Below are 130,655 nucleotides of genomic sequence, written 5' to 3' on the forward strand. Positions count from 1 at the left end.
ATGGGAGTCTCTCAATAATGGTAACTATAAGATGGCCAATAATGCAAAAATACCAAAGGCCTAATGGGGCTGGATTCTTAAATTGCCAGCTACCCTAGTGAGATGAGCAGAAGACTTCCCCGCTGGCATCCTGTAGGATTGGCACTAAATTCATGGAGGGCCTCAAACAAGTATAAAAGTCCTACCTCTTCTATATTAACCTCCTTGAAAAATGATTTCATAAGTAATTCACCATTTTTTTAAATGTTTATTTATATTTGAGAGAGAGAGAGGACAGAGCAGGAGTGGGGAGGGCAGAAAGAGAGGGAAACACGGAATCCAAAGCAGGCTCCAGGCTCTGAGCTGTCAGCACAGAGCCCAATGTGGGGCTCAAACTCAGAGTGTGAGATCATGACCTGAGCTGAAGTTGGATACTTAACTGAGCCACCCAGGCGCCCCTAATTCACATTTAATGAAACACAAAATTTTCTACTTTTAAGTTTTAATTCTTCACAGAAATCGCTTTCTATACTTTTAAGTAAAAAAAAAAAAAAATTGGGGCGCCTGGGTGGCTCAGTCGGTTAAGCGTCTGACTTCAGCTCAGGTCACGATCTCGTGGTCCATTAGTTTGAGCCCCGCATCGGGCTCTGGGCTGATGGCTCAGATCCTGGAGCCTGTTTCGGATTCTGTGTCTCCCTCTCTCTCTGCCCCTCCCCCGTTCATGCTCTGTCTCTCTGTTTCAAAAATAAATAAACGTTAAAAAAAATTTTTTTTTAAATTAAAAGTCTTTCAATAAGATAAAACTTTCATCAGGTTTTTACATGATTCTTGCTAAAGAGAGAATGGAAAGAGGGGTATGAAATGAAATGATGATGATAAAATTTTGAAACCCTTAATTCCCAAAGTTGAAGTAACTTTTAAACTGTCCAAATCACACAAAGAATTTAATTGAGGTGTATGAGAGGCTCATCAGTTCCCATAGAGATTTACATGCTAGAAAACAGTTTCTGGGGGTGCCCTGAGTGGCTCAGCCGGTTGAGCATCTGACTCTTGATCTTGGCTCGGGTCATCATGTCACAGTTTGTGGGATCGAGCCCTGTGTTGGGCTCCGTGCTGAAGCCCAACAGAGCCTGCTTTAGGATTCTCTCTCTCTCCCCCTCTCTCTCTGCCCCTCCCCTGCTCACACTTGCACTCTCTCTCTCTCTCTCAAAATAAATAAACTTTAAAGAAAAAGAAAAAAGTTTCTGTGTTAGCAGGTTTCTAATAACATTACTTGTCAAAATCCAGAAGGTTAGTATATATATTTAAATTTGGACAGCTACCATTATACAGTGAATTGTCTGTATGTCCAAACTTCCAGTCAAGCAGACTGAATTCCATCTGGCTCCACCAGCATGTTCTGTTTGTTGAAAAGAGCTGTCTCAGTGTCTTGCCGCCCTCGTTTGTAAAAGGGGAGATCATACTTATCTCTGTGGTGCCGCTGGGATTAAGCAAGACTCCACGTCTAAAATATTTACAGAGAGCCTGGCTCGCAGGAAGTACTCAATGCTGATATGTTACCTAAAAATGGAGGAGGGTCATTAGCTTTGTTGAAGAATACAGATACGGGTGGGGCAAGTCTGCTGCATTGGTCTTGCTAGAACGGTTTCACCCAAACACCTCAGAATGTTCCCAGGGCCTCTGCAGGAGAGCAGAAAGAACGAAAGGGTGTCTGACAGTTCAGTTCTGGGAGTGTTCACCCAGAGATAGCGTCAGATCCCACAAGTAAAAGGCTCAGTTACCTGTGCTTCTGACCTACGGCTACAAATTGGGAGGTTCCAGCAACCCCTCTCCAACTTAGGATGCCATTGTCAAGTCCAGGTTGTTACGGGTACTTCTAACTGGCCATAAATCAGAGGTTCCCGAGACCTCCTCCTTGGGTTCCATTAATTTGCTAGAGTAGCTCATGGAACTCAGAAAAACCTGTTTACTCACTAGATTACTGATTTATTACAATGGATATCAAAGGATACGAATCAATAGCCAGACAGAGAGAAACATAGAGTAAGGCCCTGAACAAAGGAGCTCCCATCCTTGTAGAGTTTGGGGCCTGGCATCGTGGCACATGGAAACCCTATGGACCCCTTCTTTTTAGGTTTTTATGCAGGCTTCATTACATAGGCATAATTGAATAAATCATTGATCATTGGTGATTGGTTCAACCTCCAACCCTTCTTCCCTCCCTGGCAATCAGGAGGCTGGGGTGGGATTGATGGTCGGTTTCCCTGGCAACCAGCCCCATCTTTACATGCCCTCCAAGTCACCTCACTGACACAAATCCAGCTGTGGTGGAAAAGGGCTTGTTACGAATAATAAGACACCCATTTCACCTCTACGGCTCTGAAGCAATTTCAGGAACTGAGGCCAAGAGACCAAATATGATGACAAAAGATGCTCCCAGTGCTCTTATCAGGAAATTCCAAGTAACTGTGAGCCAGGAACTGTGGCCAATGAACACATATATATGAGGAAGAGATTTTGGTCATCTGAATGACCAATTATATTTTTATAAATTTCAATATCACAACAGCTAAACAGTCTAAGGAGGAATTAGAAAATAACACAAAAATCTAATTCAAATGACTATTATCCTCATATTCTTTTTATACATTTTTCTTAAATTATTTTACTGCAGTGATCAAGCCTTTCTTCTCAGATTTGTGTCTTTAGTGATGTTAACAACAACAACAACAACAATACCCGGGCGCCTGGGTGGCTCAGTTGGTGGAGCGTCTGACTTCAGCTCAGGTCATGATCTTGCGGTCTGTGAGTTTGAGCCCCACGTTGGGCTCTGTGCTGACAGCTCAGAGCCTGGAGCCTATTTCGGATTCTGTGCCTCCCTCTCTCTCTGCCCCTCCCCTGCTCACACTCTGTCTGTCTGTCTGTCTGTCTCTCTCAAAAATAAACACTAATTTTTTTTAAATCCAAATTATAATATGACTGTACAATAAAAGTTTAGTAATGGTTGGAACTCAGTGTTGATGACATGAAGACACATGATAAATGCAAAGAGAATAAAACATAGTTTTTACCAAAAAATAGTTTTCATAATTTTTCATTTCAACAAAAGATTTCATAACGAGGGATATATTCCTTATGAACTTTTTTTTAATGTTTGTTTATTTTTGAGAGAGAGAGACAGACAGACAGAAGGTGAGCAGGGGAGGGGCAGAGAGAGAGAAGGAGACACAGAATCTGAAGCAGGCTCCAGGCTCTGAGCTGTCAGCATAGCTGAGATCATGACCTGAGCTGAAGTCGGATGTTTAACCGACTGAGCCACCCAGGGGTCCCAATTCCTTATGAACGTCTGAATTGTTATTAGTGCCTCTGCTGGGGTTCTATATACTTCTATTTGCCTTTCCTCAAGATTTGAACCTCAAAAGATATATTGTTGCTATTGTTAAAAAAGTCCAATATGAATGCTCTTGTCTCATTGTACCTGGCAAATGTTTGCATCATGTATAACAAAGAATTGACATTTACTTTTAAAATGAAGATATTTTGTGTTCTAGAAATTGAACAGCAATTGGCCAAAGAATCATTTATGGACTGACTCTCTGGACATGAGGGCAGTAGATCACTCATTTTTTTTTCATACTTAGGACTAAATTATTTTAAATGTATGGGAAGCTAAGCTAAATGAACCATAACTTTTCATTTTGTTGCAAGGAGCCTGACACTTACAAGGGACTAATATTCATACTGTAATGAGTTGAACAGTGGTCCCCAAAAGATATGCCTACTTCCTAATTCCCATAACCTGTGAATGTGCCCTTATTTGAGGAAAAGGTGTTTATCGACGTCATTAAGTTAAGGATTTTGAGATGAAAAGATCATCTTGGATTATCTGGATGGGCTCTAAATCCAGTGACAAGTGTCCTTATAAAACACACACATAGGAGAGACATACAGGGAGAAAAGGAAGAGGCAAAGTACCGTGGAGACAGAGATTGAAGTGGCCTTCAGCTAAGGAATTCTCAGAGCCACCAGAAGATGGAAAGAGCCATGCAGTGCACTGTCCCCCAGAGCCTTTGGAGGGAACAGGGCTCTGCCAACACCTGGATTTCAGACTTCTGATCTCCCAAACTGTGAGGGAATCATTCTTGTTTTAAGCCATTGAATTTGTGGTTATTTGCTATGGCAGCCTAGGAAACGAATACACTTGGTAAGCTGATGTGGGATGACAGTTTTCCCACAACTGCGTGAATGGACTAAGAATTCTAGAGTTAACATTATCAAATGAGGGGAGATAGCATCATCCACATTAGAAAGGGAAAGAAAAAGGGAAAGGGGGGTGGGGGAGAGAAGATGAAGGTTGGTAGCCAGAATGTGAGCTGTGGGGGAGGGAACACTGAGGCTTTGCCAGGCGGCCAAGAGGAGTATGAACTAAAGAGAAAGAAAAACAATCACATCCTTTTTTTTTTCCCAATTTTAAGGAGTTACTTTGTCTTCTCATGTTCTACTGATAGACCTTTGTGTTTGTGTAATTAAATAAATATTTTATCTCAGAAACAGCTTTACAGAGAAAGTTCTCGGATGAGATACAATCTTTTGATAATATTCCCATTGGAAATAGTTAAGTTAGAAAGATGTGAAGAGGAACAGAATACATGACCCCAAAATATATCACTTTGGCATAAGGATTATTTTGACCTGAAGGCAATCAAAACCCAGCAGATTGAAGAAAAACTGTTTACCTCTCCCTTAACTACCTAAAGGAATTTAGCTAGGGGGCCTGGTCTAGAAACAGAGCTATTACCACAGATTATGTTTATCTGAATGACCTTCCCCTGTGGCAGGGCAAGCATCTAATTACCAAACGTCTATTCTTCTACAGTCCTGTGAATTACCCTCCTCCCCTTTGAAGCCCCAGGCCCTTAGCCCAGTCCTTGACTCAGGATGGCATAGAAGCCTCAACTGCCCGACTTGCCCTTGGATCTGTATTTTTATGGGGCTCCTGTACATATGAAATTAAAGGTTTGTTTGTTAATCTGTTTTATGCCAGTTTAATTCTCAGACCAGCCAAAAAAACCTAGAAGTGTACAGGGAAAATGTTCCTCCCATGCAGATGGAAAAGTCTAAATGAAAACTAGTATCTTAAGTATGGAGACATGCAGAAGTCAGTCAGCATATTGGGAAGATAATGAGATGATGGCAAAGAACAAGGAGTCGCCTAGGAAAAAAGCCTTAGACAAGTTCTAGGAGTCGGGGTTGTGGAATTGTATAAAACTCCTGGACACGGAAGACTCCACTTTGAGATAAAGTTCCATTTTCCTTTCTAAAACAAACGCTAATGGACTCCTTGAACTGGGCAAAAAGACCCTTGAATGGTCTAGAAGCGTCACTTGTTTCACAAGCAATTGTTTGTAAAGTCAGTGGGGCATCCTGATGACCCGCTGCTGACTGTGGGCTTTCTGAAGACAGAACAGTTAAGAAATGCATACCAGGCACGGTTTTCTTTGTTAACACCAATAGAATAATCTATCAATGCGTAGCCAAAAGCAACTTAGCTTGTTAGTACCAGCCACATTTTTTTCTCTTCTTTTACGCAAGTCATGTAATTGCCCCCCTTCCTCTTTTTCAGAAAAACTCTTTGCTTTCACCCCAAAAGTGGGGTACTGTGGCTGCTGGAACCTCCGCTCCCGGAATTGCAAGCCTGAGACCTCAAATAAAGGCCTTTGTTCTTTTTGAGTTTTGAAAATGCTGAAAATGGAAGACGTTCACTTACAGTTCCGCAGCACAGATACCAAACTCGTAGAGGAAATAGGCGATCCATTGTGAAAAAAGGCAGGTTTTTTGGCAAAGGCTATGAATTCCTGTAAATCCAAAGCGATCTCTACACTTTGTGGGAAAGGGTAGGAGGTGGCTCTGCCCTTTGAGATGGTCTGGTTTTATTCTGTTGCAGGATGAATGTGACAAAAACAGATGTTAATAATCAGAGAGAGCTGAGGTATCCAAAGTTACATGTAAAATAGAAGCTTAGAACACCCAAGAAAAGAGACAAGAATTAGGTTAAGTGTTCTTACCACAATAATAATAATAATATTCAAAAAATAAAACTTGAAATGCTGTACTTATTTCGAAAGGGTTTTAATTTCTGATAGTAATTTGCAGAGTACTTGCAAAAATTTTTAATAAAAACTTAACTATAATTCAAATAATAGTTATAATGCATTAGATAGTGAGAGGCCTGAGAAAATTAAAACTTAAAAGCTTAAGTTACGGGAAACTGAAACCTAACCAAGCTTAACCAGCTTGTTCTGCTTCTGTACAATTGCTTGGCGCGCCCATGTATTCCTGATCAATCATTGTTGCCTGGCACATCCGTATATTCCTGGTCAACCATTGTTACTTGGCACATCCGTGTACTCCTGATCAATCATTGTTGCCTGGCACATCCGTGTATTCCTGATCAATCATTGTGATACCCGTACCCCCGGTTGTGGTCTGACCTAAAGGCAGGAACCAATCGAATACTGTTAAGTGTCCAACTTTAAACACCAACCAATCGCAGCTCTGTAACTGTGGAAAATTCCTGATTTCCCCATGACTTGTTTGTACCTGTCTATAAAAGGGGTGTAAAAACCTCTCTCAGGACCTCTCGGCGTCACCGGCAACAAGGGCGCAGAGGTCCAGGTTCGAACCTGCAATAAATGACCCTTGCTGCTTAGCTTTGACTCTGGACTCTGGTGGTTCGTTTTTGGGGGTCTCTTAGACTCTGGGCATTTCATTTGGTGCATTGGCCGGGAAGGCCCCCCCCCAAACCCACCAGACCCCAAGTCAACGGGTCATTTCTGAGACCGATCGGTGAGTGAGCTGGCTGTCTGTGTCTGTGTCTGTGTCTGTGTCTGTGTCTGTGTCTGTGTCTGTGTCAGTTGTCTGTCTGTTTCTGGCTCTCCCGCGCGGGATCTGTATCAGTGACTGACCTAGCCCTGGCGGACGCGCTATAGGGAAGTCAGTCGGGACCAGTAGGAGACGTCCTCTGGCTCCCGTCTGGGGCACTATTTTGGCCCATCAGAACTCTGTTCGGGTTACGGACACCCGTTCTGTATCTGGTCTCTTCTCCAAGGCACTTTCTGTTTGCCGCCGCGCTTGCGATTTAACTTGTCTTCTCTCCCCTGCAGGTATATCCACCTCGCTTCCGGAACATAAACTAACCATTTATTTTTTCCTATACAGGCTATGGGACAGAAACAGAGTACACCTCTCTCCCTTCTTCTAGCTAATTTCAAGGATGTCCAGGCTGGAAGAAGGGAGAGAGGCCATAGCCTAAGCCTGGACATCCGCCGGTCGAGACTCATCACTTTCTGCCAGTCTGAGTGGCCCACTTTTGGGGTGGGCTGGCCTACTGAGGGCACTTTTTGTTTGCCTATAGTTGCCAAGGTCAGGGCCACCCAGACCAGGTTCCCTACATCTTCGTCTGGCAAGATCTTGTTAAAAACCCTTCACCCTATCTTCCCCCTCCCCTTGCACCCCAGGCCCTGCCCGAAGCGGCCGCCCCACCTGTTGCCCCGCTGGTTGCCCCTCAAGGGGAACGGGGGCGGGGGGGTGGGAAGCAGCAGCTGTGCCAGAACCAGGGAGGCTACAGGCAGCAGCCGTGCCAAGCCCTATTGAAAATGTAACCAACCTTAAAGGGCCAGCCGGCCAAACTCGCCGGCGCACCCAGTATGAACCAAGCTCTTGCCTCCCCGACTCCACTGTAGCCCTACCCCTGCGGGAAATAGGACCCCCCGATGAAACGGGCAATCCCTGACTCCAGTATTGGCCCTTCTCCACCAGTGACCTATATAATTGAAAAACCCAAAATGCTCGGTTTTCTGATAACCCTAGAGATCTTATAGCCCTCCTAGAGAGCATAATGTTCACCCACCAGCCTACCTGGGATGACTGCCAACAGCTTTTGCGAATCCTGTTCACCATGGAAGAAAGGGAGAGAATTCAACTTGAGGCGCGGAAGTTGGTCCCCGGGGAAGATGGTCGACCCACTGTTAACCCTGACCTCATTAATGCTGCATTTTCCCTGATTCGGCCTAATTGGGACTACAACACGGCAGAAGGTAGGGGACGACTGCTCATTTATCGCCAGACTCTAATGGCGGGTCTCCGGGCTGCAGCACGCAAGCCCACCAATTTGGCCAAGGTGTACTCGGTAATACAAGGTAAGACAGAGAGCCCTGCCAACTTTTTATTAATGGAAGCCTTTAGACAGTACACTCCCATGGACCCTGAGGCCCCTGAAAATCTGTCTTTTGTAAACCAGGCTGCCCCTGACATCAAAAAGAAACTCTAAAAAGTAGAGAATTTAGAAGAAAAACAGATCCAGGATTTACTCCGCATTGTTCAGTGGGTATATAATAATCGGGACGCTCCAGAGGATAAGCAGAAAACTCGCCCCCCTAGGCGCCCCCTAGACAAAGACCAATGCGCCTACTGTAAAAAAAAAAAAAAAAGGGACATTGGATTCGTGACTGTCCCAAAAAGAAGCAACTGCGCTCGGGGTCAGAGCCATGGCAAACCAAAGCGGCCCCCATCCTATTTACCCAGAACTGAGGAATTCCTGGGGTCTGCGGGATTCTGCCGGTTGTGGATCCCAGGTTTTGCTGAAATGGCCAAACCCCTTTACGCAGTCTCTAAAAACCAACCATCATTTGAATGGTCTGCAGAAGCTGAGCAGGCATTCCAACAGATGAAGAAAACTCTCCTATCGGCCCCAGCTCTAGGACTGCCCGATATCTCTAAGCCCTTCCACTTATATGTGGATGAGCATAAAGGCATAGCCAAGGCAGTGCTAACCCAGCATCTAGGTCCATGGCCCAGACCAGTGGCCTATCTCTCAAAGAAACTGGACCCTGTAGCCGCAGGATGGCCCCCTTGTCTCCGGATAATAGCGGCTACAGCCTTAATGGTTAAAGACGCTGATAAGCTCTCCCTGGGTCAAGAGTTACATGTCACCACACCCCACGCCATCGAAGGAATACTCAAGCAGCCCCCGATAGGTGGATGAGCAATGCTCGGATGGTCCATTATCAAGGACTCCTGTTAAATCCCTTGCGGACCACATACACCCCTCCCCGAACTCTAAACCCGGCCTCGCTGCTACCCAACCCTGACCTGGACTCCCCGCTCCATGACGGTGCCGACATCCTAGCGCAGATCCATGGAACAAGGAAAGACCTACAGGACCGGCCGTTACCTGATGCTGAGGTCACCTGGTTTACTGATGGAAGCAGCTTCGTCCATCAAGGACAGAGGTATGCGGGGGCAGCAGTGACATCTGAGACTGAAGTGATATGGGCAAAGGTTCTGCCCCCAGGGACTTCTGCCCAAAGGGCAGAACTAATTGCATTGACCCAAGCATTAAGAATGGGGCGGGACCGCAAAGTGACTGTATATACAGACAGCCGGTATGCCTTTGCCACGGCCCATATACATGGGGCAATATACCGTGAGAGGGGACTACTCACTGCTAAAGGCAAAGACATCAAAAATAAAGATAAAATTCTGACCCTATTGGCCGCTATTTGGGCCCCTAAAAAAAATTGGCCATAGTACATTGCCCGGGTCACCAAAAAATAACTGATCCAGTCTCTCGAGGGAATAACCTCGCTGACCAGACTGCACGCCAGGTAGCACAAAACCCCATTCAAGTACTCCCTGCGCAGCTACCAGACCCAGGGCCCCGAGATTTACCCCCAGAGCCTGAATACTCAGAAGATGATCTTATTTGGATGCGCAAGCTCCCCATGACCCAAGTTACAGATGGATGGTGGAGGGACTCTAGAGACCACCCTATCCTTCCCGAAAAATTGGGCCACGCAATCCTGACAAAAATACACCACTCTACCCATTTGGGGCCCCGAAGACTTCAGGATCTCCTCAGACGATCTCAACTGGTATTAAGAAACATCTCTGACCAGACAGAAAGGGTTGTGACAGCCTGTTCCACATGTCAACTCCAAAACGCGCACCCACACACCACAGCCCAAGGCCACCGAAAAAAAGGAACCATACCAGGAGCCCACTGGGAAGTGGACTTCACCGAGGTAAAGCCCGGCAAATACGGTTATAAATACTTACTAGTGTTCATAGACACTTTTTCAGGATGGACTGAAGCCTTTCCAACCAAGAAGGAAACGGCACAGATAGTAGCCAAAAAGATCCTAGAGGAAATCCTGCCCAGGTATGGTTTTCCAGTCATGATAGGGTCAGACAATGGACCTGCATTCGTCTCTAAGGTAAGTCAGGGATTGGCTTCTGTACTTGGGGCAGATTGGAAATTACATTGTGCCTACCGGCCCCAAAGCTCAGGACAAGTAGAAAAAAAAATAAATAGAACATTAAAAGAGACCCTTACTAAATTGACTATGGAGACTGGCGCTAATTGGGTAAAGTTACTCCCCTACGCTCTGTACAGGGTTCACAACTCCCCATACAAGTTGGGCTTTACACCCTATAAAATCCTGTTTGGCCGACCCACGCCTATCATACCTACCTCATCATACCTACCTCATTCAATTAGACCAAGATAACAGCCTCTTGTCTTCTCTCAGGGCTCTACAGCGGGTTCATGAGGCCATGTGGCCTAAACTAAAAGAACTGTATGAGACGGGGCCCCCACCCACTCGTCATCAGTATCGTCCAGGAGACTGGGTCCTCGTCAAGCGACACCGGCAGGAGAACCTTGAACCCAGGTGAAAAGGACCTTACCAAATCATCCTGACGACTCCCACCGCCATCAAGGTAGATAACCTCCCCACCTGGATTCACCACACCCACGTGAAGCCTGTCGACCCGCTGTCTGACCTCGTGGGACACACTGATAAAAATACTACTTGGACTGTAGACCGGAGTAAGAAAAAACCCCCTCAAACTAACCTTGCGCCGTGCCTCCCCTAGACATGTTCAAGATAGTAACCCTTGTCCTACTAGCCCTCAACCTCAACCTCCTGGAGGGAGGACTAAATGCCCCCATTGACAAACAGAAATTGTACGGAGCTCTGTATAGAAGGCCCTGTGATTGCAGAGGTGGCGTAGTTAGAACCCTCACCCTGCCACATGGTAACAGACTAGTAGCCGGCTCTGTAGGAAGGGGTGGTCACTATCAGCGAAGATACACTCAAACCCAAGACTGTGAGACCACAATTGCTCACTTAACCCAGACCTATGACATCACGGGACCCCCAAAACAGCAGTGGTTATGTGTTGACAAACCTAAGCCCCTGCCCCCCCACAGCAGAATGTCCTTGCTCTACTTTCCAGGAGTCGATGCATAGCTCTTGTTATGACTCCTATCAGCAATGTATAGGGCCAGACAACTCCACTACCTACTTTACAGCTATCCTACAGAGTAACAGGGCAGCAAAAGCTAGTGATAATAATATACAACTTCAAGCTGGCTGCCGTGGCTCAGTTGGAAAAGCCGTCCGCTGGAACCCCCATGCCCATCCCTAGTTTAAACTTTGCAACTGGCAGATCCAAACGAGCTGTGGTTTTTATCCCCCTCCTGACAAGCCTAGAAATTACAGGTGCATTGACTGCCGGGACAGTGGGATTAGGAGTCTCCATACACTCCTATCTGGGACTCTCTCGGCAACTAATTAACGATGTCTAGGCCTTGTCAGGGACAATCCAGGATCTGCAAGATCAACTAGATTCCCTAGCAGAAGTGGTGTTACAAAATAGAAGAGGGTTAGATCTGCTAACCGCAGAACAAGGCGGCATCTGCTTAGCCCTACAAAAAAATGTTGCTTTTATGCCAATAAATCAGGAATAGTTCGGACCAAAATTAAACAGCTCCAAGAGGACCTCGCACGCCGACGAAAAGAACTAGCCGAGAACCCACTGTGGTCAGCACTCCATGGGTTTCTCCCTTACCTTCTCCCCCTTTTGGGCCTCCTACTAGGCCTCCTCCTCCTTTTTACCATCGGCCCTATTATATTCAACAGAATAATGAACTTTATCAGAGATAGATTAAACACCATTCAGGTTATGGTCCTTAGACCACAGTATCAGCTCCTCGACATGGAAAGTGAGTTTGATTAGGTAGCACTGTAGGACCCAAGATTGGGTCCTCAGGTACTTGAGAAAGGGGGGAATGAGAGGCCTGAGAAAATTAAAACTTAAAAGCTTAAGTTACGGGAAACTGAAACCTAACCAAGCTTAACCAGCTTGTTCTGCTTCTGTACAATTGCTTGGCGCGCCCATGTATTCCTGATCAATCATTGTTGCCTGGCACATCCGTATATTCCTGGTCAACCATTGTTACTTGGCACATCCGTGTACTCCTGATCAATCATTGTTGCCTGGCACATCCGTGTATTCCTGATCAATCATTGTGATACCCGTACCCCCGGTTGTGGTCTGACCTAAAGGCAGGAACCAATCGAATACTGTTAAGTGTCCAACTTTAAACACCAACCAATCGCAGCTCTGTAACTGTGGAAAATTCCTGATTTCCCCATGACTTGTTTGTACCTGTCTATAAAAGGGGTGTAAAAACCTCTCTCAGGACCTCTCGGCGTCACCGGCAACAAGGGCGCAGAGGTCCAGGTTCGAACCTGCAATAAATGACCCTTGCTGCTTAGCTTTGACTCTGGACTCTGGTGGTTCGTTTTTGGGGGTCTCTTAGACTCTGGGCATTTCAATAGAACATAACTGATATACTAAAGAGAGAGAGAAAGATGAGAATTAACAAAGTGGCAAACATTGTACAGTCTCCCTGGTCCTCATGCAATTGTTAGAATTTTAAACTTATTTGATTTGAATATTCTATTAAAAAATTCTTCAAGAAGGGGTGCCTGGGTGGCTCAGTCAGTTAAGTATCCGACTTCGGCTCAGGTCATGATCTCACAGTTTGTGGGACCCGTCCCTGCATTAGGCTCTGCCCTGGTGGGGAGCCTGCTTGGGATTCTCTTTCCCTCTCTCTCTCTCTCTCTCTGCCCCTCCCCCATGTGCGAGCATGTTCTCTCTCTCTCTCTCTCTGTCTCTCAAAATAAAATAAATTAAAAAACAAAACAAAAAAACAAAACAAAATTTCTTTAAGGATATCTATTATTCTTCATAATTAGTTGGAAGGCTCAGTTTAAGGTACTGGTCCTCACTGAAATACCTCAAATATAGTTGTTAAAAGTCTCTGCATACAAAGTTTCAGTAAACTTAAAAATAAGTTTTGTAAAATGGTTATTTTACACCTAAGATCTGAGGATGAAATTAAGTCCTTATTTAAAGGAAAGAGAAATATGTTCCAGAAATATTTTGAAACTTCCATTTCAAAATTAATTCAAAAAATAGTATTTCCGGTTGAGAGAAGAATAAAATGATAGGTAGAGGTAACATTCCTGAAATCTGTTGTGGTCTTTGAGCATTCTTTTTACAAGAACTTCAACAAAGAAAACTGGAGAGGTTGGGAATTCCTGCCAGGAAAAACAACCATAGGAAAAAATAGAATCTCTAATTTAAAATTCTTCTGGTCCCAATTAATCACATATTATAATTGTAGATATCAGTTCTAAGAGTTGGTTATATTTTCTGCCACGCTTTTTTTTCAAGAAAAGAAGTGGAATATAGATTTAACGATTTTGTGTTAAATTCTATCAAATCACTCCACTCTCTAATTAATAGCTTTGGGGAAGAAGTGATGATTTTTCCAGGACTCTCTTAAGAAAAACAGAGGAGGTGAGTCCTTAGCTTGGTCAGGATGGGGGCGGGAAGGTGGGGCTGGGAGTGAGGCTCAGCCCTGACCCTTTGGTCTCATCTAATCAGCTCGGAAAGCATTGTGTGGCCCCACCCCTGTTTGAGAAACATTTGGCAGATTTAAGAGAATTATACAGTAAGCTTACTAAAGTAACATTACTTTTAATGAAATCATTTACATGGATTCTGATATGAAGTATGGTGAGGAGCATAGATTTCTGTCCAGTAATGGATCTCCTGAACCATAGCCATTATAATGAGTGAGATAATTAGCTCTGTCTTCAATTTAGGCTAATTCTGAAAAGGCTCAGAATGTACGGAACAGTTCCATCCATGTTGCTGCAAAACTCCGTATTTCATAGTGTTATGCTAAGTGAAATAAGTCATACAGAGAAAGACAGATACCATATGTTTTCACACTTATGTGGATCCTGAGAAACTTAACAGAAAACCATGGGGGAGGAGAAGGAAAAAAAAAAAGTTAGAGAGGAAGAGAGCCAAACCATAAGAGACTTAAAAACTGAGAACAAACTGAGGGTTGATGGGGGGTGGGAGGGAGGGGACAGTGGGTTATGGGCATTGAGGAGGGCACTTGGGATGAGCACTGGGTGTTGTATGGAAACCAATTTGATAAATTTCATATTTAAAAAAAGTAAAAAAAAAAAAGAAAAAAAAAAGAATGTACAAAACAGCCAATTTAATGACCAGAGGTCTCCAGCTACCCAGCTACAGGTAACAGAATTTAAAATTCTCTCCCTAATAAAAGAAAAATAAATATTAAATTCTATATTTGAATGAATGAATGAATGAATGAAATACTCCCATGTCTTTTATTCAGAGTTTAGAAGTTTAAGAGGTTTCACATAAATATTTTACTTAAAAAATTTTTTCCTGTTCAGTAAAATCTGCTGTTGTTAGAAAATTATTTTGATCGATTTTTCCCTCATCAAAATATTCTCTAAACATCTACTGCAAGTTCTTCTTAAATATTTCTGGTAACTCAATGTTTAGGCACCAAAGCAGTTTTCTACCTGACATTGGGGAGTAAAAATTAGGTTGAAAAAGTTGAAGTTTAAAAAATAGGGGCGCCTGGGTGGCTCAGTCAGTCAAGCATCCGACTTCTGCTCAGGTCATGATCTTGAGGTTCGAGGGTTCAAGCCCCGCGTTGGACTCTCTGTTGTCAAGCACACAGCCTGCTCCAGAGCATCAACCCCCGTCACTATCTGCCCCTCCACCCCTCTCTTGAAAATAAAAATACATTAAAAAATAAAATATTAAAATAAGAAGACAAAAATGAAAACACCTCAAAATATATTTTAAAACTTCTACTTCAAACATACTCAAGAATACAACTTCTTGGTCATCAAATCATGGAAGAAAGTCTCATTTTTTTAAATATGTGAAGGTATTTGAAAAGTCTCTTCACTGCTTCTCAGGGTCCTCAGTACCCGCAAAACCCAATAATTTTGTTTATGTATTTTTACAAAAATAGTCTGTAACTATTAGAGCCATGTGAAAAAAAATTTTTTTTCTTCTGATAGAAAACCAGAAAGGTCAGTAATTTCTGTCCTGAGAAATGACTGGGGCAATGTTCCTCCTCACAGCAATCCTCAGAAACCCAACTGAAAACATCCCAGAAATGTGTCAGTCCCAGGAGGGTGGGCCACTGAGGCTGGAAGCACAAGGTGTGGAGCCAAGGCTTTGTGCAAATGCCTTGAAAGGCACGTAAGAAAAATCACAGGAATGCAGCCTTTAACACGACTTCCTTGTAAAGACAAATTTCACCGTCTATGTCAGAAAACAGCGTTTCTTGGGATATTTCCTCTCATGTGTTGAATGAAGAAGTTTCTCTGCCTTCGCTCTCCCAGGTAAGCCACCCAGTGTCTCCTGACATAGTTAACTGTGTACTTAATCTGTCAAGATAAGGTTGAGGAAAGTGATAAAAACAATTTTTGTAATGTTCCTTAACAAAATTCTTTCAAGAAAAAAATGGTTGTGATCAAGATGTTTTTGTGGAATGTCACCGGTCCACTGGGACCGGCAAGAGCAGGAGGGCTATAGGATACCAGAGTACTGCCTTATTTTCTGATTTTCCTCCCCCCACCCTGCAGGTGCTCCCCATGTTCTACTCTGTCCATTGCAGTGAAAAAAAAGTGGGAGATCCTTTAACGCCTCTGTTAGTAACAATTCCAATTTATTGATGGAGACCGTGACTTTGATATAATTCTTCTCTTTGATTTACCTCCAAAATCGTTGCATGTCTTAGGTGTCTGCAGGGACACGTATACATTTCTTGGGCAAATGGGTCACATTAGTATAAAATAAACATAGGAGGCCTTTAATATATTACCTCAGACCAGATCATTTTTAGTTTAATTTTCTAATTATCCTGAAATGTTTCTCCTTTTACTCCTTTAAGCCTTACTTGGGGGTGGTGGGGGGGGGGGCACCTGGGTGGCTCAGTCAGTTAAGCGTCGGACTTCAGCTCAGGGCATTATCTTGCAGTCTATGAGTTCGAGCTCCACGTTAGGCTCTGTGCTGACAGCTTGGAGCCTGGAGCCCGCTTTGGATTCTGTGTCTCCCTTCTCTCTCTCTCTCTTTCAAAAATAAAATTAAACAAATTTTTAACTTACTTGGCTCTTAGAGTTCTTTTCTTCTTTTGTCTCCCTCTGTTTCTTTTCTTTTTTTTTTTAATTGATGATAACAATGTCTCTCCTCTTCAAGAGAAGATGTTTATTTTAAACTTTTGGAAAGTTTTAATGTAATTCTTGTAAAACGTTTTAATTTATCAAAGGCCGTTGCCACTAAATGATGAGCAGAACTGGCTTAGTTTGAAAGCGTCAGGCATACTTTTGAGGGTTGACTGCCCAGGAGTTCCGACCCTTCACTCAAGCATTAAAAGGAAATCATTGTTCTGGATCCTGCTGATGATTAGAGCCTGTTAACCAAGCCACCCCTATGTTTCATGGCACAAATGACTCCACACCCCCAGCCTCACAAAGAGCAGTTTCTAATTCTTTAGTCATCATGAGCAAAGCAGGCTGGCCAGAGACACACTAAACTATTTTTCTAAAATAACCTCTCATGTTCTTCACTGAGGGGAGAGAAATTTTGCCTGGTGATGGGAAGAGATTTAAAGCACTCCTGCGTTATGATTCATCGTAACAGTAAACCCGGTCATTCGAAACCTAGAAGGTATACATTTCTAAAACGATCCCTGTTACGATCTTCTAAGAAAATTTTGAGCTTTTAAAATGTATTGTGTCTGTTTCGTTCGATATCATCCCTTTACTATGTGACTGATCTGACATACCTTTTCCTTCCTTCAGAGTGGATTTAGTGTTTTCCTCCTTCATTTGTTAACTTTCCATTTGCTTATTTATTTAGAGACAATGTCAAACATGCAGAAAGTTGCAAGAATAGTAAAAGAGCATATTTTTTCCTGAAATTTTTTGAGTTAAATTGCCGATATGACTCCCTCACTACCTGAGTACTTAGTGTGTACTTCCTACAAACCAGAACATTCTCCTCCGTAACCATGACGTCACTATCCAGGTAAGTAAATTGACACTGATGCGTGACTGTCATCTAACTCTCCAACTCTTCCAAGTGTCACCCATTTTCCTAATATTGTCCTTCACAGCAAAACGACCCGGCTTAGTGTCCCATGCTTCATTTCATTGTCTTATCTCTTTAGTTTTCTTCACTGTGGAGCACTTCCTGAGTCTTGACTTTCATGACCTTAGCGTTTTGAAGATTGTAGGCCAGTTATTTGGTAGACTAGCCCTCACTGTGAGTTGTTAGTCTGATGTTTTCTTATGCTTAGGTTTAGGTTTGCACCTTTGACACGAATATCACAGAAGTGATGCTGTATTCTCATGGCATTCTATCAGATGGTTCACAATTTCAATGTGTCCCATTAGTTGGCAGTGTTAGTTTTGGTCACTTATTCCTGTCTGTCAGGCTTCTCCACTGTAAAGTTACACTTTGTAATTTTGTATTCCCACTGTAATTAATAAGTATTTTTGTAAGGAAGTATTTTGAGACTATGTAAATATCCTGTTTCTCATCAAGCTTTTAATATCTCCATTCATTTATTTATTTCAGTCTGGATTCATGGATTCCTACTTTTATTCAGTGGTTACAACCTGTTACTATCACCTTTTGTTTTGATGCTCAAACGGTTCCAGATTTGGCCAGTCAAAAGAGTCCTTTTGACATGTCTCCATACTTCATTGTGCATTTCTTTACTTCCTGGCACAAGATATCCCAGGCTCATCTTATACTTTCCTTGCCTTAGACTTGGTGTCAGCCATTTCTCCAAGGAACCTTGGTTCCTTTTAGGGGAGTGTGATCTTTTCTTTAGAAAAGATCTTGGAGCTACATGTGCTGAATGTTATCGGAGTTTTGCTGCTTCCTGTCTTCAGTGGACAGAGCTAATGAATATATTACAATTGTATTATATGTATTACATATACACATGTATTTACATCAGTATTTCTGTATCTATTTATGTTGAAAACTATGGGTTCATGCTAATATCCCCAATTCCAGTCTAATACCATAGGGTTCCTTCAAGTTTTCTCCTTTTCCATATTTGAAACTGTCTTCTCAAGAATGAGAAACTTTAATGTATTTATTTGATCAACTCTTCTGGATGTCACCTATCTCTTGTTACCATTGAATCCCACACTCCCTATGTGATGCCCTCCTCGCTGGCTTGGGCTCCAACACTCCTAACTATTCCATTGTGCTTAGCTTGGTTGGGCCTTCACACCGTGCTCTGGGCCACCACAGGAGTCCGCTTAACCCTACTGTGGTCATCTATCTTGCTTTAGCTTCACCTAATGGTTTTTGTATTGATCTGATCAAGGAAACAAGAAAAGAAGAGTACCACTTTATTTTCAAGCATTTGCTAAATACTATTTACCAAGCTCTATATTATTTCATTTTAGTGACATTATGACCCTGAGAAGTAGATATAATTACTTTCTACACATTGGCACTGTGAAGATGAAAGAAATTATGTCATTTGCCAGCATCCATAGCCAATAAGTGGCAGATATGAGGCTGGTCCTATCTCTCTGACTATAACCAATATTCAAATTGGAAGCTGTGGTATGTGTTATATATTTCGTATCTTTTCAAATGTGTAGAAAAAAATGGTTCATTTTTAAGGTCAATAATCATTATAGAATTTCTAGTATATAAATCTTTTGGGGATATGAATTCTCAAATGTCTCAATTATAAGCCGAGAAGAGCTCTCTCCATGTAGTATTAATTTGCTAATTAGGCACTTTGAAAAGACTGTACATAAAGAAAATGTTCCCTCATTAATGATGGCATTAAGGATTTCAAAAGGTATTTTATAATTTATACTATTTCATTTCACAATCTTACGTCTCTGCTCTGCTTTATGGCATATTTTAGTGGTTAAGCTTTTATGTACTGAATCATTCAAAATGCCTCTCCATAATTTAGGAAAAAAAAAGATATGAGAGAATATTTCTCAGGCTGTTTGTCTCCTGTTAAATAATGGTGAACAATTGTAGGAACTTTTCTGAAATAAAAACATGGATTATTTGGAAGAGGCTGGATTCTCAAGCTCCGTTAAAAATCCATTATGATTTCATTGTCAATTTTACAGAAATTTGGCAAGTTTCCTGCCTAATCTAAATATTCTAAATTTCAAGGGAAAAACCTACTCTTTCACACATTTTCTCAAAGACGCATGGAGGCCTTTGACATTCCTGTGCTATTGTCTAGCTTATGTAATGCCTACTGTATGCTGGGCACTGTGTTAGGTAATTTACTCACATTAAATCATTTAATCCTCTGCATCTGTTAGATGAATATCTTCTACAGATGAGAAAGTTGAAGTGTAATAATAAGCATGTATCAAGAGGCACCTGGCTGGCTCAGTCAGTAGAGCATAAGACTCTTGATCTCAGGACCCCGAGTTGAAGCCCCATATTGGTTAAAAAAAAAAAAAAAAAAAAAGGATAGCAGCACTCTCAACAATAGCCAAATTATGGAAAGAGCCTAAATGTCCATCAACTGATGAATGGATAAAGAAGATGTGGTTTATATACACAATGGAGTACTACGTGACAATGAGAAAGAATGAAATATGGCCCTTTGTAGCAATGTGGATGGAACTGGAGAGTGTTATGCTAAGTGAAATAAGCCAGACAGAGAAAGACAGATACCATATGTTTTCACTCTTATGTGGATCCTGAGAAACTTAACAGAAACCCATGGGGGAGAGGAAGGGAAAAAAAAAAAAAAAAGAGGTTAGAGAGGGAGAGAGCCAAAGCATAAGAGACTCTTAAAAACTGAGAACAGGGGCGCCTGGGTGGCTCAGTCAGTTAAGCGTCCGACTTCGGCTCAGGTCACCATCTCGCGGTCTGTGGGTTCAAGCCCCGCGTCGGGCTCTGGGCTGATGGCTCAGAGCCTGGAGCCTGCTTCCAATCCTGTGTCTCCCTCTCTCTCTGCCCCTCCCCCGTTCATGCTCTGTCTCTCTCTGTCTCAAAAATAAATAAACGTTAAAAAAAAATTTTTTTTTAATAAAAAAAAAAACTGAGAACAAACTGAGGGTTGATGGGGGGTGGGAGGGAGGGGAGGGTGGGTGATGGGTATTGAGGAGGGCACCTTTTGGGATGAGCACTGGGTGTTGTATGGAAACCAATTTGACAATAAATTTCATATATTGAAAAAATAAATTTAAAAAAAAGGATGTATCGAGCATTTCTTATACGTGAAGTGTCGTACTATTGCTTTGTGCAAACTATCTCATTGAATTCTCACAACTATTTGTATATGTTGAATCTCTATAATTATTCCAACCCATGCTTCTAGACATCACCAATCCCTCCTTACCATGGCATCCCACACTGTCTATGCAAATGCCCCCCTCACTGGCTTGGGGTACAGTATATCTAGACAAGCTGCGAGACAAGGCTGACCAGAGTGGAAAGGAGGAGGAGTCTGATTAATTTCTCAGAATGGGTATGGTGAGAGTGATTCCTAAGTACTGACAAAACCTCATCAATACCCTGTTGTCTCTCTGTCATTACCTTTATCCTGGCACAGAGCCTGACCCATGTCATTTGTGTTTCTCCAGTTGTGATCAACAGATCAGTTTCTGGGCAGTGGCAGACCAGTGAGACACCAGAGGAGACATTCTCCTCTGAAGAATTTTCCATAGGAAGGTGACTACCTATTTAACTCACTCCTCTCCCTCCTGCTCTGGCTGCAAAGGGCAGGACAGAATTGGAAACTTCCCTGATGCTCCCTCCACTCTTCTCCCCAGTTCCTCTCAGACAGGGTGGGATAGGTAAGCCCCTCTGTTTCTAGCAACCAAACGCTGGATTCGACAGAGATGGAGACCTGGTGATTGGGAGCTTTTCTTTTATGTGTCATTGAGAGCAGTTTCACTGAATGAAAATTGTTTAGGCAACATGCCTACCAGGCCTGTAATGTTTATAAGTAAGTAAATGTCTCTGGCATTTTGTTTGAATGGGTTGGTTTTCTTCATCGTGCTCATAGAAAACCCAGAATAAACATGTTGATCCCTACCTTGTTATCTCGAAGTGTCCTTAAACTTCCGTGCATCAAATTGAGCCCCCAAACTGAAGATGCAAACCATCCCATTCCCCTTGCTCCTTTCCCAGGGCCTTCCCCTTGCAGCTTGGTACCCTCCCAGGAGGCCTGGAGCAGGGTGATATCATGAGAGCATTTGTGAGTACCTGAGCCCAGCACTGGAACTGCCCTGAAGTGTCTGGGCCTCAGTACCATGTGTTTGGAATAGAAGCTGCTGGAGGTTGTCTGTTCTATGCACCTAAGTCCAAGCCACTCCTCATTCTTCCTGGGATGTGGAGGTGGGATGACTCACTTCTCTTTTTGAATTTCTTGCTGGGTGTGTTCAGCCACTTCGGTCCAGACAGGTTGCCAGGAGTGGCTGGTTGTTGAGTTATCTGAGCCTGTGAGCCAAGTTCAGCAACCTGAATGCCTCATTTTTCAGAGCCTAGGAACATCTCTCAGCAGAGGATCAATGTTATCCTTGTTTGGGGGCAGAATAAGCTCAGTGATTTCTGTATGATGACTTGGGAAAAGCAGTCTTCTTCACAAATTCCCCGAATGTACGGAGATACTGTTACTGAAATTTCTGAATATATTGTAAATTTGTCAGTTTCTTCTTGCAGATCCATCAGGTTTTTTTTTGTTTTTTGGTTTTTGGTTTTTTGGTTTTTTTGCTTCCAGTATTTTTAAGCTCTGTTATTTGGTGCACAAATAATTAGGATTGCTTTATCTTCTTGATATCTTCTTGACCCTTTATCATTATTAAGTGGCCCTCTTTCCCTGATAATATTCTACACACTGGTGCCTAATTTGGTTGATATTAACATAACCACTTCCACTTTCTTTCGGTTAGTATTAGCATGGTATATTATTTGCCATCTTTTTACTTTTCAGCAATGTTTATTTATATTTATTGGGTGTCTTATAGACAGCATATAGTTGTGTCTTGTTTGTTTGTTTTTTTATCCAATCTGGCAATCTCTGACATTTAATTGGGTCTTTTGGGCCATTTATGTTTGTTGCTGTTATTGATGTTTGTGTTTAACACCTTTCTTCCTCTTTTCTATTTGCTTATCTGTTGTTTGCATTCTTTTTCCTCTGATTATACTTTATGTTTAATTAACTATGCTTATAATTATGTTTTAGATCCTGATGGATTCTTAGCCAAACATTTACAATACAGATCTTTAACATACTACAGTTATTATTATATTACAGTCATGGCAGTTTAAGAACGATATAAAAATACACTTCCATGTATAAAAATATCCCATCCATGCCTTGGTGCTGGTCTTGTCACCCATTTTACTTTGACATAGGTTATAAAACCCACAAATATGTCCTTATTTTCACTTTAAGTTGTCAATTATCTCCTGCAGGTATTTAAATATTAAGGGATAAAAGTCTTACATTTGTCTCTGTATTTACCATTTTCCAGATGTCCATCTGCTATAGTTTCCTCGTGATTATGGGACCTCTTTTAACATTTGCAGTGCAGCTCCATTGGTAATGAACTCCTTCCCCTTTTGTAGGCGAAAGTAATAAGAGAGTAAGGTGAATATGTATTTCACTTTGCTTTTGAAATTTACTTCTGATGGGTAAATTGGAGATTGGCACTTAAAAAAATTGTTTTAATGCTTTAAAGAAGTTACTTTCTTCTGTTGTGTTTTTTCCCCTCTGACAAGTCTGTTGTAATTCTTATGACAGAATAAGAATGATGTATCCTTTTTCTTTCTGCTTGTGATATTTTCCCTTTATCACTGGATTTAAGCAATTTGATAATGGTGTGACTTTGTATAGTTTTCTTCACGATTCTTATGTCTTGGGTTCACTGAGCTGCTTTAGATCTGTGAGTGTTACACCATTCACTAAATTGTGAAATTATCAGCTAGAATTTTTTCACAAAAAAATTTAGCACTATCTCAAAACCATGCACAGTAGTTAATCTACAATAAAGTCAAAGATGGATAGGCAATGCTCGTGAGTACAATGCATTTAATTTGTGTACTTAAGACATATCACTCAGACTGATGCAACAATGGGTGATTTATTACTATGAACTGTAAATTGTGATTACGAACATCAGGGCTCAGGGGTGAAACAGTGGCAGTGGCTAAAGAAGGAAGGTAATCTATACTGTATTCATTTTACATTAAAAATAATGGTTTTTTTCATACCTATTTTTGAGGGCTGCTATATCAGTTTAGAGTTTTCCTCCAACTTTCTGAAACCATTACAGAAAACAGAGTTTTTGTGTCATGAAAGGGGTGTCTGGGAAACATAACTTTCATTACTTAAACCAGCTTAGTTCAAGACAAACTCAGATGGTTTATGACCCTAGTGCCAACATGGTAGAAACTCATGGTACTGAAATGTCTGTAATTTTCTTTTAGTTAAAAAAAAAAACAAAACACATTACACAGATTGATGAAGAATAAGATAACGGAGTTACTGATTTTCAAACCAGGTCAACTGTGATGAAAACAGTTTTAGTAAAGACCAGGGAACTTCAGAAGATATACAGAAGGAAGATATAGGAAAAATTTTGGCACACAAGTATGAATAATCACTATATATGTGCCACTATAATTAGCAAATAAAATGAAGCATATTCTGTGAATTCCAGGAAGGGGTCCCAGTAAGTTCCATGGGGAAATTTATTTTGACCACATCTTCAGTTATGAGACTGTAAATACAGGTCAAAATGGTGACACTGTTCATGAGGAATAGATGATTTTGTCATAAACTGTATGTGATGAGTATCTGAGTATGAAATTGGCTTTTTCATATTGACCCAGGCTGTGATACCAGAGCTGGCTATAGATGAGAGCAGGTGAGAGGAGGAAAGACAAGGAAGGCTCTAGGGAGGGACAATTATTTACTTGTTTAAAAACTATTCAGTATGATTTACATGAGATAGACTATGAAAAATAATCTAAAATATGGAGAAGTGTAGAGAAAAAAATGGAAGCCAAGACACTTTCTAAGTATTGATTCTGAAATCACTGATAGCAAAAAAGTTTGGAAAATTTTGCAGATGTGTTGGACAAAAGGAGAGAATTAGAGAGGGTGGGGGAAATGATACTCTAACCCAACTGGAGATCTCTGAACACAGCTTTGGGGTCAGGCAAACCCACTCCACGGAAGATGTTCATGTCCTCCAAAATTGAAAAAAAAGGAACATGAGAAACTTCCCAGAAATTGAACTTTAGAAAGTTGCAACAGAAACTATGCCTTGAGTAAAAGGATCAATCCTAGAACAAATATTACATCATTTAAAGAGTTTTGAGCCTTGGGTGCCGGGGTGGCTCAGTTAAGTGTCCGACTCTTGGTTTCAGCTCAGGTCATGAACTCGCTCTTTGTGGGATTGAGCCCTGCATCAGGCTCATGCTGACAGCACGGAGCCTGCTTGGGATTCTCTCTCTCCCTCTCTTTCTCTGCTCCCCCCAACTCATGTTCTCTCTCTCTCTCTCAAAATAAATAAATAAACTTACAAAAAAAGTTTTGAGCCTTTCACTTTGTGATAGAACTTTTTCTCCCTGTAAAAATAGATGTGATCAAGAAACTGGGGCGCCTGGGTGGCTCAGTTGGTTGAGCGTCTGACTCCGGCTCAGATCATGATCTTGCAGTCTGTGAGTTCAAGCCCCGCATTGGGCTCTGGGCTGACAGCTCAGAGCCTGGAGCCTGCTTCATATTCTGGGTCTCCCTCTCTCTCTGCCCTCTCCCGCTCATGCTGTCTCTCTCTGTCTCTCAAAAATAAATAAACACTAAAAAAAAGAAAAAAAAAAAGAAAAAAGAAACTGTATCACCATTTACCCCTTCACTATAATAAAACATGTAATAAGTTTTGCTTAATATGAGTTATTTAGCTACATTTGATAAATTAAGTATAGGCATACTTCATTTTATTGTGCCTCACAGATACCGAGTTTCTTACAAATTGAAAGTTCGTGGCAACCCTGTTTACCAGCACCATTTATCACAGCATCTGCTCACTTCATATCTCTGTGTCACGTCTTGGTAATTCCTGCAATATTTTAAAACTTTTCATTATTTTTACACTTGTTATAGTAATCTGTGATCAGTGATCTTTGATGCTACTATTGCCCTTGTTTGGGGGAGCCACAAACCACGCCCATGTAAGAGCATAAAGTTAATCAATAAATGCTATGTATGTTCTGATTGCTCCAGCCACTGGCTGTTCCCCTGTCTCTCTCCCTCTCCTGGGGCCTCCCTATTCCCTGAGACACAACAATATTGAAATTAAGCCAATTAATAAGCCTACAATGGCTTCTAAGCATTCAAGTGAAAGGAAGAGTCCCATCCCACATCTCTCCCTTTAAATCAAAAGCTAGCAATGGTTAAGCTTGGGAAGACATGTTGAAAGCTGAGATAGGCCAAAAGATAAGCCTCTTGCATCAAACAGTCAAGTTGTGAATGCAAAGGGAAGGTTCTTAAAGGAAACTAAAATTGCTCCTCCCGTGAACACATGAATGATAAGAAAGTGAAAGAGCTTTATTGCTGAGATGGAGAAAGTTTGAGTGGTCTGAACAAAAGGTCAAACCAGCCATTCCCTTAAGCCAAAGCCTAATCCAGAGTCACCGAGGTCCTAACTCTCTTCAATTCCATGAAGGCTGAAAGAGGTGAGGATGCTGCAGAAGAAAAGTTTGACGCTAGCAGAGGTTAACTCATGAGGTTTCGGGAAAGAAGACGTTTCCATAACATCAAAGTGCAAGGTGAAGCAGCAAGTGCTGATGTAGAAGCTACAGCAAGCCATCCAGAAAGTCTAGCTAAGGTAGTTAGTGAAGGTGGCTACACTAAACAACAGATTTTCAATGTGGATGAAACCACCTTTTCTTGGAAAAAGATGCTAAGACTTTCATAGCTAGAGAGAAGTCAATGTCTGGCCTCAAAGCTTCAAAGGACAGACTGACTTTCTTGTTAGAGGTAATGCAACTAGTGACTTTAAGTTGAAGCCAATGCTCATTTACCATTTTGAAAATCCTAAGGCCCTTAAGAATTATGCCAATATACTCCTGCCTCTGCTCTATAAATAGAACAACAAATCCTGAATGAAAGTACGTCTGTTTACAACATGGTTTACTGAATATTTTAAGCCCACTATTGAGGCCTCCTGTTCAGAAAAAAGACTCCTTTCAAAATGTTACTGTTCAGTGATGATACACCCATCACCCGAGAACTCGGATGGAGTACAATAAATTTAATGTTTTCATCAATGGGTGTCATCCATTCTGTATCTCGTGGATTAAGAAGTCATTTCAACTTGGGGCGCCTGGGTGGCTCAGTCAGTTAAGTGTCTGACTTCAGCTTAGGTCATGATCTCATGGCTTGTGTGTTGGAGCCCCGCCTCAGGCTCTGTGCTGACAGCTCAGAGCCTGGAGCCTGCTTCAGATTCTGTGTCCCTCTCTGGCTCTGCCCCTCCCCCACTCATGCGGTTGCGTTCTCTCTCTCTCTCTCTCTCTCAAGAATAAATAAGACATTTGAAAAATTAAAAAAAAAGAAGTCATTTCAACTTTCAAGTCTTATTATTTAAGAAATACATTCCATAAGGCTATAGCTGCAATAGAGAGTGATTCCTCTGATGGGTCTGGGCAAAGTCAATGGAAAACCTTCTGGAAAAGATTCACCACTCGACAAAAATGAACTACTGGGACCTCATCAAAATAAAAAGCTTCCACACAGCAAAGGAAACAATCAGCAAAACTAAAAGGCAACCGACAGAATGGGAGAAGACATTTGCAAATGACATATCAGATAAAGGGTTAGCATCCAAAATCTATAAAGAACTTCTCAAACTCAACACCCAAAAAACAAATAATCCAGTGAAGAAATGGGCAAAAGACATGAATAGACACTTCTCCAAGGAAGACATCCAGGTGGTCAACCGACATATGAAAAAATGCTCAACATCACTCATCATCAGGAAAATACAAATCAAAACCACAATGAGATACCATCTCACACCTGTCAGAATGGCTAACATTAACAACTGAGGCAACAACAGATGTTGGCAAGGATGCGGAGAAAGAGGATCTGTTTTGCATTGTTGGTGGGAATGCAAGCTGGTGCAGCCACTCTGGAAAACAGTATGGAGGTTCCTCAAAAAACTAAAAATAGAACTACCCTACGACCCAGCAATTGCACTACTAGGCATTTATTCACGGGATACAGGTGTGCTGTTTCGAAGGGACACGTGCACCCCCCTGTTTATAGCAACACTATCAATAATAGTCAAAGTATGGAAAGAGCCCAAATGTCCATCGATGGATGAATGGATAAAGAAGATGTGGTATACACACACACACACACACACACACACACACACAATGCAGTATTACTCGGCAATCAAAAAGAATGAAATCTTGCCATTTGCAACTACATGGCTGGACCTGGAGGGTATGATGCTAAGTGAAATTAGTCAGTCAGAGAGAGACCAAAATCATATGACTTCACTCATATGAGGACTTTAAGAGACAAAACAGATGAACATAAGGGAAGGGAAACAAAAATAATATAAAAACAGGGAGGGGGACAAAACAGAAGAGACTCATAAATATGGAGAACAAACAGGATTACTGGAGGGATTGTGGGAGAGAGGATGGGCTAAGTGGGTAAGGGGTATTAAGGAATCTACTCCTGAAATCATTGTTTCACTATATGCTAACTAATTTGGATGTAAATTTTAAAAAATAAAAAATAAAATTAAAAAGAAAAAAGATTCACCATTCTAGATCCCATTAAGAACGTTGTGATTCATGGGAAGAGGTCAAAATATCAATGTGAAAAGGAGTTTAGAAGTTGATTCTAGCCCTCGTGGATGACTTTGAGGGGTTCAAGCTTTCAGTGGAGGAAGTCACTGCAGGTGTGGTGGAGATAGCAAGAGAACTAGAATTAGAACTGGAGCCTGAAGATGTGACTGAATTGCTGCAGTTGAATGGATGAGAAGAAGAAGCAGCTCAAGGATGAGCAAAGAAAGTGGTTTCTTGGAATGTAATGTACTCCTGGTGAAATGCTGTGAAGATTGTTGAAATGACAACAAAAGATTTAGAATATTACATAAACTTAAGTTGCTAAGGCAGCAGCAGGGTTTGAAACAGTTGATTCCAATTTTTAAAAACAACTTGTGGGTAAAATGATATTAAGCAACATTGCATACTACAAAGAAACTGTTCATGAAAGAATCAATCAATGTGACAAACTTCATTTTTCTCTTATTTTAAGAAATTGCCACCACCACTCCAACCTTCAGTAACCACCACCCTGATCAGTCAGCAGCTATCATCAGTGAGGCAAGACCCTACACCAGCAAGATTATAACTCACTGAATGCTCAGATGATGGTTAGCATTTTTTAGCAATAAAGTATTTTAAAATTAAGGTATATACATTTTTTAGACATAATGTTATGATTTAGTTACACTACAGTATAAACTAAGTTTTACATGCACTGGAAAACCAAAAAACTCATTTGACTTGCTTTATTGCAATATTTTCTTTATTGTTGTGGTTTGGAACTGAACCTGCAATACCTCTAGGGTATGCTTGTAACTCCACTTTTTGTTTTCTATAGGATTTAAGAGACAGATGGATAAAACATAATAAATCTATGTTAATAGGTTCACAATATATAAAGTTTAATTTATAGCATCGATAACAAAGGAGAGGTAGAGCTGTAAGGAAATAGAGTTTTTGTATATGACTGAAAGTAAATTGGTATCAATTCAAAATAGATTGTTATAACTTTAGGATGTTATATGTAATCCCCAGGGTAACCACAAAAAAGTACCTATAAAATATACACCAAAGGAAATGAGAAGGGAATAAAAACATGTAAATACAAAAAAATTAACTAAACATAAAGAAAAATAGTAATGAAACAAGGAACAAAAAACTGTAAGACATAGAAAAAACAAATGACAAGATGGCAGAAGTATGTGCTATCTTACCAGCAATTACTTTAAATGTAAATGGATTAAACTCCCCAATCAAAAGGTAGAGATTGACAAAATGGATTAAAAAATGATACAAGTATATGCAGTCCACAAGACACAAGAATGTGTAAGTGAAAGGATGGGAAAAAGATATCCATGCAAATAGTAACTAAAAGAGAGTGGGGTGGCTATACTAATATCAGATAAAATAGACTTTAAGCCAAAAACTGTCATTAGAGACAAAGAAAGGGGCACCTGGGTGGCTCAGTCAGTTGAGCATCCGACTGGCTCATGCCATTATCTCACAGTTCATGAGTTCTGTGCTGTCAGCACAGAGCCCGCTTCAGATCCTCTGTCCCCTTCTCTCTCTGCCCCTCCTCTGCTTGCTCCCATATGCTCTCTCTCAAAAATAAGTAAACATATTTTTAAAAAAAGAGTGTCAAAGGACATTATATATTGATAAAAGGATCAATTTACCAAGAAGATATGATAATTACACACATATATGCACCAAACATACCTCCAAACTCTATGAAGCAAACATTGTTAGAATCAGAGACAGAAATAGATCTGCAACAATAGTAGGGAACTTCAATACCTCAATAATGTATAAAACAACCAGACAGAACATCAATGGGAAATAGAGGACTTGAACACCACCAAAGCGTCAAATATATCTAACAGACACATCGAACATTCCAACAACAACAGAAAATACTTTTCTTAAGTGCACATGGGTTGTTTTTCAGGACAGACCATACGTTTGACCACAAAACAATAGTTAAGAAGTATTAAAAAACTAAAATTGCACAAAGTGTCTTTCTAATTACAATGAAACGAAACAAAAAACTAATAGCAGAAGGAAAACCAAAAATTCACAAGTATGTAGAAATTAAACACCCCACTTTAAGCAACTAATGGGTCAAAGAAGAAATTGCAAAGGATATTAGAAAATATTTTGAGACAAATGAAAACAAAACACATGTTAAAACTTATAGAATACAATAAAAGACAATGCTAAAAAGACAATTTATAGCTGTAAATGTTTATGTTAAAAAAGAAAGATTTCAATTCAGCAACCTAAATTTACACTTTAAAGGGCTAGAAAAAGAACAATGTAAACTCAAAGCTAGCAGAAAGAATAAAATGATAAAGATCAGAGAAGAGAATGATGTAGTTATTTTGGTAAGTGTTCATTTGGTTCTAAAAAGTACAGTATAGGAACTCAGTTATCATTTTCCTTTCTGTTAGAAACTCAACAATATGCATTCAATTTTAAAGCACTTCTCCAGGCAATGAGATATAATTATAGACAAACTAACCTGAAACAGAAATAGTTGTCCACTTTTTCTGGTTGAGCCTGGAGTTGAGAATGGAACAGAGCACAATTTTTGAGTTCAATTACCAGGACTGAAGTTTCACTAGAGAATAGGCCTTTCCCATTTGCTCCGTCATTTTCAGAGGGTGGCTTTAAATTATGTCCTTGGAGGTTTCCAACTTGCCTCAGGCTCTGGGTACCACTCTGCAGCTTTACACACCAGATGGACCGAATTGGCATCACTGTTCTTGGTGAGAACATGTGAGGAACTTTCCATTCCTGTGAAATGAGAAGGGAACAAGCAGTTCAATTAAGAAATCAAATGTTTTGATTTTAGTTTGAGTATTTTGAATATGATGCACCAAACACAAGGACTGCCTAACTCCTAACTCCTATATAACTTAGGAAGAAAACAATGATTTTATGAATAATTTTATCAAAATTAATGATTACCCCAAGGAATCAAAATTAGTAGAGAGGCACCTGGATGGTTCAGTTGGTTGAGTGTCTGACTTCAGCTCAGGTCATGGTCTCACAGTTCCTGAGTTCAAGCCCCACATTGGGCTCGCTGCTATCAGCATAGAGCCCACCTTGGATCGTCTGTTCCCCTCTCTCTCTGTCCCTCCCCCTGCTCATTCTCTCTCTCTCAAAAATGAATAAATGTTTATTTTTTTAAAGTAGTAGAAAAAGACAAGAACAAGAAAATTTAAAGACCCGAGATAATTGAAATTTTGGAGAAAATAAGATAATAGTGAGAAACTGAGCATAAGAATTCATAGCGATTTCAGAAGCACACCAAAAGCCAGTTGAATGGCACAGCTCTGATCAAAAGTCCTTACACTACCCACAGAAGTCAAATTGTCAAAGTAGATCCCTAGAAATTATACACTTTACTTAATAGCATGTCAGCCTTGCCCAGGGGCCATGCTAATCTTCTCTGCATTATTCCAGTTTTAGTACATATGCTGCCGAAGTGAGCACTGCTGTGTACTTAATAGCAAATTTTACTAATAATTAGTGAAGGATACAAGCAAAAAGCAGGCATAAAGATAGCGATATCTATCTCTGGAGGAGTCCAAACTATCATCTGTGCCTCCAAAAAATAGATTTTTGCACTGGGATATATTTTGTTTTCAGAATAAGAGATGAATATTCACTGTGTGTGTTGTACAGTTTGCCTGAGGAAGCTGTTTAAGTTCAGAGCCTCTTAGTTTTTACATTCCATCAGTTACACAGGGAACCTATGTGACTAACTTCTGTTCTCTGAGTTATGACCCCTAATCCATATATTCCAGGTTAGTTTATAATAAGCAATGCAAAAATGCTCCTAAAAACATTCTTAGATGAGAACTTCTTTGGTTATCTTCCTACTTGTAAATTCCATCAGAGTGGAGGAGAGAGTTACAGAGCTATTTTTAGTTCTTTATTCTTTCTTTCTTTCTTTCTTTCTTTCTTTCTTTCTTTCTTTCTTTCTTTCTTTCTTTCTTTCTTTCTTTGCAGGGACCTGCATGAATTGCAGTAATGACAGTGGCAGGGAGAGTGAATTCACTGAGAGTGAATTAGAATATGTCAGAACATCCAGAGCTCCCCAGACACCATACTGTGCATTGTGGAATGTGGCTTCTCTTAAGGTACTTGGGGAAAGACAATGACACATTTCTGAGCATGCATGAAAGGAACACTGGGCTCCAGTGAGAATGTTTCTGACCCTCACCTCTCTTAACCATCCTCTGGGCTCATAGTTCTTCATAATCTAGAACTTCTTTTAATATATCTTCCAGCTGTCATCTCTGTCTACACTGAGGATCAGTGGGGCACGCAATGCAAAGCAGGGAGCAAAGAAAGCTAAAGGCAGCAGGCATGACAGATGGGATGAATATACTTAGAGTAAATTATAAATACAAATGATATATTGATCAGTTTGCATCTGATCAAATTGAAGCATGTTTCAATATATGCAGTACATCGGACTTGAGTGAGGCAGAAAATTATAAACAATGGGGGTAAATTAGAGGAAGCATTCAGAGACACACAGATGTTCCAATGGCTCTTGATATTCACATTTCCAAACTTGGATTTTATATACTATCTTCTCAAAAGAACAAAACAATAAGCTCAATCACATACAAAAATATCATACATCATAAAGTTGATGCTTCATATCAGCCTAGGAAAGATGAAATGTTCAATAATTAGACTTGAGACTTGAGACTACTGGCTAGCCCTAGGGAGGAACATTTCACTCATATTGCATAGTTTACTGTAGAATAACTTCAAATAGATAAACGATTTAAGAGTTAAGATTAAAATGTACTAAAGAAAATTAAAGTTAAAAAAAAATTTTTTTTGAGAGAGAGAGAACATGTAAGCAGGGGAGAGACAGAGGGAGAGAGAGAAAGAATCACAGAGCCCCCACATGGTGCTCGATCTCACGAACCATGAGATCATGACCTGAGCCTCAGACACTTAGCCAACTGAGCCACCCAAGTGCCCCAAGAGTTATTTAAAAATCTTTGTGTGAGAAATGTATTTAAAAGTCTGATTAAAAATGCACCCACAAAAAAATACAATCAGTTATCAAAAATTTACAATTAGCAATGTTAAAAAAACATAAAAAATAAAAATTGTAACTTATAGCTCTTACATATTGATGAAAAGATCAACATTATATATGGAACTATTACTTTCCCTCCAAAACTTGTTTCACCAATAGTTATCCCAGAATCTATGAATGGCAATACCATAACTCCAGTTAGATTGGGCCGAAAATCATCAAGTAATTATGAACCTTCTATTTCTCTTCTGTTCATTTAAGGAAATTCCATTTACTCAACACTCAAGTCTGAATAGCATATGTACATACTATTCTCAGTGTCTGCATGGTGTTCTAACTGAGCCTGGGAAAGAGAGAGTCAAAACTCTTGATACTTGTTGAATCCAGTATAATAGGAAAGAGTATCAACTTGATATTTCTAGAAAATGTTTCCACATTACCATATGTCAAGCTTCTTTTCCAGTAGCTAGAACTTAGGAAACATTTTCTGGTTTTGAATCCATGTTTACACAGCTCTAAACATTTAACTGGACTGGAATGAAGCTAGTAATTATAATGAACACTAAACCTTGAGAATTATATGTTCTAAATGATACTCTCAACTTCACAATAACTAGAAAACAAAAATTACCCCATATTATGACTAATTTGGTTCTTGTCTGTGAACTAGATATTTTATCATGGAGCCCATGATAGTAGGCCTAATTTTCTATGGAGATCTAACTTAGGCATCAAATATCCTGTGATACTGTTCGGGTTTTGAATTTAAAAATCTAAGGGGATTCAGTTAACTAACTTGAATCCAAAAATAAAAAATTCTGGGGTGCCTGGGTGGTTCAGTGGGTTGAACATCCAACTTTGGCTCAAGTCACAATCTCATGGTTCATGAGCTTAAACCCCACATCTGGCTCTCTGCTGTCAGCATGGAGCCTGCTTAGGATCCTCTGTCCCCCTCTCTCTCTGTTCCTCTTCCACTCCCTCTCTCTTTCTCTCTCTCTCTCTCTCTCTCTCAAAAATAAACAAACATTAAAAAAATAAAAAATAAATCTAAGGGTATTCAGCATTAGAAAGAAAAATATTTGGGATAAGGAAAATAATACAATTAGAATAAATCATTCATATCTATATATGCTACACATAATTACAGTGGGTTTGTAAACACTTTAGAGAAATGCATTAAAATTTTTATCCCATATAAATATTTTAAAAATAATATGAAGCAACACATATTCAGAAAATTAATTCAAATGTACAGGAGTTGTCAAATAGGTCATTTATATGGTTAAATTTTTTCTGCCAGTCTTTAATCTTAAATCACATGATTTAAGTGGATTTTGAGAGCTGTGATGTTTGTGATGTTTTTCAAAACATTCAGCACAGTTTCTTAATTACGGCAATAGCAACTTAAGAACTTATCTGGACTTTTCTCTACAGACTCTGTCACTTAAATCAGATGCCAAATAAATATGGCTTCTAATGTCACGAGAGCCACCATGCTAAGGCTAGAGACAGCAGGTCTGATTCACGGACCTTTCTGGTCAATAAGAGGTTTGGGTGCCATGAACACAAAGAAGTCATCATACATGAAGTATGAAGTAACCTGTCATACTTATTGGGTCATTTAGTTATCACCCAGTTGCTGCTAGCTTATCATAGAATCTACCTCATTTCTCTTGATCTCAACTAATGCTTACTAACTCTTACATTACCTCTCTAAGCTTCCAGGCCAACTTTTCCTCCAACAACCAGCTTTTTAGCTATAGACAAGCCTAAGGCATATGTTCTCTGCCCCTACAAAATATATATTAAATAACACTTACTAAACTGAAAGGCTGCAGCTACCTAAGTCTCTATTTTCCCATGAACAGAATCAAGAAATTTTTATTTAATTCATTTGGCAAATATTTATGGGATACCTACTCTGTGACAGGCATTGTTCTTTTTTTTTTTTTTTAATTTTTTTTAATGTTTTATTTATTTTTAAGACAGAGAGAGACAGAGCATGAGTGGGGATGAGGCAGAGAGAGAGGGAGACACAGAATCTGAAGCAGGCTCCAGGCTCTGAGCTGTCAACACAGAGCCCGACGCGGGGCTCGAACTCACAAACTGTGAGATCATGACGTGGGCCAAAGTCGGACGCTCAACCGACTGAGCCACCCGGGCGCCCCTGATAGGCATTGTGCTAAGCTTTTGGGACATTTCCAGGAACAGCAATGAGGCCAGAGTACCTTTATCAAACGGCATCGTCTCTGGCCTCCAAAGTACTGCGGCTGGAGCCCCGGCCCTGACTTCTCTTCCGGTGGCAGTATTTGTGAATTGTCCCGAGAGAAGCCATATTCATTTTCAATCTGCTCAGCTTGGGAGTTAGATTCTCATCGGTGTCAGACCCATTGTCAGATTCCCTTTCCTCAAAGGCCTGGCTGAAGACAGAGCACTCTTCCTTGATGTTAGGTGGTAGTAGTCACCTGTGGCTTCCAGCATAAAACCACTTGTGTTGAGGACAAGGGTTTCTTGTCCTCCTCCTCCTCATCTTCCTCTTCTTCCACCCTGAACAGACACTTCTGCCCACTGGTCGTGGGTTTCAAGCTTATCGGTCTCAGCATGGAGACAGCACTTGTCCAGTCCAGACAACTCGGGAGGTCTGAAATTCTGAAGACAGGATACAACCATAGACCCCGCCCCTTTTGTTTTGGGTTTGTTTTGTAATCCTATGTGATCCCAGAAACCCTTCATACAAGCCAATGGAAAGGAGCCTAAGATTATATACCTAAGTGGAAATGCTAAAAAGGAGGAAATATGGAAATAGCCAACAAATACAGATATTAAAGCAGGTTATTCCAAATCATCTCATTGCTTTATAACCATGATAATATGAAGATCCTTTTCCAAAAGACCTGAACCTCAGAACACTACCAACTACTGTTAAAAAATACAAAGTAGATGGGGTGCTTGGCTGGTGCAGTCAGTTAAGCATTTGGCTCTTGATCTCAGCTCAGGTCATGATCTCACAGTTTGTGAGTTTGAACCCCTCATTGGGCTCTGCGCTGATGGCATGGAGCCTGCTTGGGATTCTCTCTCTCTTTCTCGCTGCCCTTCCCCCTCTTGTGCTCTTTCTCTCTTAAAATAAATAAATAAATAAACATTAAAATATATATAAAGTAGGTTGCACCTTCATATTCTGTTCTCTCACTGAAATACTTTTCATTTCTAATGCTACAAATTTTGTGTTTTTTTCATCGACAATGTGATTTTTTGTGGTCTTGTTTCATTGTATATAAGTAACACACAGTGAAGTGCAAACAATTTAAGTGAATTGCTTGAGTTTTAAGAAATGCATACCCAAATACAGAAAATTTTCATCAATTCCTTTATGTCTCTTCCAGTTAACCCACTCACTGAGACAACTACTGCTCTGACTTTTTTAAAACTTTAATTCCAGTATAGGTAACATACAGTGTTATGTTAGTTTTGGGTGTACAAATCTGATTTCTTACACCAGAGATTAATTTAGCCTATTTCAGGACATCATATAAATGGAGTCATATATATCTTACTTTAAGCTGGTATCACACTGTCTTGATACTGTAGCTTTAACAGAAAGTATTGAAATTGAGTAGGAAGCTCTCCAAATTTATGTTTCCTTTTCAAGAATGTCTTGACTTGTTTACGTTTTTTATATTTCCATATGAATTTTAGAATCAGCTTGCCAAATTCTACAAAAGCGAACAAACAAAAATTGCCTGCTGAGATTTAGATAGGGATTATGTCAAATGTATAGACCAGTTTGGGGAAACTTGGGATCTTGAGTCTTCTGCCCAACCAACCAGATACAGTTTTCCATTTATTTGGGTTCTTTTTATTTCTCTCAGCAATGTTCTATAGTGTTCAGTGTATAGGTTTTGCATATATTTTATTAGGTATATTTATATTGCATATTTTAATGCTATTACTGGTGCTGTTTTTTTTTTGTTTTGTTTTTTAAGTAAGCTTCATGCCCAATACCGAGCTCAACGCAGAGGTTGAACTCACGACCCTGAGATCAAGACCTGAGCTGAGATCAAGAGTTGGACGCTTAGCCAACTGAGCCACCCAGATGACCCTAGCACTGTTTTTAAATTTGGTTTCTGTTTGTTGTTACTGTGTAGATATACATTGATTTTTGTATTTTGGTCCTTCACGGGAATTGTCCCTTTCATCCAAGCTATCAGGTTTACTGGCATTAAGATGTTCATAATATTTTCTTATTATTTGGATGTCTGCAGAATCTGTAGTTATGTCACTTCTGTCACTTCTGATTCCGATCGTTTTCTCTCTTTTATCCTGATGAGACTGTGACTCACATCAATCTTCTCAAAAAGCCAACTTTTGCTTTCTTTTACAGTTGATCCTCCAGCAATACAGGTTTGAATTGCATGAGTCTCCTTATACACATATTTTTTTCCAATAAATGCAGTACAGCACTAAGATGTTATTTTCTCTTCTTTAGGATATTCTTAATATTATCTTTTCCCTAGCTTATTTTATTGTAAGAATACAGTGTATAACACATACAACACACAAAATATGTGTTAATCAACTGTTTATATGTTATCAGTAAATCTTTCAGAGAACAGTAGGTATACTAGTAAAGTTTTGGGGGAATCAAAAGTTATATGCAGATTTTCAAATTGCATGGGGGACTGGCACCCCTAACCCCCACATCGTTCAAGGGTCAACTGTATTTGCTCTATTTTTTCCCCATTTGATTTGTTCTCTGAACTTCATTATTTCCTTTCTTCTCTTTACCATGGGTTTCATTCTTCCCTTTTACCAGCTTCTTAAGGTGGAAAGTGAGAGGCCATAGCCTTTCATCTTTTCCAATAAAGGTATTTAGTGCTTTACATTTCCCTTCAAGTACTGCTTTAAGAGGCATCCCACAACTTTAGATATGTTATGTTTTCATTTTCATTCAGTTCCTTTTAATATTTTCTTTGACCAGTGGATTATTTAGGAAGATGTATTTAGTTTCCAAATATTGGGAGATACTTTTGTTACTGATTCCTAACTTAATGCTGTTGTGCTCAGAAAATACACTTTACCTTTTAAATTTATTGAGACTTGTTTTATGACCCCTTAATATGATCTACCTTAGTAAATGTTCTGTATGCACTTAAAAGCAATGTGTATTCTGTTGTTGTTAGATGGAATGTTCTTACAAATGCTAATTAGGTCAAGTTGGTTGGTAGTGAGGATGTTCAAGTCTATCTCTATCCTTGCTAATCGCTTATCTCCATGTTCAATTAATTATTAAGAGAGGGGACTGAAATTTCCAACTACAGTTATGAACTTGTCTAGTTTTCCATATAGTTCTATCAGTTTTTGCTTCATGTATTTTGAAATTCAGCTATTGGGTGTGTAAACTTTTAGGTACATCCTCATAATAAACTGACCCCTTTATCATTATGAAATGTTTTTCTTTATCCCTTGTAATTATTCTTAGTTCTGAGATATATTTTGTCTAATATTAATACAGTTCCTTCTATAATTTTAATTTGAGTTAGCCTGGTATATCTTTTTTCATTCTTTTAACCTATTTGTGTCTTTATATTTAAAGTGTGCTTACAGGCAGCATAAATTTGGGCTGTGCCTTTTTATCCAATATGACAACCTACTCTTTTAATTGGTGTTTAGATCATTTATATTTAATGTGAAAATATATATTTGTTAGATCAAGTGTATCATCTCAATTTTGATTTCTATTTGTTCTATCTTTTGCTATCTTTTCCCTTTTTCTGCCTTCTGTTGGATTAATTGTATATTTGTTATTCTTTTTTATCCTTTTTTTGGATTATTAGCTATAAATGTTTAGTTATTTTAGTTTATTTAGCATTTCTACCATATACTTCCAGCTTGTCCCAATCTACCTGCAAGGAATGTACCACTTCATGTATATAGTATGAGACTCTTACAATATGGTCATGATCATGTTTTGCCATTACGTGACCATAATGCCCCTCTAATGGCTGGTTTGGCCTACCTTTCATAGGTATACTTATGGATGGTGTGACCTTCTTCAGACAGCCATATCCAGGAGCTCACCAAGGGTTTCCTTAGATAAGGAATCCTAAAGCAATATGAGACATCTGATCAGGCTTTCTCTGGATCATCTCAACAAAATCCAGAGCCAGTGTCTGCTGGTAATTTTTTGGCACCACCTGCAACAAAAAGAGAGTATCATTAATCAGGACATACCTCCCAAGGTACTATATTTCTGGATGGTCCAATCTTAGAAGGACAAAGCTTAGGGGGGTTCACTGAATATGTAGCATCAGTGGTCTCTCCAATGTTCTTTATGCACCGGTTTTCTTAGCTTATTTAAAAATCTAGCCTGATTTTCATGTTTATGTGTTTCCAGAACAATTTTTTAAATGTGTGTTTGTTTCTTTATTTTGAGGGAGCATGAGTGGGGGAGAGGCAGAGAGAGAGGGAGAGAGAGAATCCTAAGCAGGCTTCACACTGTCAGCACAGAGCCAGATGCAGGACTCAATCCCACAAACCATGAGATCATGACCTGAGAGGAAACCAAGAGTCGGATGCTTAACTGACTAAGCCACCCAGGTGCCCCCATGTTTATGTGTTTCCAACCAATTCTCACTGCCAGGATGTAGTATTGGTCCTTTTTGAACACCAAAACTTTAGGATTAAGATAAAATTTTGAATAGAGATGTAAAAAGTTTTTTTAAGTGCAGATCTTTTTTGGTGAAAATGAAGGTTGCTGAATAGAAAGCAACCATATGCTGCCTTTGTGCAGGCATCACAAAGCATGAACTAGCTCAAAGCACAGTTTAGAAGGGAGAGCAAAGCAGGAGAGGCAGCACAACACAGTGGTTATAAGTGTGGACTCTGAAATCAGAATACCTGGGTTTGAATTATGACTTCTGAAAAATGAAAACTAAGTAGCTCTTTTGTTTGTCGGATATTTTGATTTTTCTGGTAGGTATAAAGGAAAGGCGTTAAAAACAGTTTTCTGTTTTGTTTTGATGATACAAAACTGTGTGCTCTCAAAACAGCTTTCCTGCTTTAAAATATTGCTACAGCCTTTGTGTGAAGATGCTATCTTGTTTAATCTGGTGAAAAGATTCCAAGAGGTTGTGGTCACATGGCATGCATTGTATGGTAAGGAGGTAAGTCATGATGGGTGTGCAGTCTATTACCATCAGAGTTATGAAGCTCCTGGTGGTGTGAAAGAAGTATAGTCGTTCAGGAGACTGGAGAAGTTTCCAGATAACCATCTCAAGGATTACTTGAGATCTCTCACAAATCCAGATTTGCACGAGTAAGTGCTAGGCAGTAATTGAATGCATTCCTAGAGAATTCTGTGATCTTTCAGTCTCACCAACTCAGAAACACATTATTTCCCTCTGGCAGGAATTTTTCAAAACCTCTAATCCACTTAAAGCATAAACCATTAGAATATATAATCCTCAGTTCATATCACAATATGATGTACCACAGGAGGTCCTCATTAAGATGACTGAATGGGTTCTTCTAGAGCTACTACAGATAAGGACTCAAACATCAAGTCTTTCATTGGCACAAAAGGAAGATGAAATTCCTAGTTGTAATGATATGAATAGAAATGATGTTGACATGGCTATGCCTGGTGGGTAAGCACAATATAGAGCTGGTAATGAGAAAACAAAAAAGACATCTAGAATATGAAATTAAGAATCAACGTGGGGAAGTATGTCAATGATTCATCTGCAAAGATGACTTAAAAAGAGAATTTTATGGGTAGTAAGAAGGGAGAATTTGAGCTTTCATAGACCATCTAATACATGACCATGCTTCCTTAGATACTTATCAGTTTGCAATTTTAGCTTGTTAATGTAATTATTTTTAACTTGGTTGAATTTTTATAGCCATTGAACTGGAAAAATATTATGAATAAGGTTATCAACATAAGAATATTTTGTTCATCTGAAGTTTTGTTCATTTATTGTTATAGTAATATTAGTGTTGAATATTTGATATTTGTTTAAGCATACTATAAGAGAAAGTAATTACATAATTCTGCTAATGTGTTTAGGAATCATTATTTTCAGTGTAAGATGAAAGAAATACTAGTAAAATATCAGGGTTTTATGAAAAATGTGAATGTAACAGTATGAACTCATAATTTAAAACAGTATGTTCTGATTTGTTGCCATGTCCACTGAAGGTGGTCAAGACTCAATGACACCCCATTGGATATGAGTACCTGTGGCAGACAGACTGGGGTTTTCAAATACCATTGCCCACTAAAAGAAACCAGTGCTGTTTGGAGGAATGACTGACACCAGGCCTGGCAGAGGCAATATGCAGGATGAATCTGAAGTATTGTAACTATGGCAATTTCTTAACAGTGCATTTCAAATAACATAAGTTATCATTATAATGAACTCTAAGTTATCAATTCTTAATTTCATGCCGTGGGGCTTATTTCTTGCTTGAAAAACCGTTGAATAATGAAAGTCAGTTATCTTCTGTTTGCTTCTAGAACTTTATAGTTTCTACTTTTACATGTATATCCATGACCTATTTCAAGTTGATTTTTGTAAATGGTGTGTAACTATGGATCAAAATTCTTTTTGGTTGTTTTTGCAAATGGATTTCTAATTGTTCCAACATTATTTGTTGAAAAGACTACCTTTTGTCCATTGAGTTACTTTGATGACCTTGTTAAAAATCTGTTGTCCATATATGTATGGTTTGGTTTCTAGACTCTATCCTGTTCCATTGGCCTGTCTGTTCTCACACCAATACCACAGACTTGATTATTCTAACTTTACAAACCTTGAAATCAGGTAATATGACTCTTCTTACCGCCCCCTGCCCCTGGCCACCGACCAAAAGGTATTTTGTTTATGCTAGGTCTTTTGCATTTCCATATAAAAATGTTTAAGTTTATTTATTTATTTTGAGAGAGACAGAGAGAACACAAGTGGGGAAGGGGCAGAGAGAGAATCCCAAGCAAGCTCCACACTGCCAGCACAGAGCCCAATGTGGGGCTTGAACCAACAAAGCCACGAGATCATGACCTGAGCTGAAACCAAGAGTAGGACACTTAAGCAACTGAGCCATCCACGTGCACCTCCATATAAATTTTTGGATCAGCTTGTCAATTTTTACAAAAATGCTGCTGGAATATTTTTGTGGGTGATTCAACATACACATCAATTTAAGGGGAACTGATACCTTAACACTGACTCTTTCCATCTGTAAGCACACTATCTCTCCATTTATTTTTTTCAAGAGTCACTTTTTTTTTTAAACTTTTTATTTAAATTCCAGTTAGTTAACATATAGTTCAATATTAGTTTCAGGTGTACAATATAGTGATTTGATACTTCCATACAACACCTGGTGCTCAGTTCAAGTGCACTCCTTAATCCCCATCCCCTATTTAATGTTTATTTATTTTTGAGAGACAGAGCAAGAAAGCACAAGCAGGGGAGGGGCAGAGAGAGAGGGAGATACAGAATCTGAAGCAGGCTCCAGGCTCTGAGCTGTCAGCACAGAGACAAATGTGGGGCTTGAACTCACAAACAGTAAGATCATGACCTGAGCCGAAGTCAAGTCGGAGGCTTAACCAACTGAGCCACCCAGGCACCCCTCCCCATCACCTATGTAACCTATCCCCCCATTCACCTCCCCTTTGGTAACCACCAGTTTGTTCTCTATAGTTATGAGTCTGTTTCTTAGTTTGCCTTTTTCCCCCTTTGCTCATTTGTTTCTTAAAATTCTACACAAGAGCCACTTATTAAGTCTATTAGTTTTGTGGTTGTTGTTGTAGTTTTTGAAATATTCTATGTGGAAGACCAGGTTGTCTGCAATAGAGACAATTTTATTTCTTCCTTCCCTAAAGGTATGCTACACCACCACAACCACCTTCCCTTTCTTGCTTTCCTTACTGCACTAAGATCACCAGCACAATGTTCACTAGGGAGAGCAAAGCAAACATCTTTGACCATTTGCCAAATGAAAAAAATGCTTGGGGGCAAGCATTTAGTCTTTCACAATTAAATATGATGACTAGATTTTTTTTTTTTTATAGATGCTCTTTAACACTATGAAGTAGCTACCCTTTGTTTCTAGTTCACTGAGTTTTTGCTCTAAAAAGATGTGGAATTTTTGTCAAATAATCTTCTGCATCATTGAATGATCACATGGTTATTTTTTTTTTTTAGGCTGCTGACATGATGAATGACACCAATTGATTTCATATATTGGACCAATCTTGCATTTTTAAGTTAAACACTACTTGGCCGTGATGTACTTTCCTTTTAAACTATTGCTAAATCTGATTTGCAAACATCCTGTTAAGGATGGCTATGGTCTATGTTCAGGAAAAACATTGGCCACCAAATGTATTTTTCTTAGAATGTCTCTGTCTGGCTTTAGCGTCATGGTTAGTGCTAGCCTCATAAAATATGTTAGAAATCCTTGCTCTTCTCTTTTCTGGAATATATGTATGAATCGGCATTTTTTATTTAGTTGTATTCAAATCTTTTTAAGATCCTTTAATTATCTGTAGATTCTGAAGTGATGCTGTTTCCTTTCATTGCTTGCTATGGATATTTATACCTCCTTTTTCTTTGTATTGCCATGGTATTAATGATCTTTTTAGTCAACATTTTGTTGTTCCTACTTCTTTTTTTTTCCATTTTTAATCTTATTTTTATCACTTCCTTTTTTACTTTCTTGTAGTTCACCATACTTTTTTATTCTAACCTATTGAGTTGGATGCTTAGATATTTTCGGGCTTTCTTCTTGTCTGATCTGTACTTACTGCAATACATTTCCCTCCATTACAGGTTTAGGTGGAACTGATTTTGTGAATAGTATGCAGTAATTATGTTTTCATTTTCTGTTTTACCCATATGGATAACTGAGCCAGAAGCATTTATTGAAGTACAACATTTCTCCTACTGTTCTACATTGCCATATTTGTCGTAATTCAAATACCTATAGGTAATTATGTTTCTGGATTTTCTTACCATTGGTCTATTTGGCCGCCCATGTGCAATACGTTGTCTTAATTATCACTTTATGGAAAATCTTAGTCTGGTAAGTTCTCCAAATTTGCTCTTCAAAAGTATCTTGGCTAGTCTTACCTTTTAGCATTTCCATATGTAATTTTATAATTAAATTGTAAAAATTTCAAAAAAAGAAAGCTTATTGGGGTTTTGATATAAAATGCATTGAATACCATGGGAAATTGATCTTTATTCAGGGACGTTGAGGGATATAATCATATGTCCTAGATTCGGTGCCATGGGCAAACATGGTAAGAGGTACTGTCAAAACTTATCAAGAATGGACTATCAGAATAAGCCTGATACAGAATTAAGCAAAACAGGGCATCAGAGCAAGCTCAATTAACTACTGATAAAAATGGAGTCCTTGCCACTTACTAACAGTAGGATGATTCATAACAACTGTAGCTTTAATTCCACATAATAGAGCTAAATCCACACAGAAATTTGTAGCCAGTTGCTAGTTACCTGCATGCTATCTGGTATTTTGTTGTTGCTCAATAATAAAATAAGCTAACTCTATATTTACGAATGGGCTTATTTCTTTGGATTTCAATTTTTCTCATCTCCCCAACAATATGCAAATCACTTTGGGGGAAAATGGGCATCTTTAATATTGAGTCTTTCAACCAAAAAACGTGGTAAGTCTCTCAGTTTATTTAATTAAGTCTTGTTTAATTTATTCAGTAATGTTTTATAATTTTCTATATAGAAGTTCTATACTACATGATTAGACTTACTTTAGGGGGGGTTCATATTTTTTATGCTAATGTAAATGGCATTTTAAAATTTTCATTCTGCTGATATGTAGAATGAGTTTACTTTTTAATATTAAAACTATATAAAGCAACTAAACTCCTTTATTTCTAATACTTAATCAGTTATTTTTGTTCTCCTTATACACCACTGCATCATCTATGTCCTTATTACTTTTTCCTTTTTAATCCTATGCCCATTTTCCTATTCTTGCTTCATTGCACTGATCAGCTCCTCTAATAAAATGCTCAAAAAAATAAAAAAAGTATGGTGAAGTATTAAGTCAGTAGGTGCTAAGTCTAAATTTGGATGTTTATAGAAGCCCATTATCAGATCAACAGGCTGCTTGGAGGTTTGTGACAGCAGAAAATCAAATGGGAGGCTTGTAAAGTAGGAATTATGAATCTTTGTTATTCTACATAAGTTCTGTATCTGTCACTATATAGAACACACTCTTCATTAAATTTCTATGTATTCCTGATATGTTCCTTTTTTTCTTATCCTTTTTAAAATTTTATTTATCTATTTATTTGTCCTTCTCACGCCTTTGTAAGGATCAGTTGGGATGTCTTCCACGAGAAAACATCAGAGCAGCTCAACCCAAAACATGTACTCCTAAGCATTCTTTCCCTGGTATGAATTGTCAATTACATCTGATGACAGTGTTCTCAGCTCACTGCTCATAATGAGACCAAGAATTTGCGTGCACGGACTAGGAATTTCCCACATCCATGTTAGGCATCCCCTGAAGAGGTTCTCACCCGGGGGTTACCATCTTTTCACAACAGACAGTTCAGCCATTGAGGAAGAGGATCTGGTGGGCAGGAAATGTGAAAGAATCAAGTGGAAACTATATAAAGAACTATGTGAACGTAAGTATACAGACATTCTCCTTCGTGCCAGGAATGCTCTTCTGCAGAAACCTCTGGCAAGGGTCCTCATCTAAAGCTGCTCATGCAGGAATAGACAACCAAAGCAAAGAGAGGAGATATTTTAGAAATATTAAGTTCTTAAGCCTGTGAAGAGTTTTTCTCTACAAGTGTTCTTTGTTCCCAGAGAAAACAGTTGGGGCTGCAGGGCAGGAATCAGAAAATAACTGAAGAGACATTAGACGTGATCTTTATGTGTAACCACCAGTTTATAAATGTATGTAAAAAACAACAAATGCATAATAAAATGTCACTTGAACATACCAAGAATCAAGGCCACTAGGGTCAAAAACATTAAAATGAACAGTCCTGGGAATGGGTTATCAAAAGCAGAGTGTCTGAAATACAAGTTTAGATGTAGCTTTTACATATTAGTCTTAGCATCCAGCTGCATGGAAATGAAAGACAAAAAGAATAATAAATGAAAATGTACTCTTCACTATACTTTTTTTTTTACTGATAGGAAATATTCAGATGGGTGAAGCAGGCTTGCTTGAAGTTACACAGTCTGCGAGTAGCTGAGCCAGTATTAGAACACAAGACCATCTGGTTCAGTACCAAAGCATTTCCACAACACCAAACTCCCAGTGAGGGAGAATAAATGGGTGATCTGGTCAAGTAGCACCAATTTCAAGATCCAGGATCCTTCCAGAGAGACAGGTCAACTTATATGATTGAGACGGGAAAACGTATAAACATCATCTGATCCACCTATCTTTCCATCTTTGTACAAGAATTTTACATGTATCTTTAGGGGTCATGCTAAGCCCCTCCTTATAATGTAGTTTCTAGGAATTTATTTATTTATTTATTTATTTATTTATTTATTTATCTATCTATCTATCTCAAGCTTTCTTCATGTCCTTTACAGGGAATTACTGTATGGCCAAAATGATGCCAAGCTAATATTAGCTATTTCACAATGTCTGGTTATTATTAATCTGGTATAATATAGAATATGTAACTTGACAACATTCTATATACATAACTTTAAAAGTTTTACACACCATGTTGAAAATGTTCTTCATTTATGATTATTTTCCATCATCTTTGCTGAGTTGGGTATCACCACACTACAGACATCTATAAAGATGTCTCATAAATATCAAATCAATCAGGTTCCTAGTATTTATTAAGGCTTGAGCTAATACTGAAGGCTTTTCTGCGTTCAGTTCATTATGATTTTACTACTGTATGAATTCTCTGATGTACAGTGAGTTGTGACTTCTGGATGAAGGCTTTCCCACAGATAGCACATTGATAGGGTCTTTCCCCAGTATGAATTCTCTGATGTAAAACAAGGTCTGACTTCTGGGAAAACGCCTTTCCACATTCAGCACATATGTAAGGTTTTTCTCCTGTATGAATTCGCTGATGCCCTGGGAGGTGAGACTTCTGAGAGAAGGCTTTCCCACATTCACTGCATATATAAGGTTTTTCTCCTGTGTGAATTCTCTGATGTCCAATGAGATGTGATTTCTGACAGAAGGCTTTTCCACATTCACTGCATTTATAGGGCTTTTCTCCAGTATGTGTTCTCTGATGTATGATCAGCTGTGACTTCCGGGAGAAGGTCTTCCCACATTCAGTACATTCATAAGGTTTCTCCCCAGTATGAATTAACTGATGTGTAATGAGTTCCGTCTTCCTGCTGAAGGCTTCCTCACATTGAGCACATTTGTAGGGTTTCTCCCCAGTGTGAATTCTTTTATGTATAATGAGGTGGGACTTCTCACAGAAGGCTTTCCCACATTCAGCACATTCATATGGTTTCTCTCCAGTATGAGCTCTATGATGTATGATCAGCTGTGACTTCTGGGAGAAGGCCTTCCCACACTCTCTACATTCATAAGGTTTCTCTCCAGTGTGAATTCTTTGATGTATAATGAGGGGTGATTTCTGGGAGAAGGCTTTCCCACACTCACTACACTCATATGGCTTTTCCCCAGTGTGAACTCTCTGATGTATAATGAGGGAGGATTTCTGAGAGAAGGCTTTTCCACATTCAGAACATTCATAAGGTTTTTCCCCAGTATGAGTTCTCTGGTGTACGATGAGATGAAACTTCTCACTGAAGGCTTTCCCACATGCACCACAATCATATGGTTTCTTTCCAGTATGAATTCGTTGATGTACAATAAGCTGTGACTTCTTGGCAAAGGCTTTTCCACATGTAACACACACACAGGTTTTCTCCTTAGTTTCAACATTCTGATATTGCATAAGGGATTGTTTACTACTAAAAATGTTCCCACACTGATTGTTATTACAGGGCATTACTCCATTGTGAATTTTCTCAAGATTAGAATTAGATGTACCATAGCTAGATGATTTTCCACATCCCAAACTCTCATCAGGGTTTTTTCTTGAATTACTCTTATTACAACTACGTAGATCAGCATTATATTTCAAGTTCTTTTTAAATACATCATAGCTATGGGATCTTTGTCTTAAAGTATCTGGCTCTATGCACTCTTGAAATATTTTTCCAAAGGCATTATATTTATGGCCTGACTCCACAGTCACTGTTTTGTTGCTGATGACTGTTACTTGCCTGAAAAGCTTGTCTTGGTTTTCCTGACATCTCTGTAGCTGGCCATCATCTTGACAGACTTTTAAAATGGAGTACAATGAACCATCCTTTGTGACTCCTTTCAAGATATTATTACGCAAGGAAACAGACCCCAAAATACATGATTTGGGGTTGTCAAGGTTACTTTTCCTGTCTAAAAGAAAGAAAGATAAAATAAAACAATTATAAAGAACAATAAACAAACAAACAAAAAAGAACAATAAATATAATGCAGAAGAACAGAACAAATGATTAATCCAATGTAGTTGATGAACTCAGAACACAGGGACAGAGACAGGCCATCTCCTAACACAGGTCAGCATAAAGTATGATCAGATGAATGGATGGAAAAGGATATTAACGAGAAAAATTAGACCTGAAGGAAATAGAAATGTATCTGGGTTATTATCACTCTAATCGTGGATTATTCTTCTAGAATTTTCCCATTTCTCCTGCTTTCTGAATGGAAATCCTTTTCACTTTCTGAATTCATTTATCTTATAAACCATTTGCTACATATATACGTAACTATTATCCTGTGACCATTATCCAAAGAAACAAGGTCCCTTCTGTACTCAAAATATTTTAACTCTCTTCAGTCTACTTTCCTAATTAAAAACTAACACAAACAACAGAAAAGTCCAAGATCCTGCTATGGATTCAGTATCAGATTCACACCAAGAATCCAAGCTTATATTCCACTACTTCCCATAACACCTTCAATATATACCAACAGAAACTAGCAAAGTTCTCCCAGAAAAGCCTTCATTCTCTACCTTCAAAGTTTTATTCACACACCCTCTCCCCACCACAATCTGCCTTCACCTTCCTCCTTCAGCATCACCAACACTTAGTATGTTTCAAAGCAGCTACAGCTGCACGCTCCAAAAAACACCTTCTCAAATTCTGCTGCATATTTAGACGTGCATTTTCTCCGAACTTTTAAAATGGTAAAACTTTTAAAATGGTATATTTGACACATAATTTTGTACACCATGTGCCTGGAGGTCTTACCATGTAAAGTACAACCTATGTTCTTCGGAGGAATTTGCCTTTCTATTGCCTTTTCATAAAAGGTGTTAAAGATACACATATATGCAGAAAGGAAGAAGATCAATAAGAAACAGCCTCCTCCTTATAAAGGTTAAGAATTATTTAATTATTTGTCAAATGCCTACTAAATTCTCAGCACAGGAACAAACAATAAGAAATCTCAATAAGGATTTCTTATCGAGCCTCAGGCATCAATCAATTAAGAAAACAAAACAATCTGAGATTTCACTTCCCTTGTCTCCCATCTGCCTGATTTTCATCTGTATAGATCCAATTTGATACGTCTCTCTTGATGATCCATGGATCTTCTCCTTGTTCCAACTTAGAGATGACATCTGGTTTGGAAACTGGATATCCTATTAAGTGGAAATCACAGAGGAATTGGGATTGGGGGCACTGAAGGAAAAAAGAGAAGGTGTTGTTTCAGAAGGGCTACAATGAATCAGTCCAGTTGACCCTCAGCAAACACCATGACCTCTGTTTGGGAAGGTCTGAAGATCGTAAGTCATTATATATCTCAGGAACCACCTAAGCACAGCACCTGATAAGGAAAGGCCCTTGGTTGGACAAGTCTGAGTGATGCAGGGAAGCCATCCTTACCCAGTGAGATCACGTGGCTGAAGTTCTCCAGCATCACATCTCTATACAGGGTCCTCTGAGCAGGGTCCAGTTGCTGCCACTCCTCTTGGGTGAAATCCACAGCCACATCCTTGAATGATACCAACCCCTGTAACAGTATATTCCTGTTCAGTCTGAAGTGACCATTCTCATCATTCCTACTATAGTATATAAAACTACAACTACACCTAGTTTTGTATCATAGTATTTGGGAGAAACAGCACAAAATCTTGTCTTTACAAGAAGAGACAGATTAGGAAAACAGAAGAGGTAAATCAAAATGCCTACCTAATACAAATGGTAATTTAATAAATGATAAGGGCAGCATTCAAATAACTGAGAGGAAAACAGATTATTCAAAGAATAATACTGAAACAACAGGAGAGTCAACAGGAAAGGAAGAATGTTGAATCCATATGTTAAAGGTGGAATTAATTGTATGCTCTTAAAATTCATATGTTATATGCTAACTGCTAGTTTCTCAGAATGTGACCTTATTTGAAAACAGGGTCACTGCAGATGTAATTAGTTCTATGAGGTCATTAGGATGGACCCTAATCCAATATGACTAATATCCGTATGAAAGGGAGAAATTTGAACACAGAGACAGACACACATAGAAGAAAGATGATATGAAGAGACATGGGGAGAAGATGGTCACCTATAAGTCAAGGAGAGGGGCCTAGAAGATTGTTCTCTTACAGCCTTCAGAAGGAATCAACCCTGCTGACACTTTTGAGTTTTGGCTTCTAGCCTCCAGACCTTTGAGACAATAAATTTCTGTTGTTTAATCTACCCAGTCTGTGGTCTGTTGTTAAGGTAGCCCTGGAAAACTAATACACCATATTTTATGTCTTGAGAAATGCAAAATATACATTCTAGATGAAGCAAAAAATTAAATTCTAAAAATATAGCCAAGAGCATAAAAGTAACAAAACATGGGAAGATTTTTGTTAATAATTACAGAGCAGAGAAAGCTTTTGTTTTTTGAGTTTTTTTAATGTTCCTTTTTTATTTATTTTGAGAGAGTGAGAGAGACACAGAGAGAGGGAGCGAGCAGGGGAGGTGCAGAGAGAGGGGAAGAGAGAGAATCCTAAGCAGGTTCCATGCTGTCAGCACAAAGCCTGATGTGGGGCTGGAACCCACAACTGTGAGATCATGACCTAAGCCAAAACAAGGAGTTGGGCACTTAACCGACTGAGCCACCCAGGCGCCCCTAGCAGAAAAAGCCTTTTAAAATAAGAGATTAAAAAGAGAAAAAACACACATAAAGAATCACAGAATGTCAGTGTTCTTGAAGATCATAATGTAATACCCTCAATTTATAGGAAAATAATCATAGCTTCACCTCAATTAATGGTTCTCCGATATATATATAGATATATAGATATAGATAGATATATATATGTAATAACTAGTAATATAATGAAGTATACCAATTACAGTAGCAATACTGAAAACAGACATAATGAGAAATGTACAGGAAACACTCATAAAAAAATAAGATTATTGATGTGACATTAACACACAAAAAAATTGGGTAAATGTAGAGCCGTAAGGTATTTCTGGAGGGGAAAGGGACTATTTTAATTAGGTCACCATCATGTTCACAGTTGTCATCTACTAGAATCTGAGTGATGTTTTTCAGCTTTTCCTCCTAAATATTTCATTATTATCAAATATTGCTTTCAGAACAAAAACAGATTAAACACAGTTTCCACTGTCAACACCCCCTGCTTAAAAGTATCCACTGGTTCTATCCTTTCGTATACAATCAGTCTCAATCATCTCAGTCCCACGCCAAGTCCCATATTCACACCATCAAGCTGCCAAACATTTAATTTGTCCTTAAAACAACCTTATTCACTTTCTCATTTTACATATGAGAAAACCTAGAATTACAGTAGTTCAGTAATCACTTGCCAGAGGTCAGGAACTGAAGATATGATTAACTCTCAGCTTTAAAAAGCAGGTATTCTGATTCAGTGGCTCCACACTGCCTCCTTGATATTGTAAACAAGGTCTTCTGTATTTTATTGTTTTAATAACACCCTTAGTCAAACTTCCAACGAAACACCCTAGATTTTCGTTTTCCTCAAATTCTCAGCCTTCCTAAAACCACTCTGCCCTCTCTACTTTTGTAAATGTTGTTTCCCATCCTTATCCTACTTCTCTCATGATCTAAAGCTCAATAATCTTTTAAGCCTATTTTCTAACTCCTTATACAGCTGGTTGCTCCCCCCTCTCTGTTTTAACAGTTCCTTGCTCCCATATCTATTATAAAATTTTTATTTGTCAATGCTGCTTTCCATGTCTGTTTACCTAATTTTTCTCTGCATTCCTCCCAGAAAAAAAACCATACCGAAATCTTCTTGAGATACTCCACAGCCAGTCAATGCATGTGACACAATTAGGTACTCAAGAAATGTTCACTAAAAAAAGGAATGAATGAAGATTACAGAAAATAAAATAAAGTTAACATTTAACTAAGAATAGTTCTGTGGAATAATCAGTTACTTTCTTTTGATCTAAAGAACAGTGACATGAGAAAGAAAATAAATGTGGAATGTAGAGAAAATCCATTCTGACAGGAAGTTTAAGAGATGTAATTTTAACATTCTGATTTTGCTTTATGAATTATACTCAAATGCTTCATTATACTAAGTATGCATAAATTTTGTTAATTTTGAGAAAAATATAATGTATAATCAGTGGGAAATTGTACTCTTATCATCTACAAACAAATGTTTATGGCTTGGGTGACTGGGAGAATGGAAGAGAGAAGGTGTTAGAAGAAGAAAGAAGAATAGATATGTATACAAATAATGACTTCACTTCTGGACAGTATGGGAAAAATATAAATCCCTCTTCCTAAAGGAACAGGCATACAATCAGTTAATAAGCCCCAGTAGTCGGATTTATTAAGCTAATAAAAATCCATTTTCATTCTCTAAAGCTACTCCAACAAATATAAGACTAACTAGATATGTAATTTTAAACCTTCCAGTTGCCACATTCAAAAAATTATTTTCAAATATATATAGGTATCTCAATATATCCAAAATATAATTTCAAAGTATAACTGATCTTTAAAAATTATTAGTGTGCTTTTTGGAATTGTGTCTTCTAAACTCGGTATGTATTTTACACTTAAGGCACACCTCAATTCAGGCTAACCAATTTCAAGTGCTCAGTAATCACATGTGGCTGGTCGCTCTGCACTGAACAGCACAACTCTAAAGCTACTGACATTCAAGAAAAAAAACAAAACAACCTTACCTTTTTGCAATAGAACCCACCTGTTAAGCTTTACTGTAAAATACACATGAGCACTCCTAATGCAAAAGTTGATTACTATATTTGATAATAATAATGATGACAATATAATAACAATACCAACAATTAACACTTAATTTAGAACAAACCATCCCAGGTACAATTCCAGGCATGGTTTTTATTTACTTAATTCTTACAACAACCCTATGAGGTTTCTAATCCCCATTTTACAGATAAGGAAACAGTCACTGTTTGACCAGGCTGGAAAGAAATATCATGCATCCACTAAGATAATAAAGAATTCTAGGGGCACCTGGGTGGCTCAATCGGTTGAGTGTCCAACTTTGGCTCAGGTCAAGATCTCATGGTTCATAAGTTCAAGCCCCACATCAGACTCGATGCTGTCAGTGCAGAGCCCGCTTTGGATCCTCTGTCTCCCTCTCTCTGCCCCTCCCCCGCTGTGCTCTTTCAAAAATAAATAATCATTAAAAAAAAAAAAGAATTCTAGGTACTGGCATAGGAAGATATTCAAAATGTATACAAAAATCTTTACCTGGGACAATTAAAAAGCAAGTTTTGCATCACGGAATCTTTACTGTGTAACATTATTTCTCCAAAAGAAAAACACAAGAAAGTAAGAGACACTCTTATACATTTGTACTTTCACATGTACACAGTTAATCATAGTTATATTGAAAAGGTTTGGAAGATTACAAACAAATGGTTAACACTGAGAGTCTTAGAAGGAGGAGAGTTAAAAGGTTTAAATTTTTATCATTGATATAGTTTGAAATTTATATACCATGTACATAGCCAATGTTGGCAGAGAGAAAAATCACTACACACTATTAAAAATGGAAGTGCAGAGAAGGAACTGGCCTCGAGTTGGAAAGTGATCCTACACAATCTGAAACCACAGCAAAGGGTATGGAGTATCAGGGACCCATGCTCTACAAAGCTTTGCCAGAGAATTATAATGTAAGAACTGCCCTTTGGGAGAAAAATAGATTTTGGAAGACCATTCAAAATGCACCCATCCTGTGTTATCCAGATTTTAGCAGTAGGTAAAACTGGACAATAGGAAGCCTCTATAATCAATCAGGTCCTCTAAACCAGAAATCTAACAAACTTTTTCAGTAAAGCATATATTTTCAGCATTGCAGGTCATACGGTCTCTGTTGTACTTACCCAATGCTGCCATTGTAGCAGGAAAACAGCTACAGACAATACATGAACAATAAAACTGTCCATAAAAATAGAGAAATGAATTTGGCCTACGGGCAATAGTTTGGTGAGCCTAGCTCTGAAGGATAAAGTTCATGGAGTCTGGCTATGACACTGTAACTTCCCTCTAAAAGAGATCATTTTGTGATACAGCTACCAGAAATCTACTGTTGCATTTACCACAGGAGTGTTGCTAAGAATACTGTGTACTCCATCATCTAGACAAAGACCCAGAATGGAAATTTGTTTTAGTCTTACATGGTAAGAAAGAATTTCTTCCCATGGAAAACTGATCTGTTTTCTCTTTAGAGGACTGTAAATCAATTAAGTGGTGATGTCTTCAAGAAAGATCAGAAAAACTGGTACGTTCGTTTTTAAAAATGTTTTCAGGCCAGGTTTATCTACATGTTCCCGAGAAACTCTTTCTAGGTCTTAACTTTCATTTTGGCTACCTTCTCCCTAATCCAAATTTTAGCTATCTGCACTATTCCATTTGGTCGGACAGAAAATGAAGGAAATTCTGAAAATTAAATACAAAAGCAACTCACCTGGGACTTCATCATTCTCTGCTCTCTTCTACAAGTGCAGATGTCTGAAAAAGCAAGACTGGTGCTCAGATGGGCATTTTCACAGACCAGACCGTCTGCTGCTTCCACATTCACCAATCTAGAAACAACCACTAGAATCAGCTGTATGATGACACAACCAGTGGGGATAAGGCTATTTGGTCCTTGAGAGGGTCAGGAAGCACTAGGTGAAGGAGGTCCTCTGGTGACCACACTATGAAGATACAGAACTTGGTCAGGGTGGTTTAATTGTAAAGATGTGAAGGTATATTTCACACTGACTTACTAACAGCTTATTGTTTCCCTATGAATCAGTAATTCTATTTGTAGAATATTCTCTTAAGGCAATAAACATAAATGGATATGTATAAAGTAAACTGTAGATGGACTGCTCCAGCAACAAGAATGGCCATGACCAAATGGAAAACTGAGAAATGCATTCCCTTATTCCCCAGAAAGAACCAGCAGCTGAATTCCAATAATCTCCCAACAGGTCTTCTATATTTTCCCCCAACTCAGCAAACTCTCTTGCCAATCAATATTCATGGGCCAAAATGTTAATTTTAAGATGTTTTCTGTTTAAACTATTATTACAGATTTTCAACAGTGCAGTCATCTACATATAAAAATGGTGATAGGTTGGAAACTCTCATACAAGAGAATATACTACAATGCAGGAAGGCATATTACCCGGTCAATTTTTCTCAGTCCCAGAAGGAGTCATTCAGACAAGACTGAACTGGTTCAGAGCAACTGAATGCTCCCAAGACAGGGAGGCTGTTTTACATGGGGTATTCCAGGCGTTGTCAAAACTGATCTGGAAGGAAACAATCAAGAGAAATAGTTATACTCATCTCTGGGTACCCAGCAGGTGCTCAGTAAGTGTTTCTTGAATAAAACAACATGATTTCAATTCTTAGAAAAAGCTGGGCTGAAAATCATACTTTTGATAACAATCCATCCTTTTAAATTTGTTTGGTCTTGTTTTAAAATGACCATTTTGGGGGGAGACGAGGGCCAGGCTAAGGGGGCGATGGTGGACCGCGAAGGGGTCTGACCTTTAAGAACTCAATGGTTGCCTAAAACCTGTGGAAACTTTAAAGTATGTAAAAGCCTTTCCCGAAAAGTAGGGCTGATCATGCCTGATCCCATTATTGCTCCCTCCAAATTTCTGAATCCTTGGGTCTAGCAATGACACACCCACAGAATTCCCCCATGACCACTACATCACTGACCACCACATGGATGGTCATTTAGTCCGCAGCCTCCTCACCAATCACTGATTCTCCACAGTCCCATCAATCACTGACCCCAGTCAGTCCTCCTACACGCCATTTCGGATCCCACAGACAACTCCATCACTGACACATTATTCCCCAATTACTAATCTCATACCTCACTCCAACCCTGACTCCCAAATAAACCCAACATGAATCCCACACACCTCCCCACCCGTGACTTCATAAATCTGTAATCACTGACCCTCACAGACCCCTCCTCTCCCATTATCAATCCAACAGACTCACCGCACATAACCGCCTTCTGTCTTGCGGCTCCGTTATCAGGTCTCGAAACGCCCATCACGGCTTTAACCGGGACGGCTGTCACAGCCATACTGCTGAACTCTCCCGCTTCCTGTCTGGGTGAGCACAGCGCGGGGCTCCCGAGCCTGCGCCGAGCGGTGCTGGGAGGTTTTGCCCACTCCGCATCCTCGGCGGCTTTGTTCAGGAGGCAATATGGCCGCCCCCAGGTGCTATGTCGGAACTGGGGCCGCCATCTTGAGAATTTGGTCAGTTCCGTACACGCGGAGGAATTCGGTTCCTTCCGAGCAGGAGTTTGGGATGTGCCACCGCCCCCTGCCCCAGGGAAGGGGGCAAGATGATGGAGAGGAGGATTTTACGAACCAGCTAGGTGCGAGGTTTTGCAGAGAGCTTTTACAGGTTTGGGGAAGAAATTTGAGTGATACGACCCCTACTAGAAGACTGCATTTGGTGAAAGAGGAAGAATTTCGAATGTTAAAATACTCTCATGGACGGCACTCCTTAAATATGTTTGTAATGGTACAGCCTACACCGGGAGGTTCGCCTAGCTTGGAGGGGTGAGGCGTAGAATGGCACAGTGCCTCCGCGGAGATCCCACAGTGGGCGCGAAGTGGTGGAAGAGTTCACTGGTGGGCGGAGGAGGGGATCCACAGTAGAAATGAACTTTATACTAAAAGCTATTATAAGGGATTCTGTAGGGGAAATTAGTACTACTAATTGCTGTAAGTTGCTGAGGCGGCCTGAAGGAAAAAGGAACATTCAGAGGCAGGGAGGAGGAGGAGACGGAGGCACAAAGCGTTGACGTGGAGAAGCTGGCGAGAAGAGGGGCAGCGATCCTGCTGCTAAGGAGAGGGCTGTGTAGACAGCGGTGGGAGCCGGAAGGACCGAAAGCAGGACGCGTAGGAACAGAAGTGGGAAGCTAGGGGACACAACACGGGAGACGCGGGGGGAGGCTGAGACCGAGAAAGGGGAGACTGAAAAACAAAAATGGAGAGGAAGCGGGGAGGAGGTTAGATTTCAGGAAAACATCACTTGAAAAAATAATGAACCACAAAGCACTTACCATAACCTTTAGGTACTTCAGGCTTTTATATTAAAAAAAAAAAAAAAAAAAGTGCTAACTAATGTTTCCTGTGCTTAGATATGCTTTTGAATCATCAGTTTTTGAAAGAGCCATGAGATTTTTGGCTTACGTAATTAAATGAATAGCAGTTTTACATTGAGCAGTTTTATCATGTCAAGTAAAAACAAATCGATCTAGATGAGAGATTTTATTCAGAAAGATGGTTGCAATAGGGAGAACACTTCATTCTCAGAAATCTGCAAGCATCTCAAAATCAAACCTTACCTTTCCCCACCCCCGCCCCAACCCCCCTTTTTTTATAGAGGGTTAAGAAGGGTTAGCAGTAACCTTCAACAGGTAGGAGTGCAAGTGGCAAAAACAGGACACTTAAAAATGTTTCTGGAGTTCTCAGATTCCGTGAAAAGCTGTTAAGGGAGGATGTTATGCATATACATATTGCTTTATGTGGTTAAACTTGGGGACCAGCCAAGTTTAGGGGCCTGTGGAAAAGAGAGGGGCCTAACTATTGCTCAAGGAAGAGAGTAAAATAGCAATTGCACTACTAGGTATTTATCCAAGGGACACAGGTGTGCCGTTTCGAAGAGACACATGCACCCCCATGTTTATAGCAGCACTATCGACAATAGCCAAAGTATGGAAAGAGCCCAACTGTCCATTGATGGATGAATGGATAAAGAACATGTGGTATATTTGTACAATGGAGTATTACTCGCAATGAAAAAGAAAGAAATCTTGCCATTTGCAACTATGTGGATGGAACTGGAGGGTATTATGCTAAGTGAAATTAGTCAGAGAAAGCAAAAATCATATGACTTCACTCATGAGGACTTTAAGAGAAAAACAGATGAACATAAGGGAAGGGAAGCAAAAATAATATAAAAATAGGGAGGGGGGCAAAACATAAAAGATTCTTAAATATGGAGAACAAACGGGGTTGCTGGAGGGATTGTGGGAAGGGGGATGGGCTAAATGGGTAAGGGGCATTAAGGAATCTACTTCTGAAGTCATTGTTGCAGTATATGCTAACCTGGCTATAAATTTAAAAAGTAATTACTTAGGGGCACCTGGGTGGCTCAGTTGGTTAAGCGGCCGACTTCAGCTCAGGTCGTGATCTCGCGGTCCGTGAGTTCAAGCCCCGCGTTGGGCTCTGTGCTGACAGCTCAGAGCCTGGAGCCTGTTTCAGATTCTGTGTCTCCCTCTCTCTGACCCTACCCCGTTCATGCTCTGTCTCTGTCTCAAAAATAAATAAACGTTAAAAAAAATTTTTTAAAGTAATTATTTAAAAAAAAAAGAGGGTAAAAAGTGGGCAGTTGCGATCAATTTGAACTCCCACAGTTACATCAATATTTATTGCATGCCTTGTGCTTAAGGCAGTGTAGCCACTGTGCTAGGCACTAGGGGTATAATGATTAATTTAAGATCCTCAAGGAGTGGGGCACCTGGGTGGCTCAGTTAGTTAAGCCTGTGACTTCAGCTCAGGTCATGTTCTCCTGGTTAGTGAATTTGAGCCTCACATCAGGCTCTGCACTGACAGTGAGGAAAGTGCCTGGGATTCTCTCTCTCCCTCCCTGTCTCTGCCCCTGCCCCACTTGTGCTCACACACATGCTCTCTCTCTCTCGAAATAAATAAACTTTAAAAAAAAAAAAGACTCCTCAAGGAGTGATGCCAGTGGATGCTGTAAATATGGGAAGGGCCTAACCATGAGAACCTTGTAGTAATTTAAAAAAGTTTAGCTCTTGAGCCAAAGTGTGATGCAAAGCTGTCCCTAACGTAGTATCTCATTAAAAAAGAAGGTGAAGGAGGAGACCTCCCTTGTAATGAAAGAAATAAGAATTAAAGCTGCAGTAAGATCCTATTTCTCATCTATTAGCCTGTTAAAAAGTATTCTACTTTTGGAAATATATGGTGTTGATAAGGCCAAGGGAATAAGGAATTCTCATATGTTACTGGTGGGACAGAAAAATGATACAGTCCCTATATAGGTGGTTTAGCAATAGCTAGCCAAAATACATGTATTAGTGACTTCCAGCAGTTGGGCTGTGAGGACAAAGGCGTGCTGGGAATGGTGACCAAGAAGCTGGCGTGGCAGCTTGAATTCATTAGAAGAGTCAGTTGCGCCAACAAATGGAAATCTAGGAAGAAGCAAATCCATTGTTTGACTACATAATTGTCACTGATTTTGAGTCAGCATGTAGGAATGATGGGAAACGCCACCAGAGCCAAGAAATTAATGAACTTCCAACACTTTGCTGAACACATTAACTGGAAAAATTGAATCCGACTTCCACTTCCAGGCCTATGTCCAGCCTCAGGAACATCCAATTCTTTCTGAATTTTGCATGGAACTGACAGGCATAAAATGGGCTCAAGTTGATGAAGTGTCCCTCTGAGGCTTTGCTTAACTCAGTTCTGTAAATGGATTCAGAAACAAGAAAATTATCATTTTTGTTCCCTTATGTTCATGTTTCATTTCTTAAATTCCACATGACTGAAATTAGATGGTATTTGTCTTTCTCTGAGTGACTTATTTCACTTAGCATTATATACTCCAGCTCCATCCATATTGTTGCAAATGGCAAGATTTTATCTTTTTAAATTTTTTAAAATTTATTTTTGAGAGAGAGACAGAGAAAGAGAGACAGAGTGCAAGCAGGGGAGGGGCAGAAAGAGAGAGACACACAGAATCGGAAGCAGGCTCCAGGCTCTGAGCTGTCAACACAGAGCCCGATGTGGGGTTCAAACTCACAAACCGTGAGATCATGACTTGAGCCAAAGTCGGACGCTTAACCAACTGAGCCACCCAGGTGCCCCAAGATTTTATTCTTTTTATGGCTGAGTAATAGTCCATTATGCACATTGTCTTTTTTTTTCAATATATGAAGTTTATTGTCAAATTGGTTTCCATACAACACCCAGTGCTCATCCCAAAAGGTGCCCTCCTCAATACCCATCACCCACCCTCCCCTCCCTCCCACCCCCCATCAAGCCTCAGTTTGTTCTCAGTGTTTAAGAGTCTCTTATGCTTTGGCTCTCTTCCACTCTAACCTCTTTTTTTTTTCCTTCCCCTCCCCCATGGGTTTCTGTTAAGTTTCTCAGGATCCACATAAGAGTGAAACCATATGGTATCTGTCTTTCTCTGTATGGCTTATTTCACTTAGCATAACACTCTCCAGTTCCATCCATGTTGCTACAAAGGGCCAGATTTCATTCTTTCTCATTGCCACGTAGTATTCCATTGTGTATATAAACCACAATTTCTTTATCCATTCATCAGTTGATGGACATTTAGGCTCTTTCCGTAATTTGGCTATTGTTGAGAGTGCTGCTATAAACATTGGGGTACAAGTGCCCCTATGCATCAGTACTCCTGTATTCCTTGGGTAAATTCCTAGCAGTATGCACATCTTCTTTATCCATTCATCAGTCAGTGGACATTTGGGCTCTATCCATAGTTTGGTTATTATTCATAATGCTGCTATAAACATTAGGGTGCATGTGTCCCTTTGAATTAGTATTTTTGTATTCTTTGGATAAATACCTAGTAGTGCAATTGCTGGATCATAGAGTAGTTCTATTTTTAACTTTTTGAGGAACCTCCGTACTGTTTTCCAGAGTGGCTGCACCTTGGCATTTCAACCAACAGCATAAGAGGGTTCCCCTTTCTCCACATCCTTGCCAACACCTGTGTTAATTTTAGCCATTCTGACAGGTGTGAGGTGATAGCTCACTGTAGTTTTAATTTGTATTTCCCTCATGATGAGTGATGTTGAGCATCTTTACATGTGTCTGTTAGTCATCTGTATGTCTTCTTTGGAAGGATGCCTATTCACGCCTTCTGCCCATTTCTTAACTGGTTTAGTAACTACAGAGAGCTAACTGAGGGTTATTGGAGGAGAGGTTGGCAGGGGGATGAGTTAAATTGGTGATGGGTATTAAGGAGGGCACTTGTGATGAGCACTGAGTGTTACAGGTATGTGATGAATCACTAAATTCTACTCCTGAAACTAATATTATATTGTATGTTAACTAACTGGAATTTAAAGAACTTGAAACTATTAAAAAAATAAAAAACAAAAATAAAAATAAATACATGTATTAGTTATCTGTTGCTGTGTAATGAATTACCTGAAAGTTAGTGTGAAATTATAAACATTTACTGTGACATATTTCGGTGCGTCAGCCTGGGAACAGCTTAGCTGAGTGGTTCAGGTTTCGTCTCATGGGGTTGCAGTCAAGCTGCTGGCCAGGGCTGCAGTTATTTCAAGGCTCAAGTGGAGAAGAATATTCTTTCAAATTCAATCGAGTGGCTGATGACAAGTCTCAGAATATCAGTTTCCAGGTTTAGTTCCTCACTATGTGGGCCTTTTTTTAGGCTACTCCTGACATGGCCGTGGTCTTCCCTCTCCTCAAGCCTGCCTCATAATGTGATAGCTGGCTTCTACCAAGACTGAGCAAGTCAAGGGAGAGAGAGAGGGTGAGCAAAGGCACACAAAACAGAAACCACACTCTTTTTAGAACCTAAATTGAAAGTGGTATCTTATTACTTCTTCTGTATTCTGTTTGCTAAAAGTGATTCACTAAGGCCTGCCTGCCCACAGTTAAATGGGAATTGAGCGCCACTTCTTAAGGGGAGGATTGTTAAAGGGTATATGGACATATCTCTAAAATCACAACACTACATAACTTTCACCCTTTGATTCAGAAAATCCACTTCCAAGATATATTTCAAAGATATATTGGCCAAAAAAAAAAAAAAGACAAAAAAATATGGTCAAAAGATTATTTATTACAATAATGTTTTTAGTATCAAAAGATAGCAGTTAACCGGACATCTACTAATAGAAGTCTGGTTATATAAATTATGGTATCAACATAAAACAGTATTATTCATCAGTAAGAGAGACAGAAAAATCTCTATGTACTAATATGGAGTGAAATTCAGGATATAATGTTACAAGAAAAAAATGAAAAATTTATTACCATTTAGTTTTATAAAATGTGAAAATGAATGAATATATATGCAGTCAATTGTCATTATTCATGTTTATGTCCTATATAAGGTTGCTGCAAACAGAATTAGTGAATTAAAAAAACACATTGCTCCTAGGGGAAATATATAAATATATATACTTACACACACACACACATATATATTGGATATAATCTTAAACTGCAACTTCGTGAAGTTTACAACTTTGTGTAATTAAGATTATAATCTTATAATCAATTAATCCTGGTAAATTATACTTTATTTTACAAAAGAGAAAATTAGGTTCAGAAGCATTAAGTGACTTGCCTGAGGTGACTCCATTAACAGGTGCCAGAGTTGGATTCTTACTCCACCAGAGCGGCCCTAGAGCTGGAGGTTGTTACACTCCAGTACACTGCCCCTGCTATTTCCATCCTCTTGAAAGCTGGAACAAGAGGAAGAGTATCCCTTCAGTTCAGTCTCACATGGAAATGTGTGCATGAGGCAATGCAAATTTTTCACTCTCTGTACATGTCTGCTAATGACTACAAAAGGACCACATTGATTTGGGGTTTATAAATTAATTTCAGCAATTAGGTATATTTGCAGATATGGAATCTGTGAATAATGAAGATCAACTGTATGTATGTTTACCTGAAAAAAAGCAAGCAATGAAAGAATAAACCATCAAAATATTATCTATAAAGGATGTTGTTAGGGGCGCCTGGGTGGTTCAATCAGTTGAGCATCCAACTCTTGATTTCAGCTCAGGTCATGATCTCACGGTTGTGAGATTGAGCCCCACATCTGGCTCTGTACTGTGTGTGGAGCCTGCTTTAAGATTCTCTCTGTCCCTGTCCCTCTGCCCCTCCCCTGCTCTCTCTTGGGGGGGTGGAGGTGGGAAGTGTTGTTAGTTATCTACTGAAATGTAGCAACTTACCCCAAAATGTAGTGGCTTAAAACAACACACATTTATTGTCTCTGTGTGTCAGGAATCCGGACAAGGATTATTTGGGTCCTCTGCTTCAAGGACTCCCAAAAATCTATAATCAATGTATTGGCTGAGGCTGGGATCTCATCTGAAGATTCAAATGAGGAAATATGATTGTTGGCAGAATTCACTGTCTCAAGAGTTGTCGAACGAAGGGCATTCACATCCTTACTGGCTGTTGAAAGAAAGCTACCCATAGTACCTTGCCATGTAGGACTCTCCAACTTATGACTTGTATATTTAATGAGGCAGGAGAAAGAGTCTATAAGCAAGACAGAAGTCAGTCTTTTATAACCTAATCACAGAAGTAGCACTCATTCAATGTTGCTATATTCCATTGGTTCAAAGCTACTTACTCATATGGAGGGTATTACAACAAAGGATACCTGGAGGTGGGAATCTTTGCCCATTTTAGACACTTCCTACCACAGGAAAGAAGAAAATAAGGTAGAGGGTGCAGAGACAGTACCCAATCTTCTCTGAATGTACATGTTCTGTTGACTTAACTTTAGAACCTCAAATTTTTACATAATTATGAGGGGTGCCTGAGTGGCTCAGTTGACTAAGCATTGGACTTCAGCTCAGGTCATAATCTCATGGATCTGGGTTCAAAGCCCACGTCGGGCTCTCTGCTGTCAGTGCAGAGCCGGCTTCGGATCCTCTGTTCCCCTCTTTCTCTGCCCCTCCCCGCCTTGTGCTCTTGCTCTCTCTCTCTCTCTCTAAACTAAATAAACATTTTTTAAAAACTTACATAATTATGAAACAAAATTAAATTTTATAAAACAATCCCAAATTTCTACCTCTGGCCAAAGTGATGTAACAAGGAATGGATTACACTTTCACCTGAAACAATGGAAAAACCAGACAAATGTATGAAACAATGGTTTTCAAGTGATCCTCAAAGATGGGAAACAAATGAGGTAACCCCTTTGATTGCTCAGTTTACTGCCTTAAGAAAATTTACAGGATGCAGCATAGGGAAGGGGAGCCTAGGCAACAACCAGCAGACTCTCAGGGTTGAGGAGAAAGAACTAAGAGTATAGACAGACCAAGGAAGCTAGATTCACAGAGCAGAGAACCAAAGACCACAAAGCTGCACCAAAAGGAGAGCTCCAGAGCTTGCAGAGGGTCTATGTAAGTACTCATCAGAATATTGGTCAGTGTATGCATATAAGTAATCTATCAAAGTTTGGAAAAATAAACGCTTGAAATGAAGGAGAAAACAGTAACTAGGTGTCAAAAAAGCCAAGATTAATGCTATTTCTACCAGCCAGACTGGCAAACTTCACTCTTCGTGAGGCATTGGGAAGAGTACTCAAAAGGTTCTACCCCAATAGTGAAAGTAATTAGCTCTACACTAAAATCTTGCTCTGGTGCCGCCTAATAATCAGACTTGAAAGGATCAAGCTGTTTCCAAGTAACAACTGAACTGCAGAGAAAGGTTTACAAAACACTGGAATACAAAAATATCCAGCACCCAACAAGGTAAGATTCACAATGTCTTGCATCAAATCAGTAATTATCAGACATGTATAGAAACTGGAAAATGAGGGGTGCCTGGGTGGCTCAGTCGGTTAAGCGTCCGACTTTGGCTCAGGTCATGATCTCACGGTCCGTGAGTTCGAGCCCCGCGTCGGGCTCTGTGCTGACAGCTCAGAGCCTGGAGCCTGTTTCAGATTCTGTGTCTCCCTCTCTCTCTGCCCCTCCCCTGTTCATGCTCTGTCTCTCTCTGTCTCAAAAATAAATAAACGTTAAAAAAAATTAAAAAAAAAGAAACTGGAAAATGATACTCATAACAAGAAAAAGCAAAGAAAAAGAAAAGGGATCAGAATCGAAAAAGATACTGGAAATTACAGATCTGGATGTTAAGAAGTTATAGTTCTTGCAGTCATTAGAAGGATAATGCTAAAATATTATGAACAACTCTAGCCTCATAAATCTGACAAGGTAGAAGAAATAGACCATTTTCACAAACACCAAAACTCAACCAAGATGAAATAATCTACATACTCCAAATTAAAACTGATTCTTAAGTAAAGACCTCACAAAAAGAAAAGACAATTTCACTGGAGAAATCACCTAAATTTAAAGAAATAACACTCATTTTATACAATCTCTTCCAGAAAACAGAAGAGACTACATGCCAGATAATTTTATCAGGGAATTATTACCAAAATCACACCAAGAGAGAAAACTACAGAACAATGTCTCTCATGAACTTAGCCATAAAAATCCTTAACAAAATATTAGCAAACAAAATCCAACAATCTATTAATAGAATCACACACTATGATAAAGTGAAATGTATTCCAGGTATGCAAAGCTGGCTCAAATATGAAAATTAACCAATGTAACCCATTTATCAAAAAGATACAAAGAAAAAATGTGATTATATCAATCAACACAGAAAAATCATTTGACAAAAGTCCAACACCATTCATGACAAACACTCTCAGCAAACTAGTAATAGAGGGGAATTTATTCACCTTGATAAAGAGTATATACAAAAAAGGAAAACAGACCAAACATAATATTTAATGGTGAAAGACTACACATCTCCTCCTTTAGATAAGGAACGAAGAATAGTATTTGCTCTCACTACTTAATTCAACACAGTACTGAAAATCCTACCCATCAAAATAACACAAGAAGACAAAATTAGAAGCACAGAGGTCAAAAAGGAAAGAAATAAAACTGATATGAATCACTGCCTTCATAGAAAATCCAAAGGAATTTACCAAAATTAAGCCTAAAACTTAGTAAGTGAGGTCAGCAAAGTCAAAGGATACAAGATCATCAGTGCATAAAAATCAATCACATTTCTATATGCTAATAATAAGCATATGGAAATAAGAACATAACACTATTTGAATCAGTTCAAAGGAATCAAAACACTTGGGCTTATACTTAACACATAAAGGACCTTTACGAAGAAAATTACAAAAGGTTGTTGAAAGAAATCAAACAAATGAAGAGATAGCTCATGTCTATTGATTTGAAGATCATAACTTGTAAAGATGTTAGTTTTCCTCCAAATTGATCTATAGATTTAATGCAATTTCTATTAAAATCACAGAAAGCTGTTGTTGTTTGCAAACTTAGACAAGGTTGTTCTAAAATCTGAATGGAAAAGGACAGGCCCTAGAATACTAAAGCAATCTTGTAATAAAGAATAAAGTGATGGCACAAAAACAGACACTCAGATCAATGGAACAGAATAGAGAACCCAGGAACGGACCTACAAACGTATGGCCAACTAATCTTTGACAAAGCAGGAAAGAATATCCAATGGAATAAAGACAGTCTCTTCAGCAAGTGGTGCTGGGAAAACTGGACAGCAACATGCAGAAGAATGAACCTGGACCACTTTCTTACACCAGACACAAAAATAAACTCAAAATGGATGAAGGACCTAAACATAAGACAGGAAGTCATCCAAATCCTTGAGGAGAAAGAAGGCAAAAACCTCTTTTACCTTGGCCGTAGCAACTTCTTACTCAACATGTCTTCAGAGGCAAAGGAAACAAAATAAAAAGCTTCTGCACAGCGAAGGAAACAGTCAGCAAAACTAAAAGGCAACTGATGGAATGGGAAAAGATATTCGCAAGCGACATATCAGATAAAGGGTTAGTACCCAAAATCTAGAAAGAACCTATCAAACTCAACACCCAAAAAACAAATAATCCAGTGAATAAATGGGCAAAAGACATGAATAGATGCTTCTCCAAAGAAGACATCCAGACGGCCAACTGACACATGAAAAACCGCTCAACACCACTCATCATCAGAGAAATACAAATCAAAACCGCAATGAGATACCACCTCACACCTGTCAGAATGGCTAACGTTAACAACTCAGGCAACAAGATGTTGGCGAGGATGCGGAGAAAGAGGCTCTCTTTTGCACTGCTGGTTGGAATGCACACGGGTGAAGCCACTCTGGAAAACAGTATGGAGGTTCCTCAAAAAATTAAAAATAGAACTACCCTATGACCTAGCAATTGCACTACTAGGTATTATCCAAGGGATACAGGCATGCTGTTTCGAAGGGGCACATGCACCCCAATGTTTATAGCAGTACTATCGACAATAGTCAAAGTATGGAAAGAGCCCAACTGTCCATCGATGGATGAATGGATAGAGAAGAAATGGTATATACATGCAATGGAGTATTACTCAGCCATCAAAAAGAATGAAATCTTGCCATTTGCAACTACATGGATGGAACTAGAGGGTATGATGCTAAATGAAATTAGTCACAGAAAGTCAAATACCATATGACTTCACTCATATGAGGACTTTAAGAGACAAAACAGATGAACACAAAGGATGGGAAGCAAAAATAATATAAAAACAGGGAGGGGGACAAAATAGAAGAGACTCATAAGTATGGAGAACAGAGGGTTCATGGAGGGGTTGTGGGAGGGGGGATGGGCTAAATGGGTAAGGGGCATGAAGGAATCTACTCCTGAAATCATTGTTGCACTATATGCTAACTAAGTTAGATGTAAATTAAAAAAAAAAAGTTAAAAAAGAATAAAGTGAAGGTGGGGCACTTGAGTGGCTCAGTCAGTTAAGCATCTGACTCTTGGTTTTGGGTCATGTCATGATCTCACGGTTCATGGGTTTCAAGCACCACATCAGGTTCTACACTGACAGTGTGGAGCCTGCTTGGGATTCTCTCTCTTCATCTCTCTCTGCTCCTCCCCTGATCTCTTTCTCTTAAAATAAATAAATAAACATTAAAAAACTTTTTTTAAAAAAAGAATAAAGTGAAAGAAATCAATCCCATAACTTCCATTCATCATTGTACTGGAAGTTCTAAATCAGTGTAAACAAAAGAAATAACAGATGCCCAGTTTGGAAAGGGAAAGATAAAGCAATCTTTATTTATAGATATATGATTTTCTATATAGAAAACTTGATGTATTCTGCCAACAACAACAACAACAACAACAATAACAACAACAACAAAAGGGCTATTCTTAGAACTAATCAGTAAGTTTAGGAAGGAAAGTTGCAGTATACTAGATCAATAAACGGTTTTATTTCCATATACTATCAACAAATGATCAGACTAAAATTTAAAATATCTACAGAATTTCTTTTAAATATGAAAGACTTGTGGTAAGTCTGACAGAAAATGGAAACATTTATACATTGAAAACTAGAAAACAATGCAAATAGAAATGAGACTTAAATAAAAGGACTATGTCCTGTTCATGTGTCAGAAGCCTCATTATTGTAAATCTCAAACTGATTTAGAGGTTCAGTGCAATCAATTTAAATTGCAGCAAACTTTTGAGATGAAATTGACAAGATTCTTTTTTTTTTAAGTTTCATTTTATTTTTGCGAGAGATAGAGACAGCACAAGTGGGGGAGGGGCTGAGAGAGAGGGAGACAAAGAATCCCAAGCAGGTTCCAGATGAAGGGCTCCATCTCATAAAACCATGAGATCATGACGTGAGCTGAAACCAAGAGTCAGATACTTAACTGAGTCATCCAGGTGACCCAAAATTGACAAGATTCTTAAAATTCATATGGAAATGAAAAGGTCTTAAGAATAGCCAAAAATCTTTGCAAAAAAAAAAAATTTGTTTGAGGTCTAATACTACCTGATCTCAAGATTTATTATATACACAGCTACAATATCAAGACAATGTGGTATTGGTGTAAAGACAGAAAAATGGGTAAATGAAATAATAGATCAGAAATAGATACAACTGATATAATAACAACAAATTTTCAACAAAAGCATTTCAGTGGGGGAAAGAATAGTGTTTTTAACAAACAACTGGATATCTATATTTTAAATTGAACCTTAATCCATTCTTCATAACGTATAAAAAAATTAACTCAAAATGGACCATAACCCTAAATATAAAATCTAAAACTATAAAACTCCTAGAAGAAAATGTAAGAGAAAACCTTTGGGACCTAGAATTAGGCAAAGAGTTCTTAGATAAGGACAATGAAAGCATGAACCACAAAAGAATAAATGAGAAATTGGACTCTAGTCTTCAAAAGACCCCACTAAGGGAATGGAAAGAGAAGCCACAGACTAGTGACAGATATTTTCACATCATATATCTGTTAAACAACCAGCAGCCAAAATGTACAAAGAGTTCTAAAACCAAAATGTTAAAAACTGAGCAAAATATTTAAACAGACACTTCCCTGGTGTATTAATGGCAAAAAAGAACATACAAAGATGCCCAACATCATTAGCTATCAAGGAAATGTTAATTAAAGCCACAATAGGATACCACTTATGCACCTACTAAAATGACTAAAATTTAAAAACTAGTATTACCAAATGTTGGTGAGGACATAGAGAAATGAACTTTTAGACACTGCTTGTAGGAATGTAAAATGGTGTAACTACTTTGGAAAATAGGTGATTTCTTTTAAACATAAACCTATACGATCCAGCCATTCCATTTATAATTATCCAAGAGACTAAATATTAGGCATGTGTGCATACACCATACAATATCCAGGACGCGTGCATAGTTATACAAGAATGCTCATAGCAGCTTTGTTTGTAACAAAAACTGGAAGTAATTCAAATATCTATCATAGGAAAATGAATATTCATACAATGGAATACAAATTAGCAAGAAAAAGGAAAGACCTCTTGATACACAACAAATTGGATTAAAATTCAAAACAATATGCTGAAAGGAACCAGGAAAAACAAATTTTCACTTTATTATTCCATTTATTTCAAACTGTAGGACATGCAAATGAATGTATAGTGGCAGAAAGCAGATCATTGGTTGCCTGGGTACAGGGTGGAGAGCAAGTGAATAAAGAGTCATTACCAAGGGGTAAGAAGAAGCTCTCAAGGATGGACATGTTCCTTGTCTTCATTGTGGTGACAGTTTCATTGGTATATATGTAAGGCCAAAGTTACCATATTATACACTTTAACTATGTGTAGTTTATGGTATGTATTAAATTAAAAAAAATTTTCTTAAAAAAAAAAAACCTCTTCACCATGTTTAAAATGCCCTACATTTATCTGCTTTTTTTTTTTTTTTTTTTTTTTTTTTTTACATCAAACACCCCTTCTAATTCATTCCACTTTAGACATTCTGTTCTTCCCCACCTTTCACCTCAAGGCTTTTGAGAAAGCTCTTCTTACTAGTATACAGATTTATCACTACTCTCACCAATGGCCACAGCAAATAAGATTTAGATTATCTTCCCCAAATAAAAATACCTTTCTCTTCTGGTCTTTCTTAGTCCCAGTTTACCCACACCTTATAAACTTCCTAATGTAATGAAATTTTGGAATATTATTCCACACAGGTTGTTAAACCAGTAAAACTGTTCATTCACCCTGTCATTGAGTCCTTCAACTAATATTTAGTGAATGTTACATACTATGTACTCTTCTAGAGCTTGAGCCATATCATTATAATAATGCAGCTAAATATTCCTGCTCCAGTCGTACTTAAATGCTAGCAAAGTGGACTGAGAGTAAATAAACAAATTATAACATGACAAAAATGCCATTAAAAAAGTGAAATAAAGCAAAGCGATGAGCAGTAACACTTGGGGGAGTGTTGTATTACATACAGAGGTCTGCTAGTCTTAGAGAAGTCTCACCTAATCAGTCATCTATGAACACAGAGTCAGAATATACTGCCAATTCTACAGTGATAAAATTATATAATAGTTACCAGTGTCTGCTCCTCAAGGCTACCAGAAGAAAATAACAAAAATTGGAGCAGATATAAACAACGTAGACAATAAAAACCAGTGAAAATCCATGAAACCAAGAGTTGATTCTTTCAAAAGCACAACAAAATTGACAATTTTTTAGCTAGACTGACTTAGGAAAAAAAAGAAAAGATTCAAATAAAATCAGAAACAAAACAGAAGGCACTGTAATTGATTTTACAGAAATAAAAAAGATTTTGGGTACTCTGAATAACTGTACACCAAGAAACTGGATATTCTAAATGAAATAGACAAATTCCTACAAACCCAAAATGTACCACGACGGACTGATAAAAGAAGTAGAAAATCTGAATAAACCTGAAACTAGTAAGGAGATTAAATAAGTAATAAAAACCTCCAAAAATATAATCCTGACGACAACTGCTGCCTGGCAGTGTCTCCTCGGCACCAGAGGTGAGCAGAGATGCAGACCATACCTCAATCCTCTTAGAGATGAAAAATTTGAATCCCAAAGAAAAGCAAGATCTAGAAAGCAAAACAGTCTAGAAAATCAACGCAGGGAGTGACACTGAAGAGGCTGAAAAACAGTAAGTTGTACCAGAACCAGAGAACAAGAATGAAGGAAATCAGGATAAAGAAGGATAAAGAAGAAAGGGAGCCAGAAACATCTAGAGATGAATATAAACAAAAGTACTTCAGAACATACGATAAGACTTATCAGTGTTACAGACCAGAATCAACTTCAAGTTCAGCCACTCTTTTTCACTGTCTACCATGAACAGTTCACTCTATGCTTCAAGTCAACTAAACAGGACAAATACTCCTGTAGGTATAACGTCTGTTTACTCCAGAGTATTAACAAAGGAAAATGAAAGACAGGGAGAAAAAAAAAAAAAGGAATGAAGATGAATCACTACCTAAATCAATCATAGAATGATGGCAACAAGGAGAAATAAGACCTACAGAAGTTTAATATTGGAAATAAGCTATCAGTGAAAATGAATAAGAACAACAATCATATAGAAGAGGGATCTAATAAGAAAGAAAACTTAGATTCCATTTCTACATAAAAAGCCAGTCCCACATCAATTAGTGATCAGTGCGATGCCTTACTGGGATGCTTTGGATCACTTTTTTAAAAGAAAGAAAACTTTACAGTGGCAGGCTAGAAAAGGAGGATTTCTGACTTTAAGAACTTTTATGAACAAATTCCAGCTGAAATTAAAAAGCTGAAAACATAGCTACATGATGCAAGTATGGAACTGACAGATCTTAAAATGCAGATGGAAAAAAGGCATCTAGAGATTAGAAAGATTTACTGTGAAGTCTCTACTGGAAATGGAAAAAAGGGAACAAAAATCTTTAGAAAGAATACCAGAAGTAGTAGAGCTCCAATGCTACCAGACGTAAAAGCAGACAAATAGAAACTAAAGGATGAAAATAGGGCACTGGTCAGAGTGATAGGCAAACTTTCCCAATTAAAAAGAGAAACAGCAAGTAATGGAATTACATATTATAACCTAGTGGACCATAATCAACAGTCACTTGAAATTCTTGGAGACTATCATTTTCAGAGATTCTGCCACATGCCCACTTAGTATTTTTGTTTGCTTTTCTTTTCTTGTTTTGAGACCATTGTTTCACAGTAATGCAGCTGCTGAGAAGTTTGTTTTAATGACTGAGAAAACTTGGTTTACAGGTCTAGGATGTAAAGAAAGTGCTCAAGGCCAGATCTTCCTCAGATATTTAACCAGTAAGCCTTAGTTGTACGTAAACACATTCACATCAACAAAAACTTTGAGCTCTCACAGAAGACAATTATTCAACATTTTTGATGAGCCACAGTTTTGAATTTTGCAATATTTAATTTTTTTTAAATTTTATACCTAGGTTTGGTTTTGTATTTTTCCTTTGTAACTCTCCATGTGCTAGACTCTTCCATATTTTCACAGCTTTTGTCATTTACAGAAAGAACACTTGCTCTTCTGAGATCATTGTTATGTATTAGGTGAATACTCTGTTGTCTCTCATTTAAATTGCTTGGTGGAACATTTGCTTACACTGTGCAATATGCATTTTCTTATGTGAATGCTTTAAATTCAGTTGAGATTAGGCTCTTTTAAGCCCTATTTGCTGCCTTCATTGGTCACTTTGCTTTATTATTGTAGTACAGGATGTTAGATTCTGTAATCTTCACACTTATCTTAGTAGGTACTGAGTGATGTTGTTTATATCAACAAGTGTGTTGCTTTGATTTTTAGACCACCACATGCCATGCTTGACTATTTTATTATTTCAAGTATGTGTTAATGCAAAGTAGACCACTCCCATAATAGTGTTAAAAACAAAAGTTGCTAACAAGGTAAATAAAGACTTTAAAAGGCATACAATAACGGTGCCTGGGTGGCTCAATCGGTTAAGTATCCAACTCTTGATCTCAGCTCAGGTCATGATCTCACAGTTTGCGGGTTTGAGTCCTGCATTGGGCTCATGCTGACAGCATGATGAGCCCAAGAGCCTGCTTGGGATTCTTTCTCTCCCTCTCTCTCTCTGCCCCTCCCCTGTTCACTCTCTCTCAAATAAATAAACTTAAAAAAATTTTTTTTAAAGGCATACAATAGGTAGAGCCCTATGTTTACATTTTTCTACTTAAAGTGCTTTTACTTTTATTTTGTTTTCATTTCAGTGTTCAACCCCAATCAAAGCTGTTTAAGATACCTCTTCACACTGCACATACCTAAATTAAGCTATGTCGAAAACTATTGGGTAGCCAAAGTAATGCTACGAAATTATTTGCAGAATTAACCTGTGATATTCTTTTTGAATTAGTGTTTCTGTTTTTCTTTGAGTAAATACCCAGTAATAGAATTACTAGATCACTGGGGTGTCTGGGTGGCTCAGGTGGTTGTGTGTCTGACTCGATCTGGGCTTAGGTCATGATCTCACAGCTCATGGGATCGAGTGCCATTTCAAGCGGTGCTGTCAGCAGAGAGACTGCCTGGGATTCTCTCTTTCTCCCTCACTCATGCTCACTCTTTCTCCAAATAAATAAATATTTTTAAAAAAGAATTACTAGATCATGTGGTATTGCTATCTTTAATTTTTTGAGGAAATTCCATAGTGCTTTCCACAGTGGTTGCACAGTTGACATTTCCACCAACAGGGCTTGAAGATTCCCTTTTCACCACATCTTCACCAACACTTGTAACTTTTTTCTTTTCTTTTTTTTTTTGTCTTTTTAATACTAGCCAGATTTATTTTTTTTTAATTTTTTAAAAAAATTCTTTAATTTTTTTTAATTTTTTTTTTAACATTTATTTATTTTTGAGACAGAGAGAGAGTATGAACAGGGGAGAGTCAGAGAGAGAGGGAGACACAGAATCTGAAACAGGCTCCAGGCTCTGAGCTGTCAGCACAGAGCCCGACGCGGGGCTCGAACTCACGGACCGCGAGATCATGACCTGAGCCAAAGTCGGACGCTTAACCGACTGAGCCACCCAGGCGCCCCAATACTAGCCAGATTAAAAAAAAAAAAAAAAAAAGACCCAACTACCTGCTGCCTAGAAGAGACTCACTTCAGCTTTAAGAACATGGATAGGATCAAACAGGATGGAAAAAGTTATTCCAAGTAAATGGAAACCAAAAGTGATCAAAAGTAGGTATACTTGTATCAGGCAAAATACAGTTTTAAGTTAAAAATTGTAGGGGCACCTGGGTGGCTCAGTCGGTTGAGCGTCCGACTTTGGCTCAGGTCATGGTCTCACGGTCTGTGAGTTTGAGCCCCACGTCAGGCTCTGTGCTGACAGCTCAGAGCCTGGAGCCTGTTTCTGATTCTGTCTCCCCCTCTCTCTCTGCCCCTCCCCCACTCATGCTCTGTCTCTCTCTCTCTGTCAAAAATAAACATTTAAAAAAAATTGTAACAGAGACAAAAAGATCATTATGTATTGATAAAGGGACCAAGTAATAAAGAATATATAACAATTATAAATATATATACACCTAACACCAGAGCACCTAAATATATTAATCAAACACTAACAGGTCTGAAGTGAGAAGTAGACAAAATACAATCATAACAGGAGACTCTGGTACCCCATTTTCAACAATGGATTGATCACAGGGAACCTGGCTGGCTCAGTCAGAAGAGCATGTGACTCTTGATCTAGGGATTCTGAGTTCAAGCCCCGTGATGGGTGTGGAGATTGCCTAAATAAATAAATAAATAAATAAATAAATAAATAAATAATCGATCGATCAGGCAGACAAAATCAATAAGGAAACACTGAACTATACTTCAGATCCATTGGACCAAACTGACATACACAAAACATTGCATCCAACAGCAGCAGAATACACACTCTTCTCAAGGGCACACAAACATTCCCCAAGATAGATGATATGGTAGGTCACAAACAAATGTTAGCATATTTAAGAAGACTGCAATTATACCAAGTATGTTTTCTGACCACAATGGTATGAAACTAGAAAGTAACAAGGAAAACTGGAAACTCACAAATAAGTGGGAATTACATAACACATACCAGAAATCAATGAATCAAAGAAGAAACCAAAAGAAATCAAAAGGTAATTTTAAAAAGCCCTTGAAACAAATGAAAATGGAAACACAATATGCCAAAGCCTCTTGGTTGTAGTAAAAGTAGTTTAGGTAGTTCATAGAGATAAATGCCAACCTTAAGAAACAAAGATCCCATGGGCACCTGGGTGGCTCAGTCAGTTAAACGTCTGACTCTAGGTTTCAGCTTGGGTCATGGCATTATGGTTTGTGAATTCAAGCCCTGCATCGGGCTCTGCGATGACATTGCAGAGCCTGCTTGGGATTCTCTCTCCCCCTCTCTCTCTGCCCCTTCCCTGCTCTTCCTCTCTCAAAATAAATGAATAAACTTAAACACACACACACACACACACACACACACACACAGATCCCAAATAAACTATTAGCTTTACACCTCAAAGACATGGAAAAGAAGAACAAATTAAGACAAAAGTTAGCAGAAGGAAGGAAATAATGAAGATAAGAGCAGAAACAGAGACTAGAGAAACAATAGAAAAGATCAATGAAGCTAAAAGCTGTTTTTTTTGAAAAGATAAGCAAAATTAACACACCATTAGTTAGACACACACTATTGAATAAAACTGGTGAAAATGGGCATTGTCTTTTTTCCAAAGAAAAAAAGGAGCAAAGACTCAAATAAATTTAGAAATGAAAGAGACATTACAACTGATATTAGAGAAATACAATATACCATAATATCACTTAGAACAATTATGCCAACAAATTGGATAATGAAGAAGAAATAAATTGCTAGAAACATAGAATATATGAGACTGAATCATTCATAGAAAATCTTAACAGACCAATAATGAGTAGGAGACTGAATCAGTAATCAAAAACACCTCAACAAAGAAAATCCCAGGACCAGATGGTGTCACTGGTGAATTCTACCAAACATTTAAAGAATTAACAATCCTACTTAAACTCTTACAAAAAACTGAAGAAGGGAGTACTCACAAACTCATTTTACAAGGCTATCACTCTGACACCAAAGCCAGGTAAGGGCACTACAAGAAAAGTACAGCTCAATATTCTTGATAAATATAAATGTAAAATCCTCAACAAAATAAGAACAAACAGAATTCAGTACATTAAAAGGGTCATACATCATGATTAACTGTGATTTATACCTGGGATGCAAAGATGTTTCAATGTATACAAATTAATAAATGTGATTCATCACATTAATGGAATAAAGGATAAAAAATCATCTCAATGCATGCAGAAAAATCATTTGACAAAAATTTAATATTCTTTCACGATAAAAAATTCTCAGCCAATTAGTCAAAGAATGTACCTCCACATAAGGAAGGCAACATATGGCATGCTCACAGCTAACTTAATCAATGGTGCAGAAAGCTTTTCCCCTAAGATCAGGAATAATACAAGGATGCTCATTCTTGCCACTTCTTTTCAACATAGTATTGAAAATACACATATTTCTAGACATGTTGTATTTTTCATGCCCCTGTAATTGATACCTTTAAATTTTCATTTTATATCTGTTGCATAAACTTTCCTTTTAACAATATTCTATACAGAAACCTTGCTACTTTCCATTTCTAATAATTAACATATACATTTTCATCACCTATGCATACAATTTTGTCAACAAATGTGTTTTGTTGCTTTCCAATCATTATACCAGTTTTTTTTCTTGCCTGATTTCCCTGACTAGGTCTTTCAATACAATACTGAATAAAACTGGTGAAAATGGACACTGTCTTTTTTCTAGACTTTAGACGGAAAATTTTCTATATACCAGTAAATATCAAATTTTCCTATATTTTATAGCCATATATAATATATATTATGTCATGATCAGATTAATGAGGTTCCTTAGAAAGTAAAAGGCAAAGTGGAAGGCCCATGAGGAGAGAGAAACTCGGGTCTTTATTTTCCTTACATAATTTCCCTGTCACTATATTATCATTTCCTTCTCACAAAACTTCTGTATGTTCTGGAAACCCTGACTTTCCCATGCCTCCCCATAAGGGCCAGGTGGGGCCAACTTCCAACAAGACCTCTCAAAGTAGATCACTCCTTGCTACATGCCGAAGGTTTTATTTCCCAGATCCAAATGGCCAATTACATGCAGCATCAAACACATGTTCACAATGACACAAAGAATTTTCTCACACGTTTGCACATCTTTTTGGGGTATGCCATGTTCTCTGCAGAGGTTCCCATGCAAAGTCTTACTTCTCAGAGTAAACACTGGGGCCCTGCAGAGAAAGGTCACCTAAGCAGGACATAGGGAGGAATCAAGTAGGAATTCTATTGCAGAAATCGTATTTAGCCACACAGGTCACAACATCCCTGCCACACAGGACTTGTCCCCACCAGGATGCTCTCCTAAAGATTCTTATGGGAGCAGAACTGGCCCCACAACAAAGAATAAAGAAACATTTTAGAGATAGCAGGTGGGATTTTTATGTTCAGATTCATACTTACCCATGTAAGCTATCCCAGGCACATCTTCCACATTCCCTATGGGTTTTTCTCTGAGGACCACTCAATTCTCAGGAAAAAGAACTGGTGCTTCAGGGAGAGGGTAAAACAGGATCTGTGGTGGCATCACACAGGGTCTTTATGTACAAACACCATAATTTATATGCGCTTGAAAAATAAAATAAGTAAAAGTGAGGTCTCCATAACAGTATGCGTTAGGCCACCAGACACAAGAGCAGTGAAATGGACAAAGAAGAGAATAGGAAATCAGGGAAATCAGACACACAGTGTCTGGAATGCAAATCAAGTTTAAATGGGGACACATGGTTATCAGCAACCTCCTGCAAAAGAACAGAGAGGAAAGATAAAGGGGACAAACATGAGCTAAAAACATATTCTCTGCCAGAATTTCATATATAGATGAGGGAACAGATACCATGGATGAAAAAAGGTTTCCCTGAAGTCACACAATCTGTGGGTAATGGAATAAGCATTAAAACCTATGGCCATCTATGTCTTTCCATCACACCAAAGTCCTAGACGAGAGGAGTGAAACAGAGAAACAAGTGTCAATTCCAAGATCCTAGGACTATCCACTGACACAGACCAACTTATATTCTTTAAATGAAAAACAAAACAAAACACAACAAAAAAACCAAAAGACCACATTTATTGGACCTTATCAATCCATCTTTCCATCTATCTACAAGAATATATATATTTTTTTACATGTACCTTTACAGGAACAATCAAATCCTTCCCTCAAGCACAGTTTCTAGGTTGTGGCAACTTTTGACTCAAGTTTTCTTCATGTGCTCTATGGGGATTTATTTCACAGCCATAATTATGCTAAGCTAACATTAATAATATTACTACTGGTCCAATTCTTATTATGTAACATAATCACAAATATGTGATTCAAAATAGACTATATAACTTGCAATTAATTCAGTTCACAATCTCAAAAGTCTTATTTACGTGCCATAGTGAAAATACCCATTATTTATATAACTGAGATGTTTGTATTATCTTTTTTTTTTTTTTAACGTTTTTATTCATTTTTGAGACAGAGAGAGACAGAGCATGAATGGGGGAGGGTCAGAGAGAGGGAGACACAGAATCTGAAACAGGCTCCGGGCTCTGAGCTGTCAGCACAGGGGCCTGATGCGGGGCTCGAACTCACGGACCGCGAGATCGTAACCTGAGCCGAAGTCGGCGCTCAACTGACTGAGCCACCCAGGCGCCCCTAATCTTTGATAAAAAAATAAACATATTAGAAACTTTATCTCATTTCTTAAATTTTACCAGTAAAGATGCCCCCAAACTCATGAAATCTGTAAGTTTGTGGTATTTATTAAGGCTTAAGCAGATACTGAAGACTTTCCTGTGCTTAGTCCAGTCTTACGATTTTGCCACTGTATGAATTCTTTGATGTACAGTGAGTTGTGACTTCTGGATGAAGGCTTTCCCACACATAGCACACTGATAGGGTTTCTCCCCAGTATGAATTCTCTGATGTACAACAAGGTCTGACTTCTGGGAAAACGCCTTTCCACATTCAGCACATATGTAAGGTTTTTCTCCTGTATGAATTCGCTGATGCCCTGGGAGGTGAGACTTCTGAGAGAAGGCTTTCCCGCATTCACTGCACACATAAGGTTTTTCTCCTGTGTGAATTCTCTGATGTCCAATGAGATGTGACTGCTGACAGAAAGCTTTTCCACATTCACTGCATTTATATGGTTTTTCTCCAGTATGTGTTCTCTGATGTATGATCAGCTGTGACTTCCGGGAGAAGGTCTTCCCACATTCAGTACATTCATAAGGTTTCTCCCCAGTATGAATTATCTGATGTATAATGAGTTCTGACTTTCTGCTGAAGGCTTCCTCACACTGAGTGCATCTATAGGGTTTCTCCCCAGTGTGAATTCTTTTATGTATAATGAGGTGGGACTTCTCACAGAAGGCTTTCCCACATTCAGCACATTCATATGGTTTCTCTCCAGTATGAGCTCTATGATGTATGATCAGCTGTGACTTCTGGGAGAACGCCTTCCCACACTGATTACATTCATAAGGTTTTTCACCAGTATGTATTCTCTGATGTATAATGAGAGGTGATTTCTGGGAGAAGGCTTTCCCACAGTCACTACATTCGTATGGTTTTTCCCCAGAATGAACTCTCTGATGTATAACGAGGGACGATTTCTGAGAGAAAGCTTTTCCACATTCAGAACACTCGTAAGGTTTTTCCCCAGTATGAGTTCTCTGATGTACAATGAGATGTGACTTTTCACTGAAGGCTTTCCCACATGCACCACAATCATACGGTTTCTCTCCAGTATGAATTCTTTGATGTATAATGAGTTGTGACTTTTTTAGAAAAGATTTTCCACATTCAATGCATATACAGGTCTTGTCTCCAGTTTCAACATTCACATATTGAAAAAGAGACTGTTTATTGCTGATAATCTTTCCACACTGACTATCTTCACAGTGTTTCACTCCATTATGAATTTTTTCATGCTTAGAATAGGAAGAAATAGGTGTACTCCTACATCTAAAATTCTCAACAGTGTTTTTTCTTGCATAACCCCTATTACAACTGAGTAAGTTTATATTAGGTATCAAGCTCTTTTCAAATGAGTCACATTTATACAATCTTTGTCCTGAAACATCTAGGTCTATGCAGTCATGAAATATTTTTCCTGATGCCTTATATGTATAACCTGATTCTTCAACAACTGTTTTGTTTTTGATGACCATGACTTGCCTGAGAAGTCTGTCTTTATTTTCCTGATGTCTCTCCATCTGGTCATCACCCTGCCAGACCTTAAAAATGGAGTATAGTGAAGGATCCCTTGTTACACTTTCCAATACCTCCTTATGGAAGGAAACATCTCCAGGTATATCCAATTGAGGGTTGTCAAGTCTAGTCTCCCTCTCTGAAAGAATAAAGAAATAAAATCAAATAGATATAAAGATTTAGTAGAGGACAAAAGGGGTAAAAACAAATGAATGATACAGGACAGTCCAAGAGACAGAGAGCTGGGAAGGCAACAGGCCATTTAAAACATATAAGTTTATCACATGAGAAATTAAAGATGGACTTGACTTCCAATAGTGGTGGCATGAGGTAGTTGAGGAATTCTTCCCAAAAAACAAGTACAAAAACAAATAAAATGATTTTTAAAAAAACAACCAACTCATGGTACAGAAAAACTACCAAAGGCAGGTCATAAGCTGAAAAGTGCTTATTCACCAAAAACTTCTTTCTTAGATAAGAATGGGGAGCTTGTGGAATTTTTTTCTCAGATTTTCCCATCTCCCCCATCCCTAGTTTATGGGGCATTAAAAGATAACAGAAATCCCCATGATATACGCCTTAATGCTGTTAGTAGAGCAGCTAGAAATTTAACAGGGGAATTTGGAAGTAAGAGTCAGAGAAAGGTTGAGATAATAAACTTTCTCTGTACCCCCACCCAACCACTAAAATATTTGTGCAAAGAGACCCTAGAGAGCCCAGAGGTGGTTGAAAATTTGGAGAGACTTGCAAATTTGCTATACTTTTAAAGTGGTCTGACACATCCACAACTCAGGCAGCCAAGAGTGATGGCTTTTGATGTCTAATACAACCTCTGTCCATAACACAAGCTCACCTCTACTTTATGCAGATGAAGGGGAGTCTCTTAGAGAGCCAGGCTTAAACAAAAACTAAGCAAAGACATCAGCAATGACAGTCTATGGGAGAGACAGATGTCACAGTTTAAGACCAAGCAAATTAAATGCTTCTAAAACAAAACAGAAACCCTTAGAAGGACCAGAAGAATCCAGACTACAACATATTATCTACAATACAGAATGTTCAACTAAAAATTGCTAGACATATAAAGAAACAGAAAACTGTGATCTACACTAAGGAACAAAATCAGTCAATAGAAAGTGATTCTCTATAGGTACTGTATTTCATAAACAAAGATCCCAAAGAAGCTATTATAAACACATTAAACACGTTAAGGGAGAGGCGCCTAGGTGGCTCAGTCGGTTAAGTATCCAACTCTTGATTTTGGCTCAGGTCATGAACTCACGGTTTGTGAAACCAAGCCCGGCACTGGGCTCCGTGCTGACAGTGTGGAGTGTACTTGGGATTCTCTCACTTTCTGCCCCTCTCCCACTTATATGCACTCTTTTTCCTTCTCAAAATAAATCAATAAACTTAAAAAAAAAGTTAAGGGAAAAAAGGCTAGGGAATGGGTGAATATGCAATTTTAAAAGAGAAAAAAAGTATATAAAGATATTAGTTTGACTATAAAAAGGCAGAAAGAGGAAATTTTGAGTATTAGAACTTTTTTATATCATGACTGTGTAGTTAACTTACTCTATGCCTAACATTTACTCTGTGTAAGTTAAAACATAAAAGAACCAAATAAAAATTCTAAAGCTGAAATTAAATTTCCACCAGCTGGGTCATTAGATTTGAGAAGCAGAAGGCAAAATCCGAATCCATAAACTTGAAGATATCACTAAAAATTAACTAATTCCAAGAACAAAAAGAAAAAAATATATAAAAACAAACAAACAAAACTTCAGAAATCTATGGTGTAATATTAGGCATTCCAGTATATGCGGGATTGGAGTAGTAGGAAGAGGGAAGAGAAAGAGGCAAAAAAAAATTAGAAAAATGCCTTTAAAATCATCTAATTTGATGAGAAACATTAATTTACATATCCAAGTAATTCCATAAACCACAGGTAGACTACCTAGATAACTAGTCACGTCAAAATTAAGTTGTTGAAAACTGAAGACAAAAAGAAAAATCTTGAAAGCAGCAAGAAAGAAAAAGTGAATGACAAATTCAAAAATACTAAAAACAAGCAACCTGTCAATCAGGAATTCTGTATCTAGGCAAACTTTCCTTTAAACATGGCAAAATAAAGGCATCTGCAGATAAACAAAAACATTTGTTAGCAGAACTGAATGACAGAATATACTAAAGAAATGATCTCTGACAAAATAACACCAAATGATAACTCAAATCCACAGGCCCCTAGAAATTTTTTTAAGTATGTCAGTAAATATAAGGAATTTAAATATGTCTGCCTTTTCTCTTTTGATTTTCTTTAAAATGCTTTTTATTATTTATTTATTTAACTTGTTTTATTTTTTATTTTTTAAAATTTACAACCAGATTAGTTAGCATATAGTGCAACAGTGATTTCAGGAGTAGATTCCTTAGTGCCCCTTACCCATTTAACCTGTCTCCCCTCCCACAACCTCTCCTGTAACCCTCAGTTTGTTCTCCGTATTTATGAGTCTCTTCTGTTTTGTCCCCTTCCCTGTTTTTATATTATTTTTGTGTCCCTTCCCTTATGTTCATCTGTTTTGTCTCTTAAAGTCCTCATATGAGTGAAGTCATATGATTTTCGTCTTTCTCTAATTTCACTTAGCATAATACCCTCCAGTTCCATCCACGTAGTTGCAAATGGCAAGATTTCATTCTTTTTGATTGTCGAGTAATACTCCATTGTGTGTGTGTGTGTGTGTGTGTGTATACACATATATATATACGTATATATATATTATACATATATATGTATAATATATATATACGTATATACATATATACATATATATATATTATACATATATATATACATATATATATACGTATATATATACCACATCTTCTTTATCCATTCATCCATCGATGGACATTTGGGCCTTTTCCATACTTTGGCTATTGTTGAGAGTGCTGCTATAAACATGGGGTGCATGTGTCCCTTCGAAACAGCACACCTGTATCCCGTGGATAAATGCCTAGTAGTGTAATTGCTGGGTCATAGGGTAGTTCTATTTTTAGTTTTTTGAGGAACCTCCATACTGTTTTCCAGAGTGGCTACACCAGCTTGCACTGCCATTTAAAAAGCTTTTTAAAGCAAAAATAACAACATATTGTCCAATTTATGATAAACATTTTAAGTGTAACATACATGATTAAAAGAACAAAGCAGCACCAAATGATAAGGAAGAATAGATAATGGAGCTATGTTAGTGCGAAATTTCTATGTTTTGCCAGAAAAATATAGCAGCATTAACATGTAGTAGGTTATAAGAAGTTAAATATCATATTGTAACCCCTATAGCAATATTACATGTATGTAGAGACTGAACTATGAATAAAAATTCTACAGGGAAATTAAAATGGTATACTATAAAACATTCTTTTAACACAAAAGAAGACAGGAAAAGAAAAAGGACTAAAAGAGAGATTAAACAAACAGAAAACAAATAGCAAAATGGCAAACATAAATCAAAACAAATCAATAATTGCATTAACTAGAAATGGAATAATATTCCAGTCAGAAACTGTCAGTCTGGATAAAACAGTTAAGAATCAACTATACATTGTCTATAATAAGTTCACTTTATTATTTTTTACATATTTATTTATTTTGAGAGAGTGCAAGTGCATGGGGGAGGAGCAGAGAGAGAAGGAGACAGAATCCCAAGCAGGCTCCACACTGTCAGTTCAGAGTGCAAAGCAGGGCTCAATCTTACAAACTGTGAGATCATGACTTGAGCTGAAATCAACAGTCAGATGCTTAACCAACTAAGCCACCCAGGTGCCCCAAGAAATTCACTTTAAATTCAAAGACAAATAGGCTGAAAACAAAAGAATGGGGAGAAAAACATCATGCAAACTATAAACATAAGAGAAGTGAAGTAGCTGTATTAGTATTAGACAATATAGACTTCAAGATAATAAATATTATTAGAAACAAAGAAGTATATTTCAAAACTGTAAAAGGAGATTTGCAAGAAAATATAACCATTACAACACATCTATGTGTTATAGATGCCCATAACACACATATTAAAACTAACAAAAATGAAAGGAAAAAAAGACAAATTAATGTCTACAGATTTCAACATCCCTCTCACAAGATGTATAAAAGAACAAACACACACACACACACATACAAACACACACACACACACACACACTAAGCATCAATGAACCTGACATCTATAAATACCCCATCCAACAACAAAATACACATTCATTTCAAGAATATGTGAATCAAACATCAGAATAGACTACATACTGGGCTGCAAAACAAACTGTAATAATTTTATGAGGACAGAAATCATACAGCGTATATTCTCCAACCATAATAAAATCAGAAATAAATATCAAAAAGGGATCTCAAAAATTCCCCCAAATGTTTGGAAAATAACATACTTGTAAATAACCTATGTGTCAAAAAGTCCAATAAGGAATTAAAAAATAACTTGGGAATGCAAGCTGGTGCAGCCACTCTGGAAAACAGTATGGAGGTTCCTCAAAAAACTAAAAATAGAACTACCCTACGACCCAGCAATTGCACTACTAGGCATTTATCCATGGGATACAGGTGTGCTGTTTCGAAGGGACACATGCACCCCCATGTTTATAGCAGCACTCTCAACAATAGCCAAAGTATGGAAAGAGCCCAAATGTCCATCGATGGATGAATGGATAAAGATGTGGTATATATATACACAATGGAGTATGACTTGGCAATTAAAAAGAACGAAATCTTGCCATTTGCAACTACATGGATGAAACAGGAGGGTATCATGCTAAGTGAAATTAGTCAGAGAAAGACCAAAATCATATGACTTCACTCATATGAGGACTTTAAGAGACAAAACAGATGAACATAAGGGAAGGGAAACAAAAATAATATAAAAACAGGGAAGGGGACAAAACAGAAGAGACTCATAAATATGGAGAACAAACTGAGGGTTACTGGAGGGGTTGGAGGGGGGATGGGCTAAATGGGTAAGGGGCACTAAGGAATCTACTCCTGAAATCACTGTTGCACTATATGCTAATTTGGATGTAAATTATTTTTAAAAAAAAGAAAGAAAGAAATTAGAAAATAAATTGAAACAGGGCGCCTGGATGGCTGAGTCGGTTAAGCGTCTGACTTCGGCTCAGGTCATGATCTCGCAGTTCGTGAGTTCAAGCCCCGCGTCAGGCTCTGCTCACAGCTCAGAGCCTGGAGCCTGCTTCAGATTCTGTGTCTTCCTCTTTCTGCCCCTCCCCTACTCATGCTCTGTCTCTGTCTCTCAAAAATGAATAAACGTTAAAAAAATTAAAAAAAAAAGAACTTGAATGAAAATGAAAACAGTATGTCAAAATTTGTGAAACACAGTTAAAGCAGTACCTAGAGGACAAGTTATATGCAGGTGATGTTCATTTTGCATGATTCCGACATGCATGAATTTCAGTACAGTTTAGTTAAGTAATACCAGTCTGGCATCAAGACCGTTAACAGTACAGTACCACAGTATAGTACCTGCGGCTAATAGCATAAAGTACAAACTTCACTGCCAGCCTTGAGTCCACAAATCAATATGTAAATAACAGATACACATCATGCTCAGTACTCAGTCATTTCACTTATTTCAAAGTCTGTTGTCAGTTATTAATTCTACATCTGTTATCCGATACATATACAGATACATATACAGAACACAAAGTGTATAGATGTGTTTCCTCTCTGTCTCCCAGTGAAAACCCACACAGCATTTTACAAAAATGGTAACTGAAACAGGGAACTGGCCTACAAAGATGAAAATGCAACAGAAACAACACTAACAATACTGGATGTGGTTACAAGATAGATGATGGTGGAAATGTTGGGATTGCCACTGTTCATAAGTCTTTAGGCATGTAGACAGAAGGATTTAGTGAAGGTAAAAGTTAATTGACAAAAATTCTTAGGTTGTGATGAAAAGAATAAATATATTACAGAAAAAGTGACCCTGGAAAAAAATCTTCACAGTTTCTTGAACATAACTCACAACACTGAAAACAAAAAGGGTAAAATGTTGGCGGCTGATCCAACCTTGGAAAAGAGTTTGAGAATTCAGTAAGATATAGAAAACAGGTTCATTTCCTATCATAAGTTACACAAGGATAAGAAGGTAGACACTGCTCAAACTACTCTGTACAGGGCTGTTAAAAAAAAATAAAAGACATTTTCAATGCTGTCAATGTTTTAAATTGAAAGGTAGTAAATATTTGTTTTACTATCTCTATACAGTCATAACCAACATTGAGATCATTTTTAATGTTTTCATAAAAAGTTTCAACAAATTACAAAACAATTTTAATTTTTTCCATTGATTATGAAGACTAGTTTGCAAAGTTTTGGCCTGTATGGTTAATTTTTATGGTCCTTTGCTACCACACAGGTGAGAACTACCTGTATTTAAATGCTCATATTAGAAAACAAAACAGATCTCAAATAAATAATCTAAGCTTCCACCTTAAGAAGCTAGAAAAAGAGCAAATTAAACCCAAAATAAGTAGAAGACAGGAAAAATAAAGATCAGGGTGGAAGTCAAGGAAATAGAAAATGGACAAACAACAGAGAAAAAGAAATGAAACAAGAAACTGATTATTTGAAAAAATTAATAAAATTAGTATGCTTTAGTTAGCAAAGAGAAAAAAAAAGGGAAATGGCAATGGCAAAGTAGCAATGAAAAACAGAACATCTCTAGACCAGATCCTACAGACATAAAAGAACAATAGGGGATTATCATGAAAAATATGATACCCATGAATTTGACAATTTGGATGAAAGACAAAAATTCCTTTAAAGACATGAATTACCAGAACCCACTCAAGAAAAAATAGATAACTAGAATACATTCACATCAAGGAAAGAAATTTGGTAAATAAAAATCTTCCCACAAAGAAAAGTCCAGACCCAGACCGGTAAATTCTATCACTGTAATATACCATAACCATGAGTATAACAGCTTCTCCAGGTCTGTGAGTTCTTCTAGCAAATCATCAAACTGCAGGGTGGTCTTCCAGATCCCCAACACAACCAGCAAACCAAATCCAGCAATACATAAAAAGATTTATACACCATCAGCAAGTTGAAATTGTCCTGGAATGTAAGGTTGGTTTACTATCCAATAATCAATTAATTAAAATTCAGTAATATATCATAATAAAAAGATCTCAGTAAATGCAAAAAAAATTACATTTGTCAAAATCCAACACATTTTTCATTACAAAAAAACACCAAAAAATTAGGAATAGAAAAGAAATCCCTCAACCTGATAAAGGGCATGACAACCTATAGCTAATATACTTAACACTGAAAGATTGGATATCCCCCCCACAAAACATCAGGAATAAGACAAGAATGTCCACCCCCTATTCTATTCAAAATTGTACTGGAGGTTCTAACCAGGATACTTAGGCAAGAAGAAGAAATAAAAGGTATCCAATGTGTGAAGGAATATAAAACTATCTCTTTTTGTAGGTGACAAATCGTTTATACAGAAAATCCTAAGAGATTAACTAAAGAACAATTAGAACTAATAATAAATGGGGCGACTGAGTGGCTCAGTCAGTTAAGCAAGTGACTCTTGATTTCAGCTCAGATCATGATCTCAGTTTGTGAGATCCAGCCCTTGCATCGAGCTCCATGCTGACAGCATTGAGCCAGCTTGGGATTCTCTCTCCCTCTTTCTCTGCCCCTCCCCTGTTCACTCACACTCAAAATAAAGAAATAAAAACTTACAAAAATAAAAATAAAAATAAAAAAGACCTGGGGTGCCTGGCTGGCTCAGTCAGTTAAGCATCTGACTTCAGCTCAAGTCATGATCTTGTTATGGTTCATGGGCCTGAGCCCCACATCAGGCTCTGCACTGACAGTGTGGAGCCTGCCTGGGATTCTCTCTCTGCCCCTCCCACTTGCTCTCTCTCTCTCTCAAAATAAATAAATAAGCTTAAAAAAAAAAAAAAGAAATAATAGGGATGCTTGGGTGCCTCAGTCAGTTGAGCATCTGACTTTGGCTCAGGTCATGATCTCACGGCTCATGAGTTCAAACCCCACGTTGGGGTCTGTGCTGACAGCTCAGAGCCTGGAGCCTGCTTCAGATTCTGTCTCTCTCTGATCCTCCCCTGTTCACACACTGTCTCTGTCTGTCTGTCTCTCTCTCAAATATAAATAAAATAAGTTAAAGAAAAAGAAATAATGAGTTTATTAGTAAGTTCTCAGAATACTAGACCAATATATAAAAATAAATTACATTTCCATACACTTGCAATGGACAATCCAAAAATGAAATTAACAACACAATTCCATTTATAATAGCATCAAATAAAAGACTAAGAAACAAATTTAACAAGTATGAAATTTATACTCTGAAAACTATTGTTGAAAAAAATTAATGATCTAAGTGAAAGGAAAAAATTATATGCTCCCACTGATTAGAAGATTTAATATTGTTAAGACAGCAATACTACTCAAATCGATCTAAAAATTCAACAAATCCCTATCAGAATCTAAGAATACTTATTTGTAGAAATGGATACTCTTTATTCCAAAATTCACATGAACCCTGAACAGCCAATGTTTCCAGTCTTGGAAAAGAAAAACAATATTGGAAGAATGACATTTCCCAATTTCAAAACTTACTACAAGCAACGATAGTCAAGAGACTGGCACAGAGATAGATATACAGATAGGCAGAATAGTATAGTCAGAAATAAACTCTTTCATTTATGGCTAACTGATTTTTGGCAAGAGTGCCAAGACCATTCAATGGGAAAAGAAAAATCACTTCAATAAATGGTGCTGGAACAAATTCATTCTATGAGGCAGCATTACCCTGATTCCCAAACCAGGTAAAGACACCACACACACACAAAAAGAGACCTAAAAGCCAGTATCTCTGATGAATACAGATGCAAAAATCCTCAACAAAATAGTAGCAGATTGAATTCAACAATACATTAAAACAATCGTTCACCACAATCAAGTGGGATTTATTCCCAGGATGTAAGAGTGGTTCAATATTTGCAAAAAATCAACTGATGTGTCCCATCAAGGATAAAGCCATATGATCATTTCAATAGATGCAGAAAAAGCATTTGACAAAGTATAAAATTTATTCATAATAAAAACCCTCAACAAAGTAGGTTTAGAGAGAACATACCTCAGCATAATAAAGGCATCATATATGAAAAGCCCACAGCTAACATCATACTCAATGGGGAAAAACTGAGAGCTTTTCCTGTAAGGTCAGGAACAAGACAAGAATGTCTACTCTCACCACTTTTATCCAACAGAGTACTGGAAGTCCTAGCCCTAGTAATCAGACAAAAAGAAATAAAAGACATCCAAACTGGTAAGGAAGAAGTAAAACTTTCACTATTTGCAGGTAACATGATATACTATATACCGAAAACCTGAAAGACTCCACCAAAAAACTGCTGGAACTCATATATGAATTCAGTAAGGTCACAGGATACAACATTTATCTACATTTCTATACATTAATAATAAAGCAAAAAGAAATTAAGGAAACAATCTCATTTACAATAATACAAATACCTAGGAATAAACTTAACCAAAGAGGAGAAAAACCCATATTCTGAAAACTAGAAAACAATGATGAAAGAAACTGAAGACACAAACAAATAGACATTCCATGTTCATTGATTGGAAGAACAAATATTGTTATTTGTAAATTGTTATATAGTAAAATGTCGATACTACCCAAAGCAATCTACACAAGTATTGCAATCCCTATCAAAATACCAACAGCATTTTTCACAGAACTAGAACAAACAATCCTAAAATTTGTAGGGAACCACAAAAGACCCTGAACAGCCAAAGCAACCTTGAAAAAGAAAAACAGGGGCACCCGGGTGGCTCAGTCGGTTAAGTGTGCAACTTCGGCTCAGGTCATGATCTCCCAGTTTGTGGGTTCGAGCCCCGTGTCAGGCTCTTAACAGCTGGGAGCCTGGAGCCTGCTTCAGATTGTGTGTCTCCCTCTCTGTCTGCCCCTCCCCCACTCCTTCTCTCTCTCTCTCTCTCTCTCTCTCTCTCTCTCTCAAAAATAAACAAACATTGGGGCGCCTGGGTGGCTCAGTCGGTTAAGCCGCCGACTTCGGCTCAGGTCATGATCTCGCACTCCGTGAGTTCGAGCCCCGCGTCAGGCTCTGTGCTGACAGCTCAGAGCCTGGAGCCTGTTTCAGATTCTGTGTCTCCCTCTCTCTGACCCTCCCCGTTCATGCTCTGTCTCTCTCTGCATCAAAAATAAACGTTAAAAAAATTTAAAAATAAAATAAATAAACAAAAAAGATTTAAAAAGAAAAGAAAAGAAAAGAAAAACTGGAGGGACCAAAATTCCAGACTTCAAGTTATATTACAAAACTGCAGTAATCAAAACAGGATGGTACTGACACGAAAACATAGATCAGTAGAACAGAATACAGAGCCCAGATATAAACCCACAATTCTATGATCAATTAATCTTCAAGAATATACAATGGGAAAAAGACCGTCTCTTCAACAAATGGTGTTGGGAAAACTGGACAGCTACATGCAAAAAAATGAAAACGGATCATTTTCTGAAACTGTACACAAAAATAAACTCAAAATGGATTAAGGATCTAAATGTGAGACCTGAAACCATAAAAATCCTAGAAGAGAGCACAGGCAGTAATTTCTCTGACATTGGCCATAACAATATGTTTTTAGATATGTCCTCTGCGGCAAGGGAAACAAAAGCAAAAATAAACTATTGGAACTACATCAAAATAAAAAGTCTGCACAGCAAAGGTAACAACCAACAAAACTAAAAGACAACCTATGGAATGGGAGAAGATGTTTGCAAATGACTTATCTAACAAAAGGTTAGTATCCAAAATATACAAAGAACTTATACAACTCAATACCTAAAAAATAAATAATCCAATTAAAAACTGGCAGAAGACATTTGCAACTACGTGGATAGAACTGGAGGGTATTATGCTGAGTGAAATTAGTCAGACAAAGACAAATATCATGTAACCTCACTCATGTGGAATTTAAGATACAAAACGGATGAACATAAGGGAAGGGAAGGAAAAATAATATAAAAACGTGGAGGGGGACAAAACCCAAGAGACTCTTAAATACAGGGAACAAACTGAGGGTTGCTGGAGGGGCTGTGGATGGGGGGGATGGGCTAAATGGTAAGGGGCCTTAAGGAAGACACTTGTTGGGCTGTGTACTGGGTGTTATACATAGGGGATTAATCACTGGAATCTACTCCTGAAAACATTATTGCACTATATGCTAACTAACTTGGATGTATATTATAAATAAACAAATAAATATGGGGTGCCTGGGTGGCTCAGTTGGTTAAGCGTCCGACTTCAGCTCAGGTCATGATCTCACAGTCCGTGAGTTCAAGCCCCGCGTCAGGCTCTGTGCGGACAGCTCTGAGCCTGGAGCCTGCTTTGGATTCTGTGTCTCCCTCTCTCTACTCCTCCCCTGCTCACGCTCTGTCTCTCTCTGTCTCAAAAAAAATTTTTTTTAATTAAAAAATAAATAAATAACAATGGGCAGAAGACATGAACAGACATTTCTCCAAAGATGACATCCAGATGGCCAACAGACACATAAAAAATAAAAAGATGTTCAAAATCACTCATCAGGGAAATGCAAATCAAAACCACAATGAGATATTATTACCTCACACCTGTCAGAATGTCTAAAATCAAAAGCTCTACGTTAACTAAAATTTAAATTAAAAAAAAAAAGTAGGGGATGGGCTCAAGAAACAACAAATGTTGTTGAGGATGTCAAGAAAAAGAACACCTGTGCATTGCTGGTGGGAATGCAAACTGGTACACCACTGTGGGAGACAGTATGGACATTCCTCAAAAAATTAAAAACAGAACTACCCTATGATCCAGTAATCACACTACTGGGAATTTACCCAAATACAAAAACACTAATTCAAAGGGACACATGCACCCCTATGTTTACTGCAGCATAATTTACAATAGCCAAACTATGGAAGCAGCCTAAGTGTCCATCAACAGATGAACAGATAAAGAAGATATGGTATATCTACACAATAGAATATCATTGAGCCATAAGAAAGAATGAAATCTTGCCATCTGCAGCAACATGTATGGATCTAGAGTAAAATGGTGAACGAAATAAGCCAGTCAGAGAAACGCAAATACCATTTGATTTCACTCATGTGGAATTTAAGAAACAAATGAACAAAGGAAAAAACAAAAAAAAGACAAAACAAAACCAGACTGAACTACAGAGAACAAACTGATGATTATCAGAGGGGAGGTGTGGGGGGATGGGTGAAGTAGTTAAAGGGGATTAAGAGTACACTTATCTTGATGAGAACTGAATAATATATGGGATTTTTGAATCACTATACGGTATACCTGAAACTAATACAACACTGTATTTGTTTACTAGTATTAAAAAAATAAAAATGAAAAAAACCACACATCATCATCAAAAGATAAATAAATAAATACATAAATAAATAAATAAATAAATAAATAAATAAAATGGCGCTGGAACACCTGGATTGCCACATGCAAAAGAATGAAGTTGGAACCTTACTTCATATCATGTGCAAAAATTAATTCAAAATGTATCAAAGACCTAAATGTAAGAACATTAACAGTATAAAACTTTTAGGAAAAAAACATAGGGGTAAACTTCATGACCTTGGATTTGGCAATGGATTCTTGGATATGACAGCAACAAAAGAACAACAGAAAAACTGGGCTTCATCAAAATTAAAAAATCATGTGTGTCAAAGGATACTATCAAGAGAGTGAAAACATTGGGGCACCTGGGTGGCTCAGCTGGTTAAACATCTGACTCTTGATTTCAGCTCAGGTCATGATCTCATGATTCACGAGACTGAGATCGAGCCCCACATTGGGTTCAATGTTGGCAGCTTGGAGCCTGCTTGGAATTCATTCTCTTCCTCTCTCTCTGTCCCTCCCCCTCTCGTGTTCTCTCCCTCTCAAAAAGTAAATAAATAGCTTAAAAAAAAAAGAGTAAAAAGGCAACCCATAGGATGGAAGTATTTGCAAATCATATATCTGGTTAAGAGACTGAAATCAAATAAGAACTCCAGGAGCTTCCAGGTTGGGGAACACATGGGAGGCGCTAGGAGAATGGTGGTGCACCTGGAGAGGGAATGGGAGCTCTGCGCCCCTTCCACATACCTTCCTCTAGGTATCCCCTCCATCTGGGTGTTCCTGGGTTACATACCCTTTTATAGTAAACTGACAATCTAGGTAAAGCTCAGAAGAGCCTTGTGAGTTCTCCAGATTCCTCTTCCCCTGTATCAGTGACAAGTTGGACGGCAGATGGTGTTAACTTCAGTCAATTGGATTCCTGAGGGACCAGTGGAGCATGCCCCCCTGCCAAACTGTGTTGGATTTGCATCACGTAAAGGAAACAAACACTGTTGTGTTAAGGCACTGGCATGTGGAGGTTAATCTGTAATACAGTATATCTAGCCTGTCCTAATTAATACTAAAATCAGTACCAGTGAACAACAAAAAAGAATCTATACAAAACACTTTATCTACATAAAGAACTTTACATAAAAATTCCATATATGTTCTATATAAGAATTTTATCTATACAAGGAATTCTTACAACTCATTAATAAAAAGACAAATAGTTCAAAATAGAAAAAGGATCCCAACACACTATTTTCCAAAGAAGATACATAATGATAAATAAGCAAATGAAAATATGCTCTTATTTTAGTTAAACACAAAGTTGACATATGACCCAGCAATTCCATTCCTAGGTACATACTGAAGAAAAAATAAAACCTATGTCTACACAAAAACTTATGCATGAATGTTTACAGTAGCATTATTCATGTTGCCAGAAGGTGGAAACAAGCCAAATATCCAATGATTGATGAATGGATAACCAAATGTAGTACATCCATACAATGGAATATTACTCAGCCAAAAAAGGAATGAAGGACTGATACATGCTATAATGTGGATGAACCTCAAAAACAGTATGCTAACTGAAAGAAGCCAGTCACAAAAGACCACATATTACATTATTTCGTTTAAATGAAATATCAAGGGGCACCTGGGTGGCTCAGTTGGTTAAGCGTCCAATTCTTGGTTTTTGGCTCAGGTCACAATCTCACAGTTTCGTGGGTTTGAGTCTCATGTCAGGCTCTGCACTGGTGGCACAGAGTCTGCTTAGGATTCTCCTCTTTCCCTCACTCTCTGCCTCTAACCTCCTCACACTGTTTCTGTCTCTCTCAAAATAAATAAATAAAACTTAAAAAAAGACATTTAATAAATGAAATATCAAGAGTAGGCAAATTAACAAAGACAGAAAGTAGATTAGTGGTTGCTTAGGGCTGGGAGATGGGAAACAGGGGTGTGATAGCTAAACAGTACAGGATCTCTTTTGTAGGTGATAAAAATGTTTTAAAATTGGCTGTGGCAATTGTTACACATTATCTGTGAATACACTAAAAACCACTGAATTGTTAACTTTGGGTCAACTGTAAGGCATGTGAGTTATATCTTAAAGTTGTGTAAATAAAAATAGTAACAGAAAATTTCAGAGTACAGCTAATGAAACTTTGTCTGTATTCACACTGTGCATCCACACTTATATTACGTTAGTCTCCAATAAATATCTTTTACTGAAGTCAAGTAAGCCTAGCAAATTTCTTCCAGAAAGCCATAAGGATTCCTAACTCCAAGAATTTATACACATCCATTCCTAGAGCTTGCCTTCGCCATCCTCCTGCCTAACCCACACTCCAAATATAATTCAGAGGGGCTGGTTCATGCTGGGAAAACATGCCTTCTTAAGTTATGCCACATCTCTTTAGACTATGATTTTCATTTAACTCCTAAAACATTAACTAGATTGGTCATGCAATTTTATACAGCCATGAACTTTGATTCCTATCTTTCCATGTAAAACCTATGTTCCTGAAAAGCATCTGATTTCTAGTGCCTTTGAATTTCTTCTCGAAAGGCACTAAAGACATGATTGTTGAGTGAATCAGTAAGAAACTTTTTTTCTCTTTGTGGCTCACTATTACTTAACGAGTTGCCGAATACTTACTACACGTTCAGCACAGGAGCAAGAGGGAATAGGAACTGCCAACTAGGTGGAAGCATAAGTCTCAGCCACCAGCCAATTAAAAACAAAAAACAAAGAAACTGAGATTTCACTTCCCTTGACTCCCACCTGCTAGATTTTTACCTGGATAGATCCAATCTGATACATCTCTCTTTATTATCCATGGCTCTTCTCCTTGTTCCAACTTGGAGATGACATCTGGTTTGGAAACTGGATGCCCTATTATAGAGAAATCAGAGAGGAATTGGGTTGACTGCAGTGAAGAAAAAAAAGGGTGCTATTTTAGGAGCCCCACAATGAAGCTGTCCAGCTGTCCAGCTGCCCCCAGCAGAGTAATAACCCGCTGGAGAGGAGATTGGGGAATAGAGAGCACAAAATCAGTCATTACATATGTCAGGAACCCACCCAATTTGATCAAATGAGAAGAGACAAGCACCGGATTAGATATGCTGAAATATGCGGGGAAACCATCCTTACCCAATGAGATCACGTGGCTGAAGTTCTCCAGCATCACGTCTCTATACAGGGTCCTCTGAGCAGGGTCCAGTTGCTGCCACTCCTCCTTAGTGAAAGCTACAGCCACATCCTCAAATGACAATGGACCCTACAATAGCATGCTCCTGTTCAATCTGAAGTGATCATTCCCATTTTTACCACAGCATGCAAAACTATGTGCCCAGTTCTATGTCATGCCTATTCAGAAAAATGATGTAAAATTTTGTCTTTAGCAAAAAGAGTCAAACATATCAGAAGAACAGAAGAGCAAAGGAGACTTACTCACAAATGGGAATTCAATAAAGGCAGCATTTTAAATAAGTAAATTGTTCAATAAATGGTACTGGAAAAAGTGGATAGTCATTCAGTTAAATAAGAAAGTTGAGACTTTATGTTTTAAAAACAAGAAACAGTTTCCAGATGGGGAAAAAAAAAATCTAAGCATTGCAAATTATTAATACTGGCTATCCCAGGAGAAAGGGAATTTTAAAATCCTAAAATCCTTTTCACTTTATCATTTTTATTTATTTATTTATTTATTTATTTATTTTAAATTTATTTATGTATTTCTTAAATGTTTTTACCAAGTAGGGATAATTCAGGCTAGGACAAAAAAATGGTAAAATGATTTTATAAATTGAAAAAAATAGGGCAAGAACTGGTATTCAGTTGGGGAGTAGCTTCACAAACCCTGAGACCACAGCAAAGGCTATAGAAAATCAGAGACCCCTGTGCTCCAAATGTTTACCACAGAATTTTAAGTACAGAACTGCCTATTTGAGAGAAATAATCATATTAGAGACAAATAGATACTCATCATTCCATCTTATCTAGGTTTTATCTCTGGATAAACTGTACCTTAGTTCTCCCAAAGAATAATGCTTATGGAGTTCAGCTTTAACATTATAACTGTCCTCTAAAAAAATATTTAAAGACACAACCACAAAAAATCTACTGATACATTTATGCAGAAGTATAGGTCAGGACATCATCTATAGGAGAACCCTGTCCCCCAAAGAAATTTCTTTTTTTCCTGATGTGTGGAGAATGCCAAATCACATATATGATGTTCTCTACCTTTCCACTGTGGCTGCTAGAAAAGATCAAACAAATGTCCACTTTAATTTACACATTTATGTAAAATAGACATAATGTAGATATAATAAGTGTATTATGTTTATATAGAACTTATACATAACAAATATATATGTGAACTCTAATAGTGGTTTTATGTGGTTCTACTTATTACATAGCAACTCATTCCAAGTCTTTGTTCTCTCTACATTTTCCCTAATTCTAATCTCTAGCTTTCTACACTTTTCCATTTGATTATATGGAAACCAAGTACAAAATAAGCAAGCAACTCACGTGAGACTTGGTCATTTTCTGCTTCTCTTCCAAAAGAGCAGAGGTCTGAAGAATCAGGACTGAGAGACAGACTAAGTCTCCAGGGGCCATTTACCATCTAGAAACAACCACCAACAGAAGTCAGATGAAAAACAGGTCGCCCCATAGAAGGTTATTTGATCCTTATAGAAGGATCTGTATGCACCATGTGAAAAAAGTCCTCTTGTGATTATAATATGATCACATAGAAAATGTACAAGGTGATTTTTAATTGGATAAACGAAGTTATTTCTGTTGATATACAAACACCTTAATGTTCCCCTTTGAATCAGCAATTCTATTTGCAATTCTATCTGTAAGACTCTATCATAAGACAATAATCATGTCTACACATATATGTAAGATTTAACTGCAGATGGAGCAGTTCCCTGACAATAAGAATAAGAAGAATGACCAAGTAGAAAACTAAGGAATGCACCCATATTCCCTAGACGTAAGCAGCCAGCAAAATCCTAAGAGCTCTTTTATATTTTCCCCTAACCCAGCAAATTATCTTGCCAAGTCAATATTCAAAGATTAAAACTGTTGATTTTGCTGATTTTAACATGTTTTTTGCTTAAGATTTTATTGTTGATTTCCAATAGTGCAGTTATCTATATAAGAAAATCGTGACAGGTTAGAACCATTGATAAACAGGAATACAGTACAGTGCAGAAAGATACTTACCTGGTGAATTCTTCTCAGTCCCAGGATGGATCATCCAGAGAAGGCTGTACTCATTCACAGGAAGTGAGTGCTCCCATGATAGGTAGGCTGTTTCATATGGGGTTATCCCAGGCTTTGTCAAGATGAACCTAGAAGGAAACAATTAAATAGTCAGGCTCCTCTCTGGACACTGAGCTCTGAAACAAGGAAATAACAGGTGTTTAATAAATGTTTGCTGAACAGAATGTAGAACAAATTCAATAAATAGGAAGAAACAGGGCTGAAATCACACCTCATGTAAGAAAAAGAAAAAGCAGCTCTCACATTTCAGAGCTGGTCTGGCACTCAAACTCTCCTATTTAATATAATTACACAGAGTATCAACATCAGACAAGGCCACTCAGTGACCAAGATGGAATAAAACAAAAACAAGCCCTCTCTGAAGTCATGTCTGAACACAGACAAAACATCCACATTGTCCAATCCACAAAACACCCTCGCTCCTGGTTAACATGAGTGACTGCTACTTCCTCACCTATTACAGCTTTAACTTCAGGTTAGTCTTTCCTCTCTCCAGCTGTACTGAAATTCCCAAACAATGAATTACCCCACTTCCTTACAACATCCAATTCAGAGCAAGGTCCACTCCCTTAGGCCCTCCTCGAAATCACCTAACACAAATCCTGTAAGTTCTTTCTAGCACCTCTTTCTGAGAAGCCCCCACTTTCCCCATGGTGTAACCAGATGCTAGAGCAATAAACCCAATCTGTTCAACTACAGGGTGTTCCTGGAGGTCTTTGGCTAGAGAGAATCGACAATAATAGTGTTATTTCTTTAGATCTGTTTGGTCTTACATTCAAAGGATGTTTTCTTCTGTGAGCTTTTGAGCGATGGAGGGAGATGGTGATTTGAGAAAACATCTGAGGAGGGGCTTCAAGGTGGGGGCCACCTCGGACTTTACATAAATTGTAAAGTTTTCTCACTAAACCAGGACGGACCTTTATCAGCCACTGGCTGAATTAATGACTCCTACAAATCACTGAATCAGCAGGGGCAGAAATCCCAAATCCCAAAGAGCACTTCCAACAAACCCCCAACACAGGACTAGCCACATAGGTTCACAAATCACTGGTCATATGGATATTCCAACAGCGCACAGACCTGCCATCCCTGACCCACAGATCAGACAGCTCTCCTTATTACTGACCTCTGCATGTACCCAACACTCATCCCACAGACTTCCCCTCAGACTCCATAGACCTCCAATTGCTGACCGCCCCTCCAATATCAACCCCAAACTTCCTCATGACTCAATCCATAAATCCCACTTCTACTCCCAGCTCGATTATCAGGTCCGGAAACGTCCGTCACAGTTTAACCCGGGACAGCTGTCATGGATTAACGTGATTAACACCCGCTTCCTGCCTGGGTGACCACAGCGCAGGGCTCTCAAGCATGCGCCGAGCTATTCTGCGCGGTTTTGCCCACTCCGCATTCTCCGCGGCTTTGTTCAGGAGGCAAGATGTCCGCCCCCATGCTCTGTGTCTCACTGCGGAAGCCGCCATCTTGAGAACCCGGACAATTCCGTACACGAGGAGGAACTTGGGTTTATTCCCAGCCTGAGTTTGGACCGTGTCTTTGCGGCGGCGAGGGGAACGCGTAAAATGACCGAAAGGAAGATTATACAAACCCGTGTGGGGCAAAGTTTTGCCGAGAGCTTTTAAAGGATCGGGGAAGAAGGTGCAGTAGTGCAGTCCTTTATTTGAAGACTAACTGGGGAAAGAGGAATTTGGAACGGTGGAATCCTTTTGCAGGGATTCTACTTCAAAGTGCTGGTAAATGGTACAGCCCTATACAGGGGGATTCGCCCTATACAAGGGGATTCCACTGTAGGACAGAGGGGCAAAAGTGATGGAAGGGCTCATGGGGGGGGGGGCGGAGAGGGGTCATAAAACCGCTAATTATGCTAAAAAAAACAATGCTAAGGAATCGCGTTGGGGAAATTCCTACTACCGTAGTATGTTGCAGGGAATGTCTGATGAAAAAAAGGAAAATTGAGACAATGATGAGACTGAGGCACAAAATAAAGGAGAATCTGAGGAACAGAGAATGGAGACTAAGGCACAAAACGCGGGGGGCGGGGGGTGTAGGTATTGAGACTGAAAAGCTGAGGTCTGAGACGAGGGGAGAATGCAGAAGAGGGGGAGACTGAAAGGGATAAAAAGGACACTGAGTGAGTGGAAGGGGGAAGCCCGAGGTAGGGTGGCTAACCCCCTAGGTTTGTCTGGAATTTCCCAGGAAATCCATCCTCAGGACTTCAAACGTCTCAGTTTGAGGAGATGGGTGGGGAAAGTTGGGGGAAAGTGCAAAACCTATAAGGTGACCTAAAAACTAAGGCAATGAGCAACAACGTTTTTATTTTTATTTTTAAAATATAATTTGTCGAGTTAGCTAACATACAGTGTATACAGTGTGCTCTTGGCTTCGGGAGTAGATTCCCATGATTCATTGCTTACATACAACACCCAGTGCTCATCCCAACAAGTGCCCTCCTCAATGCGCATCACCCATTTTCCCCTTCCCCTTGCCCTCCCCCCCCCCCAACAACCCTCAGTTTGTTCTCTGTATTTAAGAGTCTCTTATGGTTTGCCTATAAGAGTTTGCCTATAGTTTGAAACTATTTTTTCCCCTTCCCTTCCCCCATGGTCCTCTGTTAAGTTTCTACTTTTCTACTTATCAAGATAGTATGGTATTGGCACAAAAACAGACACACAGACCAATGGAATAGAATAGAGAACCCAGAATTGGACCCACAAATGTATGGCCAACTAATCTTTGACAAAGCAGGAAAGAATATCCAATGGAAAGAAGTCTCTTTAGCAAATGGTGCTGGGAGAACTGGACAGCAACATGAAGAAGAATGAAACTGGACCACTTTCTTACACCATTCACAAAAATAAACTAAAATGGATGAAAGACCTAAATGTGAGACAGGAAACCATCAAAATCCTATAGGAGAAAACAGGCAACAACCTCTTTGACCTCAGCCACAGCAACTTCTTGCTCTACACGTCTCCAAAGGCAAGGGAAATACAAGCAAAAATGAACTACTGGGACCTCATCAAGATAAAAAACTTTTGCCCTGCAAAGGAAATAATCAACAAAACTAAAAGGCAACGGATGGAATGGGAGAAGATATTTGCAAATGACATATCGGATAAAGGGTTAGTATCCAAAATCTATAAAGAACTTCCCAACCTCAACACCTAAAAAACAAATAATCCAATGAAGAAATGGGCAGAAGACATGAATAGACACTTTTCCAGAGACGACATCCAGATGGCCAACAGACACATGAAAATATGCATAACACGTTTTTAAAGTCAAGTGGATAAGGATATAGATTTTGTACCTTTCCCAGTCAGCATTGCTATTTTTCCCCTTGGCTTCTGATGTTGGCAACCATGATTTGCAATTTACAATAATGGATTATCCACTGTTGTGTCATTCAGGAGTGATATGTTTTAAGTGTGTAACTTAAATGCATGGCAATCATAAGTGTTAACAGTCTTTTGCTTTGTCTATGGATTAACCATTGTGCTTTGTACATAATGCTTGTTTAATTTTTAAATTGTAAATATTGTGACCATGTTTTCTAAGAGTTCAGAAAATGAAAACAACTGTAATACCAATGACATTGCCCAAAAAAAGCCTCTTATTTTGATGACAGATGTAAAGACACACCCATACCTGGATTAGGGAGGTAAAAAACTAAAATAGAGCAAATTGCACAATATGCAAAAGAGAATTCAGGCTTGGGCATGGTGGTGAAGGGGGTGCAAAAGCACAATGAAACGAGTCAAGGATGACAGGCAAATACTTCTAAATAAATAAAAGGGTTTTTGCCTCCCCAAAAGACACCAACACTGAGTTGAAAATAGTAATTTCCCAGTTATATTAGACAGACAGCATAAATAGATATTACTGTATAGTTCTAATCACTTATATATGAAACGGAATAAAATTACATTTCCAAACTCAAATGTTGCAACTAAAATGTCCTGTGGACAAAAGGAGAAATTTTGGTAACAGATGTGTTAGCCCCTTACAGTGTAGAGCCAATCCTGCTTTGTATTATTATTATTATCATTATTACTATTTTTATGTTTATTTATTTTTGAGAGAGAGAGCACAAGCAGGGGAGGAACAGAGAGAGGGGGAACAAAGAATCCAAAGGAGGCTCTGTGCTGCCAGTGCAAAGCTCCACACGGGTTCGAACCCATGAACTGTAAGATCATGATCTGAGCTGGTCAGTCGCTCAACCAACTGAGCCACCCAGGCGCCCCTTTTATTATTTTTTATTTATTTTATTATTTTATTTTATTAAGAGAGAGAAAGAGAGTGTAAGGGAGAGTGGCAGAGGGGGAGAGAGCGAATCTTAAGCAGGCTCCACACTTAGCATGGAGCCTGATGTGGGGCTCGATTCCACATCCCTGGGATCATGACATGAGCCGAAATCAAGAGTTGGGCACTCAACCAATTGAGCCGCCCAGATGCCCCAATCCTGCTTTCAATGGTATATCAGGAAATACATCAAATCATGACAGAAAACAAATCCCCTAGTTCTTCACACTTGGGTTGAAAAATGGAGGTCAAACTGTCTTTTTCATTTATAAAGATTTTCATGAAACTAAAGAAAATAATATTGTTGATATCTTGTCCAATTGTAAACTAGACTTTTTTCAACTAGAAAAATGTTCAGTAGACACTGCAAGTGTATATCTGTAAATTCACTCTATACTTATCAAAGTAAATGAAAACATCTTACCTGCTAAGATAGCATATAGTTATAGATAACATATAGTTAGAGCATGTTTCTTCCCTATCCATTAATCCATTTACATTTAAAATGACCACTGTTCTGCCATTTTGCTAGTTGTTTCTATGTGTCATATTTTTTGTGTGTGCCTCAATTCCCTCAATACTGCCTTCTTTGTGTTTGATTTTTTTTTTTTTTTACAGTGTACCATTTTGATTCCCTGCTTAGTTCTTTTTTTGAAAATGTTTTAGTTATTCCCTTATTGGTTGCTATGGAAATTACAATTAACATCCTGAATGTACAATAATCTACTTTGAATCGTTACCAATGTAGCTCTAATAGCATACAAAACATTGATCCTTTACAACTCTGTCCTCCCGTTACTTTCACCTTTCTGTTGTTATTGTAGACAAAATAGACATGAAGTCAGAAATTGTTACAAGAGAAAGAAGGTCATTATATATTGATAAAAGAGTCAATTCATCAAAAATATCAACAATTATGAACATTTATACACCGAACAAGGACCAAAAATATTGAAGCAAATATTGACATTATTAAAGGGAGAAATGGACAGTTTTATAATAGCAGTGGGAGACTTCAACACCCCATTTCAAATAATGGATTGAACATAGAAACACAAAATGAATAAGGATATAAATAACCTGATTAACACTTAAACTAGACCTAAGAGACATACAGGACACTATACCCAGTAACAGCTAAACACTTATTTTTTTCAGGTTCACACGGAACATTCTTCAGGATGTACCACATCTTAGGCTACAAAACAAGTATCAATAAATTTTAAAACACTGAAATCATATATACTATGTTCTCCAACTACAAGGTAATAAAATTGGAAACTAATGAGAAGAAAAACTGGAAAGTTCAGAAATATGTAGAAATTAAACAGGACACTATTAGATAACCAGTGGGTAAAAGAAAAAAAAACACAAGGGAAATTTAAAAGTATTTGGTGCCTGGGTGGCTCCGTGGGTTAAGTGTCCAACTTCAGTTCAGGTGATGATCTCACAGTTCGTGGGTTCAAGCCCCGCATTGGGCTCTGTGCTGAACACTTGCTCAGAGCCTGGAGCCTGCTTCAGATTCTGTGTCTCCTCTCTCTGTCCCTCCTCTGCTCATGCTCTGTCTCACTCTGTCTCTCAAAAATAAATAAATGTAAAAAAAAATTTTTTTTTAAATACTTGGAAACAGGGGTGTCTGGGTGGCTCAGTAGGTTAAGCGTACAAACTCTTGATTTCCGTTCAGGTCATGATCTCCTGGTTTGTGAATTTGAGCCCTACATGGGGCCCCGTGCAGACAGGATTGAGCCCATTTAGGATTCTTTCTCCCTCCCTCTCTCTTGGTCCCTCCCCTGATTGTGCACATGCTGTCTCTCAAAATAAATAAACATTATAAAAAAAAAAAAAGGAAGTAACATTAAATTAATATGGAATCAACCAGTGAGAAAATATTTTTCTTCGTGTTCGTATCCCTATCCTTCTGGTTAAATCAAGGAAAAAGTATCAATACTCATGTTTGTAACATCTAACACTTCCTCTTCTTTTTTAAACCTAGGCGTCTAGTTCAGAGCCTTTGGCAAACTACAGTAGCTACTTAACTAAAAGTAAGTAAAATCCCAGCTTGGGATTCTCTCTCTCCCTTTGCCCCTCCCCACCACCCTCAAACAGAGACAAATGAAACAAAACAAAACAAACGACAACACACCAAGCTTATTGGATACAGCGAAGGCAGGGCATGGATGGAAATTTAGAACTGTAAATGCCTACAGTAAAAAAAAGAAGCAATATGACAAGCAATTGCCTAACTTTACACCTTAAGTAACCAGAAAGACATGAAAACTAAAACAGAAGGAGGAAGGAGATAATAAAGATTCGAGTGGAAATAAACAAAATAGAGAAGAACAATAGAAATGACCAACAGACCCAGTAGTTGGTTCTTTGAAAGATCAAAATAAATAAGTAAACTTAAAAAAAAAAAAAAAAGATCAAACACAGAACAAGGATGCCTCCTTTCACCACTTTATTCAACATTGTGCTGAAATTATGGCCATAGTAATTAGCCAAGGGAAAAAAATAATAAGGGGCATCCAAATTAGAAAGGAAGATGAAAACTGTATCTATTCACAGGCAACATAATCTTAGTAAAATCCAAAAACCTCTCCCTCCTGCCTCACACACAAATTATTGAAGCTAATAAATTCAGTAAGGTTGCAGGATACAAGGCCAACATAAAAGTGATATTTCTACACAATATCAACAAACAATTCGAAAAGGACATTAAGCAAACAATTCCATTTATAATAGTATCCAAAGGAATAGAATACCAACAAATAAATTAAACCAAATAAGTACAATACTTCTACATTGAAAACTACAAAAACATTGCTGAAAAGAATTAAAGATCTAAGCAAAAGGAAAGGTAGTATGCAATCACTGATTCGGAAAACTTGATATTATTATGATACAATATTCCCCAAAGGCATCCAGAGATTCAATGAAATTCCTATCAAAACCCAACAGCTTCTTTTGCAGAAATAGAAAAGGTTATCCTTAAATGCACACGGAATTGCAAGAGACCCAGAATAGCCAAAACAACCTTGGAAAAAGAACAAAGTTGGAGGGCTTATACTTTTTTACTTCAAAAATTACTACAAAACCATGGTTATCAAAACAATGTGGTACTAGCATATGGGTACACATATATAGGTCAATAGAATAGAATGAAGAGTCCAGAAATATACCCAGACACCTATGTTCAAGTGGTTTTTGACATGGGTGGCAAGACCATTCAATGAGGAAAGGACTGTTCTTTCAAGAAATAGCCCTGGGAAAATTAGATAGGCACATGCAAAGGAATAAAATTGGACCCTTACCTTCCATCATATGAAAATAGCCAACAATCACATGAAAAATTCTTGACATTATTAGTCATCAGGGAACTGCAAATCAAAACCAAAATGAGATACCACTTTATACCCACTAGGATGGCTAGCATCAAAAAGTCAGATAATAACAAATGTTAGTAATGATGTGGTGAAATCAGAACCCTCATACACTGCTGGTGGGAATGTAAAATGGGGTAGCCACTTTGGAAAAAACTTGGCACTAAACAGAGAATTACTATATGACCCAGTAATTCCACTGCCAGGAATCTACACGCAAGAATTGAAAGTGGTATATCCACACCAAAATGTATACACTATTTACATAATTATTCATAAAAGTCAAAAGGTACAAACAAGCCAAATGCCGATCAAATGGTGAATGGATAAAGAAAATGTGGTCTGTACATACAATAGAATATTATTTGTCCATAAAGAATGAACTGATACATGCTACAATACGGGTGAACCTTGAAAATATTACACTAAGTGAAAGAAGGCAGTCATAAAAGACTACATAGTACATGATTCAATTTATGTGAAAATATAAATAGAACAGGCCTATCTACAGAGCCTGAAAGTACCAGGCTTAGGTATTTAGGGCTGGGAGGTGGTGAATAGTGGGGCAATAGCTAAAGGGTACCGAGTTTCTTTTTGCAGTGATAACAATGTTCTGAAATTGATTGTGGTGATGGCTGCACATATCTGTGACTATACTAAAAGCCACCAAATTATATACTTTAAATAGGTGAATTATATCTCAATACAGGTATTCTTTTTTTTTAAATTTTTTTTAACATTTATTTTTGAGACAGAGCATGAATGGGGGGAGGGTCAGAGAGAGAGGGAGACACAGAATCAGAAGCAGGCTCCAGGTTCTGAGCTGTCAGCACAGAGCCCAACGCAGGGCTCGAACTCACGGACCGCAAGATCACAGCCTGAGCCAAAGTCGGACGCTTAACTGACTGAGCCACCCAGGCGCCCCCAGATATTCTTTTTTTAAAAAGCTGAAATTCTTAAAGTAGTCAGAGGAAAACACGTATTTCCTTTAAGGACTAAGATTGTCAATTGACTTTTCAATAGAAACTATGAAAGCCAGAAAACAATGCAGTCCTGGAACATGTATATAATTCCAAACTCTTCCTTAGCAAAAGGAATAAGTAAAACTACATCTACTCCATATAGTACTACTCCTACTCCCGTAAGTAGGAGTACTTTTACAATTGTTTTTTACCATAAAAATTTTTAATATTTCCCATAATTTAGTCTTCTATTTTTTCCTTATAGTAACATGTTAAAGAGTTTCCCCACCCAAAGATTTAGTACAGACAGCCTTATATTTAAATGTTTATAAATTTTACACTTTCGTTTTTATGCAGTATTTCATACAGATTAAGGACATTTACTATAGAGCAAAGGTTGTCAAATGTTTTTTAGTAAAAGGCCAAATAGTAAACAATTTAGGTTTTGCAAACCATATGGCCTCTATCACAAATCAACTCCACTGTTGTAGAGTAACAGCAGCCATTGACAATAGTAAATAAATAAATGTTGCTATGTCCCAATAAAACTTTATTTATATACACTAAAATTAGAATTTCATATAGTGTTCATGTATTATGAAATACTATTTTATGTTAACCATTTTTGAAATTTTCTCTATGTTATGATATTTTGACATTCTGGGGTGGAGGTCACTGCTGACTGGGGAAACTGCCCCTCTCAGAAATAGTTAATTCCTATTGTGATAAACAGCTTACCTGACAGCACTCCTCCCATATGCAAACCAGCCAAACCCAAGTCCATACCCCCAACCACCTCCTTTATCTAACAGTCACACACCAACCTAATATTCCCCTGCCCTGAATCAATCCAGGTAACAATTAAGGCCAATCCCTATACCCCCAAGCCCACCAGAATTATTCAAACCAGCCAATCGTAAACGGTTTATTCTGCTCTGCCTGTCCTTTCTCATGTAAATGCCAATAAAGGCTATGGTCTAGAGTGCACTTGTGATGAGCACTGGGTGATATATAGAAATACTGAATCACTATATTATACCCTGAAACTAATATAACACTGTATGTTAACTATGCTACAATTTTTTTAAAGCCCTCATAGCTTTAAAAAAAAAAAAAAAAAAAAAAGGCTATGATCTATGCCTTTACTCCTGCCTCCTGACTGACACTGGTGCTTCTCCCTGTGGTCCTATGTGACATTGTAATTTATAAGAAAAAACATATTTGGTCATTCAGATGACCAAGATGTATTTCTCATACACATTGTCCATGGTTCCTGGCTCTCAGCTTCCAAAACTTGGAATTTCCTGAGTGATAAGAGCAATGGGAGCATCTTCTGTTATCATATTTGGTCTCTTGCTCTCAGTATCTGAAATTGCTTTAGAGTCGTAAGTTGAGATGGGTGTCCTATTATTCACATTAGCCCTTTTCCACCACAACTGGGTGACTGGGTTACCATGTTACTGAGGTGACTTGTGGAAAGCACCTAAAGATGGAGGCTGGTTGCCAGAGCAACCAACCGAGAGTACAGAGGTGGAACTTTCAGTCTGGCCTCCCGATTTTCAGGGATGGGATCGAGGCTAGAGGTTGAATCAATCAATAACCAATAGCCAGTGACTTAGTCAATCATGCCTATGTAATGATGCCTCCATAAATACTCGAAAGGACAGGGTTTGAAGAGCTTCCAGGTTGGTGAACATGTGGAGGGAGATGTGGGGAGAGTGGCTTGTTTAGAGAGCATGGAAGCTCCACCCCCTTTCCCTATACCTTGTCCTACATATGTCTTCTATTTAGTTGTTCCTGGGTCATATACTTTTCTAATAAATCAGTAATCTAGTAAGTAATATGTTTCTTTGAGTTCTATGAGCTGTTCTAGCAAATTAATTGAACCCAAGAAGGAAGGGGTGGTCAGAACCTCTGACTTATAGCCAGGCAGTCAGAAGTACAACTAACAACCTGGGCTTGTGACTGGCATCTGTAGGAGGAGGCCTGGGAACCTCCAATCTGTAGCACAGAATAACCTGGGCTTGGGACTAGGGTCTGAAATGGGGTTGGGAGCAGTCTTGTAGGACTGAACCCTTAACCTGTGGGATCTCATGCTATTTCCCAGTAGATGTGGCAGAAATTGTAGGACACCTGGCTCATGTCAGAGATCTGATTATTGTTGGTGTAGGGAACCCCTCAGTAGAATTGGGACCCAGTCTGCCTCCCATTTCTAGGAGAACTTGGAGTAAATTAAATTTTTCTTTCAATGACATTGACCTCTCTGTGTCATCACTCAGTCACTTTTATAAACTAACACCTAAACACATCTCTATTAATTTTTTTGCAGTCATTTACAAATGTAAAAAACACTCTATGGTCACAGAGAGTACAAAAACAGGCAGTTGGCTGATGTGGCCTGAGTGGCAGTTTACCAACCCATGGTCTACAGCCATTCTGCCTTGCTCTCCCACTAACTAGCTGTGTGTCCCCCAGTTAAGTGGGTTAATCTGGGTGTCTCAATTTCCCTCAAGTGTAAAATGAAGTTAATAGAATCTAGTTCACAGAGTTGTCATAGGAGTATTAAATTAGTTAATACATTTAAAGTACCTAGAATAACACACAGTGACTTCGGACACCAACGAGCTGAAACTGGGCCACAATTCACAGGTTAAATTCACAAATCACAGTCCTCCATAAGACTGCCTTCACTTCCGTCACCAGCTGTAAGCTCAGGAGTTCTCAGGCCACCCTCACCTCTGGCTAGTGGGCTAAAAATTCAGGGGTTCCCAGTGCCCTTTTTGATACTTTGGTGATTCACTTCAATGACTCACAGAACTCAGGAAAGCACTATACTTATGATTATAGTTTTATTATAGCATTAGGATAGGAATGAGAACTAGCCAAAGGGAGAGACTAATAGTGTAAGATCCGAAAGGGTTACAAAAGTTGAAACTTTTGTATGATCTCTCAGTCAGAGATACCTACAATACTGCCAACCAGGGAAGTTCACCTGAGCTCCCCGTCCAGAGTTTTTATCCAGGTTTCATTACCTACGTGGCCTTCAGGCTAAACTCAATCTCCAACCCTGCCTTATACCCCTGAGAGATTCTCCAAATGGTATCTTCTGGTTTAAAACCCCCAACTCTCTAATCACATGGTCTTTGTGGAGTGGCCAGTCCCCACCCTGAGTCATCTTCTCAGTGTCAACTCTCCAGGGACCCACCATGAGTCATTCTAGGTAGGATGAATTATCAGGGCCCACCAGGGGCATTTCCATTACTGGGGAAATTCTACAGATCTAGAGGCTACCTCTCAATAATAGAGGACAAAATCTTTATTCTGCCAGCCATATTCTTTACTGCAAGTGTTTAGAGCTTACTTGCCAGAAACTTGGAATGAAAGCCAAAATCTTTATTACACAATAGTAAATGCTGTATAAGTTTTTGTTGTAACTTTTAAGCCATATGGAAACTGGCACAACATGGAAGGTGATTATCCAAAATTATTTTTCCCAAAAAACCAGTTTCCCTAGAACTATGGGTACCTATCAGGGCATTGATAAATATCGCACTAGATCAACATGAAGCATCTTTATATATAACATCAAAGTGCCCTGTGGAGGAAACCTGTTTGTAGATTTTTTCAAGTTTTTCTTTTTAATGTTACACAGACTAGTTAGCTATTGGTCTTGAAGTCTGTGTAATCAACATTAATTTGTGTGTTCTCAGAAAATATGCCAGCTGGTCACAGAATACTAATTTAAACCATTGCTAGCTTTCATTTACAGGCATTTTAGTGAAATCTCTGAAATGTATCTCCCCTTTCGTCAAAACATTGTACTCACGGGTCCATTCAGAAAAGCAGAAAGGCTGACCACAAAAATATGAAAGGCTTCGGGCTCAAACTCAGATTCCAGAGTTAAGTCCTGCAGGCTCAGGCCTGGGAAAGTTCTTGAAACGTTGTAGGTCTGGCTCGCTATCACTAGGCTCTGGCTCAGTACGTCGAGCGACCCTCTATGGGTTCTCTTTGGAGGAGGGGTTTGGAGCCTGGACTGGGGACTGCAGTGCCGGAATCCGCTGCAATGCGCCCCGACGCCCCACGCGCGCCCTGCCTCTCGCTGCGCATGTGCAGCGCCGCCGCTGAGGCATTCTGGGAGATGTATTTTGCAGTCGAAGGGAACGGGCTCCTGCGAGACCCGCGCGCGCGCGAGACGTCCTCTTCTGCGCATGTGTGCCCTCCCTGTCCTCACAGCGCTGCCCCCGGGCGGGAGTGAGTCCCGAGGCTCTGATCCTTGCACCTGGTTGGTCTTGGTCCGGGCTGGAGGTGCGCGGAGGAAGTGGGCGCTGATTTGGGGAGGTGGAGTGGGTGCAGAACAATAGGACTTTGGGGGTAGGCGTGGACCCGGGTGTGTCAAAAGCTGCAGTGACCATCCTCAACCTGGGTCCGTGAGTCTGGGGCGGGCGGGGTCCCGGATCTGCATTCTTGCTGGTGTCGCGCTGCAGGTGTCGCTTCCGGACGCATCCAGCGGTGCAAGTGCGCGCAAGTGGCACCAGGGTCAGGAGCGCCCTCCGTGGTGTGCAAAGAGAACCAAGTTTTACTGAACGTCTGAAATGTTCCAGGTGGAGTACTACCTTACTACCTGCTTTTCCAAAGGCATCTAACTTTTAACCCTACAGCAACCCTCTAAGTCAGGTTTTCAACCATTGGCTGCAACACAGTAGTGGTGGTGAAATCTGTTTAGTGAGCCAAGACTAGTATTTTATTTGCCAGTACTTTTAGGTCGTATATAATTTACATAGAATGATTTGCACATAATTTACAGAGTAAAAAGTTTGTAGATGCACCCGTATGATTACCACCCCCATCAAAATACAGAACATTTTAATCCCCCAGAAATGCAACCCCCCCCCACCTGCTTAAGAACCAGTTTTTTCAATTTCTATCTCTATAGGCTAATTTTGCTTTGTAGAACATCATATAAATGAAATCCTACAGCATGTACTCTTATATGCAAGCATTAAAAATAATTACTGTAAAGTAGCACATATGTATTCCCTTGTGATAAGGATTGTTTTATGAAATGTATTATATATAACTGTATTTTTTTTTTCAACGTTTTTTTTTTAATTTATTTTTGGGACAGAGAGAGACAGAGCATGAACGGGGGAGGGGCAGAGAGAGAGGGAGACACAGAATCGGAAACAGGCTCCAGGCTCCGAGCCATCAGCCCAGAGCCTGACGCGGGGCTCGAACTCACGGACCGCGAGATCGTGACCTGGCTGAAGTCGGACGCTTAACCGACTGCGCCACCCAGGCGCCCCTATATAACTGTATTTTTAAAATGACTATTGGGCATCCATTAGCCAGACACTATTGTTAGTGCTAGGGGTGCAATACTGAATCAAGCAGACAAAAATCCCTGCCTTCATGAAATTTTAGTTTTAGTAAGTAGAGATAGTCAATTAACAGTAAGCATAATTATGTAGTATATTAGATAGTAAATTATGTATTTGAACTTATACACAAAGAAAAAGTAGATCAGGGTAAGGGAGACGGGGGGATTATGTTTAAATTAGGTAGACAGCAAAGGCCTCCTTGGTGATTTTTGAGCAAAGATGAAGAAATAGAAGGTTGTACTGGGTAGAAGGAACAGCCAGCATGGACACACACACACACACACACACACACACACACACACACATTAACATTAGGTTGTTTTGTAAAATATGTTTCTTACCTTAATCAAAATATGTTTCTTACCTAATCACTGATACAACATAGATATTATTTCTGATTTTACTGAGGCTCAGAAAGGTAAAGCTGAGTAACTTGCCCGAAGTCAAATAGCCAGCAGGTAAATTCAAGGCCAGATGTTTTCCTCTAAATCTCCTACCCTTTATAGAGGTCTCCCAACCTAAAACATAGGATTTAACTGACCTCTGCTCCTGCTTAGCTTGGAGCACAGGAATCTGCACCTCAGCTCCCCTGGAAAAGATTCCAGAAAGACTGTTGCGTGAATCTCACCATGTGGACATTTTATTTCCAGGGTCTGTTGGTGTCTCTTCCCCAGTTCCTAGGTCCCAGTGAGAATCTGTGCTGGTACATTCTACCTTCAGACTCCAACCTGTCTGTGCTCCTACAGCCCTAGTTAGAATCCACAGAAGGCATGACTAAACAGTCACAGAAGGACGTGCACCAGTTGCCATTACATATTGATAAATATTTGGCAACATCATTTTTGATGACAGTAAATTACTTTATCTTTGGAGTATATATCTGTTTGTTTTACCAGTTCCTTAATGTCTTCCAACTTTTCAATATGTTAAAAATGCTACAACAGATATCCTTGCAGCAGATATCCTAAATCTCAGTGCAAATCTGTGGTTTTTCTCACAGTGAGTTCTAGAGGGCCCAGGGGACAATCTCCCACAGGGTGGCTTCCTCAGCCCAGCTGTTGCGGCATCTGCATATGGGTTTGTTACACTGGTGATTCTGGGATCTTCAAGTCATATCTGGTCTCTCATGGCTCCATCCCTTCCCTTCCCTCTGTCCTCATAGATCTCTGTCTTCACCCAGAGGCTGCAGAAAATGACCAAGTCGCAGGTGAGTTAGTTTGTCCCATTATATAGGAACAGTAGTGAGGGACTGTAAAAATGACCATGTGAGCTAAAATCGTGCAAAGCAATCTTAATAATTAGCAGGATTTTTTACATTGGTTACGGTTCTGTGAACTTTAAAAATTTTGGTCCAAACATTAAATCCTCTTACTGTTGGCTATACAAGTATAGGGAAATGAAAAATAGTAAAAACAAATATTTAGCATATTATAATTTGAAACATTGAGAATTAAAATATTTGTTGGAAAAAAACTTAACGTGAGCATTTTGAACAGTGCCTTCTTTTTGTGTAACTTGGTAGCAAGTGAGCATTTTTTCTGTGCCTTGGCAAATTGGATCAGATTCCAATATTTGATCTTTTGGATCTAGGACATTCAGTTCTGGACATGTATGGGACGCTCACTAAATGTTTGCTTAGTGACTTAATGAATGAATGGCCTAACAAATAACAAACGTGTAAGTATAAGCTACTCTAGATATGATTTTTGTGTCACCCATGAAGTGGAACACAAAACTAGACAAATGGGCATCAAAGGACTGTGCTAGAGAAACAGAATGAGACCAAATTAGTATAATACAACCCAAAATGAAATGGGGCTAAATTTCAGGAAGGATAATCAAGTAATGAACATGCTTAAAACCATTTGCCATGCTTTTTTTTTTTTTTTTTTTTTTTAATTTTTTTTTTTTTTTCAACATTTTTTTATTTATTTTTGGGACAGAGAGAGACAGAGCATGAACGGGGGAGGGGCAGAGAGAGAGGGAGACACAGAATCGGAAACAGGCTCCAGGCTCCGAGCCATCAGCCCAGAGCCTGACGCGGGGCTCGAACTCACGGACCGCGAGATCGTGACCTGGCTGAAGTCGGACGCTTAACCGACTGCGCCACCCAGGCGCCCCTATGCTTTTTGTTTCTACTTTGTGCAATACCGATGACTTTAGTTGGAATAGGAATGTGTTGTTACAGGGAACGGTATCATTCAAGGACGTGGCTGTGAATTTCACCCAGGAGGAGTGGCAGTATCTGGACCTTCCCCAGAGGGATCTATACAAGGATGTGATGCTGGAGAACTATACCAACCTCATCTCAGTGGGTGAGGACCATTTCCCAGTGTTGACTGACATGTGCCTGGTTAATTACTTTTCCTTTCTCAGTTGCTCCAAATTGTCAGTCCTTGGAAGTACTTTTACAAGTATGGCTCTGAGTCTTAGTAGATTTAGCATTGACAGTCTCTGGGAGGTACGACTACAAGTTTGTTTAAAGATCTCTCTTTTTCAGATACAAATGGGCACCTTCATCGGGCAGTTCCTGATGAAGTTCAGAGTTCAAAGGACCTGAAGCCCAGGTAGCTAGGTCCAAATCCCATAACGTTTTCCATTGACAGGCTATCAAACCACTAAGCCATCTGTGATCCACAAGTTGGAGCAAGGTGAAGAACCATGGATGGTAGAGAGAGAAATCCCAAATTGGAGCTATGCAGGTGAGTTAGGTAAAGAGCTCTGTGGATGGAAGTGAATGAAATTACGATCACAGTTGATCTGGGGCTCCTGGGTGGCTCCATCAGTTAAGCATCCGACTTCAGCTCAGGTCATGATCTCATGATTCATGAGTTCAAGCCCCGCATCAGGCTCCTTGCTGACGGCTCAGAGCCTGGAGCCTGCTTTAGATTCTGTGTCTCCCTCTCTATCTGCCCCTCCCACCGCTCATGCTGTGTCTCTGTCTCTCTCTCAAAAATAAGTAAACATTAAAAAAAAATTTTTAAAGAGTATATTTATCACGATGAGCACTGAGTAATATATGGAACTGTTGAATCACTATATTTTACACCTGAAACTAATATAACACTATATGTTAACTATACTGGAATTTAAAAGAAATTTTAGAAAAAGATCATAGTTGATCAATAAGGGTTAGCATCTTTGAAAAATATGCTTCAGGACTCTCTTCTTAAAGGCCTCAGACCTTTTGAAATAACTGGGATGGCCGACATAAGTTCCTTATTTACCTGAACACTATTTCCATATACATCACCTTCCCACAGTAATGCTTTTCTTTGCATGGCTGTTAAAGAGTGATGTTTTCCTTGCCAGGTATATTCTGCCTGTGATTCTCACCAACTTCATTTAAGACGTAGAGAAGATTTTTTCTTTTTTTTTTTTTTTTCAATTTTGACAAAGTATACATAACGCAGAATTTAACTATTTTTAAGCATACAGTTCAGTGCCATTAAGTGTATGCCCACTGATGTGCCACCATCACCACCATCCATCTCCAGAGCTCTTTCATCATCACCAGTTGAAACTCTGTACCCCATTAAACAATAACTCCCCATTCTACCTCCCCTGCTTGCCCCTGGGAACCACTATTCTCCTTTCTTTGCTATGAATCTGACTGTTCTGGGTACCCCATCTAAATGGAATCATACAATATTTGTCCTTTTATATTTGATTTATTTTATTTAGCGTAATACCTTCAGAGTTCATCCGTGTTACAGCATGTGATAGAATTTTATTCCTTCTTATGGCTGAATAATATTCTATCATGTGTATATACCACATTTTGTTTATCCGTTCATTTACAGTGAACATTTGAATTGTTTCCACCTTTGGGCTACTGTGAATTATGCTTCTATGAACATTGGTGTACAAATAACCTGTTTGAGCCCCTGCTTTCAGTTCTTTTAGGTATATACCCAGAAGTGAATTTGCTGGATCATGTGGTGATTCTGTGTTTACATTTTTAAGGAATTGCTATGATGTTTTCCACAGCTACCACACAATCTTACATTCTCACCAGCAGTGCCCAAAGTTTCCAGTTTTTCCACATTCCTCACCAATGCCTGTTATTTTTTGTTTTGTTTTGTTTTTATCATAGCAATCCTAATGGATATGAAGTAGTATCTTATTGTGGTTTCAACTTGCATTGAATGACTAGTGACATTGAGCATGAGTGTGTTTTGGCCATCTGTATATCTTCCTTGGACAGATGTCTAGTTTAGCTTCTGGGGACCTAGTGTTGGATAAAGAATGGAAATCCACTCACTTTCTTTAAAGACTGATGGCTTATAGGTTGGGAACGAGGTTAAGAAGTTAAGTAGAATTGTTGGATTCTGAGCCAAGGAATGACTTTATTGCTCTGATGTAGGTAGCATAAGTTTCACAATAGTCAAGTATTGCCTGAGGTTTATAAGATGGATGAAAATGAAGATAGATAGGATTTTAGATGCTGAATGAGAAGTCTGCTGCTTACAGTCTCCATAGTAATAGAATCCAGAAATTTGGAAAGCATGATACAAAGCAGGAAGTGGCAAGCACATAGTTGTCTCAGGATCAGTAATAATACACATAATGATCTCTGAGAAAATGTATTATGTACGAGGCAGTATTCTGAGTACTTTACATCTATTGACTCATTAATCCTCACAACAACACTACAAGGTAGGTGCTATTACTTCCCTTTTTTATGGAAAGGGAAATTGAGACCCAGAGAGATCGAGGAACTTGACCTGTGCCACATGTCTAATTAGTGAGGGAGGGAGCTAGGATTGAAACCCTGGTAATCTGGATTTACTGCCTGTGTGCTTAACTGCAGTTCCTCTTCCATATGTGGTAGGTAGAGAGGAAGGTGGGGAGAGTATTTAAAAGTCAGGATTGGGGTACCTGGGTAGCTCAGTGGGTTAAGCATCTGACTTCAGTTTAGGTCATGATCTCACAGTTCATGAGTTGAGCCCCACGTTGGGCTCTCTGCTGTCAGCACAGAGCCTGCTACAGATCTTCTCTTCCTCTCTCTCTCTCTCTGCCCCTTCCCTGCTCACGGTCTCAAAAATAATTTAAAAAAAAAATTGAAACATCAGGATTAATGCAGTATCTATGAACTATTATAGAATAAGATGATACACTGAGCAGCAAGAATCCAGTGGTTAATCTGTCTTGAGGCAGGTAGTATTTTGCTTACCCTGTGGCCTCTCTCTTACTGGACATATGAATTCCTGGGCCCTCACACCCATACAAGAATGAATTACTGTTATATGGCTTTTTGAAGCACTGGCTACAAAGGTGTTCCTGCTTGCAAGTGGTTAGTGGTTTTGTCAAATCAATTTCGTGTTGATGGACGAATAGACAAGAGCTCAGAGACATTGGAAACAAAGAGACAAGTGGAGATTACACTAGAGCAATCCGACAATGAGCTGATGAGCACCAGCTCAGATCTCTCTGTTCCTCAGCCAGTCTTTCCTTCATTTCCTCTAATCACCGTCTCATCCTATTTATTTTCATTCACCAAATGGGCTCTTCCTATTGACCCTGTCACAGCTTTGATCCTTTTTACTGCTCTTTGGGATTATTTTCATTTTTCTCCCCAATTTGCAAAGTCCTAGTTGGATATAGCCAGATACATATGTGTTCTTTGTCATATTCTCTATTTCCATTTCTACTAATAATAGTTTTTTTTTAAGTTGTGGTTTTCTTGCAAAGCTCAGTGGTGTGGATTCCATTTAGCCTTGGTATTTCTTTTAGATAGAGATACTAGGCCTGAGAGTAAAGATTCAGTCTCACAATAGGGTGAAAGGTTAGGAGCCATGATACATTAGCAGAAATATCCACACACATATAGTTAATTATGCTTCCTTATAGAAGAAACCTGGCAACTTGATGACCACATGGAACAACACCAAGAGAATCAAGAAACACTTTTGAAGCATGCTGCATTCATTGACCAGGAAACTGGGACTGACGAGAAAGGTAACAAGTGTAATGCACTTGGAAATATATTTCATCTGAGCACAGACTTCATTTCTTCAAAACAGAGTCTCCAAAAATATGACCCCTATGGTAGGAGTTTGAATTTTTTCAGCTTATTTAGTGGTAATAGAAGATACTCAAAAAAGACTGAATGTAGTGAATGTGGGAAAGCCTTCTTCCAGAAGTCAGACCTTATTATGCATAAGAGAACTCATACAGGAGAAAAGCCCTTTGTATGTACAGAGTGTGGGAGAGCCTTCAGCAAGAAATCCAATCTTGTTATACATCTCAGGATCCATACTCAAGAGAAACCTTATGAATGTACTGAATGTAGAAAAGCTTTCACCCATAAGTCACACCTCATTGAACATCAAAGAATTCACACTGGGGAGAAACCCTATAAATGTGATGAGTGTGGGAAAGCGTTTTTCCAAAAATCACACCTCAGTATTCATCAGAGAACTCATACTGGAGAGAAACCCTATGGATGTGACGAATGTGGGAGAGCCTTCAGCATGAAGTCTCACCTCTTTGTACATCAGAGAATACACACAGGAGAGAAACCTTACGTATGTACCAGGTGTGAGAGGGCTTTCAGTGAAGTGTCCTGCCTTATGAGACATCAGAAAATCCATACTGGGGAGAAACCTTATGAATGTAATGAGTGTAAAAAAGCCTTTTCTGAGAAGTCTGACCTCCTCATACATCACAGAACTCACACAGGAGAAAAGCCCTATGAATGCAGTCAGTGTGGAAAAGCCTTCAGACATAGCTCGGCCCTCTGTCGACATAAAAGGACTCATAAAGAAAAAATTCCTTAAAAGAGAAACTAATGTGGGAATATCTTCAACTAAAAGCTTCAGTAGAAATCAAATCTTGGAGTGCTGAAGTGGCTTGGTCTGTTAAGCATCTGACTTTGGCCTAGGTCATGATCCTGCTGTTCTGGAGTTCAAGCCCCGTGTCCGGCTCTGTGCTGACAGCTCAGGGCCTGGAGCCTGTTTCAGACTCTGTGTCTCCCTCTCTCTCTCTGCCCTTCCCTCCTCTCTTTCTTTCTCTTAAAAAGAAAGAAACATTAAAAAAAAAAATCAAATCTTATGTATCAAGAAGTCAAGCCTCTTAATTCAACATATTTTAAAAGTGTGTAATTATGTTTTCATAGAAGTGATATTCCAGATGTGATCCCAAAGTATTTCTAGAAGATATAGAAAGTATATCTCCTTGTCAGGGGCACCTGGGTGGCTCAGTCGGTTAAGCGCCCGACTTCGGCTCAGGTCATGAGTTCATGGTTTGTGAGTTCGAGCCCCACATTGGGCTCTGTGCTGACAGCTCGGAGCCTGGAGCCAGCTTCAGATTCTGTGTCTCTGGCTCTCTCTGCCCCTCCCCCACTTGTGCTCTGTCTCTTTCTATCAACAATAAATAAAATGTAAAAAAAAAAAAGTATATCTCCTTGTTAAAGGATAAATGCTCAATGTGGACCACAAAGACTTTTGAAATATTAGTAAGTGGACTAGTCAGAACAAAATTAGAAAACCATATATGGACAATCTACAAAATATGAAAGCCTTAGATTCCTGATTGTATATAAACCTTATATTGGAATTGTATATGTGAAGTTAACATAATTATGAATACAGAATAAGTATTATATGTATAATGCCATCTACCAAGATCTTTTATGTTGAATAATACTATTTTTCTTCTATTTAAAAGAAAATATGTCATTCAAGAAGAATTTAAAACTAATATTATATGTCAACTGTACTTCAATTAAAATAAACTTTTCTTTCCTGTTGAATGCTGGTATGTGTATAAAAGACTTCTGTTAATTTTTGATCAGCAGTAGAGTATGAAAAGGTGTTATTATTATACATATTTATATATGACATAGATACATGAAAGTGGGCAAAAGAAAGTAGTCATGGCTTCTTACAACATTCACTATGATTTAAATAGTGGTTTTTGGTGACTAAACCACCCCCTTCTTCCATATTGTTATTGTGTTCCCTAATTAAAGCCTTAATGCCCAGTACCTCAGAATATCACTATTTTTGGAAATAGGGCCTCTAATGAGTAATTAAGTTAAAATGAAGCCATTAGAGTAGGCCCTACTCATATGGGACCAGTGTCCTCATAAGAAAAGGAGATTAGGACATCAGGGATGTACGTGCTCAGAGGAAAGACCGTGGGAAGAGGCAGCAGGAAGATGACCTCAGAGGAAGCCAACCCTGCTGGCACCTTGATCTTAGACTCCCAGCCTCCAGAAGTGTGAGAAAATAAATTTCAGTTTCTTAAGCTACCCAGTTTATGGATTTTGTTATGGCAGCACAGCAAACTAATACACACACTACTGCTCCTTTTCACTGGGACACTTCATAAAACTGAGTGTCCAAGTCATAAGTACTCTAGGGGCACCTGGGTGGCTCAGTCAGTTGAGCATCCGACTTTGGCTCAGGTAATGGTTTTGTGGTCTGTGAGTTCAAGCCCCGTGTCAGGCTCTGTGCTGACAGCTCAGAGTCTGGAGCCTGCTTCAGGTCTGTGTCTCCATCTCTCTCTTTCTCTGCCCTCTCTCTTTCTCTGCCCCTCCCCCATCCTCTCAAAAATAATAAATAAACAACAAAATTACTCAGGGCATCTGGGTGGCTCAGTCAGTTAAGTGTCCGATTTCGGCTCAGCGGTTTGTGAGTTCGAGCCCCACATCAGGCTCTGTGCTGACAGCTCGGAGCCTGAAGCCTGCTTTGGATTCTGTGTCTCCCTCTCTCTGACCCTCCCCCACTTACACTTGCGCGCTCTCTCTCTCTCTCTCTCTTTCAAGAATAAATATTTTTTAAAAATTATAAGTACTCTATAACCTAACAGTATGATTCGGGGTATGTTGTATTGTGTACCATTTCTGTATATTTCACCTCGTGATAGAATAGTAAATACTTTAATAAGGATTTTATAATTCAGAAATGTAGAGACTTTTTTCAGAAAGAATAATTCATTTTTACAAATAAAATCCACTCCGTGGTGGGCAGTAGATATGCTGTAAATTTCTATGTGAATATCTGTGGCATTAGAAGTCAACTTGTTCCTAATTTATTAATTAGAGACGGAGCTTCATTCTTCTGAAGTGGGTTTTAGTAGAGGTTTAGGAATACAGAAAAAAAAATGTGAGGTAGTGTGAGAGCTCTTATTCGGGAGCCAGCTAGATCTAGATTGTGGATTTGCTTTGAGTCTTACGGTCTCTTCTGTGAATTAGAATAGTGCTGTGATTTCTTGGGTTATTGCAAGGATTACACAATGTAATACATGTATGGTGCTCATAAGATGTTAGCTGTGTTTAGATTTTTCAAGTGTATAATTGGAGTTCCCATTGTAATTAGACAAGGGAAACAATTCGCTGTGATCAGGGCTTTGATGGAAGGAGATAGGACTGTGGGGGTTGCATGCATCATTCTTTTTCATTCTTAGAAGCAAGCGTATGGGCCTGGAACCACCACCCTGCATTGTTCTGTATTAAGTCATTTTGTTTAGAGGTTGCTTCTACAAGTGTACTACTAATGTCACAAAAACTAAAATAGGTGACATTGGCCTAGTTCTCTGGGAGTGAGAAAACTGATGTCAAAGCCTGGAAGGATGGTGACAAACTGGCAAAACGTGCGGTAAAATTGTCTCCTCTACATAAGCCTACTGTGCTGACAGCTCTAGAAGATATTAGAAAACAGAATGTTAGTAATATTTGTGGTTGATACTTGCTGCCTTTGGCAAGCTACGATAAGAAAGAGAGAAACTCAGGCAAAATCAATGATTGACAAGCCAAAATGAAAGCAAATAGAGTCCAGACATTTGGGATCTTACAGAGTTCAAGAAAAACCAACTATTCTAGACTTCATATAAGAACAGAATGTTTTAAAAGACTTTAAACATCAACAACCTGATAAACCTTTTCAGTGAAATAAAGGGACTCGGAAAAAAGATCCTGTTAAGAGGCTGAAATCTCATTCAGGTCTGAGATCTTCAAAGTTACAGCCTCATCTGCCACCCCAGCTCCATGGTACAGAAGCTCAGCTTTAGTCAGCTGCAGCTAAGAAGATGGGCTTCCATGCCCAACCTAGCTCCTGCTTCTACGTAGAGGCTCAGCCCACGGCAAGGAAGGCCAAGTATACCGGGGCTCTGACCCCACCCCCCATGCTCTAGCCTGTAGGGCAGATGTTCTGTCCAGGGCCACGATGAAAAGATGGCAAACTCTCATTCTACCAGGCCCCACTTAGAAGGCAAAGGTTCTATCCCGGAAGGAGTGAATCAGAAAGACCTTGGGTCTCCATTCCTCCCCCCAAATCCCACCTGTAGGGTTGAGTTTCCATGTCAAGAGGAGAAGTCCTGGAGTTTCCTCAGCTCCACTTGTAGGACACACATCACTCCAGGAAAAACAGGCTGTCCCTTCCACCTCCCCTATTGCTCCAATGCAATAGATTAGACACCTGTCCAGAGGGAAGGCAAGAAGGGAAGGCTGGAAGCTCCACAGAAAGAACTGACTTTGGTCCATAGTGTGGAGCAATGCATGACTTAGGCATTGTTGAAAATAGAGATACTAGTTGTAAGCAATTCCAGTTCTAACAGTTCTATAAAACAAGTAATAACAAATGAAACAGCAGGCCATCCAGGAGTTTAACGGAAAGAACCACAGAAATAGCTTATAAAGGGCCTTGTAAGATAATAGTTACAATAGTCCCTGTCCAGAAGGCTGGGTGCATGTCTAGGTATCACACACACATCAAGGACCAGCCAGAGCAGGCATGTGAAAGGCACTAGTCACTGATTAAACATGGGGAAGACTTGAAGGAGTCCCCCAGGTCATACACAGATCCATTAACAAAGAGTAGAAGCCTTACTGGCTCAAGAGGCTTAATTAAGCACAACCTCTGACTGGCTAAACATTAAGTTTTTTGAGCCAGAGTGACTTCTAGGAAAGCACATAGGAGAACTGAACAGTGATGTCAGAGGCTACACACTGTAGGGGAAAATAGACTCCACAAAATTAGCCCAGGGAAACCATTAAGCAAACCAACAAAATTAACAAAACAGAGCAACATCAATAAGCCTTGAGAGGGGTGCATCATAATCCAAAGTGGCTACACAGTATTATCTCAAAAGCTATGAGCGATACAAAGAAACAGTACTATAACCCTATACAGGAAAAACAGTCACAATAGAAACTACTTTGAGGAGGCCCAGATTTTGAACTTATATGGCAAAAATTCCAAAGAAGATACTATATTTTCAAAAAGCTAAAGGAAATTATGACAGTAACTCATCAAATAGAAAATATCAATAGATAAAAATTATTTGAAAAAGCCAAGTAGAAATTCTGGTGTTGAAAGGTACAGTCCCTGAAATGAAGATTCACTATAAGGGCTCAAAAGTAAATTTAAGTCGGCAGGAGAATCAGGAAAATTGAAGACAGGTCATTAGTATACAATCTGAAAAAAGAAAGGGAAAAACAAAGAATGAAGAAACTGAGCTTTCTTGTCAGACATAGAAAAATCTTGGAAGTTGTCAATCCCATTTTTACAACAAGAAAAACAACCTGAACAAACTGGAAATCAACAACTCTTCTCGGATCTTGTAGAGAATTGAAGTCACAGGACAGACCACTACCATGAAAACTAGAGAGAAAGGCAGATACTCAGAGGTTGTAGGGAGATGATGGCTAAAGGGTATAGAATGTCTTTCTGAGGTGGTAGCTACATGTGTCTGTGAATATCCTGAAACCACTGAATTGTACACTTTGAATGGGTGAATTGTATGATATACAAACTATATCTCCATAAATCTGTTTTTGAAAATTGAATTGTTGGGGGGCACCTGGGTGGCTCAGTCAGCTAAGTGTCCGACTTCAGCTCAGGTCATGATCTCATTGCTCATGAGTTCAAGCCCCGCATCAGGCTCTGTGCTGACAGATCAGAGCCTAGAGCCTGTTTCAGATTCTGTGTCTCCCTCTCTCTCTCCCCCTCCCCTGCTCAAGTTCTCTCTCTCTCGCTTTCCAAAATAAAGAATCATTTAAAAAAATGAATTGTTGGATCTCTAACATAAAGAGATATATTTTACAGTTCGAAAGAGGGGAGAAGAAAGAAATTATAGGGGAATAGGGAGGTATTTGTGTGTGTCCTCTTGGTTTCGTCAAAAGACAAAATTATGTAAAGCAACAACTATAACACTGTATTGTTGGGTTTCAACCTATAGAAACACGTGACAACAATAGCACGAAGTAGGGGGAGTTGAGCAAATTTTCTATGTATCATTGGGATTAAATTAATATTAATCTGAAGGATATTATGATAAATTACGAAACACTCTCTAAGCCCTAGAGTAACCACTGAGGAAATAACAAATAGTTTAAAAATCAATAGAAACTCTGCCCTCAAGAATGGAGAGCATCTGGGGCACCTGGGTGGCTCAGTTGGTTAAGCGTCCGACTTCGGCTCAGGTGGTCTGTGGTCTTCGGCTCTTGTGGTCTGTCTGTGGGTTCGAGCCCTGCATCAGGCTCTGTGTTGACAGCTCAGAGCCTGGAACCTGCTTCGGATTCTGTGTCTCCCTCTCTCTCTGTCCCTCCCCTGATCGTGCTCTGTCTCTCTCTCTCAAAAGTAAATAAACATTAAAATAATAATAATAAGAAGAAGAAAAGAATAGAGAGCATAACTTCTCAGTCCTTAAGTGTGTGCTGTGCAGTGGCTTCCAAACTGGATAGTGTAGAAAGAGAGGGGGAAAGAGTAACTTTGCAGTGGAGAAGTATGACAGACGCTGCCTCAGACACATCAATGTTGATATCAACACTGGTAAGTCATGTTGATACCACATCCCTTGCTATAATGTGAGATGGCGCTTGGCTTCTGTCATCTTCCTAAAATGCATAACTGCAGTCCAAGCATGAGAAAAATATCAGAAAAATCTCAATAGAAGGACATTCCACAAAGTTCCTGACCAGTCCTTCTCGAGACTGTCAAGGTTGTAAAAATAAGGAAAGTCACAGAAACTGCCTCCACCAAGAGGAGCCTAAGGAGACATGATGACTAATACAGTGTCCTAGAGGGTATCCTGGAACAGAAAAAGGACATCAGATAAAAGCTAAAGAAATCTGAATAAAGCATGGGCTTCGGTTAATAATAATGTATCAACATCGGTTCATTTATTGTACCATAGAATACAAATGTACCATAGAATATAATAAGTTGTTTTTTTTTTTAATCTGAGAGAGAGCGAGAGCAGTAGGAAGAGGGGCAGAGAGAGAGAGCGTGGAGCCCAGCGCAGGGCTCCATCCCCCAACTCTGGGATTGTGATGGGAGCCAAAACCAACTCAGATGCTCAGCCAGCTGAGCCACCCAGGTGCCCCATAATGTAATATGTTAATAAAAGGGAAACTACTTCGGATAATGGAATCAACAGTATATAAAATCTTGACTGTCAATCTACATACTACAGAATGCACAAATGGTATCCTCCAGAAAAGGAATCATCCGCTAGAAGTTCTTGAGAAAGCCCTGGGACGTGGAACAGAATTTAGAACGACAAGGCAGGGTAGGAGGTTTCCGGCCCCCTTCCTTTTTTACTAGAAGTTACTTGGGAAGCATCCTGACAGCTCCCCATCCACAAGATGTGATGAAAAAAGACAGAGTTGGCAAGATTGGGAAGACCTAAGTGTGAAGATTTGAGTGTGGCATACCTGGAGAAGAAGTTGGCATGAAGAATGGCATGGAGTGTGAGTCATGCTCTGAAGAGAGGATGTCCAAAGGGTGGGATGATGTGTCTAGGTGAGACGCATGAGAGAGCAAGGTTTTGTACAATGTGTTTCTGTGAGGTTAGATGGAATTCACCATGTGAATGGAGGGAGTGCAGGGGAAATGTGGCAAGGTGGGTACCGTGAGTCTGGGATTCGAGTGAGAGCGATTTTAGAAACATTTTGAAGCTGAGGGTCTTACCCTCCCTTCACCTCACAGACCAGCACATTCCCCTGGGTTAGACAAACGCTGATGAAAGACCCAGGCCTCCGTCTCTTTGTTTCCCCAGGTGGCCAGTTTTCCTTCTGGGCCTGGTTGGCTGCAGGACAGATTCTGCTGGGTCTTCGCCTCTTCCAGGGAGCTCTACATAAATGTTCATAGCAGCATTATTCCTAATAGCCGAAAAGTAGAAAGAGCCTGATTGTCCACAAACTGATGGATGATAAATCAAATCTGGCATATCCATATGATGGAATATTGTTTGGCCATGAAAAGAATTAAGTACTGATACATACCACAACATGGATGAACCTTGAAAACATTATGCTAAGTGGGACAAGGACCACACATTGCAATATTTCACTTATATGAAATGTCTCAATTAGGCAAATTCAGGGTCCAAGTATATTGGTGGTTGTCTAGAGGTGGGAAGGTTGGGGAGATACAGAGAGTAACTGCTAATGGGTTTGGTGGGGGGGAGTTTGGTGAAAATATTCTAAAAATGATTATGGTGATAGTTGCACCACAATAAAACCGTATAAATATATACTTTATAGGGGTGCCTGCATGGCTCAGTTGGTTGAGCATCCGACTCTTGATATCAGCTCAGGTCATGATCTCGTAGTCATGAGATGGAGTTCTGCATTGGGCTCCGTGCTGAGTGTGGAGCCTGTCTGAGATTCATTCTCTCTCTCTCTCTCTCTCTCTCTCTCTCTCTCTCTCTCTCTCTCTCTGTCTCTCTTCTCCCGTTCACACACTCACATGCTCTCTCTCTCTCTCAAAATAAATAATTTTTTAATGTATATGTTTTATATGGGTGAATTGTATGTATGTGAATCATATCTCAAGCTGTTCTATAAAAACGAAACCCAGATCTGGTGCTGGGTATGCTTGTTGCCACTGGAGTGTCACGGCTTCTAGGCCCTGTCAGCTGAGAGAGGAAAGAACTATATGTGTTTATACCGACTCCTGTATGTGCACAGGAATATCTCTGTGAATATCTCTCTGTGAATAGAGAGAATATCTGTGAATATCTCTCTCTGTATCGATCTGTGTCTACAGTAAGCCAAACATGATTTCACACTGTCTCTAGCTCTAATCCACTCGCACGTAGATCATCTTAGCCTTCCCTACATGCTTATCTGTAACCTGTCACTGCAACAGTGGGAAACCTGGTTCCCCCACCTGACACTCATTTATTTAATTGTTCAATTCCAGTATACATGTGTAGTGGTTCAGCATTATTATCCTGTACCCCGTGGAAAACAACTTTAGCAACTAGGTACAGTGTTTATGTTTACTGGCCTCTGCTCTTACTCTTCTACTCATTTCCCAAGTCCATCAGGCCGACACCTTTTCCCCTCACCCCTACAGTGAGGTTACTTCATACATGTGTAATACAGTTAGATTCTTTTGTCAAAGTCTAAACTCCATTGTGAAATCCTCCTACTGCTCAAATTATGTTGTTAATTGATTACATTCAAGTTCATGGTTTGTGCCTTAAAGTGCTATGGGTTTCGACAATTTCACAGTATACCCATCATTTTAATGTCACATAAAAGTTTCACACCCTGAAAATCCCCTGTGCTTCACCTATTCAACTCCCCTGACCCCTCTAAATTTCTGAGAACCATTGCTATTTGTATTGCCTGTATAGTTTCCTTTTCCAGAGTCCTATAAATGGAATCCTATGGTAAGTAGCCTTTGCAGCTTGGCTTCTGTCACTTAGCAATATGCATTTAATATGCATTCATGTTTTTGTGTGGCTTGATAACACATTTCTTTTGTTGCTGGATAATATTCCATTGCATGGATGTACCAGCTATTTTTAGTAGATTTTTTTATTTAGAGCAATTTTAGGTTCACAGAAAAATTGAGCACAAAGTACAGAGAGTCCCCACACAGTGCATAGCCTTACCTACTATTCCTATCCTACACCGTGGCACATTTGTTACAATGGATGAACTTAGAGGAAACATCATAATCATTCAAAATCTATAGTGTTCACTCTTGATGCCCGGCACTCTGTAGGTTTTTACAAATGTAACATGACATGTATCCACCATTGTAATATCATACAGAATAGTTTCATTGCCCTAAAAAATCCTTTGTTATGTGCCAATTCACCGTTCCCTCCCCTTAACCCCTGACAAACACTCATCTTTTTCTTCTTTCTTTCTTTCTTTCTTTCTATTTATTTATTTGTTTGTTTATTTTCAATTTACATCCAAGTTAGCATATAGTGCAACAATGATTTCAGGAGTAGATTCCTTAGTGCCCCTTACCCACGTAGCTCATCCCCCCTCCCAGAATCCCTCCAATAACCCTCTGTTTGTTCTCCATACTTAAGAGTCTCTTATGTTTTTGTTCCCCTTCCTGTTTTTATATTATTTTTGCTTTCCTTCCCTTATGTTCATCTGTTTTGTGTCTTAAAATCCTCATATGAGTGAAGTCATATGATTTTTGTCTCTCTCTGACTGACTAATTTTGCTTAGCATGATACCCTCTAGTTCCATCCACGTAGTTACAAATGGCAAGATCTCATTCTTTTTGATTGCTGAGTAATACTCCATTGTGTATATATACCACATCTTCTTTATCCATTCATCCATCTGTGGACATTTGGGGTCTTTTCATACGTTGGCTATTGTTGATAGAAACACTGACTGATCTTTTTACTGCATCCAGAGTTTTGGCTTTTCCAGAATGTCATATAATTGGAATCATACAGTATATAGCCTTTTCAGGTTGGCCTCTTTCACTTGGTATATGCATTTAAAGTTCCTCTGTGTCTTTTCATGGCTTAATACCTCATTTCTTTTTAGTGCTGAATGACATTCCATTGTCTGGAAGTACCAGTTCTCTTCTATTCCTACTATTCCTACTATTCATTCCTATTATAGTGTATTTATTATATGCAGGTGCTGAATTTTGTTGAATGCATTTTCGGCATCTATACATATGATCACATGGTCTTTGTGATTCGGCCTGTTAATAAGATGCACATGCACACAGGGGAAGGGCACAGAGAGAGGGAGAGAGAGAATTCCAAGCAGGCTCCATGGCTTTGAGTGCAGAGCTCAACTCTGGGCTCTATCTCATGAACAATGAGATCATTACCTGAGCCGAAATCGAAAGTCAGATGCTTAACCTACTGAGCCACCCAGGCATCCCGAAATATTTTTTTAAATATGTGATTCATAGTACTCCCTGATTCAGATTGGCTTGTCACAACAGGTACTAATGGGTATCTGTTTTTACTGACAAGTTTCCCAACAATTAAAGGAACTCTATTTTTCTAACAGCAAAAATATATGCTCATTGTGAGAAATCAGACATCCAACTGTAAAGAAGAAAATGAAAAGAAGCTGAATTCCACCACCCATTAAACACTATTTAGACATTTAATGGATTATCCCTTCATATGTATAGAGATATTTAGAAAACTTGGGGCATTGCTTATATGTTTATAACTAGAGTTATAGCAGTATACCATAGACATCTATCTAATTATATTAAAATGGCTTGATAATATTCTTCTGTATGGATGTAGCACAATATATTTAGCCAAACTCCTATTTGGGGGCCTGGTTTGTTTTCAGTTTT

At 38.8% G+C, this 130,655-nt stretch overlaps 3 protein-coding genes, 1 long non-coding RNA gene, 1 other non-coding gene and 1 pseudogene across 7 annotated transcripts; 2 read left to right on the plus strand and 4 right to left on the minus strand.

Annotated features, from left to right (window-relative positions):
* Positions 1 to 5,534: 5,534 nt before the first annotated feature.
* LOC109275970 (uncharacterized) lies at positions 5,535 to 40,458 on the minus strand. The gene is made up of 4 exons (XR_008423712.1): positions 39,132 to 40,458; positions 30,566 to 30,840; positions 22,721 to 22,815; positions 5,535 to 5,914 (listed from the first exon to the last, which is right to left on the minus strand). It is a non-coding gene; the product is annotated as an uncharacterized LOC109275970 (long non-coding RNA).
* On the minus strand, positions 31,436 to 31,542 carry LOC128778408 (U6 spliceosomal RNA). Its single transcript, XR_008423999.1, has one exon. It is a non-coding gene; the product is annotated as a U6 spliceosomal RNA (small nuclear RNA).
* A 5,589-nt stretch (positions 40,459 to 46,047) lies between the features above and the next one.
* Positions 46,048 to 56,970, minus strand: ZNF300 (zinc finger protein 300). Of its 2 annotated transcripts, none has more exons than XM_053907042.1 (6): positions 56,693 to 56,970; positions 55,857 to 55,983; positions 55,149 to 55,192; positions 50,083 to 50,209; positions 49,712 to 49,838; positions 46,048 to 48,579 (listed from the first exon to the last, which is right to left on the minus strand). In XM_053907042.1, exons 3-6 carry the CDS (start codon positions 55,161 to 55,163, stop codon positions 47,034 to 47,036), a joined length of 1,815 nt encoding a protein of 604 aa, XP_053763017.1. In that variant the 5' UTR covers positions 55,164 to 55,192; positions 55,857 to 55,983; positions 56,693 to 56,970; the 3' UTR covers positions 46,048 to 47,033. The 2 variants fall into 2 exon arrangements, with proteins under 2 accessions (XP_053763017.1, XP_053763016.1); XM_053907041.1 differs by having other exon boundaries at positions 55,149 to 55,266; positions 56,693 to 56,969.
* On the plus strand, positions 56,903 to 73,040 carry LOC128778379 (protein phosphatase 1 regulatory subunit 12A-like; annotated as a pseudogene).
* Positions 73,041 to 79,117: 6,077 nt separating this feature from the next.
* LOC109275812 (zinc finger protein 300) lies at positions 79,118 to 100,546 on the minus strand. Of its 2 annotated transcripts, none has more exons than XM_053907040.1 (6): positions 99,843 to 100,546; positions 99,010 to 99,137; positions 98,305 to 98,401; positions 96,919 to 97,014; positions 96,565 to 96,660; positions 79,118 to 81,411 (listed from the first exon to the last, which is right to left on the minus strand). In XM_053907040.1, the coding sequence occupies exons 3-6, from the start codon at positions 98,399 to 98,401 to the stop codon at positions 79,868 to 79,870; spliced, it is 1,833 nt and encodes a 610-aa protein (XP_053763015.1). In that variant the 5' UTR covers positions 99,010 to 99,137; positions 99,843 to 100,546; the 3' UTR covers positions 79,118 to 79,867. The 2 variants fall into 2 exon arrangements, with proteins under 2 accessions (XP_053763015.1, XP_019319738.2); XM_019464193.2 differs by having other exon boundaries at positions 96,919 to 97,045; positions 99,843 to 100,545.
* Positions 100,547 to 111,901: 11,355 nt separating this feature from the next.
* LOC109275971 (zinc finger protein 182-like) lies at positions 111,902 to 120,874 on the plus strand. Its single transcript, XM_019464449.2, has 5 exons — positions 111,902 to 112,039; positions 114,275 to 114,319; positions 115,301 to 115,427; positions 115,719 to 115,814; positions 118,966 to 120,874. Exons 2-5 carry the CDS (start codon positions 114,305 to 114,307, stop codon positions 119,892 to 119,894), a joined length of 1,167 nt encoding a protein of 388 aa, XP_019319994.2. The 5' UTR covers positions 111,902 to 112,039; positions 114,275 to 114,304; the 3' UTR covers positions 119,895 to 120,874.
* The last annotated feature ends 9,781 nt before the right edge of the window (positions 120,875 to 130,655 follow it).

Source organism: Panthera pardus, unplaced genomic scaffold (genome assembly GCF_024362965.1).
Source record: "Panthera pardus isolate Hobbes unplaced genomic scaffold, ASM2436296v1 HiC_scaffold_2, whole genome shotgun sequence".
Classification (NCBI taxonomy): Eukaryota; Metazoa; Chordata; class Mammalia; order Carnivora; family Felidae; genus Panthera; species Panthera pardus.

Coding starts and splice junctions, on each gene's coding strand:
- LOC109275812 (XM_019464193.2), bottom strand. CDS start 98,394: ATGGCCCCTGGAGACTTAGTCTGTCTCTCAGTCCTGATTCTTCAGACC. Junction 96,661..96,918: donor CAGCCACGTGATCTCATTGG/GTAAGGATGGTT, acceptor TCTCTATAATAG/GGCATCCAGTTTCCAAACCA. Junction 81,412..96,564: donor ATCAGATTGGATCTATCCAG/GTAAAAATCTAG, acceptor TTATTCTTTCAG/AGAGGGAGACTAGACTTGAC.
- ZNF300 (XM_053907042.1), bottom strand. Junction 49,839..50,082: donor CAGCCACGTGATCTCACTGG/GTAAGGATGGCT, acceptor TCCACTTAATAG/GATATCCAGTTTCCAAACCA. Junction 48,580..49,711: donor GCAGATGGGAGACAAGGGAA/GTGAAATCTCAG, acceptor TCTTTTAGACAG/GAAAAGTAACCTTGACAACC.
- LOC109275971 (XM_019464449.2), top strand. Junction 115,428..115,718: donor TACCAACCTCATCTCAGTGG/GTGAGGACCATT, acceptor TTCCATTGACAG/GCTATCAAACCACTAAGCCA. Junction 115,815..118,965: donor CCCAAATTGGAGCTATGCAG/GTGAGTTAGGTA, acceptor GCTTCCTTATAG/AAGAAACCTGGCAACTTGAT.